At 36.3% G+C, this 118,657-nt stretch overlaps 5 protein-coding genes and 1 pseudogene across 18 annotated transcripts; 3 read left to right on the top strand and 3 right to left on the bottom strand.

Annotated features, from left to right (window-relative positions):
• Positions 1 to 11,083: 11,083 nt before the first annotated feature.
• Positions 11,084 to 17,913, top strand: LOC149069151 (uncharacterized). Its single transcript, XM_089251142.1, has 4 exons — positions 11,084 to 11,149; positions 12,719 to 12,858; positions 14,835 to 14,953; positions 17,706 to 17,913. The coding sequence occupies exons 2-4, from the start codon at positions 12,720 to 12,722 to the stop codon at positions 17,838 to 17,840; spliced, it is 393 nt and encodes a 130-aa protein (XP_089107268.1). The 5' UTR covers positions 11,084 to 11,149; position 12,719; the 3' UTR covers positions 17,841 to 17,913.
• A 3,499-nt stretch (positions 17,914 to 21,412) lies between these two features.
• On the bottom strand, positions 21,413 to 43,247 carry LOC149069150 (chitin deacetylase 7-like). Of its 2 annotated transcripts, XM_089250796.1 has the most exons (4): positions 42,971 to 43,245; positions 34,442 to 34,675; positions 28,746 to 29,079; positions 21,413 to 23,878 (listed from the first exon to the last, which is right to left on the bottom strand). In XM_089250796.1, exons 1-4 carry the CDS (start codon positions 43,038 to 43,040, stop codon positions 22,966 to 22,968), a joined length of 1,551 nt encoding a protein of 516 aa, XP_089106922.1. In that variant the 5' UTR covers positions 43,041 to 43,245; the 3' UTR covers positions 21,413 to 22,965. The 2 variants fall into 2 exon arrangements, with proteins under 2 accessions (XP_089106922.1, XP_089106923.1); XM_089250797.1 differs by lacking the exon at positions 34,442 to 34,675 and having other exon boundaries at positions 42,971 to 43,247.
• Positions 43,248 to 50,831: 7,584 nt separating this feature from the next.
• On the bottom strand, positions 50,832 to 64,025 carry Rpt1 (26S proteasome regulatory subunit Rpt1). Its single transcript, XM_089250637.1, has 10 exons — positions 63,837 to 64,025; positions 62,968 to 63,005; positions 61,396 to 61,477; positions 60,270 to 60,501; positions 59,465 to 59,633; positions 58,041 to 58,205; positions 57,002 to 57,089; positions 56,422 to 56,624; positions 51,262 to 51,358; positions 50,832 to 51,095 (listed from the first exon to the last, which is right to left on the bottom strand). Exons 1-10 carry the CDS (start codon positions 63,910 to 63,912, stop codon positions 50,938 to 50,940), a joined length of 1,308 nt encoding a protein of 435 aa, XP_089106763.1. The 5' UTR covers positions 63,913 to 64,025; the 3' UTR covers positions 50,832 to 50,937.
• Positions 64,026 to 64,267: 242 nt separating this feature from the next.
• LOC149069148 (uncharacterized) lies at positions 64,268 to 94,143 on the top strand. Of its 12 annotated transcripts, none has more exons than XM_089250922.1 (15): positions 66,673 to 66,780; positions 68,278 to 68,392; positions 69,431 to 69,447; positions 71,045 to 71,227; positions 75,907 to 75,981; positions 76,354 to 76,403; positions 77,905 to 78,055; positions 78,209 to 78,291; positions 79,347 to 79,490; positions 81,236 to 81,589; positions 84,290 to 84,578; positions 85,027 to 85,124; positions 87,489 to 87,536; positions 87,641 to 87,655; positions 88,183 to 94,143. In XM_089250922.1, exons 4-15 carry the CDS (start codon positions 71,065 to 71,067, stop codon positions 88,234 to 88,236), a joined length of 1,524 nt encoding a protein of 507 aa, XP_089107048.1. In that variant the 5' UTR covers positions 66,673 to 66,780; positions 68,278 to 68,392; positions 69,431 to 69,447; positions 71,045 to 71,064; the 3' UTR covers positions 88,237 to 94,143. The 12 variants fall into 12 exon arrangements, with proteins under 12 accessions (XP_089107052.1, XP_089107044.1, XP_089107046.1 ...); XM_089250921.1 differs by having other exon boundaries at positions 68,225 to 68,392; XM_089250918.1 differs by lacking the exons at positions 68,278 to 68,392; positions 69,431 to 69,447 and adding an exon at positions 64,269 to 64,395.
• Positions 94,144 to 97,617: 3,474 nt separating this feature from the next.
• LOC149069147 (retinol dehydrogenase 14 pseudogene) lies at positions 97,618 to 98,967 on the bottom strand (annotated as a pseudogene). Its single transcript, XR_016195145.1, has one exon. The product of XR_016195145.1 is annotated as a retinol dehydrogenase 14 pseudogene (transcript).
• Positions 98,968 to 99,744: 777 nt separating this feature from the next.
• On the top strand, positions 99,745 to 116,601 carry LOC149069146 (transmembrane protein 164-like). Its single transcript, XM_089250462.1, has 6 exons — positions 99,745 to 99,827; positions 102,567 to 102,911; positions 107,168 to 107,287; positions 108,781 to 108,865; positions 110,531 to 110,631; positions 113,631 to 116,601. Exons 2-6 carry the CDS (start codon positions 102,576 to 102,578, stop codon positions 113,919 to 113,921), a joined length of 933 nt encoding a protein of 310 aa, XP_089106588.1. The 5' UTR covers positions 99,745 to 99,827; positions 102,567 to 102,575; the 3' UTR covers positions 113,922 to 116,601.
• Positions 116,602 to 118,657: the final 2,056 nt, after the last annotated feature.

The raw sequence follows: 118,657 nt of genomic DNA, 5'->3' as shown, positions 1-118,657 counted from the left end.
AGCGTTGAAGGTGGAGGCTTGCATGCAGTTAGAAATTCGGGGTAAGTGAGCTTACTCCTGAAAATGCAAAGAAAGCTTGCTCACACTGAAGTAGAAGGAGGCTTGCGTACCGTTAAAAAAATGCGTTGTAGGTTTGCTACTTACTTTCGATGCCACTTAGAGAATCAGAGAGATGCTAGCGAACATAGGCAGAGATGTACTTCAAAGGTTGTGGGGCGGGGCAGTTTCCGTGGGTACCTACAGCACCTTCCGGCTACGACGTCACTCGATAAAACATGGGCTCGGCAAGGATATAACGGGGGAAAAAACTTTCTGAGGGCGGATTGGATATGGGAGAGATAAGTTTGGATGACCTGAAGATATGGACCGTTATTATATTGACTCGATCCCGGTTCCTCAAGTTTTCGGTCTGTGGTTGCGAACACACGCCATTCACCTTCTCTTCCTTTTTCTTTAGAAAATAAGAGAAAAAAAATGTATGAAAACGAAAGCAGGTTGCGGCAAAGGATCACAAGAACCCAAAACGTCTCTTTCTTCTTCTTTTTTGGAGAGTTCATCTTGAAGGGGGCCCCCCAACGACCCCTCATAACTAACTCCTCCCGCCCAATGGCGAATTCCCCCTCAATTTTCCAACATGTGCTTCTGCATTAACCCCTGCCATTATTTCTGTATTTGGTATTGAGGAGGGGACAGACTTTTTTCTGTGTTAACGACGGGAGGTGCAAAAAAAAATGCACACGTACATATATGGGAGGGAATGTGATTGGGGGAGAAAATGCATCCCCCCCCCCGAACCAATTTTGTTAGACCACGGATTGGCAACTTAGCGCTGTCAGTCCAGCCCGATTCCGATGTCCACCTCGGAATCGGGTACTTCCACTTCTGTTTCTGAGAGTTTTCGAATTATTTCATGTAAAATGGAGCTAATAGAAAGAAAAGTAAAAAAAAAAACAGCTCTTGTTTCTCCAGAGCAAGACTCAGCATCCAACTGAACAACAGTCTGGGCATTTTTGGAGCTTATCTTTTCCATCTCCACGTATCTGACACAGAGATGAGCTGAACAAATCAGCAAATGTATGGTAATCACATATGAACTCCACTGGTTTGTGTCAACACCAGCTTCAGGTTTATATATGACTGCCAAACACCGAATCGCGGCCACTTTGCGAATTGGCCGAGAGTTTTGGGTGAACTCAGCTTTGCAGAAATGATTTGTGATTTGTCCGGCCAATTCGCGAAGTGGCTGGAGATCCCTGGCGAATATCCGAAGTGCTGATATAAGATGGTCCGGTAGGTCCAAAATCCATTTTTGTTTTTCATTACTAAAGTGTGATACATGGCTATATACAGTAGCTGTATTGGATTAGATTGGTATTCCACTTGACGAAAGGGGAAAAAAAGAGAAATGCGAGAGAGAAAACAAACTGTTTATTATTTATATTATAATTAGAGCCCGAAAGTTCAGGCAAAATGCCCTTAATGCTTTTTTTTTTTTGCCTATTTTCCAACTTTTTCGTTAAAAATGTCTTTTTTGAACTTTTCCTGACATAATGCTTTTTTGACATAAATGCTTATTTTAACATACTTTTAAGTTTAATAGTGAATTTCAGAGGCCACATACTCTGTAAAGCTTGGATATTGTGAGCATTAAGAATGAAAGAATACACCTTTAAAATTTTCCAACTCTCAGTATGATTTATCATCAGAAAGCCCCCACCTTCCAGCCCCATTTGAACACAAATAAGCGATCTGAGAGATACAGAACCTGGTGTTGCTGTGCATTAACTTTGCTTTGACTGGATGGTGTTAGATGTGAATGATTGTGTTTCACATGAACGCAGCCCATGTTAGAAAAACAGAGGGAAACATTAGAAATTTGTTTCTCCACTTCATATTATATGTCTCGTTCAGGCATTGGACTGCATTGTATATGTCTGACTGACCAATGGCTGTTCCTATAATAACCACTTTAAATAGCTTAATCGAAGCTCCTTACCAAGGCGCTTTAGCTGCCCCTAGAGGTCATCATTTGACGTCATGGCTCACATAAGGCGCGATAGGAGCAGACAGGGCTCTGGGATCCCATTTTCATTTTTGCATCATAAATGCACTGAAAACAACCATGGCTCTATTTATTTCACATACATGTTTAGTATCCGATTAAATTGGCCAGAGTCGCTCCCAGGGGCCTGCCCCCAGATGCGGCCACACAGGACCCCACGCTTGAAGTGGTTCCGCATGTATGGCAATATTAAAAAAGTTACATTTTTTTTACAAAATTAGAACGAGGTAGCTGTTTTGGTCATAGAAATAATGACGATTATTCCAAATGATACGACAAATAAATAAGAATTATTCGCAACTCGAAGAAGCCCCACAGATAATTTTATCTACGGGCTCCGCGTCTAATAATAGTCGTCCTGGAATTGACTTAATTCTGAGGGTCTACTAGCATTTTCTTTTGGGCTTGAAATCAATTTACTTGGATAATAATGTAGTTATTGTAAACTTTAATTGATAATAGTGGACGGATTAGGGGCAACAATTTTTTCAGCTAGTTTTGAACTCTTACCTCAGTTTTTAGTTATTTTTTTCTTCCTTCAATAAATTATAAATGCCTTTTTTTAGCGCCTATTTTAGGCATTTTTAGTGCCTGAACTTCCGGGCTCTAATTAATAGTATAGAAAAGTGGGTCTTAACCTTTATTCCTTCCCGAACCACCAGTGCAATGCAACCTTGGATGCAACCCCTTGGATAATTTTTTTTTTATCTGTTAGAAAATTCGTTTTTTTTCTCTCTGTAATTAATTACATTAATTATAATTAATTATAATGGATAATTATCCATTAATTAATTTCTACGAATTCTTTTACTTATTATTTAATGCTCTTTTCAGCTATGGTTAATATTTAGTTTTGGTTTTCTTCTTTTAAAAACAAATTAATTCAAAAACGAAACTTAAAAAAATAAAATTAAATTTTTTTATATTTCGGAAAAAAAACATTCATTGAAACTCTTCACTTATCGATTCCAGCCGCAACAACTATAATGTTTCTTTGACTTGACTAAAGTCAAGACGTTTTTCACTAAGTCATGTTCACGACTGTATCAAATCTGAGTATCACATGCCAGGGCCGTTTTGAGAGAACCATGGACCCTCGAGCCAAATAATTTTATGAGGCCCTTCCAGGCAAATTTACATGCGTACGAACTCTTCGAAAATTTCACCTATGATTCATTTTTGTGAGGCCCTAGGGCCCATGCGTTAAGACTGCACTGCCGCATGTTTATAACCCGAGGTACCAATGTAACAAACCCCGAAATAGCTTAGGTAAATAATGGTTATTTTTTTTCTTAACGTACTATCGCTAATAGAAAAATAAAACTTTTACAAGACAAATTTCGCATGACATATATCTGAAAGCTTATCTTAGCTAAGACATTAAATGTCGAGATATTGGTAGAATTCATTTTTTGTTTTTTAAGAATTGAAAAATTGAATTTTTATCATCACTTCAATTTTCTTGAATAATCAGTCAATATTTTGTAATTTTTTTTTCCACCTCGCATCCCTCAAAACTGCTTTCCCGCATCCCCCAGTTAAGAACCACTGGCATAGACATATAGTTTTTTTCTGTCAAATTTTGAAGAAAAATTATTACCGCATCGTGACTGCGATATGATGGGTCACCATATCTAACGTGGTCGGTGCGAGAACGTCTGGCTCTCGGAAAGGCTGTGATGTTGAGGCTCATTTTTCCGCTATAGCTCACCCAATTGGGTAAAGGGCAGAAAATCACTTCATTGTGGTAGGCCTGAGCTATAGTCGGTTTCAGATAAAGATAGATAGATAGATATCTAACGTGGGCATAATTACAATGACAAATACGCCCAAATGGCGAAGAGCTCGAATAATGCCTTTTCTTTTCGAAATTTGGCCAGGAATCTCCAGCCGATTCGCGAACTAGCCGATATCGGGCTTTGTCGGTAACATATACTGTATATAGTTTGAAATGCAGGAAAAAGATCTTCACACCACAGACCTCATCGTCCCTGTAAACTCTCATTTATTCAATTTTGAAGCTGTCCGTTTTAGCCTTCGGTCAGCAGGGACTGACCTGGGGAAGGGGGGGGGGAGCAGGTAGGTCTGTTGCCCCGAGCACCGCACCAGCACCAGAGAAGGCGAAAATTTCACCCTTCAACCTTTCTGTTTAGCATTACGGGGGGGGGGGGAGCACCAAAATGCTTGCTTGCTTCTGCTGACCAAGCACCTAGCTGCGGCCCTGTCGGCCAGTATTTTTCCTTGCGCTCCTTGGTGATAAAAAAAAAAATAGCTTATCTTTAAATTTTGGGTAATAACCTGGAAAACGAATTAAGTGCTTCTACATGGAAACCTATGAGAAATCACGTTTCGGCCTTCGAAGATATCGGTTAACGAACGTGATTCTGGAGCGAACTATCTGCGTTGGCTGAGATATATCACTGTATTTCTTTTACCTTTGTTTTAACCGACGGTAATGAAGGATGTGGCCGAAATAATTCGTTATCTTTGATTTTGAAAGTGCGGGGGGGGGGGGTGAAAAAGCAGGCATTGGGCCCCTTCCTCAGGGATTTTCAATTTTGTAGACCGGGTGTCCTGTAAATCGTAATGTGGCCTTTATCTCATCAACCTTTCGTCGTAGAGGTATTCAATTTAAAACATGGCCAAAATGTGTTCAGAAATCACTCTGTACCAGTTCCGAGAGTAATAAAAACACAAAACTTTTATATGGTGTCCCCCGCCCTAACTTCTAATTAGAAAGTTGTTGCTCTGGCTCTCCTGAGACTAACAAAGAATCCCACGTTTCTAAGTGCAATGTTGTCTGCGATATTTGAATTCAATATCGAAAAAAAGTTACAGCATAAACTAATGGACAACGCCCCTTTCATCTTATTTATGCTGTTCTTCCCAATTTCCTCGATTTTTGAATTCAAATATCTCAGTGAATATTGCAGTTAAAAATATGTTGTTCTTTTTTGGGAGCAGAAGAAACTGGGTAAAAACTTTTTTAATGGAAGTTAGAGGACAGAGGGATCGTATAAAAATTTATGTTTTTTTTATTTCCTGACACACTGTATTTTCACTCTCAAAACTGGTACAGAGTGATTTCTGAACACATTTTGAGCATTTTTCAAATTGAAACCATACCTTTACGCCAAACGGTTCATGATATAAAGGTCGCATAACGACTTACAGGACACCCTGTGTATATGTTTTTAAATTTTAATTTCGGTCTCTCGAAAAAAAAAATTATGCGTAAATTCTCCACTAACTTCGGCCATATAACTATATTGCAATTTATTGCCATAAATGAGATTGGTTAGAAATGAATGTCTATCGGTGGTCACTTCAAGCTTGCCAGGGAAAATATCTGATCTATTTCCTTCCCTTCAACCTGGGACCTAGTCAGCAACCGTCATAGGTGGTAGACGAGCATCTAACCACCACGCCATTCGAGCGGTGCAGGCTCCCCACTGGTGCAGAAGCGAAAATCAAACGCTCATCTCCCTCTCGCGCATCGGTTTGTCACAGTTTCGGTATCGTTTCCTTGACGCCCAGAAGGGCCTATATATCTTTAACTTTGCTATCAAGCTCTGCAAAACAAGGTAGTCTTCTTGGAATTGAATCATTCAAATATTACTTCTCCATTTACCAGACATTTTTTCAGCGTCGGGTTTTGACATGATAGGGGAAGCCTTGAGCGAAGCAGAAATTTGGGAATCCCCTGGGACCGGGATCAAAGATATTTTTCAACAGGTGGATACACAGGGTGTATAGGTAATGGGGCCTAAAGTATTTTACTGGAGAATATATAACGTATAGTAGTTTACGTTACAAGAGGCATTCATCCAAGAGGCATTCTTCCAAATAGAAGAGTATCCAAATAACGTGCGCAGTACTCAGCTATTTCATTCATATTGCAAGGGATATAAACCGAAGTCTGGTCTATATATATATATTTTTTCTCTCTCTGTTTCATCTCTAAAGCATTTTACTAATGTTAGTGTACCGCACACACAGAACAACAACTGCTAAAATTTTGAAGCCAACCTGATGATTCAACTAATATTATTGCTCAAAAATATTTATCAATATCACACTATATCAAATTTTTGTATGTGGTGCATTAATCAAAAGCCCGTCATCAATTTCAATCAGAGAATCACTATAGTTTGCATTTTTTGTTTTATAGGTGACAGCAGAAGTTCCAGTTCAGTGATGCTTCTCACACGTCACAGCGTTAAAATACGGGTAAACCGTTTTACCTTCATTTAAGGCTGTTTTTCCCTAGTTTCCTCCGTTTTTCGAATTCGAATAACTCAGTCACTATTGCGCTTGAAAACGTGAATTTTTTTTTTTTGGTAGCATCAGAAGAGACAAGGCAACAGCTTTGTAATTAGGTTCTTGAGCACAGGGCATGTATAAAAAGTTAACATTTTTAATTTAATAACTATAGAGAGGGATAGAGAGAAAGATCCTTGCAACACGAATGACATATCTGAGTACTACGCTATGTATTTGGATACTTTTCCTAATTGGAAGTATCTCGGATCATCGCGGTTCTCCAGTAAAATGTCGTACGCCCTGTTATCTATGCAGAGTGGCGTATTTACGGGGGGGGGGGAGGCGGAGGCTAGCGAACTATATCCCAGGGCGGAAAGTGCGGAGGGACGGCAAATTTAAGGAATGAGTGGCTAATAAAATTAATATATATATATAATGGTTGTAAGTATGTGAATAACCGAAAGAGTGGCATAGAGCCAGAGCCGTCTTAAGAGCATCATGGGCCCCCGTGCCAAGTGATTTTTCCGAGGCCCTACTGATAAATTTTCGAAAATTTCAACCGGTTCTAATTTCTGTGAGGCCCCCTCTTCCCTTGAGGGCCGTGCCCGGGTGGGTCCATGCGTTAAGACGGCAATGCATAGAGCGTGTTCAAGCATCTGAATGACCAAAATTGTGCGCAAGCATGTCACTAGAATGAGAGAAGGGCGGCAAAAATTCTTGTAGCCCACAGGCGTCAAAACCATAAATACGCCTCTGCCTATGCACCCTGTGTATATATATCTGTATATTGTTCAAATTTTTGGGTCCCTGGGAAAATTCCCCCACTTGCCCATGCGGAAATCGGGCCCTGCATTGCAGCTATCCCACGCGCAACTGGCGAGACTCTTGGCGATTGAAATTCCATTTGAGCTGTGGGAAGTCATTATCCATTGCTGCAAACCTGTTAGCTTTTTCGGAACTGTTTGTTGTTTAGCATTGTCTGCGTACATGAAGCCGAGGGCGCGGAAAAATGTAAAAAAGGAATGCTGCGGGAACCCCGCGGGGAGCAAGAGTACCGGCCGCCTCGAATTTTTCTACCTCTCGATCCGGGGCCACTTCGTAAATAAATTTACTCTCTGTCTATATTGTTGCCACTCCCACATAAACTGCAACAGGTAAAAGCAAAAAAAAAAAAAAAAAAAAGGTAGCTGAACAACAACAAAAAATATATTACATTGAAGCCCCGAATGCAGCAGAGCTTTCAAAATGTCAGCCCAATGCAAACTTTATAGAGTCCCTTTCAATCTTTTTTTCTACCTTGAAGAGCTTTTCTTTGGTGCTCGCGGGTGGCTTGATTCATTTCTTTTTTCTGTTGAGAGTCGCCCCCCCCCCCCATCTTTTATTATTCTGGAAGGACAAGAGCCTTTGAGAGAGAGAGAGAGAGAGAGAGAAGCAGCCTCATTTCTTTTTGTCCGTTGAATAATATATCGAGATCTCTTTTGTGAATCAGTCCATGGATACCCTTTCTTCGATGTCACTTGATGAAACAGTGACGCCCCCCACCACGGGCACTTCATCCATTTCGACACTAGAACTGTTGGTTCAAGTCTATTATTAATGTATAGGGCATGCGTGGACCCAGGACGATGTGACGGGGGAGGAGGGAATTGTGTAAGTTCGTATGATCGTCCCGCAAAATACGGGACAAATCCTTCCCATTTTATTTGGCTGTTGGTAACAGCGGTCGATCCCATCATCGACCCCCCCCCCCTTCCCCGTCCCGGATCAACACCTGAACGAAGGCGGAAATCTTCAGCTACGAATGGAGCGGAGGCAGGCATCTTCGGGTGTGAGTAAGCCAAGGCAGATATCATCATCTGCGAACGGAGCGGAGGCAGATATATTCAGTGGTGAAGGAGCCGAGGCAGATATCTTCAGCTGCGGTTGAAGCCGAGGCAGATATCTGCAGCAGCAAATGGAACGGAGGCAGGCATCTTCAGCTGCGGTTGAAGCAGAGGCAGATATCTGCAGCAGCAAATGGAACGGAGGCAGGCATCTTCTGCCACAAATGAAGCTGAGGCAGATGTCTTCAGCCGCGAATGAAGCTGAGGCAGATGTCTTCAGCCGCGAATGAAGCTGAGGCAGATGTCTTCAGCCGCGAATGAAGCTGAGGCAGATGTCTTCAGCCGCGAATGAAGCTGAGGCAGATGTCTTCAGCCGCGAATGAAGCTGAGGCAGATGTCTTCAGCTGCGAATGAAGTGGAGGCAGACATCCTCAGCGGAGACATTTCATGATTTTCATTTTCTGAATTTTCATGATTCATTTCTAAATTTTCATGATTCATTTCTAAATTTTCATGATTCATTTCTAAATTTTCATGATTCATTTCTAAATTTTCATGATTCATTTCTAAATTTTCATGATTGAATTTTCTAAATTTTATGATTGAATTTTGTAAATTTTCATGATTGAATTTCATGATTTCATGATTTCATGATTGAATTTCATGATTTCATGATTTCATGATTGAATTTCATGATTCATTTCTAAATTTTCATGATTGAATTTTGTAAATTTTCATGATTGAATTTTGTAAATTTTCATGATTGAATTTTGTAAATTTTCATGATTGAATTTTGTAAATTTTCATGATTGAATTTCATGATTCATTTCTAAATTTTCATGATTGAATTTTCATGGTTTTCATTTCCTGAATTTTCATGATTGAATTTTCATGGTTTTCATTTCCTGAATTTTCATGGTTTTCATTTTCTGAATTTTCATGGTTTTCATTTCCTGAATTTTCATGGTTTTCATTTCCTGAATTTTCATGGTTTTCATTTTCTGAATTTTTCGTGGTTTTCATTTTCTGAATTTTTCGTGGTTTTCATTTTCTGAATTTTTCGTGGTTTTCATTTTCTAAATTCTCATGATTTCCATTTCCTGAATTTTCGGTTCTCCTCTCCCACAGAATATATAAAATCGGCGTTAAGGGTCACCGTAATTATTAATACGCCTCCGGACCTGCCATTTTTTTTTTTGTTCTCACCGAGTCCCGCGTCAGGTAAGGGTGGCCCTGGTTACAACCGAGGGTGGCGTTTTCAAGACTTTTTGAAGCATAAATACAAGAAGATGCAATAATAATATCATGGCCCCCCACAAGGGTGGGGCTGGTGGGGCCCAGGACAATTATCATTTTTTTGTTTCTTTTTCCATACAATAAATTCATTATAGAAGGGCCCGCGAAAAGTCTGGCTTGCGGGCCCGCCAAAGATCCCAGCCAAGGGGCCTTTCTCCAGGATGTGGGGGACCATGAATAATATGCTATGAATGATGCATTCATACTATGTAATATGATAGGCATTATTGATTATAATAAACAAAAAAACGAATGAAGCTTTGCTTTGATAAAATGAAGACATACCTATGTAATTTACGACAGAGAATATTAGATTTTATGTAAGCCTTAGTAACAAAAAACTTCAAACACTCTCCCAATTGATGAAATTCACTGATTAATTATATTTATTGATTATATTAAATTTATCTTCCAAAGAATCTTCCTCTTCCTTTTCCCCCATCCATTTGAACTGCACGTGCACAGACAACACCCCCTAAAGAAGAGGTTGTTCTGCTTTGGGGGGGGGGGGTGTTGGCACTTGACAAAATTAGTGAATGGTTAAAATCAGGGGGTTCTCAAACTTTTTTTTCATCCGCGGCGCCCCTTTCTTCAATCAACGCTTGTTCGCGGCTCCCCAAATCATTTTAACAAAGGATCGCTTCACCCTTTGTCAGGGCTGCCGTTCCGTGGTGGCCCTGACAAAGGTCGGTGTTGCATCAGGGCGCCGCGGTGCACAGTTTGAGAACCCCTGGTTAAAGTTATTTGCTGAGTTTATGATTGTCAAAAAGGAAAACAAGAAGAAAAAGAACAAGCGTATAAAAAAAAAACATCAATACCATTCCCCTGTTTGGATTGAATGTTTGTATACTTTGCAATGAAGTGGCATTCTCATAAAGGTTGAACACCCTTGGAGGCATTTGAAAATCTTTCTCAAAGAAAGCATATGAGACCACCCTTGCCCACTATTCAAGGGTTCAAGATGTTCGGTTAGACACCTTTGAATAAACACTGTTCATATTTGAGAACACTAAATTGTGGGGGTCCTTCATTTTATTTCGATCAGTTCTTGAATATTAATTTAATGACAAAATGTTTTTTGAGCAATTGAATTTTCAGGATGTTATGCCGAAACTAATATTTGGAAAGAAAAGTTATTTTTTTCTCCATCGGGAATCGAACCCGGATCCCCTTGCACACCGGGCAAGTGCCAAAGGTAAAAAAAAAATCCTACATAAGGAATTTGCTGTCATCTATAATTTAGAAATAGTACTAGTTGAACTTTTTCGTTTGCGTTTTAAATAACAGATAGCAGCACTAGTCCTATCTTTGAGCAATTAATGAAGTTTCCAAATTTCTCTGGGTAGATGGCAGCAAGACTAGCATTATTTCAACATGAACTTCAAATTTTACGCTGACCATATTTTTACGTAAACACGGGCACCACTAACCGTTACTAAAAATGGTGAGAAAAAACTCTAAATATGGCGAAAATCACTGAAAAATTGCCAAATGAGTTGAGAAATCAGGCATTGTTTCGTTTTTATGTGGGAATAACGTTTGCGAATCAACCTATCCTCCTTAAGAGTAGTATTCAGAGTTTTGTAGAGATGGCGCTCGTCAATTTTTAATATTAGTGGTACAAGGTGTATTCGGGTTAATGAATCCTCATGCGAAATTTTTAGCGGTGTTTGTTTACAAATTTGGGACAGACATTTCTTTTAAGGTGACGTTGATTTTTAGATATTTAAGTATTTTTGATATAAAAACAATATTAAATGTAGTTAATATTTAATACTTGTAAATTAAAAGTATTTTACTTTATAATTACCTGTATCCCCGCCCTTGTAATTACTCCTGTGTCTCTTAAGTCATTTTTTTAGTGACTCTCGTCTTTGCACACTTTCTTGTTCACTCTTTTAGTCGCTCACTGGCCTGATCCCTCGCTCTGTAAATCACTCCCATTCTTACACTCACTCTAGATCATGCTCATGCAAACACACTCTCTCCATCACCCTTTCGTTCAGTCCCATGCAAATCACACTATAAGTTACTTTTTTTTTGTCACTCCTATGCTCACACACTCTCTAGGTGACTCTTATTCTCCCACGTGCTCTAGATCACTCACGTGCTCTTTAAGTCATTCTCATGTTTACGCTCTCTCTCTCTCTCTCTCTCTAAGAGCTCCCTTGCTGTTTAGGTAGTCTTTTGTCACATGCTCGCAGACCCTCTGGTAGCTCACTGAGCTAGTCCATTGCACTCTAGGCAGAGGCAGATTTATGGTTTACCATTTGTGTGTTATAAGAGTTTTGCTGCGTCTCTTCCATACAAGTCTAATTTTCTTGACCACTTATACCTCAAATTTCAAATTTGCTGCACTCGTTCATAGCCTGCTAAACCCCCCCCCCCCCACCCACTGTAAATATGTTCCTGATCATATATTCGCATTGATGTTATGCATATACTATTATCAAAAAGTCCTGAGACTTATTTCATTATGGAAGAATGACCTCAGATAGAACTTGTTTATTTGCTGTTTCCTTCAAAGTAACTACGCTGTTATACTTGCACTGCAATTATGCGTTTTTGCCAATGTTCATACAAAGATGTAAATGTGGATTGCAAGCCTCCTTTTGTGACACCCTCCAGTGTCTTCGTTGCTGCTCACTCCACTTCTTAGGAACCTGAGAACTGTTGCCCCTCAAGCAAATTGTTTATCTGAGAAAAAAGGAGAAAGGCACATGGGGGCAAGATCAAGGAAGAATAAGCTGGTTGTTAAAGTATCTGAATATGTGATGTATTGACAGGTAATCATACACCTGGATGGACCTGTGAGTCCTTAAAGGTTTGCATGATTCAGAGAGACGCAAGCGACCAGATCTTTGAAAGGACAAGTCGTGGGAGCTCCATCACAATAATGTGCTGGCTCACAGGTCTGAGTAAGGAATACTTTAAAATACCTGAATATCAAATTTTATTCACATTTGTTGATTTTTGTAGCTGCGAAGGGCTTGTATGTCGGCAAACTACCCGTACCTTTACAGAGCCTTCACCAGTTTTGGTAGGTACACGTATAAATATGATCATACCCTACTACCAAGGACGAAACTAGTGAGGCTGAGCCTCACTAGCAAAGGTATTGCCCCATTTTTTGAAATCAATAAAATAATTTGTTTCAATCCAAAAATTTAAATATTAAGTGACAGAGTCGATTAGTTCACGTGTGAATATAGATTCCGTAATTTTACCTTTGTGGACATCAGCCTTGGCACTAACTGTCGATCCTTTATTTCAGAATGCCTCCACCGATTATAGATATTCATAGAAATCCCAAGTGTGGAAGGAGACCGCAGAGTGAAATCAGAGTTCCCTTCAAAGAAGCTTGGCCCCTTGTTTTGAAAAATAAAGTCTCTCAGAGAGGAATGGTACAAGTTGGTAAGTTTTAATGTAGGTATGATGAGAGATAATGATATGTATGTATATAAATGCGAGTAATGATATACCCTTATAATAATTTTTCTCCCTGGTTTTGATCCATAGCATTGATACATTCCATCTATAATGGTATATCCTGTTTAACGATACTTTTCTTCAGCCCATTTGAACACATGTAGAGACAAATTTATGGCTTTACCACCTGTGAGCCTCACAAATTTTGCCATCCTTCTCTGATTCTCGTCCAATTTTGTTTACCTTATTCCACAAATTTGCCGTCCTGTTCTACAGCCTGCTAACCCCCACCCCCCCACAGTAAACATGCCTATATTATTTGTCTTTACGTCTATCTACTCTTTTGGTCACTCAAATGATTGAACCCTTTTTTGGTAATTCTTTCAGCTGCTCACTGACCCAGTCCTTCACTCTCTAGGTTTTTCTTCAGTCAGTCCCATGCTCACACACTCTCTAGATTACTCTTTTTGGTCATTCAGTGCTTGCACAAGCTCTAGGTCACTCGTTTAGTTGCTCCGTGACCTAGTCACTCACTCCCTAGATCACACTTTTGGTTATTCACATTATTGCCCATTTTTTTGATCACACTCATGCTTGCACACTCTCTTAATCACTCTTTTGGTCAGTCACATTCTTGCACCCTCTGTAAGCCACTCTTTGTCATTCAAATGCTTGAACACTTTGTCATTCTTTGCCACTCACTTACCCAGTCTTTTGCTCTGTAGGTCACTCTTTTCATCAGCCCCATGCTTACACGCTCTCTAGGTCATCCCTCTGCTCACCCACTCTCCAGGTGGCTCTTGATCTTTCCCTGCTTGCACAGTGTTTTAATCACTTACATGCTTTCACACGCTATATAGAACTCTTTTGGTTGCTCTCTTGATCATTCTTTTGGTTATTCACATGATTGCTCACTGTTTTGGTCATTCACACGCTTGCACACTTTCTTGGTCACTCCCCGTGCTTACACACGCTGTAGGCCACTGTTTTGGTCATTTAGATGCTTGCACACTGTTTTTGTTATTCACATGCTTGCACACCACTTCATTCACATGCTTGCCAAATATCTAGATCACTGCTTCGGTTGCTTATTGACCTGGTCCCTAGGCTAGAGAGTATTTCTCTTCCTTCCCTCTGTTAAGGGTGGATCCAGAGGAGGGCGATCACCCCTCCCAAGAAATTTGTCTGTCCCGTAAAATAAAGGATCCAATGCGCCTACACAAAATCAATTTTCTTACACAGCACTGGATCTGCCTGCCTCTGCTCTTTTCACAGCTGAAAAGATGTCTGTTTCCGTTCTATTTGAATATGAAGATGCCTGCTTCTGCTCTATTTGCAGCTGAAGATATCTGCCTTCACTCAGGTGCAGTTGGGGGGGGGGGGGCTGCGATATGAACAATCATCCTTCTCAAAAGCCAAATAATAAAGAAAAATTTGTCTGTCTCGCGAAATACGGAATGATCCAAGAAAATCAACCAATTCACCCCTCCCGACACATCGTCCTGGCTCTGTGCCTGTCCCCCGTTTATTGTTCTTAAGGTTAGGAAGAAAGCACTATCACCTGCGCAAAATCGGAATTACTGTATTTTAACATGCATAGGGAACTTTTGTGTACGAGGAACCCCATGATTTTTCAAGCTAAAGATCTGAGGAAAAAGTTGAAACGATATATCTGTAATACTATCCACAACAAGAAACCCCCCTCCTATTTTTAGAACCCAATTTTTGACAAAAAGCATTTCTTTATACACATTAAAATACAGTAAGTCTTATTCATGAAAAAAGATGTGACATTTTACTGAGGGTTTGGTTATTTCCACTTGTGCCAGTTATAACACAATCCATGAAATTTATAGCCGTGCAGAAAGTATTGAAATAGTTCATTTGCACACTAAATATACACCTTTGCTAAACTCAGAGATGTCTGAGACAGTAAAGTTCCGCTTTTATTTCGATTACAGAGAAAGCATGCCTGAAAGAAACATTGAGTTTCCTGACTTGTTTGAAGGAGCATAACAACTCACACGCATCATGTGCCAAAGAAGGAGAAGCTGTTTTCAGTTGCTATGAAGTCTATATGGTAAGACTTGTATATTCTAATTAACTTTTTGTGTATTATAGTGATTATTCTGTTTCAGTTGATGAATTTTTATCAAGTTAGACCCACTTAACAGTAGAAGGACCAAGTCGGTCATTTTGACTGTTGATCTTCTCGCTACATTTTTACAATGAGCCAGATTGTTTAGAGCGCTTAAATTGCACGACTTACCCTAAAAATATTGAAGCATTATGTTGTCCAACTGTCATCAATTAAAAATAAATAAATGAAATTGGCTGTTCCTACTCAGTTTTGTTCATCGGATTCATTCATTCATTGCTGAAGTGGCAGATTGAGCAGGCCGCGTAAAGCGATCAGGAATAAGATATTCATATGCCTTTTAAATGGTGGGATTTTGTTGTAGGACAGTGTTTGTCCTCATTTTGCTCAAGGCGCAAATGCGAGCCGATCTCCCCATTAAAAAGTCTCGCCACAGAGAGCAACAGTCCTACAAACAGTACAAATATTCAGTCACTACACATCACTCACTTCACTTCTGAGATATAGATGGCAGCACTGAAAAATCATACACAACACTAGATACGCACTCAGACTGTTAGGTACATGCACTTACACTTCCGGCACAACTCACTAGGTAGTAAATTGCTTATGGCAATAGGCCTGAGTTGTGCTCGGTTTGAAAAAAAACAAACCATAATGGTTCTGTGGTTCCCAACTTCAAGGTGCAAATGCGAGCCGATCTCCCCGTTAAAAAAGTCTCACCACAGAGAGCAACAGTCCTACAAACAGCACAAATATTCAGTCATTACACTTCACTTCTGAGATATAGATGGCAGCACGAAAAAATCCTACACAACCCTAGATTCACTCAGACTGTTAGGTACACATACTTAGACTTCCAGCACAACTCACTAGGTAGTAAATTGCCCATGTCGATAGACCTGAGTTGTGCTGTGCTTCAAAAAAAAACATAATGGTGGATATTGTAGCATGGAAAAGCATTTATTTGCACCATTCATTCCATAACACTGATTTCAATGCCATGTAAATTTTGCTTATTCTCCAAACTTTAAAAAAAAAAAAAAATCAGGGATTCTTAACCACGGATATTTACAAAATCCCCTTGTGATCCTTGAGCATTCATTCAGAAAGAAAAATTCATCATTCCAGAAAGCCCCCACACAGTAAGTTTGGATGATAAAACATTTATCTTATTGTTTGTACATTATTATATGCCAAGTATTATTCTGTGAAGGGGGGTCTGTGGTCTTCATTTTAATGGAATAAATTGGTCCATGACCTTCATCTCATTAGCACAAGACATGTCTCTCATGCCTCATTAGCACATCCTATTACCTTCCATGGGCTGTAGTATAGTGAATTTATAATGTGAAAAAATGAAAAACAATAAGAATAGACCCAGGCTACTACTACTACTTAGCCGTACATGAGCCTCGCACACATTCCTCTACGAAATTTCGAACGAATCCGTACATGAAGGAAAGTGTGGTCTAAGATTTGTGTAGCCCTAATGTATATATGTTGTAGAGTTGCGGGTTTTTTCATGCTGGTGCTGCCACCTGTCTTCCATTTTCCGAAGTAAAGGTGGAAATGCTTGAATTTTCATCTTATGCCATTATAGTGTTGTAGGTCTGCCTGCTCTCTGTGGAGAGATTTTTTTCTATTGATAGACCGGCTCGCATTTGCATCTTGAAGCTGGAAAACCGCAGAAAACCATATTCATCAATAGCCCCAGGCTGGAGTTCTATCAGTCCCACCTTTATGGAGAGGGGCCATGGCATGAGGGGGGTCTGGAGAACACAAGGGGTTAAGAACCCCTGCTCAAGAGCGGGTGTTTCAACCATTGGCACAAGCCGCTATGCGGTCGTGTAGCCATAGGGTCATGAGTTATGAGCCATTTCTGTGAGGTCGATGTGGTCTAGGGGCCTCTGAACTCCAAAGTCTCAGGAACAGACTCGCATAGTGAGGACCCAGGTTCGACTCCACCAGGGAAACAGTTGGTGGTCAGTTTAAGTTGGTTTTCTGTAGTTTCGAACTTTAAGTTGCAAATGCCAGTCTATCTCACTGTTAAAAAATCTTGCCACAGAGAACAACAGGCGGTCAATGGTACAACTATTTTAATCATTACACTTCACTCATAGTTTGAAAAATAGATAGCATTGAAATTCACGCACAACAATGCACACCTACTAAGACTGTTACATACACTAGCACACTTCTGGCACAACTCATTCAGTATTAAATTGCTTATAGCGATACACTGGAGTTGTGCTCAGTTTAAAAAAAAAAAAAACAATTGGCACAGCCTGAGGCACATTTGACATTTATTACACATTGAGTCCCGTGGGCCACTAAGCTATACTACACATGTTACCAAAGAGCTCAGTGAGTCTCGATTTATGGGAAGAATTAAGGAATCCTTAAAAAAGTCATATGACATGAACGACACAACTACGCCACAGGACTTATCCTGTTGCTGAGATGAGATATCTTCCAGGCGGGGTTTGTGGCCCCTGGAACAATTTTAGAAGTTCCAATAAAAATTTGACTGCCCATTTCAAAGTATGGTTCATCAATCCCTCACAACATTCATCAACCTAATCAGGAAAAGAATTTTGATATTTTAAAATTGTGGGAAATTCTTATGATATTTTCAATGGCAACATTTTTAGCCTTCCATGTGCCATTGTTGTTATGAAGAATTTTTTCGTATTGCCAACTTACCGTGTTTAAAAATATATTATTTTTGCAGAAACAACAAGATGAACAGAGAATGAATAAAGCCACGGCGTCTATAGTTGGCAAAAGGCCTAAAGAAATGACTCAAAGGGAATTGAACAGTTTTCTTGGCCGTTTTCCCCATAAGTTGAAACATCTTTTCAAGTGAAAGCTGCTCGTTTTGATTAATTTGTTTGTAGAAGTACATCCTAATAAACACGTGTTATAATTCTGTTGATATATTTGTAGACTTTTTACTTTCTGTGAATGTAGAACTACCCTTAAGGGTGTGTGACAGGTACTGTCCCACCGGGCTCCACATTCATTGTAATTAAAAGTGAAAAAATATATACCATTCAAAAATCACCAAATTAACTCTATTTTTCCATCCAAAACTACAAATTGATCAAAAAATAGATGCCCCCGAATTATTGAAGGCTTCCACCAATTCTGGAATTATTTCTTTCAGTAATTGTGAATTTCATCATTTTTGAAATTTCTTTAATTATGAATTTTCATCAATTGTGGAATTATTTCTCTCATTAATTATGAATTTTAATCAGCTGTGAATTTTCATTAATTATAAATTTCCATTAATACTGGAACTATTTCCTTCATTAATTATGGATTTCATCAAGTCTGAAATTATTTCTTCCATTAAGGGGGCCTTTCAAGTATTATGTAAGCAAATTTTTAGCCATTTTTGACCCCCCCCCCCCCTTGTCAGCAAAATTTCATCAGGTCTGCCCCTCTGAATCCAACTCATATTTTCATAAAGAGTGGTTGATGACGTAAGCATTATCCAAACCCCCCCTCCCCCCTTGTCATCAAAAGTCAGCAAATCGGAAACCCCCTCCCCCCCATCGATGATGACGTAATACTTGAACGGCCCCTAATTATAAATTTTCATTAATTCTGAAATTTTGTTGGTGATTGTTAGTTCCAAAACTTAGAAATGAAGACACGTGCGCATACTTTCGGCAACGTCCTCACTTACATATTTTCACAACAGATGGCTTTTCTATACCAACATTGTTTCCCAACCAAAACAGAGACGCATACTATATGTAAGCCAAGAGTTTCTTAACCTTTCTTTAGCTGCTACCCAAAATCAACAAGATAACTTCACGACCCATAGGACAATCCTTGTTTTCCGAAATTACTGATACCAGTTATGTAATAAGTGCATTTATAACATGACTGATATAAAATAATTTTTACGACTCATCTAGGAAGCCCCTGTGAATCAAGTTTGGGTCGTGACTCATAACGGCACCCCTGGCTAAAATTGAATTTGTAAGACCTGTATATCTCGGAAGCCCCCCGGCTGAAAATGGGATTGTATGCATGGAAAAAAGTGTTTCAAATAGCAATTTCTTGTGGCAGGAAATTCCGGAATTCTAAAAATTAGCAAAAGATTCTGAAACCAAAAACTTCTCAGGAAACTCAAAAATAAGCGTCTGGTAACCATTATATGTAGTCCAGGAATTCTTGACCTATAGGTCGCTACCCAAACTTGGGTCACTGGGACTCCTGAGATGGACTCCATGAATCCACTTATAATCCGACTATTAATTCATTTGTTGCACCACTGGTTTCAGGGGTGTCTTCATGATTTTAGCAGCCTGGGCTGTAGACTGGCTATCCCAGACAATTTTCGCGACCCTTTTTCAGCCATGATTCTATATACAGTGAAACCTCGCTACAAAGATACTCGATGCAACGATAAATCCCATACCAAATATTAAGTAAGAATTTTCAAATTAAAAATTGACCGACGGTTCACAAAGTTGATCGCATTGTTGATTTGATGAAGTGAGTGGGTGAGTGCGATCAAGTGACTGTATAGGCTGAAACACGCTACGCTGACGTGACGTGGTACCACACGTTAAAGCGTGTGATATAAAATTCCACCAATGAGTATTCTGTAGGTACGTTCACACTGTGCTGACGTGACGTGGGAATGTGTTGGATTATGAAATCTGACGTAACACGCCTTATTAAGTGTCACAAAAAATCAAACCGTTCAGATTTTCGCCAGTCGTGTGATGACATGAGACGTCATATTTGGTTTTCTCATTCTTTTTGCTTCGTGCGTGTTTTGATCAATTTTGTTTGTTTTGATTCATTTGGGGTTTTCATTTATCGTATTTTGTTTTTGTTCGCGTTTCGACGATAAAGGAGGAACTAATTGAACACGTTCGGCCAAATTCTCTGCTGTATGACCCTACCGTCACCGCCTGTAGCAGAAAGCCTCCGTGGGAAGCGCGTGACATCACTAAAGTCGCCCATTTCACCTACAGTCATTGGATACACTGCAGAAAAAAGGTAAAGATTTCGCATTTGTCAGACTGCTTTATTCAATGGCTACGGATAAAATGGGCGACTTCAGTGACGTGACGTCGCCGAATTCGTCACGTCAAAATGCTGCGCAGTGTGGCATTTTGTTTCTGAAAATAGAAATAATCCATGTGTACATGCCGTGATTCTGAACTAAATCTCTGGATCCTATTTTGAAGTAGATTAGAGTGACCTTTTCGGGGATTCACAAAATACCTTCCTTAAATGAAGATACGCAATCAGTCACAATACCTATAAACATTTCACCTTCTATAATTGATGCCGCCTAGCTTAAGAAAAAGAAAAAAAAAATGAGGCCTTTCTCTCTCTCTCTCCAACCGAATCTACTGCTCCAACTGGTTTTCTTTTCCCATCGTGACATCGGCATTTGTGTGTTGACCCAATTCGACTTCTTGTAATAAATACACAACAGAAAATGCTAAGCTGTGGAGAAAATGAAAGAAAAAGTCATTAAGGCATGGTTTTTTTTCTTCTTTTTCATGTTTCCGAAGAAAAGATGAGAAAACCGCGAAGTAGGTAAAGGAAAAGCCGTTTTTTTTTTGTTTTTCTAAATTGGTGGCAATAGAAAATTGTCTTTGTTACAATTTGGGTGCGTTTACATTGTGAAGTAGGTGTGTTCACTTTTTAACGTGATTCAAAAAAGTTAAAGGAATTCTAAATTATTCCTTTTTACTGTATGATGGCGTGAAATGAAGCCATTAACATAATTTTGTCTGTGGTAGGCAAAAATTCATACTCGAGAATTAATAATTCGGTGATCATATATCCCATATTTTCCACATTTTTTTAGTTGTCCAGTTGTCTTTTACCGGCCGAATTAAGATTAATAAATAACCTTGTTACCTTCGCCCACGAAACTGACAAATTTATCACTTGATTTGGAAAGTGTTAGGCACAAATGAGACTATTTGGAAGATTGTTTAATCAAAGTCAACACCTTTTTGGTAGAATGTGGTAATTTTCTCACCTTCACTGTCAAATCAAAGTGTTCTTTCTTTCTTGAAGAGTGTAAGAAAAAAAGAAAAAAAAAATTTTTTTTGCACACAAATCTTTAGCTGTCTTGATTTTTCTGCGGGTTAATAGAAAGCTCATCCTGGACTGGAGTACGCCGTACGGTTGTGGAGACCATACCTACAGATGGACGTAGACTTGGTTAAAGGGGTGCAGAAAAGAGACTATGCGTGCTCTTGTTGGCACACAAGGTTTAAGCTATGAAGAGACACTTATTTCTCGCACATGTTTACATTGGAAGAATGCAAGTGTTTCAACTTCGATCTCTACTTACTACTTACTCCATCTATAGCTTGAAAACTAGAGCAAACGCAATTGTGGGAGATTTTCAACGTCTATTTAACATTCAATTATAACTCGATTTCAAAATGAGGGAAAGAATATATTTATTGGACTTATCATACAGGCTGAAGGCATGAACGCACATGCATGGCATGGATTATACTGGAAACTATGCTGTACGGACCACTCTACAAGAGTTTCTGGTTACAAGGTTATGAATGTCCATCCATTTTTTTTCCACACCTGTGGCACGTTTTTGCATTCGTGTGCTGTACACAGACTGGTTTGCACTCGTTGCAATTGCTTGAATGAGTTCTAGATGGACGTGAATGGAAATTCAAACAGTTTCTGTGGATTCCGGTCCATAGTGTTTATAGTACCAGGGTTCTTCAGCCACCGGTCTGTGGAAAATTTCGACCGATTCATAGAGCCTCTCTACATAATTTTAGAGTTATTAAATACAGCATAACCTCTCATTTGCGGACACTGTTGGGACAGAAAAATTCATCCGTAAAAGAGGGGTGACCGTTAAATCAGGGGTTTGAAAACTATAACTTTATTATATACGGGGAAATTATTATTTATCCGTATGAAGAATGGTGACCGTATCTCAAGGGTGTCCGTTAAGGTGGGTTTTTTCTGTGTTATACCGTCTTCGTATCGGTTTTTATTTCTGTCTTAGCCGTCAGCAGGTTTGCGATTTATTTCTTAAATTTATTTATTGTCGGTCCGCAAATCCCATTTATTTATTTATTGTCGGTCCGCAAATCCCATTTATTTATTTTTTGCCGGTATGCAAATTATTTCTCTCATTTATTTTTTGATGGTTCGCAAATTATTTCTGCTGTAAACACCGGCATAGTAAAAAGTTATTTATTATTTGTCGGTGCCCAAATTATTTTTAACATTTATTTTTTGCCAATCCGCAAATTATTTTTCCCATCTATTTATTTTTTATCCGTCGTCAAATTATTTTTCGCATTCATTTTCTGCCAGTCCGCAAATTATTTCTCTTATCTATTTATCTTTTCGTCAGTGCCCAAATTATTTTTTACATTTATTTATTTTTTGCCAGTACGCAAATTATTTCTCTCGCCTATTTTTTACCAATCTGCAAATTTTATTTCTCCTATATATATATTTTTTTTTGCCAGTACGCAAATTATTTCTCCTATCCATTTATTAAGTCCTAAGTAATTTTGCCTGTCCGCAAATTATTTTTCACATTTATTTATTTTTTGCCAGTCCGTAAATGATTTCTCTCGCCTATTTTTTACCAATCTGCAAATTTTATTTCTCCTATATATATATTTTTTTTTGCCAGTCCGCAAATTATTTCTTCTATCAATTATTTTTTTTTTATCGGTCCTCAAATTATTTTTCACATTTATTTTTTGCTGGTCGGCAAATGTTTTTTTCCCCAATTTTCGCCAGTCCGCCTAATTTTTCAAATACTTTCACCGGTTCGCAGCTGTAAAAAAGGTTGAAGAACACTGGTTTATACGGTTTTCAATCCACTTTACAGGACCCCGGATCCTTTGGTTGACTGTTCTTGTAAGGCTCTTTGAACCCTAGATACTGCTATACTTTCCTGTTTGCAGGTGTAGCAGTTGAATGAAGGCTGTGCTTCTTTCTATGCGTTATCGTCTCCTACTCTGCTGCTCAGAATCATCACCGTTCTGCTGTTCAGAATCATCGCCATTCTGCTGTTCAGCATCATCGCCACTCGTCAATTCAGTTATCCTATGTCCTTCTTTGGATCCTTCGAAATTGCCGACCCACGGATATTTGACGGGACATTTCTGGCAGGTCTGCATGTACCTTATCTCCTGGAAACCGTCTTCCATCATCAGCGGCACGGGGCAGTTGTTGGGCAGGTTGCAGGCAGGCTCCCTCTTCTCGCATCCCCAGGCGTTGAAGTTGGTCAGTCCGGAGGCCGGCGTCGGGTTGCGCATCCAAGTGATCAGTTCCTGCATGGTCACGAACCAGACGTCCTTGTTCTTGGCGAGCAGGTTGTCGATGAAGTCGTGCAGCACCTTCGTCTTGTTCCTGTCGTTGAACCAATTGACCTTGAAGGACAGTAAGAGCGGTGCCCTGTTCGTCCTGTAATGCCTGTCGAAGTTGTCCTTGAGGAACTGCTCCACCGACTCGTCGTCGCCGTCTTGGAAGACGCACTGGTCCGCCAGAGTGCACATGCCGCCAGTGCCGTCCTCGCTGTACAGCGTGTTCAGCGGGATCTCCCACATCCCCGGGAACGGGTGGGTTGGGCAGGTGCCTTGCATGCACCTGTGTGGGATCTTGTAGTCCAGGGTGTACGGCCAGACTGGAACGCTGCCCATCGGGATGGCTATCGAAGAGTCATAGACGAAGTCGTAGTCGTAGGCCATCGTCATCATGGGATTGCCCCCGGGATGGATGAAAGGCGTTCTCAGTCCTAGGAGGGAGTCCCTCGATATGTTCGAGAAGAGGTGTAGTATTTCTCTTTGGCCCACCATCTCCTCCACATACTCTTCGTACGAAGCCGTGGCCCACCATTCTTCTGGGTAGCGGTTGCTGAAAAACGGAAAATGACATTCTTTAGTATAATACGTACTTTGATCCTGCAACAACGGAATATAATAATTGAATATCATATACAGTCGAATCCCGTTATAACGAACTCCAAGAGACCGGGGAAATCACTTCGTTAAATCGAAATTTTCGCTATAACGGTATTCATTAAAAACGGGATTCGATGGTATAAATAACATATATGCTCAATCCGTGACCCAAATGTGACTCTCGACTCATCTGTTGTGTCTCGCGAACTCAAAACATAATTTTATAAAAGTGAACCATACGGCATATTCACAGATCACTTGGCCACCCATTTGGTCATTTTGACGCTCACTCGGTCACTCATTTGGGCACTTGGATGCTCACTTGGCCACTCATTTGCTCACGTCGTCGCTGCTTCGGTCAACCGCTCACTCACTAGTGACGAATCCATCGGTGAATTTTCCGTAAATTGTTTCAGTGTAAAAACTGATGTCAGTGCAAGTACAGTACTTGAATGCTTGTACCGTGTGGAGGCAAAAGTGAAGTTGTGCATGCTTGCGCAAAAAGATTCAACATGCATGCTTGTCAAGTTTGCAGTTTACGTGTGAAGGCATCTCTAATTATCGGTGCTCGATCGAGATTGCCATAAAAATGGAAGGACTTAAATTATCGTGTTCCCGCTGACAGGTCGATTACCGTGTCTGATTTTCATCATTGTAGGTCAGCGGTTTCCAACCTTTTATGACTCGCGGAGCCCTTTTTGGCATGTAATTTCTACAGCGGAGCCCCGTAGACCTATTTTTGACTTATGCAGCAAACTTACTGATTTATTTTTATTATTTAAAAACGTAATTATAATTATATTTTTTTCAAATTAACTGATTTTCTTTTACCTTCTCCCCAGCGGCCGCGGAGCCCCTGGGGAGTGCACAAGGAGCCCGGGTTGAGAACCGCTGTTGTAGGTGATGAAGGGGGGGGATTCCGAAACTTCTCAAACGTTATTTAAGTGATCATATGTAAAAATATTATGTGCAATTAGGTTAAGAAATATGGAAGAGTGATCAATGCGTTGATGCGTGTATCAGAGAAGAAATGTTTTTAGTTGTCCGTTAGTTTAGTTTAGTTTTAAATGTTTTAGCGTCCTCTGTTGTTGACTTAAAAACTAATTTCTGAATATTTATGCATATTATAGGAATATTTCTCTTTTTTTCTTGGAAAAAATTGTGGTGTAAGTTATCATATTGATAAAATTTATTATAGAAAAGCTCAATTATAATGAAATTTGATGCAGTCAAATATCTTTTATCTTATTTTGTTGTGGTGGGCAAATATTACTGCCTTTGGACACAGTTTAAGTTTCGATTTTGTGCGTATCAAAATAAATAGTTTTGTTTTTTAGCGCCATCTATCTTTGACTTTATATATTATTTTTTAATTTCACACGTGTAAATTTTGGTCAAATTGTTTTCACTTTCGAATGTTTCTTTCATACGAAAAATCATTTCTTAACAATTTACAAAATAATTGATTATTTTGGTAAGTTGTGCCGGCCTATTTTAGGCATTTTTAGCATCTTTTTTCCGTCCCATTTTGACCACACATAAAGATGGTCTTTTTTTCCTTTTCCCAATTGCTGACGGAGAAAAAGCTATAGCTTAAAAATTTTTCAGTATTATCCTTGGAATATAATCGGATACAGTGAAATATCGGTTAATACGATGTTTCTTCTGCCTTTATGTGCCAGAACAATTAAATAGCGTGCTATTATTGAAACAGTAGATTCAGTGAGGGCGGTCAAAAGCCAGTTTTCGGACCTCTAATACCGTTTTAATATCGTAGATTTCAGTAACTTTCCGCTTTTTTATTATTATTTACAAATGCCTATTTTAGGCATTTTTAGTGTCTTTTTGCCGGCTCTCATTTTTTTTTTTCCAATTTCTGTCACGGAAAGCCATAGCTTAAAAATTTTTTCAGTGTTATCCAGGGCAACTAGAAACCAAAATACACTCTGTCACCCGGAGTACAGTCGGCCCTCGGTATTCGCGGATTTCATATTCGTAGTTTTCGGTACGGTGAGATTTACATTCATCGTGAAAATCTAATGTCTCGTTGGATGACAAGCTATCTCCAAGTGGCTTTTTGGTTCATAATGTGACCTCTCTCTCTCTCACAGGCGAACGAAACAACGTGTGAGATGGCTTAAACACAACACAATATTTCACATAACAGGCACTACTACAGTCGAATCCCGTTATAACGAACTCCAAGAGACCGGAGAAATCACTTCGTTATAACGAAATTTCGTTAAAAAGGAATTCCAGGTTTTTGCATTGTTCCTATGTAAACTTACCCGAAGTATTAGAAAGGTGTTCGTTAAAACGAGATTTTCGCTATAACGGTATTCGTTAAAACGGGATTCGACTGTATATGTAATTTACAGGGTGCGTAGGTAACAAGACGTATGATATTTTACTGACAAACCGCGTTCACCCTACACAGGAATACTTTCAATTAGAAAAATTATCGGAATAACGTGTAGTACTCAGATATGCCATTCATGTTGCAAGGAGTTGTATAGTTAATAAAATAAAAATTTTAACTTTTTATACGTACACCGTGTGCTCAAAAACCTAATCATAAAGTTGTTGTCCTGTCTCTTCTGATGCCAACAAAACCGTTTTATCCGCATTTAACGTTGTTTTTTGGTTCGTTGGCTTCAAATAAATGTTACTGTCAATAAAGTGACACTGTATATATATAAATACATTCATCTCGAAACCTTATAATTATTAATAACTCAAGCTTATGACAAGGGCTCTGATTTTTATGACCTAAAGAAGGAACGTAGTAGCTAATAACTTGTCAGCAACGACGTTTCATCTTTAGGTCATAAACATCAGAGCCCTACTTAAGAGACATTGTTATTACTACTTCAAGTGCTAAATTTTACCTTTCAACTACTCAGATCCTTATGCTCTACATTGAAATATCCTGCCAACCAATCAAAAATTAATCAAATCTTTATGATAATGTCCTTAAATAGGGGGAAAAAATTGCGAAAAAAAAATATTCTATGCATTTGAAATTAAATGTTTTTGGACACTCTTTTAATAAATTTCTTCATGACCCCCCTTATCAGCCATGGCTCCCCTTTTGCGATATTTTCCTCCATAGCCCCCCGGAATATCCTGGGGGGGGGGGGGTCCCCCCCTTGAAGCCATATGCCCGGTTGAGGAACACTGCTATCAGGGCCGTCTTAAGAGCACCATGGGCCCCGGGCCAAGTTGTTTTTCTGAGGCCCTACCAGGTAAATTATAGAAAATTTCAACCAAATCTCACTTTTGAGAGCTCCTCTCACTGTGAGGCCCCCTTTTCTCTTGAGGACCCCGGGCCGTGCCCCCCGGAAGAAACGACTAACAGACATTGTGTTCTTCTTTCCTGAAAGCACTGCCTTAAATCACTTCTTCCATACAAAGCAAATACTGTAAAAATGAGATACCGAAAGAACAAAATTTTAGGGTTCTAGTTTTTCGCAGATTTTCCGTATTCACGGCTACCCCTGGAACGTAACCCCCGCGAATAACGGAGGGGCAACTGTATATATTTTGGCAACCCAATCCCCGCATACGCCGTAATTTTAAACAAAGGGTAAACTCGGTAACCTTTCTGGTTCAGCGCACGGGACACCAAACCTCCATGCACGTTACGATAGTTTTCGACCCGGATTTCATAGCTAAAAACGGCACACGATCTCTATGGAAAATCACCTTAAAAAGAAAAAAAACATGATTCTCTCATATAAGTCTGCACTGACTGTCCACGGCCGATGAGTCACCAAAGAATTGGGGAGGATTAAGGATATGAGGTCACTAGTCATGAGCCTTCAAACTCGGAGAGCACCCCATAACACTAAAAACCAGCCTTAATGCGTACTTATTACGAGGTGAAAGCGATTACCTGTGTCACGGTCAGTTAGCGTGCTTCGAGGGGTCACGGACAGAGTCGGTTTTATGGTTTTGCCGCCTGCGGGCTACACTAATTTTGCCGCACTTTACCCATTCTTGTCTAATTTTATTGACCCCTCTCCATTCCACCAAATTAGCCACTCTGAGCCCACTCTCAAACACTCCCTCCGTAAATATTCCTCTATCTCTAAGTCGCTCTTTTAATCGCTCACATGTTTTTACAGCTTCTAGGCCACTCTCTGAGTCCTTCGTTCACTGACTCACTCTTTTTGTCACTTCCGTGCTTAGACACTCTCTATGTCACTCTTCTTGTCACTCATATGCTTGAACAATGTTTTTGTCACTCATATGCTTGAACAATGTTTTTTGTCACTCACATGCTCTCGTACTCTCTAGGTTACTCTTTTGGTCATTCACATGCTTGCACACTGTTTTTGTCTCTTACGTGCTTGCATATTGTTTTCGTCATTCACATGCTTGCACATTCTTTAGAGAACTCTTTTGGTTACTCACATGCTTGCACATTCTGTAGATAACTCTTTTGGTCACTCACATGCTTGCACATTCTGTAGATAACTCTTTTGGTCACTCACATGCTTGCACATTCTGTAGGTAACTCTTTTGGTTATTCACTGACCTGTCCCTCACTCTTTAGGCAGAAGCGAATCGATGGTTTTGATACCCTTCTCCCATTCTACTCACTTTTTTTGATCACTCATTTCTTTAATTCAATACCCTGGGCGTCCAACTAGCTCCCCCCCCCTTCACCCGAATAAATACATCTCTGGCAAAGGATGTGCGCAGTTTAGAAAGACCTTGGCTTTTGACAGAGAAAAATATGAGCGCGAAATTCCCGTGAGAATTGCAAAAATCGCGCAAAAAAAATAAGCACAAATTTCATTCGAAATCTTTTTTACCTTATCGAATGAACGGCAATTTCGTGTCCTTCCGAGTAAAGCTTCTGGACGAGGAAATGACTGGTATACTCGTGACTCACGAAGAAGGTGCCCTTGATCGGGCACCCGTTGGGATTCGTCCGTGACTTGTTCAGCAGTTTCCTGTAGTGTTCGACGTTCAACGCGTTGATTCCACCGTCGAAGGTCAACAGGATCATCTGCGGCGTCTGGTCCGGGTCCAGTCCACCCGGAATTTGGGTGCCGTCCGAACTGCAGAAGCATTCTGGAAGTACGCATGCTGAAGGATCGCATTCCCGTGAAGCTGATGGGTCTGGGGTCGGTGGCTCAGTGGCCGCTGTTGAAAAAAAGAGAAAGATAATGACAATAAACATTCATCACGTGAGTCAAATCTTCAAGTGTGGATGGAGAGCAGTGTAAGACTGACCTGGGTGACCAGTATTTCCCGGGACATTCTCTTACGTCCCTATTCACGCAATTTCGGCCTTTCCGACTTTTTTCTTGTAAAAATTTACCGTTTCTTCACGTATTTTCAACGGAGTCAATTTGAATTTTTGTTCTGTATTGAAATCCAGAATAAAAACTATCTTTCCAACTCATAAATTGTATTATGATAATTACGGTGATGAATAAAAATAATCATCTCATATATTTATCATGTTAAACGCGTTTGACATGTAGTTTTAATCCATTGAAAAATTTGCAATCACTTCATTTCCCACAATTGGAAATTTCCCAGTGCTTTAGCAACTTTGCTTACTTTTGGCATTATTTTTGGTGATAATTGGCGACATCCTAGATTTATATTTCAAATAGTCCTTATTTCTCTAGGAGAAATATGGTCAGCCGAAGTTGGTGTAACAGCCAGACGCTGTTAGCAATATCAGCTCATTGTTCTCGCGAGACTGGGCACCTCTGTAGGCTTACCATGTTTTACCGAGAAAAATACTACTAAACCACACATACACTTCGTCCACATTCCTCTGCGGAACTTCAAACGAACTGGTGCATGCTGGAATGTGTGTGTACGTGTTGTGGACGTAGCGTGAAGTTCGCTTCTGTGTAATGCTTGTTATGTGTAGTGCTGCCATCTGCCATCAGTCTTTTCTAACTATGACTGAAGTGTGATTATTGAATAATTGTATCGTTGTAGGCCAGTTGCTCTCTGTGGCAAGACATTTTAACGGGAAGGTTGACCAACATTTGTTGTGCCTTGAAGTTGGGAACCACAAAAAACCAACTTCAGCCGACCACCTCTGTGGTGACGGTGGGGGTTCGAAACCGGGTCCTCGATGAGAGTCTGCCACTATGACGACCACTTAACAACCACAGCAGCCCGAGAAAATACTGGAAATCGCCAGCTGTCGTTAAAAAAAATGCCAAAGTAAAGCGAAATTGCTGATTATTGCTGAATTCACCGAAAAATCGCTAATGGCAGGAAATGAAGCTCTACTGCAAATCACAATAGATAAAAAAGAAGAAAAAGAGTTTTTTTACATGTGAGATGAATATTCGTATTTATAGTTATAATTATAATAATACAGGGTTGGGCGCCGTTTGCCATGGCGAGAAAAAATTGGTATTGACACCTAAAATTTTCTTTGTATAGTTACTAAATATTGCAGGCTAAGAACAGCACAAAATGTTTGGAATTTACAGCAACAAATCTGCCAACATGAAAGATGGTCACTTATGCCCTGCAAAAGTCAGAAGAAATTGTTATTTTGGACCTTTTTCTTCGGGTAGAAATTTTTTTGGTGCCTGAAATTTTTTTTCTTGCTCCAAGAGGAAATGTATGGGACCCCCTGCTGCCACCTATATCATATGAAACCCAAACTATTGGTTATTAACTCTTCAACTAGAATTTATTGTTGGATTGGTGTAATTGTTGGATTGAAGGAGACTCGAGAAAAGGAAAAAAAAATACAAAACGATATACAGTAGAACCTCTCAATAATGAACACCCATGAAATAAAAGCAAATTTCCGCTAATGGGAAATGCCCGCTAATGGGGAAGTACGATATACAGTGCAACCTCGTTTATAAGACTTTCACATTTGTACAGTGTTTGGCAATTCCTAAGTGTTCCTAAAATGCGTATGTTACTTTAAAAGTGATACACCGGTGGTTATGATACCAATCATCTCGATAAAGAAAGTTTGATCATCTTTTGTCCCACTACGGTCATTTTCTGCACACGAGGACTAATGAGACAGGGACCTACAATTTATTGCTGATTCCGAATGGCAGGCTTGTTTTTATACTCATCGAGAGGTTGGTGCGCTAACCCCTCGATGGGAAGCCCCTGTGGTAGCAATTTTTTCTGCGGTCAGGTCGCCGTTTCTGTTGTACCCCTGTGGCAGGAAAGTTTTCTGACAAGGACGAACCGGGTATCGAACTCGCGTCACCTCTAAAGATCCGTTGATACTTTAGGCGAGTATCTTATCGACCTGGGCTACCGCTCCCAAAGAAAGTTTGATTAAATTTCTCTACATTTACCGCTTTTATCGGTGATTATGTATAGTTCGCAATGGAATAAGCGGATAACCATAAGGCATGGACAGAGATACGTGGTGGGTGACATTGCCCCCCCCCCCCATCGTCATTGGCGGAGCCGACTGATATAATGTATATCCATATATTTGAATTAGCATCATCATCATTGGTCCCCAGCTTTTATCGTTATCCCCCGCCCCCCAGCCTTCTATTTCCTCCTATGCCATAAGGAATAAGACAACCATAAGTATTCCTTATGGGCATTGTATAATATTTTATCATGTACATATAACTGTTTCTAGTTTTTGTAATTGCCTTTTTAATTGGGTTGCTACAATTTTGAAATATATGACAACCATATTTGTTATGGGCAACTTTTTGTCTGCCACCTCGTTGGGCCTGTTGTGGCCTTGTATTTGTATAATTCCAAAATGAAGTCTAATAAATATAGAAAAATTTGTAATCTTTCTTCTCTTCATTAAAGCAATCAACTATTTTCACCCGCACATGACGCAAGCACTACGCATATTTTGTGATAAAAATTAAATTAAATTAAAATAAGTATGAAGGAGATAAAAACACTCGCAACAACATTGTCAGTCTTGTAATGTTGGCTTTGTTCACAAAACCCCATTACCATCTGAATTCCCCCATCCTGAACCATAGTTAATAAATAAATTAATTGTGTCGGTTTATCATATTTACCAACACGAGCTTGGGATCAATCATAATATTTGATTATCACGATCAGAACAGCGTCCGTTAACGGGAGGTGTCCTTTAACGGGGAGTGTCCATTAGGGAAGGATCCACCGTATTCTTAATCAGATCATATACTGATAATAAATGATTTTCAGTATATGATAATTATATAATGAATAAAAATCTTTTTTCTATTATTTATACTGACAATAAATAATTATTAGTATACGATATTTATATAATGAATCATAGGCGTACGCAGAATTTTCTCGGGGTGGGGGGGGGGGGTTTAAATTTTTTTTCTTCTCAGGGGGGAGGGTTTACTTTTCTCCTCCAAAATAACACTATAATCTCGGCTTGGGGGGGGGGGGTTAGGATCCCAACCCTCTCCCCCCCCCTTACGTACGCCAATGTAATAAATACAAAATCTTTTTGTATTATTTATACTTACAATAAATTATTATCAGTATAAATAATACAAAAAAATATATATTTCTTTTCCTAGAAAGCTACACAAGTCAGGACAAGAGCTTTTGTTTCATAGTGAGAGAAATAAAACAATGGTGGGGGAGTCGATTTTCTTGGTGGGAGAGGGGGGAAAAAAAGCAGTGTTATCAGCTCACAATCGGGAAAAAAAAATCTTCTTGAAAATAGATGGCAATTCGTGAAGGCTTCGCAATTTCAAATGTGGCTGTTACAATGTAAATCAGGAAAACTTAAAAAACTGCTTGAAGGGTTAAGATAAGCGAAACCGGGTATTGTTACTAAAATCGCCAATGGCAGGAGATGAAGCCCTACTGCAGAATCACAGTGAGTGAAAATGATTTTCTACGATTTAAAAAAAAAATTTAAGCATGACAACATGTGAGATTAATATTCATATAATTAGACTGACCATATCTCTTCGAGAAGAATACGGGAATTGGGTTCCCATACACACGGGAAATCACTAAAACCGATGACAAAGGTGAGTGAATTTCCCAGTTGTAGCTAAAATCGCCAATGGCGGGAAATATAATTTTACTTCAAACTGAGGTAGAAATGGATTGAATATTATTCATTTAAAAAAAAAGAGGTTGAACAAAGACTAACAGGTGAGATGAATATTTATACTTTTAGTCATAATTATCATTATATAATATGTGAAAATGGGAGAAAATAATTTTTATCCTGGATTTAAGAAAAGAATAAAAATGTAATTTATTTTTGTGGAAAAAAAATCGATATGGTGAAGAAAGGGGGTCATATGGTCAACATAGTCGCAATTGTCATATTATAATTAATAAATTATGAAAATAACCCCCATCCTTGATTTCAGAAAAGAATAAAGGTGGTCTTTGTGGAAAATACGAGACATACTACCACTACTAGTACTAAACCTCTGTCAACGCACATTCATCTGTGGGATTTCTAACGAATCGGTACAAACCGGAGTGTGTGTTGAACGCGTATGTGTGGTACCTAAGGCCGTGCACATAGTGCGGCGACCAAGAGGGAGTGCATAATAGGGACTAGCGACGAAAACAATTGTATTGCTTTGTTCTACACCTCACTTACTAGAGGAGCGAGACAAGAGGGAGAAAGAGGCCACTGAACGAGGTGCGTGATTCAATGTAAGCAAACCTGTTTGTTTACACCTCGGTCTCCTGATTGGTCCGTTTTTAAATTTTTTTCCCTTCCCTCTTTTGCGGAGGGATCATCATCATCATCATCATCATAATCACACCCTTACATTTCAGAACACCTGTGGAAATTTTCTCTCGCATTCACTATTTGCGGACATCTCTTCTTCCATGTCTATGCATTTTTTTCCTGCCTCTTCGCTCCACTAATAGCGCAGCCTGGCATAACGGTTGAGCAAACAGAAACTACCAAGTTTGTAATAGTCGCGCACCTCGTTGAGAAGGCTCTTTCTCTCCTCCGCCTCTCTTCTCGAGACTATGTGCGGTGTAGAACAAAACAATACAATTTTTTTCATCGCTAGTCTCTATTATACGCTTCCCGTAACTCTTAGTCGCCGCGCTATGTGCATGGCCTATTACATTCATGATGTCAGAGTTGTGATTGTTTCGCGCTCTTGCTGGTACTGCCACCTGCCGTCCATATTTTGAAGTGAAGATGTTAAATGCTTGAATTTTCATGTTATCTAAGTATAATGTTGAAGGCCTACCTGCTCTGTACGGAAAGACTTTTCAAATGGAAGTCCTGCACGCATTCGCTCCTCGAAGTTAGAAAACCGCAGAAAATCAACTTCAGCGGACCACCGCTGTGCTGCCAACGAGGTTCGAACCTGGATCTTCACTATGAGGGTCTAGAACGATGCCTACACTACAGCACAGCGGTAATACGATAAGTAACGGGACGTTTTTCGCATTAAGAAAAAAAGTCGACACGTCCAAAATTACGGAAAAATACGGTGGGATGTCCAGTGAAAACGCGGGTCATATGGTCACTCTAGTTATTACTTTGATAACAGAAAGTAAATTGCACTAAATTGGTTACTTGTTTCAACGGGTCCACAGGCTAGAGTTTTGGACTTCCTGGTGCAGAACTTCTTGATGTCGTCGAAATACAGGGAAGACGGGCAGTTCTGGGAGAACGGGTAATAATCCGAACAAATGTAAAACTTGCGGCACGTTTCCGGATCGGCATAAAGGCCTTCCACTCGAGGACATTTGAATTCCGTTTCTTGTCGTTTCGGTCTCCTTTTCGTCGATTCTGAGTTGGCCTCCGATTCTGAAGTCAACAAAAAAAGAATTAATAATTAATAAGTAGCAGTAGATTATTACGTTGAATTTAACTAACTGTACGTTAATTTAAGAAGAATAAGAGATTTAGCGGACAACATTCATGGTTATCGTTATGGTGACTAGACGACCTGCTGGAGTTTTTCTCTTCTGTCCCTGATTCGACCGCAATTTGCCCTTGTTTTTTAAAAATAATTCTCGGTGAAGAAATGAACGAGAATGGAGGTGGAATCCAAGAGAAGTACAGTCACAGGCGCATTTATGGTTTTTGTCGCCTGTGGGCTACACGGATTTTGTCGCCCTTCTCCCATTCAAGTCTAATTTTCTTGACCACTTTTTCCTCGAATTCGCCACCTTGTGCTATAAACCACTCGGCCTCCTGCAAGTAAACAAGTGTCTTTAATGACTAAAGTCACTCTTTTAGTCATTCACATGTTTGCACACTGTTTTGGTCACTCACTTGCTTGTACAATGTTTTAGTCACTGACTTGCTTGTACACCGTTTTGGTCACTCACTTGCTTGTACAATGTTTTAGTCACTGACTTGCTTGTACACCGTTTTGGTCAATCGCATGCTTGCACATTCTTTTGGTCACTCACTGACATGGGTCCTCACTTTATAGGTCACTCTTTTGATCATTTACACGTTTACACATGCTCTAATTCATATTCTTTTGGTCATTCGCATGCTTGCTCACGCTCTAAGTCTTTCTTTTGTTCACTCACGTGATTGCAAACTCTCTAGGTCACTGACTTAGCTCTTTAGGTAGAGGCGAAAATGGTTATACCTCCCTTCTCACATTATGTAGCAATTCGCTTAGTCATCACCCATTCCTACGTTTTTCCGCCCTCTGAACTTGCTGCCCTAGGCTATAGCCCGCAACCCCCCCCCCCTGTAAATACGACACTGAGTACAGTGATACCTCGGCTACTGAACGCATTGGCTTACGAATTTTTCCCAACAAAGATTTTTTTTCTCGTGATTTCTTCTGACTCTCGGGTAACAGCTGCAGTGGTGATCGAGTGGTCATAGTGACGGACTCGCATCGCGAGGGTCCCGGGTTCGAATCCCACCGACGCCCTAGTGGTTGATCGGCAGAAGTTGGTTTTCTGTGGTTCTCCCAACTTGGAGGCACAGATGCGGGCTTCTCTTCCCGTTAAAAGGTCTCGCCGCAGCGAGTAATAGGCCTACAACAAAATTAAAAAACACGACACTAGATACGCGCTCAAACTTTTAGGTACCTATACATGCTTCCGGAGCAACTCAGTCGGTAGTAAATTATCCATGGCGATAGACTGGAGTTATGCTCGGTTTGAATGAATGCCTCGGCTAACGGCTATTTTTGTGATATGGATGCACGTGCGAACATAAAACAACCGTGTCGTGAGCTGCATTTTTGCTCCAGTCTCTTCATCATCAGCATTACTGTCAATCGAGTCCGATTTTCTCATGTTCACCTCGGAATATTTTGAAGCTGTGCCTCCACTTGTCTTCTGAAAGTTTTTGAACCATTTCGTGTAAAATGAAAGATTCAGCTAATGGAAAAATGCATTGAAAAAACAAGGATGGTATGTTTTCTTTCAGTGCAAGCTCGTAGCATCAAACTCAATGGTCTTTCTTTCGTACCAAGCACAACTGAACAGCTTGGACATTTTGGGAGCTTATCTTTTCCATCTGCACGTATCAGACGCAAAAAAATGAGCTGACTGAATCACAAATGGATGGGAGATACCTACGAATACGACTGGGTTGTGTCAACACCAGCTTTAGTACTACTACTAAACCACACATACACCTTGTCCATATTCCTCTGACGAATTGGTACATGTTGGAAAATTGCGTGTACGAATCGTGATCCTAACGGGAACTTTGTTTCTGTGTAATGTTTGTTATGTGTAGTGCTTAGTAGACTAAAGCTGGTGTTGGTTGTACATAGTGTAAAATAAAAAGATCTCATAGATACTTATGGGAAATCGTGTTTCGACTAAGAAAGAGCGATTCTGGAACGAATTATCTTCATTAACCGAGTTATAACTGTATTCGGTTTCCGATGGATAATTTTGCGGGCTCGGTCGGTTGCCCTCAAAATGGAAGGGTTTGAATTTTCAACGTGATCCCGCAGCAGGTCGATTGGCCTCAGTAATTTCCGTCATCGTAGGTGATAGAGGGGGATAGATACGGGACGGATAGATAGTAGGTGATAGATACGGGACGTATTGTAAGGTGACCATACGTCCCGTATTTGACGGGACAGTCGCAGTTTTTTCGTTTTTTCTGGCTGTGTCCCGGTTTTCACGCATTTTCAACGAAGCCAAGTTCACTTTTATTCTTCAAATCAAAGATTAAAATTATCTTCCCAACTCAGAAATTACATTACGATAATTACGACTACAAATAAAAATATTTATTTCATATATTTGTCATACGTTTTTTTAACTCACTGCAATTTGAAGTGGCGCTTCATTTCAATCGATTAACGGTTTTTCTGTGATTTTTAGCATGATTTGGCAACTTTGCTTGTTTTTAGCATAATTTTTAACGATATTGGCAATGTCTCGTATTTTCCCGTATTTCAAAAGCCAGTTTCCCGTATTTTTCTCAAGCAAATATGGTCAGCCTTGGGACGGGGGATTTTAAAATTTCTCAGACATGTTATTTGTAATCAGTAACCATCTCTAAAAATTATACGCAATTCGATTAAGAATAAAAAAAATCTTATCATATGTGTATGAATGGGTATTAATAAGATGCGAATAACAAAAAAAAAGTATTGTTTTTATTAGCGTCCTCTACTGGTGGTTTAAAACAGTAATTTCTGAATTAATGCATATTTTGGTATAATTTTTTTCCTTTCAAATAAACTCTCCTATTAAAATAATGTTATTCGCTACCAATTAATTTCAATTTTAACATTGGTAGAGTGAGAATAGTTTATGTAAATACAGTCATTCGTGAAATTAATTATTAATTGAAAGGTATATGATATGAACGCTTTGATTATATAACCATTTGTTATGTGACCTAATCAGCACATAGATTTTTTAATCTAATATAATTGTCAGATGTTCAAAAGTTACAACATATGATTCTGATGGAACTATGAGGAGTGTATTAATGTTATGTAAATTCTAATGACCATTTGTATATAACCTTCCACTCTATTTTTCTATTATTATTTAGTTTTTAAATATGTTTGTCAAATGTTTAGAAATCACATTGAATAGTTTTGGTGACTGTTGGAGTTTTCATCTATATACACATATCATTTTTTGTCTAAATGGAAATATATTGCAAAATATGCTGTTATCTAACTTATGTTGTAAAACATTGGTAATTTTTGCATTTTGTGGCAAAGTGGGTCACTTTGTGAAACTGATTTGTTTAATATTGTAGATATTGGGAATATTTGCAATCTATGAGAGTAGTGTAATATGATGGGGTAGAAGATGTTTTAACCCCTGAAAACTGTTAACAATGTAAATCAGTATATTGATATGGTTTTGTATTAGTGAGAATATTTTATATATAAGGGTTATATATAATTTAAAAAAAATTACCGATGGTTGTTTTTAAGCAACCATTTTACCATTGACCGATCAATATCTCTACCTAAGCAGAGAAACAAAGACGAGAGCTCAGTGCTCGGTATAATGATAATTAAATATTAATTTTGTTTGAGTTAAATGAAAAGACCGGAGGTATACCGGGATTGTGAAAATGTACATATAAGCAGCTATATTTATATTGTGTAAATAATTAGATCAACTACAAAATATCAAATTATTGTACATAATATGTATTTAATCAAATAATCATAATTAGCCACAATTTATAACACATAATCGCATTTATTAATATGATATACAGTTGACGCTAGATTTAAAAATGAGGGTGGGTAATATATGCAATATGATAAATAATTAATGTTAAAAAAAACATTAATTATAACTTAATGACGCCCTAACAGGCTGATGAAGTCACATTCTGTCACTGCCCTGTTATAAGTACCTTTTTATTTTTATTTCCCCTCCTGCCTGCTTAAGCTTTCTTTCCCCCCCCCCTAGATTAATAACCCAATATCGGTAATATTAACCTCTAAGTAGTTTCAACAAAATAATAGTAAAATATACAACCATGGCGAAAATCGCACTAACTAGTCCAGGATGGCTAAGAAATGACTCAGGGGTATGCACTGTTTGCCAATTTCAGTTGGAACCCACGGGCCACTATGTCATATTTAGGAAGACAGATGTCTTAGTAATCTGGTCAAAGAACATGACAGTCACCCATGTAAATTGAATTCAATGGATTTTTGAATCACGATCCGCACTCAGTCGGATCTTTTAATTATCCACATAAATCAATTTTAAATATGTAGGCTACCCCAAAAATCAACATTTTAACTGCTTTGATCACGATGTCGTCGCGGACCATGGGAACTGGAGATGCAGCGATCTTGTCAAACTCTCCGTATCAAGGCCGGACTGTACAGCGGACATAATCGCAGCCTTCAGAGAAAAAACTCTTGGAATAGATTAAACCAAACTTTTTGAGATATTCAACAATATAAAGACTTCAGTTGACCAAGGCTCCAGGTCTTGCCGATGTGGCATCGTGTTGCAACACGCACTCGACAATGCCCAAAAAACACCGATTCTCGGAGATGAAACATTTTACAACATGCATGCTTTAAATGAACATGCGTGATGCGATAACATTCCCCAAGAAGTGCAAATTCGCATGTAGATAGGTTTCGATTTCATTAGAGCAACTATATTATAGATAATACTTTCTAATTTTATTTTGTGTACACAAACGATATTTTCTCTTTCTTATTTTCTTCTGAAAAAGCAATTTATTTTTTAAATATGTACCGTTTCTTGCCATTTCAATAATATTTAAGAAAGCTGAACCCACTTACAACAAAATCAGATACACTAAAATATCGGTTAACACGGTTTTCCCTTCGGGCCGGATGGAACCTCTTGGCAGAGCCGTCTTAAGAGAGTCATGGGCCCCCGGGCCAAGTGATTTCACTGAGGCCCCACCTGTTAAATTATAGAAAAGTTCAACTACTTCTAATTTTTCTGAAGCCCCTCCTCTCTTGAGGGCCCCGGGCCGTGCCCGGGTGGCCCCATGCGTTAAGACAGCACTGCCTCTTGGCGGGTCGTATTTGGCTCTTGGACCGGAAATTGTGCACCCCTGCCTTAAGTAGTAGTAGTAGTAGTCATCGTCGTCAAGAAAATGGTAATGAAACCATAAACAAACAAACAAATGGCTGGATCTTTCCCAAAGATCAGCAGTTGATGTCTTTTCCCCCATTGTCTTATGGAATCGGAGAAAGCCTATGCCCCCTGAAGCTATTACGCGCATATACAGCTCTTTTTCTCTCCTATTTCGCATCGTTGTATCTGGGCTAATAAGAATCAGAATCAAACTCGGAAAAAGAAAACGGTTGTGTTGAATCAATACGCAGTGCTTTACGAGGGTATTAAACTTTCAAGCATGTCTGGTCGTCTGCCTACTTCACGCAAGGGAGAGTAGTTCTCAAGTATAATCTCGGGCAGCTTTGTGTGTGTTATTATCATTACGTATATCATTATCATAATTTTTATTTATTTAAGGTTTCTCTTTCTTTTCACGATACGTAATGGGGGGGGGCAGGAGAGTGAATTTGGGGGAAATCCTAAAACTAAAATAAAATGTTATCCTCAAACCAATGAACGACAACTAAGACGTGAGCAAGTATTTATTCTTTGTTGACTTATGATAATAGTTTGTGATTGGCCTTGCTGTCTGGCGTAATGGTAACGGTAACGATGCGTGGCCCATGGGCCACATTTGGCTCTCGGAGTTTTTTTTGTCGTGGCAATCTCAGAAAATGGTTAAAAAACATTGAAAAATGAAAAATTCTAGAATTTATGAAAGAAATAATTTCGGAATTGATGAAAGAAATAATTTCGGAATTGATGAAAGAAATAATTCTAGAATAAATGAAAGAAATAATTCTAGAATAAATGAAAGAAATAATTCTAGAATAAATGAAAGAAATAATTCTAGAATAAATGAAAGAAATAATTCTAGAATAAATGAAAGAAATAATTCTAGAATAAATGAAAGAGATAATTCCAGAATTGATGAAAATTCAGAATTGCTGAGAGAAATAATTTTAGAATTTTTGGAACAAATAGTTCCAGAATTAGTGAGAAAAATAACACACAAAACAATGAGAAAAATAACACGAAACAATGAGAAAAATAATTTCGTAATTCCTGATAGAAATTATTTCATAATCAATAAAAGAATTCTTGATCCAATCTGCGTTTTCGAGATGGAAACTTCATTTACCATCAAGATGTCAATTGCTGTATCATTGATACAGCTTCTTGGACATGGTCAAAATCTTGACGGCAAATGAAATTTCCATCTCCATACAAGTCTTCAACTTCTGGAATCCGAAAGTAGAGGAGCCTAACTCACTTCTTGCATTCGGAGAAGTCCTCTGATTCATTGGTCTCTAGTTTTTTGGTTCTAGCAGCCGAAGACTTTGTTTCAACATGGAAAACGTAGATTGGATCATGAATTCTGTCATGATCATCAAACTTCCCCCATGCTTTGGAGGGTTTCGTGATATCTGCGATGATTGTATCTCATACTGATACCATCAGGAGATTGCAGTGTTGTGCTAAAAACAGGAACTGACTAATTGCAAACCAGCTGCTATCGGCTCTAATATAGTGTCGATTTCATGGTTGAGGTCCAATCCAGATCTGTGCACGGAAACTTATCTATTCAATGTCTTGATGCATAAAATTCATGGTCGAGGAAAAAGATGCGCACCAAAGTACAATGCATTCGTACGGTATCAATACGTGTTTTCTCATGCTGTCCAAGCAAAATGCATATGTAATTTGGCGTTTGCAGAAATGTTCCTTTTTTCTACCCCTAATGCGAGGATTGAACTTTTATGCGTTTATATATCGTCCCCCCACTCATGCTAGAAGCAAGAATGTGCAATGTCCTTCGGAAAAAAGAAACGAATGTGCGAAATGACGTTTGAATGTTTACTCTACCCATGTTACTCTATGGAAGTTATTTTCTTAAAATGTTTTGTAACATTTGTAGCATTTTTATTTTATTGAGCCTGTTTATTGTGTATTAGTTGAGTACTATTGTGCCCTTTCATGGTTGCTAAGAAAATTGTCCTATTAGAGTACTGTTTATGAGTACTGCTTAGTACTGTTTATGACCCATGGAAAGATAATATACCTTTTGTTCAAATAGTGTTGGTTTTGCAGTTTTTCTTTTTGACTTGTATGTTTTTGTGATGTCTCGTCTAATAACTGTCGCGGCGGGGGGAGTCCTACCGTTGCCACACTGATAGTCGGCTGAAGTTCGTTTTCTTCTGTAGTTCCCAACTTCGAGGCGAGAATGCCAGCCATTCTCTACGTTGAAAAGTCTCGCCACACAGAGCACAACAGGCCTACAACAATTATTCAATCATTACACTTCACTCATGGTTAGAAAAATTGACGGCAGTACTACACATAACAAGCATTACACAGAAACATACTTCACGTTAGATTTACAACACACAAATGCACGCACAGCTTCCAGCATGGCCCAGGTCTTCTCCGACCTGGATAAAATCTGATGAAATCTTTCATTGAGGAAGAGCGGCGGGTCATGATCTGGTTAGAAGGAGGAGGTACTGTCGTGGGTATGACAGTACAATGCTTCTTTTGATTTACCACACTGTAATCGAGATGTCGTAAAATAAACATGTGTTTCGAATAGGGATACGCTTTCGCATTTCAGGCAAAACGTAGATAGCAAAATAAGGTATCCAACCAGCTGATAAATAAAAATTAAAACTTGCACATTCGGTGCTTCTACCTTCCACCATGGAGGGACGCATTTTCCTGGTAGTATATAACCAGAAAAAATATGCAACACTTATTCGATCAAGCTGATGTAAATATACATGAAAATATTCATGTAATAATCCGTTTAAAGTCAGATGTTCGAATTTTTTGAAACGAAGAAGAAAAAGCAATTTGGAATCTTAAGACGCATTCAATCGTCTTTATGAAAAAAAATTTCGCCACCGATATACTCAAAAAGAACCTCTTAGAAGACAGAAATGCAAATTATACAACCATTCCGTAAATTTGTGGTTTTTTTTAGTTTGAGCATTTCGTAAATTTTAGTGACTACTAAATTTCCGGGCTCTAATAACAATTAACGTTTACAAAAAAAAAAGAAACATGGCAAATAACATACCGCCGAAACTGCAAATCAGAACCCATAAGAAAAACACTGCAGAAGCAACTTCGACAGTCGTCCTTGTCATCCTGGTTCAGAGGAAGAAGCGCAAACTGATGTTTATGAGCGGCAGCGAATTCCCACTCGGTCACTATACTACTAGCACAATTTCACACAACGTATATTCCTTGAGGTGAAATCCGACTTACACCAACATCATTATAACCTCGACTGATTCTATCTCGACTGTTGCAGAGAAATGAGCGCACACTGGCGAGAGTGATTTGTGTCTGATAGAGCAACTTCTCCTTTTTCCACTTTTTTTACTGGCGTGGCATTTATGCGAGTAAAAAAACCTGATTTTCTTCTACGATTGACTTATTATATGTGTGTGTTGTGTGTATCTTATGGCCCTAGGACGTATTCTTATACCAGTTTTTGAATTCCTCTCATTTCTTTTCTTTTTTATTCTTAAAATATGGAAATGAGTGTTTTCTAGGATGAACGCGAGCCTTTCATAGCACCCAAATACCATCCCTTTTTATTGCAAATTTCTTTTTTCTTTGACGGGCGGCCTTCATTTACAGCGATACCTTGGCAAACGAAGCGGTGATTCGTTACGGAATCATGTCCGTTAGCCGAAACGTGATTTCTCATACGTTTCCATGGACAATCGTTTGGTTCGTTCCAGGTACTGCCCAAAATTTAAATATAAGTTTTTTAAAGCACTCAAAAAGCACTATAAAAAGAAAGACAGAAACTGATCGAAGGTTAAAATAAGCAGCTTCGGAAATTGGATAAATGAGAATTTACAGGAATATCACAATCACAATATCCTGACTAATTCAACATGCTCTCACATAAGCACAAGTAAAAGAAGACTGCCAGATGTGCATTTGTGGAGGATTTGATGGTCCAACAAAATGTCTCATACTACAAGGTTCTTCATTTTCTGTAAGAATTACATATTCTTCATTCTTTTTCTATATTCTTCATTTTCTGAATTACCGTCGAACCACTTAGAAGCAGATCCAAGGATGTTTTCTCGTATATTTCACACCGTGAGAATTTAATCTGCTCACGTTATTCTGCCCTCAGTGCTGATACAGATGGCAATTTATTTCTGGCAACAACAACTGGCTAGTATTGGTTGTCAAGGTCTATGGTTCGATGGTGCTCATAAAAAATAAACATATTCTACGATGTCATTTGGCTGCTCAATTTCTTGGCGAAAACATTCGTAGTGTTTTGCCAGCATTGTGAGTGGTTGCGATACAACTAGTAGGTTAGGCAGTAAAAAACGGTGTTTAAAAGCTGTATCGTTGGATTTTGTACATGTGATGAACAATTAAAAGTGTTGGAAACAGTTTGCACATATATTTTTTTCAAAAAAAAAATTAACTGCTGGTAAATTCCGGTATAAATTGATTTCACAAAATATAGGCTTCGGCTTTAATTTAATGAAAGTAATATCCACATCTACATTGTTTAGGGCAGGGGGTTCTTAACCTATGGGTCGCGACCCAAAGTTGGGTCACCGGGGATTCTCAGAAAAAACTTCCAATTTTTTTTTGTTCACGTTTAGCGTTTTTTGTGTAACATGCGACAAAACACGGAAATGTGAACACATTGAAGGGTATGAATGTAGGTAGAGAAATTTTTGAAATGAAAAAAGGCACATCTGTCAATCCTTTCCCTGTCAAGTCGTCCCGCCTCTTCTTCTCTTCGTGGAGACAATATGGGCAACACAAACACCATCTATAGCAGAAAGCCTCCACGCGAAGCTCGTGACTTCACTGAAGAAGGTGATCTCACCCATAGTCATTGGATATACGACAAAAAAAAGGTGAAGGTGACGCATGCTTCGGCCTGGGATATCCAATGGCTATAGGTGAGACATCTTTTTCAGTGTCGTCACGAGCTTCGCGTGGAAGCCTTCTGCTATAGATGGTGTTGTCACTCCCTCATTGATAAGATTATATTATCTAGAGTCTGGGTCTCGAACAAAAGACTGGAGAATATCTGGGAATGACGTCGTTGTTAATTCCAGTCATTATGGTTGCTGGACTTTTTGTGAAAAAAAATTCGATTGCTTCTTTTCTTTGTGCTTGTCTGCTGTGCTGCAGAGTACTTGTTATTCCTCCTGCTTGTGCTTTTGGTATGTGTGGACTTGTCTTTTGTGATAAATTTTATAATTTGTTTAAACTTTTTTTTTTGCAATAAATGATGTGTTTCGCATAAGTCCCCAAATATGGCCAAACTTCAATATAAAGATGATTTACTAGACTTTGGACTCACATCCACACGTGATCAAGGGACAGTGATGGTAACTCGTGGGAAATTATTGCTTTTGGGCAAAATTCACCCAAGTGGGAAATTTCTTAGCATTTGTGGGAGATTTTGAGAATTCATCAAACAAAAGAATTTTTGCGAAAAATAAAAAAATTAATGCAGTGCAATCAGAGATGAGGCAGTTCAGAGTGAGCGACAAAAAGAGTAACCTAAAGTGTGCAAGCATGTGACTGACCTAGAGTAAGACCATAAGATTAATTGCTTATATTATATCTATGAGTAAGACGCCTTGATATACAGTATATAGAGGGGCTCTAACCTAGAGCGGTGTTTCTCAACCGCCCGGCCGCGAGTGATTGGTCGTTTCCTATTCCCCATTCATGTTCCGTTTGTTGTGTGTTTGACCAGAGCCGCTCTCAACATACGCGGGGCCCACTGTAAAAATAATAGAAAAGCCAGAGGCATCTTATAATTTCAAAAACCCCTTAGGCCCCCCCCCCCATTTTGCCTATTCGATGGGAGAGGGGAATCGGCATCCAAAAATTCATGCATTATTACAAAATATACGGAATACTGAAAAACACCCACACAAAAAAAAATCCCGTATGTACAGACACAATTAAGTGTGAATTGAAAAGTGAACACGTTCGAAATTAACGAAAGAAATAATTTCAATTCAAATTAGAACCTGATGAAAGAAATTATCTGTGAATTAGTGAAAATTCAGACTCCATGAATTGAAAATAAGAAAAATACAGTAATTGACAAAGATGATTCCAGCACACCCATGAAAATTCAGAATAAAAGGAAGGAATAGTTCCAGAATTGATAAAAATCCAGAATATATAGAAGGAATAATTCCAAAATTGGTGAAAATCCAGAATAAATGGAAGGAATAGTACCAGAATTGATGAAAATCCAGAATAAATGGAAGGAATAGAACCAGAATTGATGAAAATCCAGAATAAATGGAAGGAATAGTACCAGAATTGATGAAAATCCAGAATAAATGGAAGGAATAGTACCAGAATTGATGAAAATCCAGAATAAATGGAAGGAATAGTACCAGAATTGATGAAAATCCAGAATAAATGGAAAGAATAGTACCAGAATTGATGAAAATCCAGAATAAATGGAAGGAATAGTACCAGAATTGATGAAAATCCAGAATAAATGGAAGGAATAGAACCAGAATTGATGAAAATCCAGAATAAATGGAAGGAATAGTACCAGAATTGATGAAAATCCAGAATAAATGGAAGGAATAGTACCAGAATTGATGAAAATCCAGAATAAATGGAAGGAATAGAACCAGAATTGATGAAAATCCAGAATAAATGGAAGGAATAGTACCAGAACTGATGAAAATTCATCACATTTCAGAATTCCAGAATAGATAAATATTCTATTTATGAAAAAAATAATTTCATAACTAATGGAAATGTTAAATTTAAGAATTGATGAAAATCCAGAATTTATTAAAGAAACAATCCTACAATTGATGAAGATTCAGAATTTATGGAGAAAAAATAATTCAAGAATTATTTCTTTCCAGATGAAAAAATAGATTTCCAGAATTGATGAAATTTTTTTTCATGATTTATGAAAGAAATAATTCACAAGAATTGACGTAATTTAAGAATTTTCTGAAATTATTATTACCGTGTTACTTACATTCCTAAGGGTGGCTGTGTTTGACCGGGCCTTTTCACTTCCAAAAATAGATGAAACCGAGCTGCGAGAGCACTAATCTAGACGGTGCAAACATGTGTGACCCAGAATTACAATCATTATTCAGGAGCCAAATATCCACCCGTGCAGGACCTGTTTTTGGCCCTAATTTATCCCAATTCCTGTTTCCCCCTGAATTTCACTCCTCCTATAGTGGGAAAAAGTAATTTTTTCTGGTGAAGTAAAAAAAAAACATTTTCATCTTTCAGATTTGGCGCCCCTCCAGAACAGCGTCCCGTGTCGCTGCACGGCCCAAGAGCTACCCCCCCCCGGCCATATATTATTATGAGCGATATATTACAGGTTCTGTTTGTGCCGCTGTGGTGGTCGAATGGTCATATTGACGGACTCGCATCGCGGGGACCCAGGTTCGAGCCCCACCGTCGCCACAGTGGTGATCGGCTGAAGTTGGTTTCTGTGGTTCCCAACTTCGAGGCGCAAATGCGAGCCGATCTCCCCGTTAAAAAGTCTCGCCACAGAGAGCAACAGTCCTACAAACAGTACAAATATTCAGTCACTACACATCACTCACTTCACTCCTGAGATATAGATGGCAGCACTGAAAAATCATACACAACACTAGATACGCACTCAGACTGTTAGGTACACACACTTACACTTCCGGCACAACTCATTAGGTAGTAAATTGCCTATGGCGATAGACCTGAGTTGTGCTCGGTTTGAAAAAAAAAAAAAAAAAGGTTCTGTTTGTGTATATGCCGCTGATCCAATACATGATCGTAATCATGAGCAATGAGCCATTTTCCGATCTGTGAACAGTACGAGCGTGAAACAATATGATCTGAAGACCGAATGAGATTAATGAATACAGAAATCCTTCGAAAACTCATGGGACCGTATAAAACTTCCTGGTTCACAGACGTGCCAACTTTTGAAATCCAGAAATCCGGAGATTCTCCCGAGGGGGCAAACCCCCCCCCCCCCCATAGACTCGATCAAAAAAAAAGTTCATAAAAATTTTCGAAAAAAAATATTTTTTTTAAAATAAATTAAGAAAAAGTTACATTTCCCCCCCCCCCAAGGCAGGTTCTGCATTGCCCCTGAGAAGAATATAATTCCATGCCAGTCTTTCCAATGCAGAGTAGAGAAATCACATCTGCATACTGTTCATAAAGTATGTGTTTCCTTTTGTGGATGCTATCAGTGATTGATAATCTTGGGTATATGAATTCTTAAAAGCTTTATATTTAGCTGTATATAGCTTAAAGTTTCATATTTGCTTTCTGAAGATGTTTAATCGGAAGAAACGATTTAAAAAAAATTCAAATTACAAAGCTGCGGACGAAAAAACGTGTTTACCGCGCGGCTGTTAATGGAATACAATAACGATTATACAGGAATTTTGGCAACCAAGGTCATGCCCCTGATTAATGATTGCCGATAAATGCTACGAAAACAAAGTCGCGTCTTTGCCAGTTGCTTAAATGCGGTCACAGAGACTTTTTTACGGCTGCTCGCGATGGAAATGACTACGACTGTCCTCTATGGGTGTTTTCCCTAACGACAACGTGAAAGCTCGCGTAAAATCTAATTTTCTGCCAAAATCCGGAGAAATTTTAAAATTTCTTTTAATTTTGTTCATTTATAGTGTATCATTGAAGGGTACAAACATGGTGCATCAGATTTTCCGATCCCGACCGTCGGAATCGGCCAATTTGCCAGTACCCTTCAACGGAGATAGGCCTATAGGGGAATCCGCCGTAAAGGGATAACGAGCCTAGCACTCTACCTCATAGGTGGTTTGGAAAGGGGTGCAAATAAATAAGTTATGAGTTTAACCCACTCGACAACTTCGATTTTTTGAAAGAAAAAAAACTGAGTGGGAACCACTCCCACCATTTAATGTGAAAGAAAAAAAAAATTTCGAATGGCAAATTTTCTTACCAACGGGCGTTAATGGGTTAATATAGGATCCTATGGGTTAGCTCAAGTATATATAGGGAGAGAGGAGTTGCGATAAGAGGGAAAAAAATCTAAAGCAGGGAGTCAGGGAAACTTAAGACAGAACGATTGTCGTCGCACAGGGGTTTTTTTTTTTACTTCCAAGTGGAGTGAATATGATCAGCTCTCTTTAAATGCTGAAATTAATGGTGTTATACAGCACTAATTTCATGTTACAATTGAAGCTTCAAATAAGAGTTCATAAATAAAGAAGGATAGAGGAAGACACTTTCTTCGTGGCAGAGTCTGGAACAAAGTGTGTGTACCTGACAATCTGAGTGTGTGTATAGTGTTGTGTGACTGATTTTTCAGTGCTGCCATCTATATTTCAAATTGTGAGTGAAGTGTAATAATTTCATATTTGCACCATTGTAGGCTTGTTGCTCTCTGTGGCAAAACTTAAAACAAGGAGATCAGCTTGCATTCTGTCTCGAAGTTGGGAAATTGAAACAAACTTGAGACACATAATTTCAATTATCTTTTGAACTTTCCGATAACATAGCTGCCAACTTTTGAAAATTAAAATTAGGGAGATTTTGGCGCAGACCCATATTTTATATTAAAACCACTCCTAATAAATACAAAGAGATTTTTCCAAATAAAATAAGGATTTCCCACAAATAAAAGTTAAAGAATAGGGAATAAAATCCCTACTAAAAAACTGAAGTCAAATAAAATAGAAATTTCACACACATGGTAGTTAAAACCCCCCTTTTTGGGAATATCCTATGGGAAATCCTTACACAATAAACAAGTGAAATTGGAGGCCAAAACTTCAACGGTGATCTAAAAAAAAATATTGTGTTCCATCAAATCATGTGAACAAACATTCTGTGCGAATGATACTAAAATCATCTGAAGATGAGGGAAAAGAAAATGTTAATTTTTGAAGAACACAAACTTTTTGTGACACTTGCTTGATGTTTTTTTTCATTTCACATGGAGTGATGATGTCAGTCTTTCCACCGTGACCGATGTTTATGTCCATAACATAACTTGTACGAAAAGGAAAAGTCTGCCCTTTTTTGGAACGTTTGATGAAAGGAAATTCATAGTTGAATAAGTATCATTAAAATTGATTAAATATGTTTTTGCTCATCATTATTCATGCTTTGTTATTCCATGTACTTAACTTCAACAAAAGAGGGAGTTTTGACCATGCGCATCACTATAATTTTCAATTATTATCCAGGACAATTGGCTGCTAAGCTATTTCCTGCACGATAAGGCAAACGACTTTTCTTGTTACCATCAGAGGGTTTGTAAAACTTACTTAAAGAAGGAATTTCCCACTATTCCCCCATTTATGACGTGTGACGTCATTTCGAAAGGGGGGAAAACAGAGGCAAAAGACTTTGCCCCCATAACCCCACAAGAAATTCCTTAGGGATTGTTTTCCAAAGAGAGGATTTTTTTTAATGAAGCAGGGAAATTTTAGGAATAATTAGGGTTTTTTTGTGATTTTTGTAAATATTCTAGAGATTTACAAACTTTTCGGAAGGTTGAGAGATGAAGTTAAAATTCTGGAGACTTGGCAGCTATACAATAACTGGTACTTGAATTTTTGGTTCAATTTTGAAAGGGTGCATGTGACTTAGAAATTTTGACTTTATTATTACAAGTAACGCGTGGATATAAGGGGGCAGGGAATGCCTACCCACCAAGAACTGGAAAGGCAATGCAAAGTAACTGTTATATAGCATGAAATAAGGGACATTAATTCATTGAATTTCATCTATCAATTCATTTGATCGATCAATGAATTTAAAATATTATTGGTAAATAGACACACAATTGATGCATAAAAATGTTGCAAGAGAAAAAGCTTCAGAATTCCTCGTATAATTTCAAGAAATAAAAAAAAAAACTGCGATAAGCAATGACCTTACTGAAGTCTTATGAAACTGTGATACACTTTAATGCACAAAAGCAAAATGATTTTACACGCTGTGTTAGAAAGGGGTAAGAAACCTTCAAATAATCCTTCATGGATGTCTGAATTAATTGTAAGTCATATAACGAGGTGTAGCACTAAATTTGGCATAGGACTTGATGACTTTATTGATAGCATCCAGAAAGTCTTTCTCCGTTGCTACTTTTCGCCGAGCCCTGATAGCGAACATACCAGCTTCTGTGCATACACTTCTAATTTCAGCACCTACAAAGACAAATTGAATTCTTACAGGAAAACGGTTTCATAATAAATTACAATGCATGGTAAAAACTACTTTTTCAAGCGTATAAAACAACAAAATGCATTTCTCTTGAATTCGTTCAAAATTTTCTATGAAAAAAAATATAGAACAATAAGCAGAATTACTCACCAGTGCTGTTAGGACATAATCTAGCAAGCAATTCGAACCGAATATCTCTTTCAACACTCATTGACCTAGCATGGATCTTGAAGATATGTGTTCTTCCCTAAAAACCATTATAATAACTATTTAAAAAAAAAACTTATTCTCATGAAAATTTTATAAGACACTTGTTAAATGTTTCCTAAATGTACAGAGTGTCCGAATCGAAGGTCCCTATTTCCAATCAGTTTTTAAATTTTACATGAAGTTGGAAATGAGAATATATAAATCAAAAGCAACAGTTAGAAAATTCTGAATGAAAATTGGTGCACCTTTATATGAGCTCTTTTTGTTGCAAGGGGAAAAATGGCACAATTACTATATTACGTGGAAAACACACACTATACATTTATTTATTTTGAGATTGTTTCTTCGCAATTCCGAAATTGCATGGGAATTTTCTGAGCCCAGAATTTGACACATAATTGTGCTTATTAACCCTGTTGAATACATGGAATATTGCCTCATCTGGAAAAAAAATAACCCTGGAGTGGAAATCAGGTTCACAGTCGATGAGAGCTAACATTTCCACTTTTTTTAAATAGTGACACCATTTCCCTTTGTTCGTTCGTATCAATGGCAGCACGCATAATGACACTTTCAGAAAATTTGCCCTCAAATTTACAGAACTAGGCAGCCAAATTTTTCTAATATTGTCACCCTACGTGACATCACTGATTTTCAATCATTGTTCGGAATCATTGATCCAGACATCCTGTATTATCAGCTTACATGAACCTATTTAAAAAAAATCTCTTCCAGCTTTGTGGAATATCAAATAAAATGAATCCAGCTTAATAATCATAGTCTAAACCAGTGATTCCCAACATGGGCGTTAACGGCCCCTGCGGGGGCGATGGAATGTTCCGGGGGGGGGGGGGAGCGGCGGTAGAAGCTACCGGTGTAACTCAGGATCCTATGTGTTAGATTATGTAGGGGAGAAAAAAACTTCTGAAGAAGGGGGGGGGGGGCGGTGGGGCAAAAAAGGTTGGGAAACTATGGTCCAAACCATTGATGGGCAAACTTTTTTAGGAATGGGATAAAAAAAAAATGTTGCGGGCCGGACTATGACAGTGATTCATAATTTCATTCAGAATTTTCATGCTTACACGTTAAGTGACAAGATATAATGTATTCTTTAAACACTGCCACGGTTTCATTGCAAATAAGTCACAATGAGATATATCCTTAACAACTATGAAAAATAAATAAGTACATTTTAATAACTTCATGCATGTTTAGCAAAATATTTCTATTCTTAACATACGCAAAAATTTTTATAAATCAATTTATATTTGAATTTTCACAGCTATACTCTTTTGCAAAAAAAAAAAAACCAAGCACCCCCCTAAAAAACTGATCATTTCGAAATTTCGCACGCAAATTCCTTTATGCCAAGTATACAAATGATTAAATTTTCAAGGCCAATGAATGTTAACCTCGGTCATGGCGAGCGTTTCTACTGCACAACTAGCATTCCATAAAACTAGTAACAATCACAGACGGTTTATCTTTTTTTGTTGTTGCATTACAGTTCTGTGCAAAGGTGCTAGCAGTAATGAAAAGAACTCAACGGAATGAAGGCTCTGGAAGACTAAGGTGCACGAATGCGAGGCAAGACCGGATGATTGTGCAAGAGGCCCGAACTGCCCTCCAACGGCATCACTGTCTGCTATCTAACATGCTACAGACTCTGCCATACCACCCATGGTACCTTCCACCATCTCACGGTGCATGGTTGAGGCGGGGTTACGCTCACAGCAGCTTTTAACCACACAACATCAGCAGAGTCCTCTAGAGTGGTGTTGCAACCAATCATCATGGCTGCCAGCAGACTGGTATCACATAGTGTTCAGCTATAAATCCTGCTTCAGTCTTGGAGCAGATGTCCATTGGACCCGTATGTGGAGGGGCCAGGGCCAGCAGTCCCAATCAAATTTTGCTTTAGAGAGGCATACAGCCATTACCCCTGGTGTGATGGTGTGGGGTGCTATCTCTTATAACAGCAGGTCACCTCTAGTCGTCCTGCGCACAAATTTAACAGCTCAATGATATATTAATGACATCCTGCAGCCAGTTGCATTACGCTTCATGGCACGTCATCTTGGGGCCATTTTCCAACAAGATAATGCCAGGCCCCATACAGCTTGCATATCTCTGGACTGCCTCCGTGTTATTGATACTCTTCCTTGGCCATCAAGGTCACCGGCCCTTTCACCAATTGAACATGTATGGGACATGGTAGGCCACCCCAAAATATCACAGATTTGGAGCAACAATTAATGAATGCCTGGCAGAACGTATCGCAAGATGAGATTAGGAATCTTTATCACTCCTTACATTGACGTATACAAACATGCATCGCCGCCAGGGGGGATTTCACCAATTACTGATTTGAACATTCAATGTGCAATTGTTAGCCATTGATGGGTCCTACGGCTTTGAATTTTTAATCATTTCATTATCTGTGTATGAGCTTTACACATGTTTAATGTCAATAAAAACAGTCAATTTCTCCATGGTGTTTTTTTTTTTTTTTTGCAAAAGAGTACATTTTGCAAATGCACAAAATGGAAGACCCTCTCAAATGATTTTTTTAAAAACACTGGAATAGAAAATTTCTATATTATTTTAAAATGTGCGGCAGGCTGGATAGAAACTCTAAGGGGGCTGTAGTTTGCCTGTCACTAATCTAAACAATAAAATATGGAGGAGTTATAATCCTATACTTGAGATACCCTCACAGGAAGAACTAATGAAAAAAGCAAATAAAAAGGAAAAACCATGAATTTCTAACAAGTTTTGACACACTATGGGTACTGTCTTCAGAGGATAAATATAATCATTATCCCACTGACCAGGGATCCCAGTTGAGTTTGTTACTAAATCTAAACCCTTTGCTGTCTAGAGGTTTTTTTGACAGTTCATTGGTACTTTATAGACTCCTGCAATCACAATTACATGAAGACCACTGGATGCTAGATATTATGTTTTTTGAATGGCAAGAATTTTGCTGAGAAGCTGAATTTATGGGAAGGGGGAATCTTACTGTAAAAACGTTAGGGGCCATAATAATAATGAAACATCATTTTTTTCCTGATGTCAATTCCATCTCGACAAAGGACTGCAAAGGGTTAAGTCTCAGTTGCTTGGTGGGAAAAATATGTCCTTTCAAGACAGTCATTTTAGTCAGAATGAAGTTTAGTGTCTGCAGATAAGTTTAAAGTGACATTACGATTGGTTGCTTGCAAAATGGATTCAAAGATAGATAAATTATAAATAACCCCATGCTCCCAATTGCAGTGATATTGCTTAGGTTCATTACAAATGCGAATTTCAAGGAAATCTGAATAGACCAACAGTTCAGTTTCTCAAGCACCAATCAGAACCTTATTTAAGACTTGCATGTCTTTTGCATTTAATCAGCTCCATTTTGACCACATATGATTTGAACATACTTTTTCTCATTGAGCAACTAGGAGTTTTAACTAGTTTTTTTTTTAACTAATCCAACTGGGACACCAGATCAGCATTAGTGTTTATACTTATCCTCTGAAGATGACACTCATAGTGTGTCAAAACATATTAGGAATTCATTATTTTTATTTGATTTTTCGTTGGTTCTTTCTGTAATCATAAAACATACAATGAAAAGTCCTGTTAGCAAATATATTTCAAATCCCTTGCAATAGTGCCTGCAATGCATTTTACGAAATGTTAGATAGACACTCCCCATCAGCGGACCAAACTTTCCATGGGTGTCAGTTAAAGAGGTTTCTACTGTAAATACAGTATATTAAGGGTTCTCATACTTTTTAACATGGTGAAAAACTATGCTCTAATGGATAATGGAAATATCATTAAAAATACTATTTAACCATTGATTTATTCCAAATTTTTTACACATGTTCTTGATTGTATGTGCTATCCTATGCTGGTATAAAGTTTTACATAGGCTGACCATATTTCATCGAGAGAAATATGGGAAATTGGGATTCTAAATACAGGACATCGCCAATTATCGCCAAACAAAGTTGCCAAATATTGTTGAAATTACGGAAAAATCACAATCACAGCAAATGAACCATTACTGCAAATTGAGGTGGATTAAAATAAATTCCATAAAAAAACCGTTCATCAAGACAAATGTGGAAGATTAATATTCTCATTTATAGTTGTAATTATCAAAAAATAATTTATGAGTTGAAAAATAATGGCAATCTTTTGACGTGAATAAAGAATAAAATATGGGAAAAACCAGGACACTTTTGCCAAAAAGTTGGAATGACAAAAAAAACAAAATACAGGGACTGTCCCGGGAAACACAGGACGTATGGTCACCCTAGTTTTATCATATAGTCATATCTTAGATACTTAAGTTTTCGTAAATGTTAAAAAAAAACATCAAAAACCGCTTGCGGGCATGATAAAATACCATGACATCAATGTAATTGAATAAAAATTGATTAAAAATAAAGGAAACTGTTCAATTCATGAAATGAAGCAAAAGGTTGAGATTTCATTATTTCAATCGTATTTTAAATAAAATTAAAAAAAATTTTGGAATTTAAATTTTAAAATATGTTATATATTACTGTGCTCTAACTTCCGATTAGAACGTTGTTGCGCTGTCTCTCCTGATGCCAACAAAAAATTCAATGTTTCTAAGTATTAAATATTCACATAGATATTTAAATTCAAAAAACGCAAGAAATTTTGGAAAGAACAGCATTACATGCAGGATAAACCATTTTGCCTGCATTTAACACTGTTTTCCCCCTCAAATTTTCATCATTTTCGAATTTGAATATTTCTGTGAATATTGCACTTAGAAATTTATTTAAAAGTTAGTATGAATTTTTTTTTCTTTTTTGGCATCAGGAGAGACAGGGCAACAACTTTCTAGTTGGAAGTTAGTGGACAAGAGAACTCAATATAAATTTAGGTTTTTTTTTTTATTTTGTTACACACTGTATTTTGTACTCTCTAAACTGGTACAGGGTAATTTTTGAACGTCTGTTAAGTATTTTTTAAATTGGCATCATACCTCTACGATGGACGGTTGATGAGATAAAGGTCATTTTTGCACTTACAGGACACCCCGTATGAAACCTCTATCATATTTACCTCAAGGTCAGGTAGTCCAAATTCAATTTTCCTGTCAAGACGACCAGGTCGCATAAGAGCTGGATCCAAGATATCTGGCCTGTTTGTGGCCATCAGAACCTTGATGTTTCCACGCGGATCAAAACCATCCAACTGATTAATCAGTTCTAACATGGTACGCTGAACTTCATTATCTCCTCCAGCTCCATCATCAAATCTTGCACCTACAGGGGCGAAATAAAAAACGAAGATGAATCAGTTTTAATGTAATTTACATATTGTAATAATGCTAACTCTATGTATATAACCCAGGGTTTAAGGTAGATAAAAAATTCCTTTCCAAAAAAGCGAAAATGGGGAGAAAAGCTTTAGCAAAATGCTACAATGCTAATGTAATGATTGATGGTTGGATGTCTACTCGTTCCGTACCTCATGTACGCATTTTTGCAAAAGTAGCTACCACTTCTTTTGCATTCTAAGATTTTCTTTCACATTTTGCAAAAAATGTGACCGCAGCGTAAACCCTGATATAACCTAACAAATGACTTTGAAAGGTATCTAAAAGAATTGATGAAGGCGTTTTAAGTAATAGTAATTTTACCTCCTATAGCATCAATTTCATCAAAGAATATTAAGCATGCCTTTTTGGTCCGAGCCATTTCGAAGAGTTCACGAACCATCCTTGCACCCTGAATTAAAAAAAAAAGAAAAAAAAGGACAACATCATGTTTTTTATACAAGTTACGGTGCATGAAATAAGAATGGTTGCAACATGTATTTGATCGAATGCAACGCTTCTTAACTTAGGGTCCAAAACGATGGTACAGGTGGACCGCAGGTAGGCATGATCATTTTAATTTTGACCAAATGGAAAATTACTCAATTGCTGTAATAATATCACAGTGTGATTGATATCAGTATCTCTAATTGTAGCCAAAAAAAATTTAACTTACAACAAATTCGCTAATTGATGCTCATTTTGTTAAAGAGTGGAGATAGAAAAGACTGCAGCAAATCACAGGAATGACAAATGTTTAATGGGAAAAAATTTCTTTCTTCATGGTAAAATAAATATTTATTATGTATTATTCAACATGTTTCAATTGGTATTTTTTTATTGTAAGCATACAGTCATGTCTCAGGTAAAAATATTTGGATTGTGGATAGTGGAGCCCGTGCTTATGTGACTAATAGTATTAATTTATTTGATGAATTTATTGAGCATAATGATATTATACATCAAGCTAGTAAATAATCTGTTCTTTAAATCTGTATTTCCTCCTAAAAACTTATTTTTAATAGTTGTTTCATTGAGATCAAAATACACATTCAGTTTCTTCATAATGTCATCATATAGTGCTGAGAAAACTTTCAAGTACCAGGGGTTAATTAATTTGTTGTGTACTAAATAATTTTCTGAAAAAAAACTTTTTTGTTCGTTTCTACAATTTAATTAAAATTAAAATGACCCACAAAAAATTTTACATGATAATTATTTCATTTCTTCATAATGGTGGCGAGAAGAGTTAATTCAATCATTAGTTAATTAATATAATTCACAATTTTTAAATGGTAGGTAAGAACATATAGTATATATAGTATAGGAAAAAGTCTGAAACATCATAAAAACAGATATGTACCTCCCCTACATATTTCTGGACAAGTTCTGAACCTATAACTCTGATGAAACAAGCATCAGTTCTATTAGCAACTGCTCTTGCACACAAGGTTTTACCGGTACCAGGAGGTCCAAACAACAGAACACCTTTTGGAGGCTCGATTCCTAGCTTTACAAATTTTTCTGGCTGAAATTAAAAAAAAATTACATCTAATTGACTGTTTATCATGCATTACAAAAATTAGGAATTTATATGAATGCAGTTCTTACAAGCAGGTGAACTATCAACCAATAAGCAGCTATGCTAGGCAATCCCTCACCATGGAAAAGAAAAAGAATCAGAAGGGAACCATCTCGATGAATAATATCTAGATGGTTCCTTTGGGTAGTTATTCCGGTCAACAGGGCTACAGAGTTTGAGAATGGGCAAAGCAAATTCATTTCTTTTTAATCAGATTCAAACAATATTCCCTTGGAGTATATATATATTTTTCTTTCATCTGCATGGATTTGATGTTAGTGTACGCTGTGTATACAGGGTGCATAGCTACCAGTGAAACCTTGATACAATATTCTGTGGAACAAGAAAAAATATTGTTGTAGAGAGGGTTACCATAATATAGAGAGGTAACATACATATCATCAGGCACCACCAAATTTTTACTGTTGTTGGCATCTCTTTCTGAATTGGCATTGTTAATACCATGCATTTCTGAGTATGTATCCACAACAAAAAAATCTAATTGAACAATTGACAAATTAAATTTCAGTTAGGTGTTTCAACCTGTATAGCAACACTTTTGTGTATTAAATAGAAAGTGGCTTCCTGGCAACTTCATTAACACTTTTGGACATAGGCGGAGATAGCAGATAGACTTGGAAGTCTGGGGCTGGGGGGGGGGGGCACGGTCATTATTGCTGAGGATTAATGATCACGATGTCAATTCATATATACATTAAATCAGTCAACTCCACCTTTGACGCTGGGGACCCCCCCCCCCCGTATCTCTGCCCATGCTTTTGGAGGGAAGACAGTGCGATGTATATACTAATGTCATTAAACACCTCGAAAGAACAAAAACTGGTGAAGAATTTAAAGATATGTTGATGTGATTTTAGGCAAAATATAAAAAATATAGTCATAGAGGGACTTATCGCAGTAACAGATATTCTTATATCGAGAAGAGTTTAACATTATACTATAGGCAATTCCAAACATGTTTTTCTAATGGAACAGTAAAGATTCAGCCGGCAAGCAGCATTCTTCGTATTTTTTTATGGAAACTTCAGTAGCAAGAGAACTGATATAACATTAATTTCATGCTACATTTATTATCATCACTCAACAAATTTATCATTGTCAACAATAATAATAATAAACATGTGACAAACAAATTTAGTAACCAAGAAAATAAAAACAAGCAAAGTAAGTTATTTTCCGCTTACATGCAAAAGAGGGGTCTCTACAACTTCTCTAAGTTTTTCTATCTGCTCCTTACAACCACCGACGTCACTGTAAGTAACATCAGGTTTGTCTTCGACTTGCATCATAGTCACGGTTGGATCGATTTTCGGTGGCAAAGGAATATGGATCTGATACTTGTTACGATCGACGCTGCAAGATTGAATTGATGTGGTTAAGGTATATATTCAATATTTATCCAATGAATTTAAGTAAGAAATTAATTACCGTAAAATTCCTTTTAACAGACATCTCGGATGTGGTCAGTTCTCTTTTACAACCATTAATAATATCCCAGCATAAAATAAAACTATACCTTTTAAACCCCCGATTAACAGGCACCTCCTTTTTTCACCAGGAATTTTTTTTTGTCTCACCAGTGTCTTCAAAAGAGAGGTTTACTGTAATACTTTATGAACAATACATCCTCTATATTCAGGTTTTAAAATTAAAATAAACCAGAATAGTATTTACGAATCAATAATAATGTTAGATGACCTATGAAAAACATACATAAATGAAAATAAATAGAATAAAAAAACAGATTAATTAGACGATTTCATACAAATATAAACAAACACAAAGGCCAAAACAGGCCAATAGCTCAACGAGGTGTCTAAAAAATGATTTGCCCATAAAAAATATTGATGCCAAATGCAACCAAAATACAGTGGTATATAAATATGTGTATCAATTTTTTTTTTTAATTCTGGACCATCTAAAGCGCATAAAAGCAGATGATTTGAATATGGAAATTCACCATTTATGAAACATAACTATAAAACTCACCCAACTCTCATGCCTTCCTCGATATCAGTGGGGGCGACAGAATCCGCAAGATCCACTACGAATTTAGCAAACTGTTTCACATTTATGATGTACTTCGGTTCTTCTGACTCTGCGCTAATGATCTTGGTGCACCGAGCAACTTGCAGAGGTTGTTCGTTTTGCAAAGTCTGTTTATCTGCAGCAAGATCCCACAGTGCAGGAGGAGCCAAGCCAGTGTCAGATTCTTTGATGCCTGAAATAGTTTCACACAAATGTAGTTATTACACCATGACAGAATTCGTTCATTTCAGATTACTTGTAGCAACTGGGTAGGCATAAAATAACATGAAGCATTTAGAGCTCTCTAGTAACACATTGGACTGAATAAAATTTCAATGAATATACAACAGTGGAATGCAAGCTTTCAATTTCCAAAAAGAAAAAATATAGAAGTTCACAACAGGGAAACATGTGTTACGTGTTTGAGAAGCTCTGCCATCTGTCTTTCAAATCTTGAAGCAAAAATTTGGCAAATTATCTGAGTATATGAATGAATTTTAAATTTCATTAGCTTCATATTTTTTTATTGTCCGTTCTTTGTGGAGATATTTGCTGAAAATATTTTTGGACCATTCTTTGTGGAGATATTTGCTGAAAATATTATTGACAGTTCTTCGTGGAGATATCTGCTAAAAACATTATTGGATGCAAATATTTAAATCAGTATATTGTACTCAATAGAAAGTTCAAAAATTTAATCTATTGGAAACTTTCGGCTCTAACTTTTGTCCTTTAGAAATTCAAAACCATGAGGATGTGAATACCCACCAAATTTTGTTACATTTAATATAATACACTATTCACTAGAGAACTTGGAATAACTTATTTGATGCACCCCACCAGTGTATACAAAATGATAATACAGTCTATGATCATTATAGCGACCATTCCATTACCATGAATTTTTCACAGATCATAGACTATCATATATGAACTACTCTCAATATAGCAATCCTTCCAATATAACATCTGTTATTAATGAGACAAAGGGGGGTCATTATATCGAGTGTTCACTGTATATGCACACATTAGCTAGTTATTCACAAATAATTGTCGTTGATGATATTTTCAAAAGTTGTATACACACCTGTCAGTTCATTGACCTTCTTGAGGATCTTCTGTATATCTTCTTCGGCATGTTTTATGGACTTGCTGTACTGCCCCACACCCTATAACAACAAATTGTAAGGATAAAATTAAAAAATTGTAGGAAAAGAAATCAATAGCATAGAAATGGGGATTATTAAGCCTGATTAACAAGTTTTTTAATAAACAAGAGAAAACAACTGGGCCACAAGAACAATAAGATGTAACCAGAATTCGGGGTCATTTTTGTTGAGAGAAGCAAGTGCACCCTCTGCTGTCTAAGTAAATTTTACAATGGTGCTTTTTGTTCGCCCCCCCCCCCCAATTTGCTGCTCCCTGCAATTGCCACCTTCCTTTCATTTCATTTTAATTGACAATTTGATCTTTGGGATATGCAATGTCAAAGTCTCGTTGACTGTCTTCTATGACTACAGTGACATGGCTCATCATGAGTATGCACGAATATTTATTTTCACGATTAATGCAGTAGTGTTGCTCAATTTTTTCTGACATTTTTGTCAAAAACCAAAATTTTGATGCTGCTCACTTACATTTCTTCATTCATTGACTGGGAGCTTTAGCAGGCAGGAAAACAATTTAAGCATGCACACTGGGATTGCAGACATACATGCACCAAACCACGCCTCCCTAACTTCATTGGTTTAAACACGAAAAATAATATTGGATACTTTTTAAACAAACCTTGTACAATTTTATCTTCAAGTGCTCAAAAGAAGACTTTTGCCATTGAGGTGAGTCAATTTCTTATGCAGAATCATTTACGAAGGTTTTAACAACTGGCTGTTGCGAAGATATATTTTGGAAAGAGAAAATTCAGTGGCCCCTGCGGGGAATCGAACCCATGTCCTTTCACTTTCTGGGTGAACGCCCTAGACCACTAGACTACAGAGGCACGGAATCTCTCAATCTTTCCTTGGAGCTCGTGTACACTGAAAGGGACCGTACATGGACGGCCGGACCAGACTCAGGCCAAGCTCACAACTGCTGATGCTGCCACCAGATGGCGACTTATACAAGGATGACATCACTCCCTCAAGGAAAGATTGAGAGATTCCGTGCCTCTGTAGTCTAGTGGTCTAGGGCGTTCACCCGGAAAGTGAAAGGATGTGGGTTCAATTCCCCACAGGGGCCGCTGAATTTTCTCTCTTTCCAAAATATATCTTCGCAACAGCCAGTTGTTAAAACCTTCATATGGTAGCGGAGAGTGACGTCATCTTTGTACAGAATCATTTACATTGATATATAATAATGTGAAAATTTTCAGAGCAATTAAAATTACTACGAGTTGATTAATAATCACATCTTAAAATTCCCTGTTATAAAAAAATTACAATATATAGTCAGAGGCGGATTTAACAGCGGGCGCACCCCCAGGGCTTTGACTTCTAAAGGGCTCTGAAAACTTCAGTTTTTTCTAATTTAAGGGGCCCAATATTTTTTTTTTGTGCCCGGGGCCTCGACCAACTTTAATCCACCACTGTATGTAGTTTATTATCAAATGCAAACCTATCAAAAAACAGTATAAAATAATGTGGAGGGGAAAACCACTTACATAAGTTTTCAACAAAGCAATGTCACCTTCGTCCAGAGCTAAAAATTAAAAATCAAACTGCAGTTAGTACACAAATTTCATAAAAACTCCTATCAATTACGAATTATTCCTAAACTGAATTAGTTTTACATCCAAAAATACAATAATGGGGGAAAAACATTTATTAGCAATGTTTAAATATAAATTGTTTGTTGCTTTTTTCATACTGTGTTTTTCCCTTTTTTGGATTATGGCTGATGATGTTTAATTAAATGTTTCCACACCATCTACAATTCGAAGGGACGAGGAGTGTTATAGACTTCTGTGCGAAGATGGACCTTATTTCTGTGTGGTTTTTAAGAGCTCAAGCACTAACCCTAGTGGGTTTAGCCATAAAAACAGTTGCAAAACCATGGTATACCATGCATTGGGAATTAACCAAATCCACTTACAGTCTTGTTATAAACGCACTTGCGGCATTGGTTTAACAAATTTCGAAGAACAGTCAAAACCGTCGCAAAGCTTATGTTGTTGACTTTAGGTCACAGCAGAAAAAGGTTAAGAACCCCTGTGATCGATATATAGGCTCATATACCGGCAAAGATAGCAATATCATCACCATGTATTTCAAATTATACTACAAACTTTTGTTTTATATCAGGGGTTCTTGACCTTTTCTGGCAATGAATCATGGGGCTATTTAAATTCAAAAATGCCTACAAACAAGTTTAGGAATGAGTGGAAACAAGATTGCAAATGGGCTCATACGACTCATCTCGGAAACCCGAACTGCGACCCATAGGTTAAGAACCCCTTTTTTAGATGTTAGTAAGAGGTATTACAATGAGGTTCGTTTCGTGATGAAATTCACAGTCTGTCCAAATGTTTACCTTTGACATCTTCTTCTTTTTCCTCTTTGTCGTCTGCCTTTGTTTTGCGCATATCATCTCCCAAATAGTCCGGCATGATCGGAGATTAAATAAATTACAATTAAATTAAATCTTATTAAACTCAAAAGATATGTATTTTGACAACAAAACCTTCCCTACACTCGTAACGTTGCCAAAAGCCGATTCGCAATTTAATTTTTTTTATAATGCTGTATCACGGTCCGGTTACAGTTTGTTAATTGAGATTGGAATTTTCTAAACTTTCTTCAGAAATAGTCATTTCTAAAAATTGAAAACATTTATTGAAAAAAATAGTAATATAAATGATAAATTTGATTCGTTAGTAGTTTTCCTGAGATAAATTCGAAACTTTTTAAACCTCAATGATTTTTTTTTTTATATTCTTTAAGAATTGCGTGTTTTTGCTCCTCGCTGTAATCAATTGAAAGCTAGAACTGAGCTTAATTTTTTGATGTTTTTTAGGCTGGCCTGTGTCAACAATATTGCTATAAAGAGTAGACGTGTCCCTTTCAAGATGAATTTGTCTAAGAAAGTTCCGGTAAGATGCTTTAATTTTCACTCTCCGTGTTAAAAACCACGTGTTGTTTCTCAAATGTTGGTAATTTAATTTGTTGATCAAGTCATCCCTAACTTTTATCGAAACCTCTTATCGCGGGTTTGATTCGAAATAAAGTCTTGAGTAACCATTTGTATTTACTTCTTATTTTGTTTCCGGTCATTGCGGACACGAATTGTAAGTTTTGTTCTTAAATCTAGATAAATGCGTGTCATTTAACTACTTAACACTTGCTCACATATACTCCAGCAATGTATTAAACTTTCATTTCTAAGGTCTCTAAAATCCTGGTGGTGATAGTAATTCCTATTTCGCTCCGAGGAGTTTTTCTTTAATGAAACTTATCATTTGCATTGAAGCTTTTATTCATATAATCACATATTTTCTGTATGAGTGACTGTCATGTTCTTGTAAGGATTGAATCTTGAGAGATTTTTTTGAAGGATAAAGCATATTTAACTTTTTAATGGACACTCAGGGAATAGTAATGCCACTCACATTAATAGACACTCACTAGCAGCTGTGATTTGGCTATGCAAGTAGATGCCGCTCATTAGAATCACGAATAATGTTATCATTTGGGTATTGTTATCACTTTTTGCCAGGTACGAAGCAGACTGATATCAATGGGGGGAGGGGAACATAACATGGGTTGGAACAGCTATAGCATGATCTCTTTTGATGATATTGGTGGCAGTTTTTTTCTTTGATGTGAAAACGTCTGAAATAACGATGAGAAGGTTGTCAAGTGTGAAACAGTAATGCTTTCAGACTTTTCTTACCAAAGGAAAAATCCCCAGAAAGGGACAATACTATGGCGATTGAAAAACAAAAATGCTGATCGAAAACAAACTACAAAAACAATTAACAAACAAAACTACATTCTTAGACTAAAAATATAACATCCTAAACCAGATACAGGATCGAAAATGAAGCAACATTAATTAGATAAATTTACTAGATAACGTATATTTTCTTTTATGTGGTTTACAATTTCCAGTCATTGTGGACACGAATGGTAAATTTTATTGTAGAATTAGATAAATATGTGTTGTTTAATCGACACTAAAACGACTTGAATTTTGAAATACCTAGAATGATGGAAGTGGACAGGAATTGAAAAAAACTCGACATAAATTATTATTCTTCACAAATTTTTTTCATTCCAACTGTATATATCGAATTATATTTTTGTGATAAACACCAATGTGTTATATTTTGATATCTTAATATGGATTTTTACAGTAATTCTTTCAGCTCTTGTTCTTTGCTTAATTTTCACTGATAATATTTGAAGTATAGTACCATCGAGAAATGTGCTGAAAGATTGATGGGAGGGGAATGAAAAATTGTGAATAGCAGCAGAATACTGAGCAATGTAAAGTACACATATACGAGACAGCCTTTCGATGTCGATCGCTTTGGGCAATGAATGAATTTATTCAAAAGCACTCATTAGTAGAATAGTTGTTCTAATGTTAATTATATAACACTCGCTCACATATGTGCACAAGTAATGCATTAAACTTTTATTTCTAAGATCTGTAAAATCCTGGTCATGATAGAAATGCCTATTTGCCTTCAGGGATCTTTTTAGTGCATTTATTTATGCATCATTTGCATTGAAGTTTCTATTCATATAACCACATTTTTTTCTATATGAGTGACCATCATGTTCTTGTTAAGATTAGATCATGAGAGATTTGTTTGAAGGATAAAGCATATTGAAGTTATTAATGGACACTCATAGAATATAGCAGTTACACTAACTGATGCTCATTAACATCTGTGATTTTTGGCTATTCATATATACATTGTGATCACATCACAAAACAGGGTTTCCGATTACAATAACCGATTCTATTGATAACTATAACCAAAAAATCCTGGTTGCAAGTACAATGACCATACATGTTATTTGTCGAGTGGGACAATTGTTTTGTTTTTTTACTCAGCACAATGGGTTTCAAAATGTTAAATCATGTATTTTTCTCTATCAATTGTTCTAAAACGGAATTGGTTTTCCCCTTTAAGCTGAAATCTTTTTTATGTAAAGGTTGGGAGGAGTGGAAATGTAAAATTTCAGTGTCTGAATGTGTATTGTGATTTACAATAATTTCTTTTAATCTATGGTAGGGTACTCCACAGGTTCCTAGAGAAAGTCTTCTGGCTGATGTCAATGAGAGTATTGTATTATTATATGTATAAAAAAATTAATGCATGTTTGCTCATATAATTGTATTTTCCACCTCCTTACAGGTGTATAGCGTGACTCGCTTGTAGCGATTGGATCTTATTTGCTTGTTCGTAGCTTTTTTTCTGGGAGAGGGGGATCTATGGGAGAACAAATTCATTCATTAACATCAGGTAAAAAACTTATTAAGCTTTTTCATTTTTAAATTCAAAATCCTTGCAGATCTCTGTATTGAAATTACTTTTATGATTACTTTTTTTTTTTTGAAACCGAGCACAACTCAGGTCTATCGCCATGGGCAATTTACTACCTAGTGAGTTGTGCCGGAAGTGTAAGTGTGTGTACCTAACAGTCTGAGTGCGTATCTAGTGTTGTGTATGATTTTTCATTGCTGCCATCTATATCTCAGGAGTGAAGTGAGTGATGTGTAGTGACTGAATATTTGTACTGTTTGTAGGACTGTTGCTCTCTGAGGCGAGACTTTTTAACGGGGAGATCGGCTCGCATTTGCGCCTCGAAGTTGGGAACCACAGAAAACCAACTTCAGCCAACCACCACTGTGGCTTACGATTACTTGTAAGTTATGACTGTTTTAAGTTATTTAACAGATAGAAGAAAAATTATATTTGAGCTCCATGATGAGAAAAAAACTATTTACCTGGCTCGTTTTTTTTAAAGAAAATATTGCTGTAAAGTACTGTACTAATGTTTTTTCCAACTAGATCTTTTTTTTTTTTTTGAGCAAGAAAACAGTTTCATATAAATCACAATTTTCTGAAAATCTCTTCTTATAACTGGTGATCTCACTACGCTCATTATAATGATCATATGTTATAGCAAGGGACTTCAATGCATGGCCTGCAAGCCACATTTGGCCCTTGGAGCTTTCTGTTGTGTCCCACCGATCATTTTCAGAAAATGGTTGAAAACATTTAACAATTAATTCTAAAATTAATGAAAGAAATAATTTAGGAATCAATTTAAGAAGTAATTTTGGAATCGATGAAAGAAATAATTTCAACAACATCAAAAACTTGGGAGACACTGCACTATATGAAGTCCGTTTTTGACAGAACAAAGGTATTTGTTATGATGAATATTGATTGTATCAACACTACCATATTTTCACATGTAATGATTACTTTACATGTTTTTTTTCGGTATAGCGGTAGACCCTATATTACTGTCTGTCCCCAAAGCAGAATGTTTAGCACTGTTCTGCGACTAGCCCTTGGCTGACTGGAAATGTTCTGCGGTAAAAATCCCCATATATGTAATGGTGGTGTTTGCACTTTTTCTTAAAATTCTTCCAAATTGTTCTGCGACGTACGTCACAGATTTTGGCACATTCTGCTTTGGGGCTGTCTGTTTTTGACAGAATGAAGAAATTTATAATGAATGTGTTGATTGTATTAACACCCATACTAAATAAAATCTTTTTTTTTTTCTCAAAGTTATGTTTGAGTTCATCTGTGAGAAATAAAGTTGAGTTTACAAAAAAAAGTTAGCAACTATTTCTTGCAATCAAGAAATGTGAACTTCTATCTTTGAACTAACCTGGAACATTTGAATGGTCATTTATTTTTCTCAATGCTATGTTTTTTTTTGTTCATTTAGAAGAAGATATGTAAGTATGTGTGTGTCTCTCTTCTTTCTTTATTTCCAACCAGTAATGATGGAGTGAGAAACAAGAATTTACCAGGCTGTTTGTGGCTGTGGTCTTCTCAGTTACTTTCTAGTGCTGCTGGTGAAATCTTGGGAAGTAGATCACAGCAAAACAGCGGGGTAAGTTCTTGTCTCTCATGGCCATGGTACTGGTCATAAAAGCCTATGCATAAAAATGTGAAATACAGTAAAACCACCCATAATGGTCACTTCCGAACAACAGTAGCCTCTGAACAACAGCCATATTTTCTTGGAACAGATCACATCCCATTGGATTAACATTAAGGTTAACCTCCAAACAGTGATTTCTGAAACGCTGCCAATTTTCAGAAAGAAAAATTGTCACATGAGAAAAATAACCCTATAGATTTGCTGTGAAGGAGTTTTTCCTTCCTTGAGTCCTTCGAACATGAAAATAACTACAGGTACTTTCAAGCATCTATGGTTACAAAAATGTGATCCTCTGACCCCAGAAATTTTTTAAGTAGATGTTAATGAGTGTACTGTACCTACTTCAGAAATAACAAAGCAAAATTTAGGATTAGAATTTGGCAAGTGGCCTTTGGCATAGACCAAAGAGTCTTTGTTTTCCATGCTGTTCTACAGCTTAATACTGCTCTACAGATAAACAAAAAATAGCTGATTGCATCAGGATGAATCTAATCTGAAGAACATGTCCCATGATACACGGATTATGATGCAGTTGTGCATATTTTTCTTCATGAAATTTTTGAATGATATTAACAATAGCACATCACAAATAAAGTTCTTCATAAAAAAAATTCACACTGCTTCAATGCAAAATAAATCATGTTACAAAAACAGCTTCTAATTCATTATAGCATGGGTTATTATAATTCTACGAGCAATCCAAAAATTTGATATACGTTTCAGAAATACTGAACCTCTTAACTGCTGTAACCTCCAATAGGCCATGTTTGCTCGGTCCCATCAGTGGCCGTTGATGAGAGGTTTCACTAGAGGTAACTTCTCGTGGTCAGCTCAGTTGCCAGCACTCACAATTTACTATTTTTATAATGTACCATGAAGGAATTCATCAATTATTAGATGCCAATATTGTCAAGACCTTAAATACTAATTATTTTAGTTATTTATTTAATGTTAAGTTTTGTAGCACTGATCTTTTCATTTTATTAGGTTCCTTCGAAGAAAATGTAAGTTATATTCATTGTTATGGTCGAATTGTATGTGTCTTGGACATCTGTGTGTTTTTCTTTGTGATTAATCTCATATATTAATTGCAATCAATTCTGTTTGTTGAAAAAGTAGTTATTGGTTTTATTCTCAGTAAAAGTAGCTATATGTATGTTCATACAGTGACCCCCCTCGATATAACAGACTTATAGGGTGGGGGGGAGGGGGATTTCAAAAGCTGTTCGTTGAATAGAAAGTCTCTCAAATCACAATATTTTTCTTTTGAAAAAATAAAAACATCAGAGGCATTACATTCTATAAATCTATCAACATTATTTTATTTAACAAAACTATGAAAATCTTCATAATGAGCTAGTAGTTTCCAGATCAGAAGAGGCCTGTAAACTGAAGACAATTTTTGTGAAGATTACAATTCAATAACATCACAGAACCACGTAGGGGGTGTGCTACAGGTACAGCCTCACAGATTCCTGCACTCGAAAAATAGAAGTTAAAAAATGAGTAATATTGGTGTCTCAGAGTTTTTCCCTGATAGGGTTGTTAATAAATGGAATAGCTTACCTCTGGATGCTGTGAATTCTAACACAATTGATACAATAAACATAGCGGGATAACCGAGCAGCTATCCATACTTAGGTAAGACAAACATAATCTTTTTCATGGGCAGTGTATTATATGGTATTAATTATCAGTTTTTCTTTCGTGATATAAGCTTTTATATTGGGTTGCTGTATTTTAGTCATATTTGACATCCATATTTTTATGGGCTTTTTTTCAGCCACCTCGTTGAGCATTTGCCTGTTGTGGCCTTTGTGTTAGTATTTGTATTATTTTTTCGGAAAATATAAAACAAGGTAGCTGGTTTTTTTTTTTCAATTATTACAAAAATCAGTAGAGGCTTACATAACACAGTGAGATGTAGACTGCCCATATTTAATCAGTAAAACAAGGACATAACTTGTTACCAAAAAAAGTTACAGATTTACTGTTGAAATTGCTAAAAAATTTCTGAACTTGCCGCCTGGCAGTCAAGTGGTTAGGGACTGACTTCTCACTGTGCAGGTCTGGGTTCGAATCCCGGTTCGGGCATGGATGTTTACTAACACTAACAAATTCCCTGGACGGATCAAACTGATCCCTTGGGAATACGTGTGGATCACATTATTAAAAAAAAAAAAATTCAACAGGTGGGGATAGAAGATTATTACAAGTTGCAATAAATGTATTGCATTGGAAAAAAATGGGACACTTTTAAAAAAGTCGGACAACAAAAATAAGGGGAATACAGGAATGTTACATAAAACAAGACTGAGATATAGTGACCTGAGACTAAAAATTCTATCTATAAAAAAAGAGTGTGGTAACTTCATATGAGAGTGCATAGATTTTTTTTGTTGGGGAAATCAATAAAAAAGTTAAATAAAAATGATGCACATATAAGAGTCCCAGAAGGTAAAAATTTTCTTTCAAAACTGTAGAAGTTGCTTCTTAACTTCAAGAAATTACAATAATTTTTCAAAGTATATCCTTTTTTATCCTTCATTAATTGAATCATTAAAGGTTTTGAAAATTTTCTTTAATTTTTTCCATTTTCAGCACATACCTGGTTGCCAATCATGAGGAGTTCTAGGGGAAAACTTTTCATGTACATTATAGTTCTTGGTGGCATGGGGTTTGTGATATTCCTGCTCAGTAGTGTTCACTCAAATTTGAAACAAATGGAGAACTCCAATGAGAAATGCCAGCAGCAAAGAGATTCTTTGTCAGCACAGTTACAAGGTAAATATTATAAAGTGCATTGAGCTGTGCCCGTTAAATAACACTAAACAAAAAATTTTGATAAAGTTTGTGCATCAAATTTTGAATGCAAATTTGATCATAAGAAAGCTCGATTGGCTATCAGTGCAAATTTTCAAAAATTGCACATTAAATACACATTTAAAACTCAACATAAGTATACTGAAAACAAAATACATGTACAGAAAAAAAAACACAAATACATGGAAACCTTGTCAATCGAAGCACAACATTAATATTCTTAAAAAACACAAAGACATAGAAACACTCAAATGTATTACATATTACAGCACAATAGTAAATTTATCAGCGTGTGTGATTTATTTCATTTTGCATTATGCTTGTACTAGACATAAGAAGCATATATCTTAAAATTGTCCAACAGTAGTCATCCAGCATTGAGGTTGACCATTTTCCCTTGTAACGTTGTTGTACGTTGTCTTTATCACTTTTCATCATACAATAATGCTCATAAAGTACTTTTAAACTGTTAACGGGGTGGTATCTAAAAAAACAAGTGCCAATAAAACTTTTTCATGGTGATATTCATGTTCAGCAGCTAATAACCATTTAGAATTGTATATTTTCATGTCAGACACAATTTCATTGCTGTCCAGTGTAATTTGAGCAGCAGCTGTTGTCTTCCATGAAGTTATGAATTTTATCTATTTTTCCTAATTATCACTATTTTTTTTTAATTATTATTTTGGTGAATCCAGAGCAGCAGAAATATTCAAAATTCAATTTCTTCCTTTGGTGTTCATTTATTGAAACATTCTTTCCAAAATAACAAAAATATTAATTGACTTGTCAGTCCGTTCAAAATTATTATTCTTAATTGTTCAAAACTTTGAGATACAGTGATGATGTTCGGTTATGGCTACAACATTCATTCCTGGATGTGTAACTCATGTCATAAAAATCTCTTAACCTGAATGAAATTTATCTGTGTAAAATATGGGATATCTCATTAATTTTTTAGCATTACCTGTCAAAATATTTTTAAAAAATCAATCACACGCTGCAGCACAATGCATTATACTGGATGTCAGGATCAAATGTCCCTTTTTTTTTATCAGTTCCTGCACTGAAAGAAGTTGAAAAGGATGAGAAAAATATGTAAATTGAAAGCACAACACTCAATTTGTTTTTAAAAGAATCAGTGCACTTCCACGTGTGCTCCTTCTGTTGTCCAGATGAAAAAATGGCACAATGACTATATCACATAGCGCACACCACACATTGATTTTTACATTTTCAAAATTGAAGTTATTTTCTGAGGTCCAATTTCAGCAATTGTGCTTATTAACCCTGTTGGACAATGTTGCCTCATCCAAAAAATGATCCTAAAATGGAAATCAGGTTCTTTGTCGCTGAGAGCTGACATATTCACAGAACAATTTGCACCTTCTCCTATGGTGGCACCATTTTTCTCATTGTTTACCCCTAACAATGGCAGCATACGTAATGACGCTTTTAGAAAATTTGTCAAGCTTGCAGAACTGGGCAACTGATTTTTGAATATCTGTCACCCAATGTGGCATTACTGATTTTTGAATATCTGTCACCCAATGTGACATTACTGATTTTTGAATATCTGTCACCCAATGTGACATTACTGATTTTTGAATATCTGTCACCCAATGTGACATTACTGATTTTTAATCTGTGTTTAAAATTGGGGACATTTGATCCAGACACCTGTATGTACTTGGGTCTTACAGAACTGATTGACTCAAGCCTTCTCACGTCATTAACAAACTCAACATAACCGTGAAACACCAAAAAAAAAAAAAGTAGGCATCAGGGGTCATATGCTATGCAGAATGCACAGATGGTGCTATCAGCTAGTGAGTAATTAAGGAGAGTGGTTATTCTTCCCATGGCAGTCATTGCAGGTATAGACAGCAAAGATGGAATGTGATTATCATGGCTAGTAATAGACTGTATGGTTTTGTGGAAAAGGGGGGGGGGTGGTTCAGGAGGTGTTATTCATCATGTCTGTTTTTGAAGACAGCGTTGTCAAGGCAAACTGTCCCACTGGTTGGCCAATAGTGGACAGGGAAGTGCAACCAAAGATTTCAGCACAAGACGACCTTCAGCATCGCAGTATAGCAGCAAATGTGGACGGCATGTCGAGTTTGATTATGATGAACAGACACATAACATTTGATGAGCTGCAAAATGAAACAAGGCTTGCTGAAGGAACATTGCAGTCAATTGTTGACAGCAGTTTGAAGTTTGAGAAAATGTGCGTGCAGTGGATGTTACATGCATTGACATCTCAGCAGAAACTTGTTACTGAAACTTTATATGCACTGATGAAGACTTGGATGACTTCTTCATGTGACTGGTTACGAGTGAGATTAATGTGGTTCTCACATGAAACACCCAACAATAAAACACCAATCCATGATGCAATTGAAACGTCGATCAAGCCAGCATCCCAAGAAGCCTATTTCTACTAGGGAAATTTCAGGCTATTGTCCATAGATGGTGTACCAACATACCTATGGAATTGTTTGCGACAGTTATTGGGGAAACTCCCAGCCAAATGGCAGAAGTACATAGACTTGATTGGGAAGTGTATCTAATTAATGTAATAATTAGTTTTTGCAATGTCGTAAATAAAATATTTTCCACCCTGTGACTGCATTTGTGTCAGTCATTTCTGTATGACATATATAAAATGAAGTTGCTTGCAACATAAATACTGTACATTATAACAGCTCTTATCAGCTCCAACATGCTCAGTCCAAGCTTTTTCTTGTCTGTTTCATGCTCTTTAGCAGGGCTCCCACTCATCCTATTTTTTCCTACTTTTTGGTAAAATGTCCTACTTTCTAGTTTTTGTCTTATTCTTTTCCTATTTTTTTTTACCAAAACCTATCAACAAAATTCTTACAATTGATTTTAATTGAGGAGAGAATCATCAATATATTCCAAATAACACAATGTAGTAGATTGCAATTAATGATCCTGCCAAAGCAGAAATTGTATCGTTTTCAAGTTATTTGCAGTAGGGGATGTATGTGGTTTATTCTTCATTTGCTTAGTTTGAGGGCTCAACAAGTAAAGTAATGATTAAAACTTCTGCCTGGTTGAAAAAAAATAATTTTTTATTCACTACTCCATGGTCTTGGACAGTAACTAATATTCATCAAGATTTACAGAAGACTGGATGTTGTGAAGATGAGTTTTTTCCTTCCTTAAAAAATGAACATCTCAAATAACAAATATCTTCACAACATCCAGTCTTCTGTAAATCTTGTATTAACAAGTGGAGAGCGACATTCATGTCATAATATTCATCATTCAAAATTATGGTGCACATTTTGTGTATAGGTGAAACAACAGTTTACATAAAAAAAACAGATGAATACGTAGGCCTATTCTAGGTTTTGTGACTGGTGATACCCAATAGCATTCAGTTGCCTTCTGTATTTTTAGGGCATGCAGAGGCATAAACAATATTTACAGTACTCAGCAATGAGCTAGAAATGAAAGTGCTTCATTTGTCAAAAACGATTACACTGGCATTGAACACTAAAATTTAAACAAATTCTTTTAGAAAAAAAGGGATGGACAATGCACTCAGTAAAACCATCTGGTCCACCTTGACTTATTTATATCAGACCTTGTCATTTACACATTTTGCACTTTGCTATTGGAAGTGATCTCGAAAGAGCTTCATTCTTAAAAAACTTGCATATCTTCATAATTAGCTGTGTGCATTGTCAAAGAGAGTTGACAGACTTGACTGTGAAAGACTCTAAAAAAAGAAAGTAATATACTCATAGGCAGAGATAGGCTTGGAAGCCTGTGGGGGGGGGGCACGGTCATTATTGCTGGGGGACACAATGATGTCAATTCATATATGCATTTATACATTAGATCAGTCGACTCCACCTTTGACGCTGGAGGATGGGGGGCAATGCCCCCTGTATCTCCGCCATGAATATACTGTATATTGTGAGGAGAGACAGAAAAGAATTATGTGTGGTTGCTAATACCCTATTTTGGGTCAAAAATTGCTTTTGCTACCAAGTCATTTCTGTCATTTTGATTTGGCTCGAGTCAATCATACAAGATACTGAAATAGTGGTGTGAAAAAAAAATTTTAGGGATTTTTTTTATTATGCTATGATCATGTTGTCTAATGGGGGGGGGGGGGAGAGGCTACCCTTCCTCATCCCACTTTTCTAATTTTTTGAGTAGGAGCCCTGTCTTTAGTCATACTTGCATACAAATGATTGATAGGTTATGTGAATAGTGTGATTTGCCTATTTATGTGGTACAAACACACAGTGCATTCTTATTCCATAAAAAAAATGCCTGTACCAGCCATGAAAATGTTATTACAGTAACTCTAATGATTTCAACACTCAAATTAAATGTTGGTAACTTACTATATATTGTGAGAAAAAAAAAAGCACTGGGCATCAGCATTTCATTTTCAAAACTTGTGTTTATATAATCACCATATTTTATTTTTTGAGATTTTTTTTTCATTGATAAGTGATGTGACAAAACCTTGGAGCAAAGGTTTCTTAAGTGATATTTTTTAATTTATTTACTTTTTTCCCTTTTCAAAATTAATTGAACTGAATAGTGGTAATGGCAGTAACTGATAATAATTTTTTTTTTCTTTTCCCCCAAAGTCGTATATGAACACAAAAACAGGCTGGAGAAATCATTGCAACAAGAAAAGTCCGATCACAGGCACACTAAAGAGGGTCAGTGAATCTTGATACAAGTTTCTTAATTCAAATTTTATTGCTTTGAACTCAAAAACAAATTCATCTATACTGTCAAATAATTTACATTACAATATATTCTTTAGGCTTATCTTAAGGCATAAAAATTGTAAAAATATTGTGGAGGGAGTGCCTATTGTAAATCTTACCCAATATTTCACTAGGTATTATGTATATATAAAGATTGGGGGAGAGGTGATGGATCCGATATAAGTTCCTGCCTATATTTTAGGTGGCCCACATATTGAGAGCCAAAAAATAAAATTGTATTTCATTTTTTCTATAATGTGATTGATTAGTTCTTTTTTTTTAACTATGCAATTATATTATTTTATTCTCATCTTTTCTTAGAACATGAAAAGCAGGCACAAGATGTGGATGTTAAGCTCCAACAAGAAAAAGTAATTTTTTTTTCTTTAAAATAATTTCACATTATACTTAAATTATAATTCATAACTTGTCAAATTTTTTTTAGGACAGTGAAACCTTGATATAACGATACACTGCAGACCAATAAAATATATTGTTGTATCGAAAGGTAACATTATCATCACATGCCACCAAATATATGCCATTATTGACATTCATTTTCTGAATAGGCCTTCTTAGTACTATGGTAAAATATGCTTTCGAGTATTTATTTGCCAAAAAAAATAGTAATTGATTAGTTGGTTAATGAAATTCAGTTGGATGTATTGCTTCTGTAAAGGAATTTACATCACCGTACTTTTGGGGAATACACTGGTAACTTTATTAACAGTTTCTGTGATCACGTGATCACGCAAAATATAGATTTTATTAGACACTGCCCCCCCCCCCCTTCCCGGAAGAAGTAAAATAAGTGAAAAGTTTGAAATTACATTGAAGTAATTTTAAGCAAGATGTAAATAAATATCTTTGTATTGTTTCCCAAATTTCTTTGAAAAATATTGTTATAAAGAGATTTATCGTAGTGAAAAATATAGTTGTAATGAGTAGAGTATAACTTAGACTATAAAAGACAATTCCAAACGAGATTTGAAAGAAAAATCTTTATAGAGGGATTTATCTTATATCAAGTATTATTGTAGCAAGGTTTCACTGTAAATTTTAATGTTGATATGTATAGTTCTTATAAAACTATCAGAAAATTTACATTTAATATTAGTTTTTCTCCCCACCCCTTTCAGATTCTGCATGCACAAATGTGTGGGATGGTTTTGCTCATCACTGATTTTTTTTTTTTACCTCGGGGAGTTGAGCTCTGGCTTAAAAGATTGTGTAAGTTTTGAGTTAGAAGTATAGTGAATATGAATTTCGGGGGCTTTCATCAGAGGGCAGCATCAGAGTTTAACTTTCAGGAAGTTTCTAAGATGTTTTTGGGAAAAGTATGATTTATTACATAGAATTTAAAAAAATTTAAAATTCTATAAAAAATTGTGTGTGAAGATGAATATACCCTGCATCATCTTGGCAGAAAAAATTTGAATGAAGTAAATTATTTCTTCACAAAAAAAATTAGAAATAAAGATTTGATGAGACATTTGTGTTTTTAATGCAAAACATCATCAAAAAATTCCAAAAAATAAATGCTTAGTCTGAAAAATTTATGGACAGATATGAATGCATGTGTTGAACGCTATTAATACAGGAAAAATCTGAGTAGCTGGTTACAAAATGTATTGAAGTATAAACATGGCACGAAACAAGATTAAATCTTATTCTGTAATCACATTCACTTAGGCAGACAAGTTCATGTTGTGCTCTTGGATTGGCATACACCAAGATTATAGTGTTATTTTGCAGGAAAAAACCTTAAACCCCCCCCCCCCGAGAAAATTCTGCATACGCATGTTCTCTTATATAATTGTGTACTTGTTATTTTGTTGTCAATTTATTCAAGCACTTCATATATTCTCACAGGACAAAAGACGGGTAGTGGAGACCCAATTAACACAATTGAAAACTAGCTATGCGGAACTTGAAGTGGACAAGAAGCATGCTGAAAGCCTTATAAAAGACCAACTACAGACTATGCAGCTGCAAAAAGAGCAAGAAATAAAGAAACTGCAAGGTATCTACCAATGTATGATGAATCAAAGATATATAAATTTTTTATTTTAAGTAAAAGCAACAGGTATTTAATTTCTGCTTATTTTGAATCCATGCATCCTAGGAAATGTTTGCTCCCTTTCTGAAACTTAATTTTTTCCCCCTTTCTAATCAGTTCACATATCTAAGCTTCTGGAAGAAAAGGATAAGTTAGAGCAATCAAGCGCCACTTTGATATGGAAAGTTGAGCAAAGTGCTGTATGTATATATACTTTTATTAAATATAAAATATATGACTGTGCTGTTTCCAGAATAATATTTTGACCTCCTCAATCAAAAATTTTTGGAAGTTAGACCCAGACATGAACCCACCCCCATCTACCTTCAAAACATTGTCTTTTCTCCAACTGTTCTTTGCAAAAGTTTTATGATCGTAAAAAGACTTTCGAAACATTGTATAATTTTGCATCATGTCTAAACGTAATATTAAAGAAAAAAATTCTCAACAAAAATTGGTCTCATGGAAGAAAGACTGAATTTTTTTCTTTTCTTTTTTTACTTTGAGATTCATTCTGTTGCACTATTTAGAGCTTGAAAGCACACGGAAATTGCAGCCTGATGCAACTGCACCCTTTCATACCTGCCCAAGTTAACTCTGTTTATTATTTTAAATGAGACTCCTCCCCCCCTCCCCTTGTTTACGGAATATTATCTCAGTTAATCCAGACAGGTGATTCATCTGGCCTGTCTTTCAATCTTGCTTATTAAAAAGGGTTAACTGCACCATGGTTATTCACATTGATTACTGCTCCATTAGCCCCATCCTTCTGAACCAGTTTCTAGGGAAATGAAGTTGTATTTGTTTTTTTTAACATTTTACTCTGTATTCATGTAAAAACATTTCAGCAAAATATATCTAAAGCATGTTTACGCACTTTTTAAATGATATTTCTAGTATGGTAAAACTCTGTTGACTGTATATTCTAGTTTCTGGTTGTCACGTTAACAATAACAATGAAATTTTGAAGGGTGGAAGGGGGGCGTTGGTTGCACATTTGAAAAATGGGGGGGGGGGAGATTCTCAATTTTGCATCTATACTTTATCTCCATCTATAGAAAATTATTTTATTCCAACCTATCAGAAAAAAGCTGCATATAATATGCAGTAATCTGTAATCCACATCAAGAAATTCTGATATTTTTTAAGCTTATGATCCATGGATTATATGTGCATGAAATTACTGTTATTTCGCAAAATAGCTGTGCTTCTTATTCCTTGCATTCATGTTGACTGTGTAACAAAAATATTTTAGAATGAAGCAAGTATGTGTCGACAGCAACAAGATCTCTTGCAGCAAGAGCTGAACAAATGCAAGGAAGATATTCAAAAGGCTCGTTTAGAGGTGGTGAATGTTGACCATACCTTGAACAAGCAAGATGAAGTAAACGTACCGAAGGTTTGTGAAAATTGTCGGATAATTTGTATGACTGTATTGCGAAGTATACATGCTGGTGCAAAAAAAAAGAAGCAGCAAACAATACTTTTAAATACGGCATAGATTTGGTATCATGATTCAGTATTGATTAAGTTTAGAAAAACTGATGGCAGATAGTGGTACTACACATAACACATGTTACACAGAAACAGACTTCACCTCAGGTTCACTACACATCCATTCTAACATATACTAATTTGTTAGAAATCCCACAGGGAAATGTGGATGAGGTGCATGTGTGGTTTAGTAGTACAGTCGAATCTCGTTTTAACGAATACCGTTATAGCGAAAATTCCGATGTAACGAACACTTTTCTAAACCCCCTGATAAGATTGCATAGGAACAATGGAATTCTTTTATAGCGAAATTTCATTATAACAAAGCGATTTCTCCGGTCTCTTGGTGTTCGTTATAATGGGATTCGACTGTATTAATTAAGTTGATGGCCTATCATTTAGAAATTCCTCGGAATATTGACTGGGTTGCTGTTCAGTTTGTTTTTTATCATTCGTGAAATAACTTTTTCTTCCCAGAAAGTATGAGATTCCGAATTTAATTTAGAATAAAAAAATTATGTTCATTTCAGCATTTATTTCATTGATTTAATTTTTTTCAAATCCATTTTCAGGGAAGAATAAAATGTGGGTTTTTTTTTTAATTTTATTTCTTGGTTGATATTCTTAAACTGAAAATTGAGAAAAAGAAATAAAAGGAAAAATAATGGAAATCAATTCCAATCTGAATTTGACCTGCAAGAAGTTAATAGATACGAATAAATGAAACTGAGGCTGTAATTGTTTGTTAAAAACTGTCTTGGGAGATTATGCTGAAAATGAAATGTCATCACATCTTTTTTTTTTTTTATCAGTTAACCCTTTCAGACTTAGTGAGAATAAATAGGGGAGGGTTGTTTTTTTTTCACCCTGATTTCAACAGTAAAACAATCGTTAAAATCAGAACTCAACTCCCTGAAGTTAACAAAAGAATATCTTGAGCGAGTTTGTGCATACAGGGTCTAAACGTTAATGTATAAAGAAAACTTTGCAATAGAATATTCTAAAATGAGCTTAAATAGTTTCTATACAAAGGTTTTAATGGCTAGCTGATGCGAAGATATATATGTGTATATTGAATTTTATGGGAGTAAAATAGAACCTATGCAGTGGGTCGTCATCAGGGGGAACCCCTTGTGTAGTTCAAAAAGTGTAGGCGTTTCTGAAGGGTGGCTATGACTAATTGCATTAAAAATGCCAACCCTTTTTCCCCGACGCCTGTCTTCTCAAAAGCATGTTGGATGAAAAAAAGACAATGAAAAATGTTAAAAACACAATATTTGAAAAATATACACAGAGCTTCAGGATTATAAGCTCAAAGAAGAAAAAAGCTCATGAGAAAGGAGCTCCAAGGAAAGATTGAGATATTCGTTGCCTCTGTAGTCTAGTGCGTTGACCCGGAAAGTGAAAGGACAGGGGTTGGATTCCCTGCAGGGGCAGTTGAATTTTCTCTCTTTCCAATATATATATATATATATATATATCTTCTCATCAGCCAGCTGTTAAAACCTTTAGATGGATAGTGGAGAGTGAAATCATCCCCGGACAAACAGTTTCTACCTCTTTTTTGTTATCTCATGTAGAAACATATTTCTACATATGTTTATATTATAAATTTAGGAAGTGTTTTTCTCTTCTTAACTTATGCACCAGGTTGCTGATGGAAATCATTCTACTGCCACCAAGCTATCAACTACATCGACACCTGGATCAAAGCCAAATGTTCTTCCAAGACCGAATGTCATTCCATCAGCAGATGAAAGGGCAGCAGAGGTTTTCGAGAAAACTCTCAACGTGAACAAAAATGAAACTAATGACATTAAAACAGCAGCACCTGATCCTCATGATGCAAAAGACATGAACCAAGGTTTTGATGTGAGAAGGAATGGACTATTGAGCAACAATAATGATATTCATGACATGAACAATGCTATCTATCAGTTCCAACCCCCTGACAGCCAGAACCAAGCTGCTGAAAGAGGAGAATATGCTAATGCCGTTCAACCTGTAAGTTTGTTATTTTATTGAAAAGTGTTATATTGTTTACATATTCTGAAAGATACATTTTTAGAAGTTACTTAATTTTACTTATTTTTAAAAGTTGACTTGAAACATCATATCAGAGCATATCTATCACATACCCAAAGGAAACTTTGGCTTTTTCTTTACTATTCCTTGATCTTTGCTTTTCCGACCAAATGAGATTTTTTGAACTCCTTTGTTATTGCGGTGATAACCAACTCAGTGCCCATTGTGCCCAGAAATTAAAAAAAAAGTCTATGTATCCATAGTAACATTGACTATGAACAGACTTAAAATTGAATTGAACTGACTATGAATTGACTTAACAGACTTGAAACATCATATCAGAGCATGTCTATCACATACCCAAAGGAAACTTTGGCTTTTTCTTTACTATTCCTTGATCTTTGCTTTTCCGACCAAATGAGATTTTTTGAACTCCTTTGTTATTGCGGTGATAACCAACTCAGTGCCCATTGTGCCCAGAAATTAAAAAAAAAGTCTATGTATCCATAGTAACACAACCAGTTATGTTACAGTTGATGAAGTAAGAGTATTCATCAATAAAGTTTGACATATTTGCAGCCACCATCCTCGCAAACAATTATGCATGCATTTCTAGGCACGCAAAGTTGTCTATATATCCAATGACTATAGGGTGCGGTAGCTCAGGTCTATAAGATACTTGCCTAAAGTACCAATGGATGTGTCGTGAGTTCGACACCTGGTTCGTCCTTGTCAGAAAACACTCCTGGCGCAGGGGTACAACAGAAACGGCAACATGAACGCAGAAAAAATTGCTACTGCAGGGAGTCCTCTGTTGAAGGGTTAGTGCACCAACCTCTCAATGAATATAAAAAAACAAAGCCTGCAGTTCGGAACCGGCAATAAATTGTAGGTCCCAGTCTAATTAGCCCTCGTGTGCAGAAATGACTGTGGTGCAACAAAAATGATCAACAAAGTTGTCAAAAAAGATTTCGACAAAGGACGAGCTGATTTTGAAACCATAAAATCCCTAAATGTTCTTTGGTATATTTGCGTTAGGTGCTCAAGAAGTGCTGCCATTTACATTGCAAATCAGAAGAAAAAAACTGATGGTAAATGAATATTTATTATTAATTTCCCCCCCCCCCCCCAAATTTTATGGGTGTTATTCCTGCAAGATTTTTGTTTGTTTTTTGAAGTTTGGCTACTCAGAAAGAAATGGTTAAATTGAAGAAAAGGTTGAAAAATACATCATGTTTGGTGATTTGGCTTTCATATATTTGGCTATATTTGCAATTCAATATTTTTTTTTGCGATGTTAGCAGTTTTAAACTTATTATTTTGTGACATCATTGCTGATTGAATACTCATTATTTGGCAGCATTGACAAATACACATTAAGAGGCACACATTCTCTCTCTGGCATATATCAATTCTTGCAACATTCAGCAGAGGAATGTGGCATGTGCGGTTAAGTAATAGTGAAAGTGAAGCTGTGGTCATTTGTTTTGTATTTATAGGCCAGAAATTATTATCTGTCCACAGCTTGTCAGAGGGGATAATTAGATTCAGACTGAGTAAATAATGACAGTTTTGTTATGTGCTTGTATTATTTTTGGTTTTAAATTTTCATAATTAGGTGTTTCAAGTGACAGATATACAGTAAACTCTTGATTATCCACCTCGCAACAAACCAGCCTAGTTAAAAAATAATTATAATTCTTCATAATGAAATGCTGGATAATTTACTTTTCCAAGGTAATGAAATAAGTTAAAATGATTTTTGTTAGAATTAAGCTTATGTTTTACATCAATATTTTGTTTATTTTAACCATCTCTTTGCCTCAGTAGAAATCACTAAACCCCTTGTAAAATGCCATGTCTTCTGATAAAGTAGGCTTTCTTCCAATTTTCAGCTGGTGTAAAGTAAAGGTTATAGGGCAAGGCTTGACTAATCTCATATGCCAGGTTGCCATGACACCTATAAAATCGGTATTTGAGCCTAAAATATTCTGTATGTGATTACTAAATTGAAACTTGAACAACTGTGTCCAGGGATGATATAAAATGTATTAAATTCATTACATAATTTCTTCTTGTGTTGGAAGACTTAATCGAGTCCCAGAAAAGTCAAAACCAATATTTATGACTTTTTATTTTTAGCAAAACCATGGTTCACTTATAAGTTTGGCTGATGCCTAAATATTTTTTTCAATTCATCAACCCCTGGCATAGAAAAAACCGGTCCAATGAGAAATCACCTATGCAAAATACCTGGGCTTGTCAATGCTAAAATGAGAGGCAAGATATCTCAACAATGCCACTAAGAGTGTTGAAAGAGTATGTATTCATACCGTGCGAAGAACATGATTTTACATTTCCTGCAATTAAGTTAAACATTACAAAGTTTATCTATAATAAATGTTTAAAACATACAGTACACTGCATAACAAACATTTATGAAATAGTGGCTTGTACTAAGAGGTCAGAGTATATGAGTGGGTTTTGCTATTAAAAGGGTAGTTTTCAAGGGTGGGCAGGAAGTGAGCACTTATGGAACTCCAGCTTATTCTGCTTTTTTGTTTTCTGGCCTGCCCTTCCGCCACATTAGGCCAGATATTCCAGAGTCTATTGTATACTTTTCGTTTATCTTCTCCCCCCATCTCTCTAATAAGTGAATCTTTCTATTTTGTTTTTGAGGTTCCTCAAGTGGAGAAACCAGCATTTCGGGATCCCAGCCTTGATGCACCCATGAACAATAATAAAAATAATATTCCAGTTCCACTTGACAACTCAGCTGCACAAGCAAGATTCATGCTGGAAAATTCACCTGATGACCAGAATCCTTTCAACAAGAAAGGCGGATCCAATAATTTTTTAGGCGGGGATTTGGGAGATGACCGGATAAACAAACTGAGGGCTAATCCGGACCTTCCAAAGCAGGAGCGTGAGTTGCCCGAAGTTGAAGACAAACATCAGTATGATGATGGTAAGTAGTATAAGCATTTTGTGTCATTGCGGCACTAAACTCTCACAAAAGAAGAAACAACCAACTTTGCGTGAAAAGTCATATATAAGTTACTTTTAAATTAAATATCACCACCTTATAATGGAAACCTCTTACATCAATTTTTTTTCAAAAATGACTTTTTGACAGTTTTATATTTACAACATCATGTCTCACCTGTTAAGTTTTGAAGAAAAAAAAATTGGCAATGATCTGCCAATTTTTGTATAGAAAAAAGTGAACCCCTTTTGTGTGTTATTCAATTGGACATCCCATCTTTTTTCTTTTTCTCTCTCTCTTCCTGTAAAGTTGGGAATTTTTTGTGTACAAGGTTTTCATTGTTATTTATTTATTAAGTGATAGATTTTTCTATTTGGTTTTAAGTGATTATTCTTTCTTGACATCTCTGTTCATCTTTCTGTTGATTAAGATGATGACGATCAAGATGGCGATAATGAAGATAATGTTGGTGCTGGTCAGGGACACCAGGATAGACAGCAGTTGAATGAGCCAGATTTTGATGATCAGGTGAATTTTTAATGACCTTGGTTAGTGGTTGTATTTGCTTTTCTTTTAGTTTTTATGTTTTTAATGCATGGAATTGTATATTTGCTGTTAATGACAGGTTCCATGTCAGGACATCTAATTTTAATTGTGAAATAGTAGTGGATACTCCACATACCATCTTTCCCTTTTTTCTCATTAATTTTCGTTCATTCTAAAGGTGGCCAAGTCTATATTTGTAGCAGTGTTAGCATGTACATTGTTCTTGCATGTTGAGTAGATTAATTATTTGGGTGTAGCGGCCCAGTTGATAAGATATTTGCCTATTATACCGAAGGATGTCTAGAGGTGTCACAAATTTCATACTTGATTTGTCTGTGTTAGAATTTTTCCTGACACTACCACTAAGGTATAGCAGAGTACATTGTGCTACTATGAGAAGTCTCCCATTGCGTAGGTTTGTGCAGGGGTTAGTTCTCAAACTGCGCATCGTGGCACTCTGGTGAACTTCTAACCTTTGTCGGGTGTCACGGAACATCGACCCAGACAAAGATTTTTTGAAGAGATTCTTTGTTTAACTGCTCTGGGAAGCCACAGATAAGAGTTGGGACACCACAGGTGAAAAGGTTTAAGAACCCCTGGGTTAGAGTATAAACCTCTCAGCGTGACATAGGTGGGAGGGGAGCCATTCGCTGCCTTTTGGAATTGACCATAAACTATAGGTGTCCACATCTAATAAGCCTTAATGTGCAGAAAATAAGTAAAATAATTAACTGTGTTTTTTGTTCTTGGGTAACCAGACTCATTTTCCAATGACTTACCACTGAGAGGAGCAGAAAATAGCAGATTTAGGTTTTAACTTTGCTTTTGAAATTGAGAGAGGGAATTTGTGAGTTGTAAAAAGAAGACATTACGCAACAAATAGCAGTTTTTTCATGTAGGGTCTCCAGTTATTGATCTTATAAATCATGAATACTATAGAGTAATTGTTTTTCCTTCAAACTAAAGAAGGAAATGCAGCCAATCGTTGCAATAAATCATCAAAAAAGAATAATTTCATTATTGCCAAAACCAAATTTAAGCCTAGCAAAAATAGCTTACTTTAGACCAAAAACTGGAGATATATCCAGCAGTATAATCACAGTCACTGTCTACCTTTATTCTGCATTGTGATGTTAAATTTAAAAAAAAACCTAATGTTTTGTTTATTTCACATGACTGATCTCCAAAAAGTATTAGTTATAAAAACCACTATATATATAAAATTTGGTCACATTAAATAGTTTGTGATAGTCCTAGATGGGAAATCAGCAGTATGAGAACATATGGTGTTCTCATACTGCTGATGTTTCATATGGTTTTTTTTTGTTTTTTTTTGCGATAATGATTATAAGAGAGCTTTTATCAGATTACAGTAAAGAATGTGGAATACAAAGAACTTCCCAAAAAAACTCAAAAGTGAAAAAGATTAGGATATCTTTGTTTGCATGCTTAATGTCTTCCTAGATAATTGCTGGACCAAAAACCATCATGAGCTTGTGGGTAAACAAAAATCTATACAAAAATGGAATAAATTTTATTCCATTTTTGTATAGATTTTTGTGCCAGATATTTTTAAAAAATATCTGGCACACCATATGCTCATCTCGACAAATTCAAAGAAAGTATGGATGCTTCCTGAAAAGAGAACTTTCACCAAGGAATTCTTGATTTGGAGCATCTTTTTAAGGAGGAAAAAATCAAAAATATCACGGTGATTACTTTTGGGGCTGAAAATGTGAAAATGAAGTGTATGCAAGAGTAAAGATGAGAAAGTCTGATTATTTTTAAAATTTAAAATTTCATTTTAATTCTAATTTAACTTTCTGTCAAACATTTAAATGTGAAACTTATATTCTGAATTTTTTTTTTGCAGTTTTTAAAATGATTATGAGTGTAAAAAGTTCGTTTTTGGCAATTTCAATATTTAAGTCGCTCACTAAGCCAATGGGAAATGATCAATGCACTAGTATCGATCCTCTTACCACAAAAGCAAAGTTTGAGGAGAATAATCATAATTTCATGATTATTCTGGCCAAGCACTGGCTTCTACCCAAGAACAAAGAAAACATTTTTTTTTTTTTTTGTGCTATAGATTCACAGTTTGTGTGAGCAATTCATGTGTTTTTGATTCATTGAAATCTTTTGAGAATGTTGCCAGGCAGTTTCATTCTATTGTACAGGGTTCCCAGCGACCTAGAAATTCAGGGAAATGAAAAATGGTCAGGTAAAATATAAAATATTTGGCAAAAGTCAAGGAAAAGTTCTGGGAAGGGGTAAAAAGTAAGTCAAAAACAAAAATTTGAAATTTTGAAAGTTACAATTTTGAATTATATTTCTTTCTTCTAGAGTTTTGGTCAGGGAAATGATCAAGCAGATTTTGCTGGGAACCCTGTTGTAAGACAATTGTTATTATTGTTTTAGATGTGATTATTTCACAATAAGTTTTATGTCAGTTATTATCATTAATGAGTCTAAATAACATTGGGTTTTTTTTTCAGCTTTTTAGGCCACCAGTAAGTATCATGGAACATTGTTAATTTGAATTTTTAAATGATTTACATTTTCACAAATTTCTCATTTAATTTTGTTTTCTATTGAATATTATTGATAATTTAGAATTTAGGGTGGGAAAAAATCACTAATACTGTATGAGCAAACATGAACAATTCAGAAAACGTGGGAGAGATGCTAGATTTCACTTCTAATAAGGCATCAAGATACAAGTCCTTAAAAACAAAGAAAATTAGAAATTCAGTTTAAAATTTGTTCAATTGTGAAATGAATTCTTACTCTTTCAGAGGATATGTGTTGTGTCAATTAGAGACAATGATTGATGTCACTTCTTCTTATCCATTCATCATAATTCATCTCCATGTCATAGTTCTTTCTATACTTTGTGTTTGACAATATCTGACATGAATAATGGTGAAACTGATCAGAATTGTAATAGCAATAAAAATTAATGTTTTCAATCATAATTGCTTGCACTATTGCAGATATTGTCATGAATGTAAAATTATTCTTGTATTTTCTTCACCAGGAATCAAAGGACATTCCAAAGCCTGAAGAAGGAGTGATGATATCACCAAAATAAAAGGATGCAATCTTCCTAAATCATGATCAGTGCAATTCCAGATGTAAATGAAGTATTATCATTGATGAAAGAAAAGAAAAATTAAGAAAGTTAAAAACTGTCGGTTAACATTTCTGTTTATCAACAAAAAGTGAAACAATTGGTTTAGGAAACTTTTTTTCTTCTCCCAGTCAATGTGTGTTGGGTCACAATTGAAACTAAAAACACGAGACATTAATTAGTGCCTAGGAATATCAAATCGTTGGCTGTTCGTATATGTGTGCGTGTTCAATGGAATCTCTCTGCACCAGTGATGGGGATGATTTTTTTCTTCCATGTGGGCCATATGACCTGGTGTGTGTGTGTGTCTTGCACTTTGTGAAGGAAAATTGTGCTAACTGTTGTTTCTGAAATTATAATTGTTGTTATGTATGTTAAACATATATGCAAAGTTTAACACATGTGGTGAGGGGAATTTATTTTTTTGTTTTGTTTATTTTCCTCTAATGTCTTAAAGCTATAATTTTCACATTAGCGAACATGCAATACATTCTTATGTCATGCCATAACTGATCGTGCATTAAGGCTCTCTATATATCTTCATATTCCGACACAATACATTAAGGCAACAGAAGTTGCAGCCATAAAAGTAGCTGTGATCACATTAAACAAAATTGCATTTATCAGTGTATGTATGATGTGTGCTGCTTTTTATGGAAACAAAAACCAGAATTACTAATAGATAAGCTCATCAAATATAACAGTGTTTCTCAACTTTTCAACCCAAGGACCTGTAAAATATCTGAAACACTTCGACAGACCACATGTCCTGTATTTTATTGGATATCCTTGTGTTTTCACATATTTTTGGCTGTTCCGACTTTCTTTAAACAATTGTCCAATTTTTTGGATGCAGTCTAATTTGAATTTATAATCATTAACAAAATTATTAATGGTAGTTTTAATAATTTATAAATTCTCATCTCGTGTACAGTAAAACCCCTCTTAATGGTCACCCCTCCCCCCTTTTTACGACCAAATAGTAATTTCCATTGTATAATAAAAGTGAGTATTTCAAATCCCTAATTAACAGTCACCTATCTACTGATAAATTATTTTGTCCCATTGGTGCTGGCAAAAGAGGGTGTTTTACTATGTTTGTCAATGTCAACTTCCTTTGCCACTAACTACATTTCAATTTACTGTGATTTCCAAAAGCCCTTCATTTCTTACTCATTTGTAGTTTTTCAGTAATTTTAGCTGCAGTTTATGATTTTGACGACTTATGGCAGTGTTTTTTTACACAATTGATGATGTCTCGTTGTTTTGCCTTTTAATATCCAAATTTCTCATATTTTTCTCAATGGAAAAATGCATGATGAATGAATTTTCGAGAAACAAATTTTTGTTTATTGGAATTTGTAGCTGAACTTCATTTCTCCCATGATTCAGCAATTTTAGCAAATTTACCCATTTGCTACTGCATTTTTCTACCACAATTAGCGATATCCCATATTTTCTCTTGATGAGATATAGTTACCGTTAGTATGGAGAGCTAATTTTTCATATCAACCCATAAGGATATTTCTTATATCAATCATAACAATTGTGTAACTTATAATTCAATTAGAATTAAATTATTGAGTCTGCCTATGGACCACCTGGGCTATCGTCATGGACTATAAGTTAAGAAACGTCAAAATATAACATTGAACAAAAATAAAGTCATGTAAAGATGTTGCCATGCAAACTATTTTCTCCTCTTCCTTTGTGTCAGGCAAATAATATTTTGCGATTCATGCCATTATTAAATGTGGATCAAATTTTTCGTATTCTGGAAATGTGAAAATAATCACAGGCTTTTGATTGGACTGAAGCAAAAAATATATTTACTCAACACTTAGAGTGTGTAACATTCCTTTTATTTTGTTTCTATTTATACAGACAGTTTATTGTGGTAGGTGATATAATGATTTTGTGAAATAAAGACCTTGTACATCAAAATAATGTATATATACCTAAGAGCTATTACATTGGTACTACCTATCTGATATGGTAGTCTTTCAGCGTGTAGCCTCTTTTGTTATTCAGGATTCGATGCACTGTGGCTACGCAAGTCTCTGGTGCACAATGAAGAGCAAACAGTTGCCACTCCCCTCTGGCATGAATGTGTCGTGAATGACCAACCACCTGACACTGGTTTGGGGTTTCTTCATCTGTATTTTTTGTTTCTCACAACAATGATACGATCCGGTGAACACAGCCCACCAGGCATTCTGTTTCTGAGATGTACATTTATGAAAGACACCAGACTTACTTACAATATATATACAGCTCTGTAAGCTACACTTATTCTGTCTCGTCGCTCTCATTGCTGTGTGCAGGGAGTGGTGCCATGTACGCCACTTAATGTGGTCACATTGGGATTCTGGGTCTCTGATAACAATAGCTGATTGATAACTTTGTCTGAAAGAAGTCCAAAAGCAAATTTGATTACCATATATCTCATTCGATCAAACAGGGTATATTACAATGAAAAACTTGGTTTTTCTTTTCCACATAACTGGTTGCAAAATGTTCAGTTGTGCCATTTTCTTTTTTTGCCCATTGTTCGGAAACAGGAATTTTGGCTTTAAGTTAAATATTATTTAATTTAATAATTATAATTATTCAATTTTTTTAGAATTATTCAACCATTAATGAAGAGTATGATACTTTTCGATGTGTTTTATGAATTACAATAATTTTTCATGTATACAGTACATTTCGTGTATTCCCTGAGAAAGTCTTTTGGCCGAGTAACTGTGAAACTGACTTTTTACATTACATTTGTCTCCACTATAGATAGGTTATTGCAAAAGTAGCTTTATTCATACAATGGATTATAGCGGCTACTATTGCCCTAATAGGGGTATTGTGTACAGAGTACGGAAATGTGTTCATAAACAAGGGCAGAGATGCACCTGACTTCCTACATAACCTTGCAGATTGACATTAACTTATGGGGAAAATACGGTTCTGGTTTAACCTTAGCTTCTATATGTATGTATGGGTGGGGGGGGGGGGGGAGAAAGGGAACATAAACTGAAGTCCCAATAACTAGAAGCAAATTTTTCCCGTGTTGTGATATTAGTCCCTTCCATACTTTGTGAAGTGGTAACAATACCCGAATGATAACATCATTCAGGATTTTAATGAGCATGTCTACTGTACTAATGGTTCTTAGGTGTGTATATGGTGATTCTGTGTGTGAAGGACCATTTTTTGTTACAAATACACAAAACTTTATTTTTTTAAATAATAACATGATCTTCACGTATTCCCAAGGGATCAGCATGATCCGTCCAGGGAATTTGTTAGTGTTACGTTAGTAGACATCCCTAACCAGGATTCGAACCCAGACCTGCACAGTGAGAAGTTAGTTCCCTAACCACTCAACTGCCAGGCGGCCTTGGAGAGAACAGTGGTGTGAAAAATTTTTAGACTTTGTGGGAATTACTATATACTGACAGGACATTCAAAATATGGACATCCGGTAATCCTTGCTAAATTTTCCAATTGAATTATTATTCTCCAAAAATGAGAAACAGCTATTTAAATTGGTACATTTTGTATCAACTATCATTGATACATATTAGATTTTATTTCTTCCTATTGGTTTTTCTCCTTACCATATTTAAATGGCAAGAAACAAAACTAAATGGGAGGGGGGGGGGAATCATGGCAAAGATAGTTGAAATATCTAATAGCCAATTTCATCAATGATTTGAATTTTATAAAAGTTGATGTCTGTGACAATAAATGTTTTTCAAACTGAGGTTGCACAACCTTTTCGGTTTGCAGGCCAGATATGCAAGTCTTGTGGGCCACATACTAGAGTACTTATTGTGTTGTGTGCATTAATACTTTTTTTAGGAACAAATTTTCATGAGCTGTGTGTGACCTGTTCAGCAGGCCGAAACCCAATGCAACCTAATTCTCAACAGCACACATTTTTTTTAACCTTAATGTTACCACAGATTCAATTTTTTTCATCAATATGAAAAAAAAAAATTTGAAAAGAAAATCTTTTTTTATTAGATTCGAGTAAATATAGCAAGTAATAGTTTCGAAATGAAATCATACTATTATGATCTGATCCTCTGTGAATTCATGCTCTAAGATTTTTTTTATTAATGCTGAACGTACATATTACAATATCCGATTGTGAGTATCTAGACACCCCATCTCAATTAGAATTACATTTGGCAAGTTTGCTAGCTATTCTCTGGCGAGTAAAGATTAGCTGGCGAACAAACCAATTTCAAAAAAGCCCAGTAAGTTTCAACTACACATGACTAATAAAATCTCTCATTGGATGAGCAAACATCTCCTTTTTTTCCCTTGAAAAAAAAGTACTCACACCCATATCAGGAGATAACAAAAATACCAGTGAGTAACAAGAAAAGTAGTTTACCCTCCAACTTCACTTGCTTTCGCAGAACAAGCAGCGAATTTACTAGGTAACATTATTACACAGAGCTACTCAAGTAGCAGCGAGTAGCTAAGTAAACTCACCCAATGGGGATAAGTCTTATGTTTCAAGTTATCTCCCCATACAACAGGAATTAATCATGGATAGGTTTATTTTTTTTATCAAGATCACAGTTCACTCTCTCTGGAAAGTTATCTACCATTTTTTTTTAATGTTTGAATCATTATAGCATACCATTTTTGCAAGAGAGCCAATATGTTCTCTGGCTCAGAATCTGACTATTGTAGCCTGTCTTTTTTGTCTGTAAAATTCAAAATTTGGATGTATTGGATGGAACAATTTGCAAAGAAAACTAATTTTTTTTATATATACCCGGTATATACCATAGGCTGTCAACATGTATACTGTGGCTTCTAGGAGCATCACGAGGAGTCTGTGTATTAATGCATGTCCTTTCAGCGCTGTGAAGGGATTTTTTCCCTAGACCAGCGATTCTCAACTGGTTCTCCGAGGAACCCTTGGGGCTCCTTGTGCACTCTCCAGGGGCTCCACGGCTGCTTGAGGAAAATATAAAAAAAACAGTAAATTTAAAAAAAATGATTATAAATATTTTTAAATAGTAAAAATGAATCAGTAACTTTGATGTATAATTAAAAAAATTGGCCTATGTGGCTCCGCCATAGAATTTTTTTACTTAAAAGGGCTCCGCGAGTCAAAAAAGGTTGAGAACCGCTACCCTAGACTATTCTGGAAAACTAAATAAGCTGTAACAAAGCCAAGGGACCCATGGTTGAAAAAAAAAAATTCATAACCACACTGTGGTATTTAAATCAATGTTTTTACTGTTGCCACAGTGTGGGCAGAGAATATTTGTTAATGATGTCACACTATGTCTCTGTAGTCAAAATCCCATCCACAGGAACCAAAGAACAGAATTAGTATCGTAAGAAACAGCTGCATAGTAGCTGATCGGGGTGTAGGGGTGCTCATTATCAGATAGATGGATTTATGGCACAAATATATGCTATCTTTGCTGAGAGAAAAGCAACTTGAATTAACTTTTCTGTCTACAAATGATTACGAGCATACGAAAAGTGATGTAATTTTTTTTTTTTTTTTTTTTTTTTTTTGCTCTTGGGGCAGGTACTTTTTTGTTACTCATTCAAACTACCAGTATACTTTTGTTACAAAATGTTTTTGTGCGATATCTTGTTCAACACTGTGTCAACAAGTCGTCAGTGTGCATATTATCTTTTGATGTACTTCTGTCTTTTTTCCCCCACAGACCCTAATTAATTCCCAGACAATTAATATAGAGTAAGTATTTTTCCTTCTGACTCTGTGCCCATGATGAAACTTATTTTGCATGATGTATTTCGTGTCTCGATGGAGGCGAGTCAAGCTTGTTGTAATTATTTTTTATTTCGTGGAATAAAGAATTTCCAGGTTTGTGAGACGTGTTATGATGTCAATTGGTTGAAAGGGTGGATACAATCCCATTACAATATTGATTTGTTTTTGATCCCAATGAAGTTTAGCAATGCCTGAACTTACAAGATTTGTTCAAAAAGTATCTGTCCAGGGTTTTTAACAACAAGTTTTGATAAGCGTAAAAAAAAACTGGTTTAAACCGTCGAAAACCTAAATGAATGTTTTTTGATAATGTTTTGAACACAATAAGTATATAACATAATAAAAAACTCTTTTTTGCTTATTACAATGTTTTATTTTTAAACAATTTATTATAATAAACCAAAATATTAACTATAATTTGTAATTTTGAATTTTTCAACATAAGAGTCTAGAACACATAAACTATAATTTTATGGTTTATTTATCTAAGCTACTCATTACTTGTGTTGAATTTGCTTGAGCTGCTCATTCAAAGTATGTATGATAGGGCATCAGGGTTAGGTTTTTTATTTCAGAAACTAAATCAGTATTAAAACAGTCAAAAACTTATTGTCGATATTGTCAAGTAGTTTTTTGAACCTGATGTTAAATAACAAAACACTTACTTTTATGTAGATTAAAGGGCTTTATATGTGCAGAGAATTATAATTACTGAGAAAAAATCTCTGATTTAAATCAGTTTATTTCAGATATGAAAAAAATGTTTTAATCAAATAAAATTATTTATGCAGCTTTAAAAAGTGATTTAATTTTAAAATAATATTTATAGTATTGAAATATATATTAAATATCAGAGGTGTGACAGTCGTACCGATTTAGCTGACAAATGGTTGCTCAAGATTTACAATGAATTTATGGGATGTAAAGCTGACGTAGAAAATCAGAGTTTGTATGGCAATCGATGGATGTATGAATATCCATAATGAACCAATTGCGTGTGTGTATTATCAAACAGTGTAGTAAAATCATCCATGTTGATACTATTAACACATCTGGCTTATCGCATACTGGAAATTATTTAGCAAATTTGGTTTTTAGTTCGGTGAAATCAACAGAAGAAAACTGCAAATGTAAAATATCAAGTTTTGTTACAGACAATAACTGCAAATATGGTTTCTTCCAGAAAGACTGGATGAAGAGCTTGGCTTTTGGGACTTACATATGGGTGCACTGCCCACATTTTAAACCTGCTAGCCAAAGATTTGGTTGAAACTGATGTAACAAAGCATGTTATACAAGTACAGTATATTTAAATAATTTCACAATCATTGTATCATGCAGAAGGTGGAAGTGCATTGATACTTCCCGTATAGGTACGATGGAATACTTATTGTCATTCTCTTGAAGTTTGTGAAGACCACAGATCTCAAATAGATAGTGACATCTCCAGTAAAATCATAAATATTGGTTTAAGAAGAAATGTCAAGGTCATGATTGTGATTCTGGAATCGATAGCCAAAACTATTGATTTTGTACAAAGGAACTGTTCTCTAGCTGAATGGGTATTCCTAACTAGCATGGAAAAAGCTGCAATTGAGGAAGCATCAAACAATAAAAAAATCTTGTCTTCAGCATATAAAACAACCATATTAATAGATGCATACTTTGCTGCATTTATTCTAAGCTCATCAGTGTTAATTTCTAATATGAGAATTAATGTCATAAAAGGAGAGAGAAATAAGGGTCTTGAATTTATGAAACAAAACTGTGACTCTAGGTTCACTGCAATTAAATTAAAATTTTTGGGGAAGTTGGAATCATTTCATGCCGAAAATGTTTTTTCCCCCTAAGGTTGTTGATACAATGTCTGATTTTGAGTGGCCGAATAGTTTTTATAATGTTTTTGGTAAAGATGTAATTACAAAGAGTGATATGCGATTTTTGACTGATGATTTGGACTTCAGAAGAATCTTGGCTAAGTTCATGCTAAAGCTGCTGATGATCAAACAGAAGCAACTCTGTTTGAGGATCGTTTAAATATGCACAGCACAGCACAGCCATCACCAAGGAGTACTAACAAGATGTTCTGCATCGCAATTAGCAGTTCCATCATGATTAATTGCAGTAGCGTTCAAGTTTTTCCACCATTTTGTGTGTCCAAAACAAAAAAAATGAGACTGCATTTACTTACACTTCCTCACTTATCTGCAGTCTGCCAGTGACTGACAGCTTTTGCAGGCAAGAAAAAAAAATTCAAGCATGCACACTAGGATCCCCCTTCTGTTCGCAAGTATGAAGCCCTTACAAAATCAAGGACATACAGCTCCTCAAAAAGCCACAGAGGTCGTTTACTAAAAGAATACCTGGCATGAGCGGTCTATCTTATTGCCAGAGACTTCAATTTCTGGGTTTACACTCACTGGAATGGCATAGAATCACTGAAGATGTGCTACAAAATTGCGTCCACCAAATTGTTTATCTACCATCGAGAGAGCCTTTCTTTGAGATCATAGACAGGCGAGTTAACCTACGTAGGCATCGCTTCCAAATAAGAATACCAACGGCTAGAAGGGATTGCTTTTTCCATGGATATAGATGCCGTGTGGCAAGAATATGGAACAGTCTTCCATCAGAACTTGTATGTGCCTCCTATTATCCTACGCATATATCCTACGCAAGATTTATATTCCGCTACTAGGGATTTCGACCTGACTCCGTATGCGAAGTGCTTCCCGTTCTGACTGATTTTTTTTCTTTTTCTTCCAGTATAAGTGCATTTCATGCCTTCTGGGGTTATTGTAAATAAATTATATATATGTGCACAAAACCATGCCTCTCAAGCTTCATTGGTTCAAGCACGGAAAAATTATGGTTGGATACTTTTTTTCTGAACAAACCTTGTATGCTCATGAATGTTATTTTGCATTGTAAAAAAAACTTATTTCAAAAGCTTAATTTTTGCATGAGATAATGGGGAGGTCCCATTAATTTGTTCGTTGTTGAAAATAGTTGCACAGTATAGGGAAAAAGTGGTGATGCTTATGAGACTATTCAGAGTGAACAAATTAGTTGGATGAAAAAAAAGAATGGTTTTGCACAGTTATGCAACCAGACCTAAGAGTGCACATAATTATAAGATAGTGAAACATACAAAATTTACCTTCTTTCACAAATGTTTGATATGGCTGCCGTTTGTTACTGGAAATGTTCCATCAATAAATCAGTTCTTGCCACCTTATGGTTTTCATTTGTCTTTTAGAAAGATTTCCAGAAGCACTAGAAAAGCTGGGAGAACTATTTTTAACATGTGCACTTTTCATATTTTGTTCAGATACCAGAAAAAACTATTTTTCCAATACAGAAACTAAATACTGATCTCCCCTCCCCAAATATATTGGTGATAAAATATCCATTGAAGTATGCAAGATTAGCCAGCATGAGGATATATGAACCTATATTTTTCCCAGATCCCTCAAAAAATTTCAGAACTACATTACTTTTTAATTACACCACGGTTTGCTGTTTTCCTCTTTTTCACTGCAATGTCATTCAATATGGTATGTAATAAATTGGGGGCAAACTAATATAAAAAATGTTTATTATTATCTGTACAAAAAAATTGATCCATACAAGATTTACATGAATCAAATGAATACCTAAGTATTTGTGATAGCATTTACACAATACAAATGAAGTGCAATTAAATTTCTTCTGTGTTCAAATCTACATCACACACATACTCTCTATTCTTATTATACAAAAAAATTTCATCTACTTCATACATCTAAGTTCAAGATGAGAACTTTAAAATCCCATAAATAAAATCTTCTCAGTCGTGTTTTGAAGTTTATTTCAAAGCCACCCAGAGATTATCTTTTCAGAGTACTTCCAGAGCTCGACAGCAACTTTATCATCTTTGGCAATGCCTTTGAACTCCGACCTATGACAGTTTCGATAATACAACCCGCTCTCTTCTTCGACATCTTCCGAGACGGCGCAGTGGATAATAGTCTGGCAGCCCTGTTTGGGAAGCCTCACAAGAAATAGAGCGAATGGGGCAAGCAATATCATCTTCAACCAACCCGCTTTGATGTGCCTTCCCAAGTTGGTCCAGACCATTCCCGGGCTAACTGCATACACTCGTACCATGGTGGTCTCTAATTTCTTCGACAATTCTCTCGTGAACAATATATTAGCCAGTTTGCTGTCTCCGTAAGCTTTGCTTTTATTGTAGTGTTGCTCAGAGTTTATAACGTCCAAGTCCAACGCTTTCTTACTGTACAGCGCTGATGTAACATTTACTACCCTACTTGGCGCCGATTTCTTCAGTTTATCAAGAAGAAGATTGGTCAATAGGAAATGGCCTAGGTAATTAACCCCGAACTGCATCTCGTGGCCATCTTCAGTGAGCATGAAGGGGCACTGGAATATACCAGCGTTGTTGATGAGCACGTCGATCCTTTTTTCGTTCTGTAGCATTTGGTTGGCGAATCTCTTGATGGAAGTGAAAGAAGCCAAGTCCAGTTGGGCGACCTGTAATGTCCCGTCAGGGGTTCTCTCCCTGATCTCTCTCATGGCTTTTTCGGCTTTCTCGAGGTCTCTACAAGCCATTATGACCTTGGCACCACGCTTCGCCAATTCTTCGGTGGTGGCTTTTCCGAGTCCGCAATTCGCCCCGGTTATTATCACGGTTTTACCTCGCATTGATCTTTGGCTCCTACATTTTCCCCACTTGCTTTCTTGGTACTTGCGTACAAGTGCCATGCTAATAATTACAACCAACGTCGCTGTGAGCACTCCAAGAGCCATGATTAGGTAAAATAAATAAATTTTACACCGAAGTTTTTCACGTCAAGTCACCGTTTCGGATTTGTTTACATTTTCAGAGATGAAGGAAGATCGAGCACATTCATTCCCAGGGTCTTTCCGTCTATTTCTCTTTTTTGAGTGGAGTTCACAATTACTGGCGGACTTTTGATGCCATCTATTGACGGACTGGAAAACACACTGAGCTACAAGTAAAGTTTATTTACAGCTAGCGTGACCATTCGTCCCGTATTTTCCGGGATAGTCCAATACCTTCTAAAGCTTCTTGCTCTAGAAGGTGTTGGATAGTCCCTGTATTTTCTGTTTTTTTGGCAAAAGTGTCCCAGTTTTTCCACGAACCCAACTTGAATTTTTATTCTTTATTGAAGTCAAAAATTAAAATTTTTTCTACTCATAAATTATATTATGATAATTACAACTATAAATGAGAATTTTAATCTCCCACATTTGCCTTGGTGACCTTTTTTTTTTTTTTTTCGTGGAATTCATTTTAATCCACTGCAATTTGCAGTAATGCTTCATTTCCCGCTATTGTAATTTTTCCGTAAATTAAGCAATATTTGGTAACTTTGTTCTGTTTTGGCGTCATTTTTGGCAATAATTGGCAAGTTTCCGTATTTGGAATCTCATTTTCCCGTATTTCTCTGGAGCTGAGCTATAGGTAAACTTATAGCTTTACTTATAGCTCAGTGATTGAGCTATAAGTGGGAGGAAATGAAACTGATAGAACAACTGCTGCCATCTAATGTTTGTAAAAAACTTAGTACTTTCGCACCAGTAGATGGGAGCATATTAGTTTCAAATGGGAAAAATTTCACTTTTTTTTTTTTTGAATCTCATCTCAGGGAATAGCCTTTGCAGCACTAAAACCAGAATAATCTGACCAGGAAGATCGGCAACTAAACACCCAGCAGAAATAAGATCTTTATTTTCCTTGTGGGGAAATCCGTAATAAACGGTTCGTATTTTAGATCGAAATTTCAATTAAACATTACTTTGTACAATTGCAAGAATCGTGGGAGAAGGGGTGGGGGAAATATGACGTAATTTGTGTTATTGCTTTCGTATTTTACCTGTGACAGCGCATTGCAATTTGTTTGTTTACGAATCGTTTCGTAATGAACGGGAATGAACTTGTTGCCAAGATCGAAATTTTCTATATTTATTCTAACTTCGCATGTATACAACATGAATATATGTGTATATATATTCAGGGCTGCAACTTGGCGGGGGGGGAAAGCACGCGGGTCTCGTGCCCCGGGCGCTAGACCCGAGTGGGGGGGGTGCAAATTTCATTCTGAAACACCACCTTCAACATTACAAGGGGGGCGTCAGAATGCGCGCTCGCCCCTGAGTGACAAAGCATCTAGTTACATTCCTGTATATAATTTTAGCATGATTTGCATGAAACTTTCCCTTTTCGTTTTATTCAGTGATCTCACAAACGTATTTTTTAAAAATGTTGAAATAAATGCATTATCACGTGTACCACCTAATCGACGTAGTAAAGATGAAATAGCCAATAAAGGATAGATTAATTGTATTGCGTTTTAATGAATGAGTATATGTGTTGCTTTAATTAGAGTATTTCCAAGGAAAATGTGTGGTCAATTGATATGTTTCCATGTGTTTTTAATCCTTAACTGGCGTTGTGAAAATTGTGTGTGACTGGTGTCGTGCATGCAACTATTGTTAGTTCACTAAGTTTAGTGAATTGAAGTTCACTTGGTTCATTAACAACACTATCCTCATGATTACCTGGGATATCCGATGTTTCACCATTAATTTGAAACCGTTATCGTGAAAATTGGCACTCTTTCGATCTGAATTCTCTGGCCGTCAGACAAAAAAATTACTTACCCCACGGAAACTTTGATCAATGATATAAAGGGAAGGGAAAAGTGGAAAGAACATCATAAATTTGTCAAACACATGTAAACATATCTAGCTTAAAAGGTACTGAAAATAAGATGGTACAAATACATTTTTTTCTCAAGGGATGGCAACATGGAAAATGCTGGGGTCAAAATGACCCTCCATGCCATTTAAGGGTTAAGAAATGGGGAAGGAAAAAACAATATGAAAAAAATCAATCAATTGGTCTGATGCATGATTTGTAATAAAGTGCTTGTTGTGATCGAATGTTTTTTTTTTTTAGGAATATAAAAACGCAGCTATAACAGCAATAGTATATGCCCTTTTTGGCAATGTGTTGACATTTTCTTTTTTTGACGAGAAGTGGCCAGAGAGGTGGTAAACGTAATTGTGCTTTCAGACATCTTTCTTGCCAAAGAAAAAAATCGGCAACACATTGTGAGAAAGTGTTAATACTATAGCTGTAAAATTTAGAAACATGACATTGAAAAACTAACTACACAAACAAAACATTCTTAGGATTCTTCATTAGATAATAGGTGTTAAAGCTCCTATTATCTTCCAGTGCTTTCTCTACAATATCGCAATTAAACTTCCTGACATCTGTAATCCATTTTCCTATTGTCTTACAAAGTTCTGCGTATTCAATTTTTGATTTAGGGTCATTCTTCGTAATCTGAAATTCTTTCGGGTCTTTCATTGATGAAAGAAAGAAGAAACAAAGAAACTGATTGTTATTTTCTTCACCGGTTTTATTTCTTTTTCTCCAGTGACTTCTTTTGCTGCTTCTTTTATTGTAGTGGTTAAAGTTCTGTTCATCTTGGTGACATCTTGTCCATCTTCAGTGGTTTTATACAGGAAATCAAATCGGTTCTTCAGTTGGAATTTATATTGATGTTCTTGAAACTTTGCCATATCGATGACAGTTTTTGTATTTTTGATAAGTTTCATTCTTCCCATTCTAGTGTTAAGCATTATTCTTCATCTCACTAGTTGAAGATCACTTCCTGTATTGAATTTGTTGAGAACACTGCAGTCTTGGATCATATGCTTCTTATTAGATAGGATGTAGTCGATCTCACTTGTTGTTCCATTTGGGCTTCTCCAGGTCCACTTTCTTTGGGGATTCTTCATAAAAAAACGAATTCATGATGCATAACTGTTCGCTCTCTGCAAATTCTACAAGTCAGTTCCCTCTGTCATTTTGTGCACGTAACCATGACTTCCAACTGAGCTTTCAACATTTCTTCTCTCTCCAATTCTAGCATTGAAGAGGTATATATGTATACACTATAGCTGTTCCCAAAAATTTTTTGAGAATAAAAATGATTCAAAATTTCATGCATAGATGGCACTGTAACATGCACGTCAAGAGCAATAGCAACAAAAATGTAACACAAGCCATCAAGTGCACTATTAGAGTTCAGAAGCTTTTCTGGATGATTCCCAACACAATGTATACCTTTTTGTCACCAAGTTTTTGATTACATCAAAACAGTGATGTGTTGCCGACATCATCCTCCCTGGAAAACCCACTCTTATATGTTTTGGACGTTCCTATCTTCCAACCAATAACCCTAGTAAATAGTGCTAAATTGGACCTGCGATAACAAACAGTTTTGAAACAGCAGTGTACCATATATTGAGAATTTACTGCTTTTCTTAGCGATTTTCATTACTTGTGTAGGTCTAGATTACTTGTGTGATGATGTCTTCATGTTAAGTTTTAACCAAATATGCAACAAGTATAGCATAATCGCTTTTAGCGAGGAAAATGCCAGAATACATATATATATTTAAAGTCAAAACTTGTTCATTTCAGGCGTTTGAAATGTCGAAACTAGGCGATGTTGCTGACTGGTCATTCCGTGGCGTCAATCACAGCATTAAGGGTAACGGAGGCCCAGCCTGTACAAATTTTCTGTCTTACGAGAGGCGAGTCACAGAGACCGTTGTGGCTTGCACCATCGCCTTGATGGCTGTAATTTGGGGACTGAAACGCCTGAACGTTCCACCAGTACCGAGAGTTGTTCGAGAAGACAGAGGCGGGAAGAGGCTCCTACTTGTGTTGATGTGCCTGGTTTTCGGCATAGAAATCGGTTTTAAGTTTTCATCAAGAACTGTGATATACATCCTCAATCCATGCCACATAATCACAGCCATTCAGGTAAGATTTGCATATGCTTTAAGCATATAATACATGCGTATTTCGAATTGATAATTAGATCACAGTCTGTCTCGGAATGATGAGCTCATCTATCTCTAAAAAATAAAATATCATTTGGGGAAAATGAATAAAATAAAATGGAACCTCATTAAGATTAACTTGCTTAGTATGAATTAAGTATTTTTCATATTAAAAATAATCAATTCACTGTTTTATCACTGTTATCTGTTAATACAAAATTTGGTTTGAAATATTTTTGCCATTTCTTCAACTTTGTTGTAACAAGGTTCATTTGTAGGTTCGATTCATGTGAGGTTCATTGTTACCGAATTAGTGCCCAATTGTGATATTATAATAATATTATAATATAGGGCCTGTATCTATCTGGCAATTTTATGCATGCTATTAGTTTTGTTCTTGACTATGGTTTCACCACTATATTATGTAAATTTATGTTGTTAGGAGAGTGTATAGCCGACACCCCAACTTATCTATCACCAAAATGATAGAAAATTGGAAACCAGTATATAAGACAATCCTAAAAAATCACACATTTTGGAGAAAAAAATGAATATTTCTCCATTTTATATATATATATAAAATGGAGAAATATTCATATATATATATATATATATATATATAAAATATATTATATTTTTAAGATATAAACGTTTTTTTTTAATGTACAATGAAAAAAATATATTGTTATAATATATTTTATAATATATATTGTTATAATATATTTTATATATATATATGAATATTTCTCCATTGATACAACAGAAAAACGTTTTAATGCTGTTTCGTGAAGTGGAGAAAGTCATGTGGGAGAAGGAAAAGTATATGGAAGATTTTGATAATTTTTCATTGTACATAAAAAAAAACGTTTATATCTTAAAAATATAATATATTTTATATATATATATATATATATATAATATATTATATTTTTAAGATATAAACGTTTTTTTTTATGTACAATGAAAAATTATCAAAATCTTCCATATACTGAAGTGGAGAAAGTCATGTGGGAGAAGGAAAAGTATATGGAAGATTTTGATAATTTTTCATTGTACATAAAAAAAAACGTTTATATCTTAAAAATATAATATATTTTATATATATATATATATATATATAATATATTATATTTTTAAGATATAAACGTTTTTTTTTATGTACAATGAAAAATTATCAAAATCTTCCATATACTTTTCCTTCTCCCACATGACTTTCTCCACTTCACGAAACAGCATTAAAACGTTTTTCTGTTGTATCAATGGCTACAAAAAAGCATGGTTATACAAAACGTTCAGTCTGCTGGATCCGGACATAAGAGATGGCTTCGAATCCATAGTTCGCAGGTCAAAAATTGTTGTAATTGAAGCAGTTATTTCAGAAACCCCATAAGTAACGAAAAATTTGATATTGAATTAATACTGATTTCTTGTTGATTGATAGACACTTCGTTTGGTGCAAAAACCCACTGAAAAAAAAAATTTATACCCTCTTCCCCCAGTTTGCTTCTCTGAAATATTTGTTTAGTGCAGAAACCCCATAAGGAACATCACTTATATGAGATTTCTGCGCTACAACTTGTAACAGTTAGTAGCACTTACGTCATTTTGCGGGTTTTATGAATAAAAGCAATTAAACAGTCCGTTTTGGATTATTCTGTGTTTTGAAAGTTTGTTTTGAGGTTTCTAGTGATTATTTTCTGTTCTATGTTTTCTAAGTTTGAAAAAAGTGTCTAGTGAATTGCAATCAGACGTGGAAACTCTGAAGAAAAGGTATTGTTAATCCAGGCACTTACAAACGTAATATAATATACAAATCACGAGTTTAGGGCAAAGAATGTGCCACTTACAAAGTGGTAAGACTCACTCGGAAAAACTCTTCCTGACAAAATCGATTGCAAATGTTTTGCTAAGTGTTTCAAACTTGGCACCGAATAAGTTCTGAGTACCATGGGCAAAGTGAAAGCTATGACGTTCATTAATGGCTTGACCGTATCATCATTTATTTGTAGAAAGACCCCACTTGACTTTTAGAACTGCTAATTACAAAAGCCTACCCGGCTGGAAAAATCCCAATCAACAAGAGAAAAAATTGATAATCTGCAAAAGCTTGCTGAGTATTCTTCACAGACTGCTGAATTCTACTTCCTGATTTTGAGTTGGCCGACATCTGAAGTTAAAATAAGAAAAAACTCTGACTATGCAGAATAGAGAATGATATTACATATAATTATTTTATTTCTACAAAAATCTAACTCACCAAAATAAAATTGAATGTTATTAAAAGGTCAGCTTCCTTGTTTTCACCCCTAACTGAACTCAATATCATAAAAATTGTAAAAAAAATTGATGCTAATTTATTTTAGTGCAAAAACCCCCATAACTGCAGAGGCTAGAATTCTTTTTTTTACCCCTTTCCGCTGAACTTGAATAAATATATCATGTTTCCATTTTATGTATAGAACCCATCCTTCACATTTTTTTCGTAAAAAAAAATACCTGCTTTTAGTTAAGTTGGAATGTTTTCCTTGAATATCTCGAAATGAGAAATTCTGCACTTATATGGGGTTTCTGAAATAAACGCTTCTATTAATGTGCTGTATGGATTAATATGTTTGTTTGGAAACCCCTTTGACGTAGGACTATCTTCAATCAAGCTCACCTGAGCACTGCCTTCGAGCCTCAGATAATCTTGCGTAACAAAATTACCATAAATTGTGTCCAATTTGTAGTGGTCACAGTGTATTGATAGGCCAGAGGCCCCTCCCCATTCTCCTGTGATTCTGAAACATGACTTTATTTTCATGGGTTGAGTTGAACCCACTTTGCTGGACAGAGTTAGTGTGCTTTGCCATGAAAGGGGGGGGGGGATTAATAAAACTTAGCTGAATTTTTTCCAATATATGGAAGACTTTCTGAACAAAAAAAAACTTGGTGTGTACACAAGTATATATGGTACTTATAGTCTGTAGTTTTACTGTATTTGGCTCTGCCCAAACAGTGATATTATGATACTTGCCATTTGAGATGCAATCAAGGCCATCTTAAGAGAATTATAGGCTTCTGGGCCAAGTGATTTTTTGAGGCCTTACCAGGAAAATTCTCGAAAAATTCAACAACTACTCATTTTTCTGAGGTCCCTCTTCTCTTGAGGAGCCCGGGTGGGCCCATACGTTGAGACAACACTGGATGCAATGTAACAGGTTTAATAAAATTTACAAGCGAGATTAATAACATCTACATGGTGAAATTATAATATCCTGTATTTCATTCACATTTTACGTGAAGAAAATTAAAGTAGACATTAACTGCTTATCAGGTGTAAGTTAATACAGTAAAACTTGGTTAATTCGAATTTTGGATAATTCTAACTTTTACGAACACTTCTTGAGTTTTCTATCTAATTTAATGTTAAAATTTCTTGTTTAATTCAAGTTTTTTGGGTAATTCGAGGTTGAAGGAAAAAAATCATGATGTTTGTATGACAAATTTAATTGGGAGAAATTTCTACAAATCAGAATTTGTAGAAAGAATAAAAAATATAAAATAATTAATAATAAAATAAGTTGTCAAACAAAACAAATAAATTGTCTCAATAAATTTGTCAAACAAATTTGAAAAAAAAAAGTTTGTAAATTCGTTTTTCTCTACGCTTTCTTTAATAATTTAATGCCCATTTTAACATTTTCCAGCTAGAGTGTATCAAGAAAATGTGTACCACTTAATACTGATTGTTTTTCAACCTATAGATTAAGGTGTACCATTCAAAGTCTGAGTCTTTTTGTCGTTGTTAACAGTGGAAAATAACGGAAAGTAAAAATTGTAAAGTGTTAATGAAAGTATATTTCCTTGATAGCATAAGAATGATTTGAGCAATGGTTTTGGGATTTTGAGATGGTAGATCACACACATGAACTGTTTCCGTAAATCAGGCTTTGAACATGGTCAAGAAATTGTGCAGTGATGCGGATTTCAGAACAGTGGAATCATGTAGCGACTAATAATATTATAAATTATTAAAATTCAGAAAAAAAGTTTCTTGACTGGTGATGAAATTTTAACAATTTATAATTATTATCCAGTGTTAATGTTGATGATTGAGTTGCAATTTGTAGTTATTTTACGTATCCAGGATAGATTAATTGGATAATTCAAACTTTTTTCCAGTGACTTTGGACTTCGAATTAACCGAGTTCGACTGTATAATGTTATTGACATCTTATGTTTGGCCTTTTGTAGATATTCCTTTTGGCTGCACCACCCACTTCTAAATGGGTCACCATACTTTTCAGGATACAAATGCACTGTCTGTATGGAGCTGTTCTAGCCATATTATTTCCGGTATTGAATACGAGAAAGGTATGTACCATATATATTGGTGTGTAGTGCGTCATAGTTTGTATAGATGGCGCACCCTTCTCACCCTTCTTCTTATGCGTATAGTTGTTTTTGTAGTGATTATTAATCCTTATAGATGGCGCACCCTCCTAAAACGTCTTCTTGTATGTACTTTGTTTATGAGTTGAGTTTTAACTTGCTCTCCGGAAATGTAAGCACTTCATTGTACTCCTAGCTAATTATACCATAATAAATTGCTATGTTTTTAATATTTTTTATATTCTTACTACAATCAGCGTCCGGATAAGTGGTGACCCAGACGTGATTGAAATAAAAAATCAGAGAAATCAGAAATTTGATTACAATCAGCATCGGGATGGGTGTATAGGAGGTAAACCCCTCCCTACCACTTCACTGAAATTCTGTATATAAGCTGAGTCCAAAACACAAATATAGGTAAAAATTTTCTAAGATATAAAAGTTACAATATATAGGTTATATATGAAAAACTAATCAAAACCTTGAAAATTGATGTAACCCTAGAACAGTACCTGAAAAAATCTATGCTTAATAATACCTATACCTCTCATAGACGTACACTGAAAAAAATGTTGCTCTATCCTCTATAAATAAAACAATGATTCCCCAAGAGGCTTCAGTTGGGCATACCTGGGAGGGATGGATAAGGTTCCGCCCTGTGAAACAAAATGGCCACTGTTTTTCCACTGAACTAGGTCTCTTAGACTCAAAGGTACCTTTCTAGGGTTAATTAATTGATTAATCTATGAATAGATTTGATCTTTTAACCGGAGAATGATATTCCAAAAACTGAGACCCACTGTCGAAGGCAGGTTTAAATCCAGGATGATGTGTCTGGAGGGACGAATTCTATAAGATCATTTTATCTATGGCATTCAATTCTTCAGAGAAGCGGTCATTCCTGTGAACCCCTCTGAATCTGCTCCTGAGCAAAGGCAAACATCTTCAGCTGTGAATGAAGTCAATGGAGACATCTTTAGCTACAAATGGAAGCAGCAACAGACATCTTCAGCTACGAATGAAGCCATTGAAGGCACCTTCAACTGCAAATGAAGCCATTAAAGGCATCTTCAGCTGCAAATGAAGCTGAGGCAGATCTCTTTGGCTGCAAATAAAACAGAGGCATATCTTCTGCTGTGAATAGAGCAGAGACAGATATCTTTAGCTTCGAAAGAAGTTGATTCAGACATCTTAAGCTGCGAATTAACTGGGGGCAGACATCTTCAGTTGCAAATGGAGCGGAGGCATACAGATCCAGGATGATGATCTAGACTCTAGATTCTAGAGTGATATGCCAGAGAAGCGACTTATTGTATAGATGCATCGGATCATCTCCTCTTCCTTTTAGTGTACCGTCACCCCTCTCATTTTGGCAGCAGAGTTCTAGGGCATGCTGTAGATGTTTTTGTACTAAATTTTGTGAACATACTTCCGTAATTATTCATGAAAACAATTTTCTCCCCTGTCTTCCGCAGAGACCATTGGAACTTGAAATGTACTGGCTGCAACATACTCTGATGCTGATCACTCCATTTTATTTGCTCAGAACTGGTGTTGGAGGTAAAGTGAAATATTATCTATATTATTATTTTGATGAAAGAACTGCCTGGAGTGATATTGTGTTGCTTGTTGTGATAAAATACATAAGTCTACATGTTCAGATTATTAATAAGCTTGATCAAAAATGAAATGGTTATGAGCTGCCAAAAAAAATATACAGTCAAACTTGGTTGTAATTGAAGATTCCAAGAAATTTTGTCGTTATAACCAAGATTGATGTTTTTAATATTGTTTAAATATGAAAAATGTAACCAAACACGTATATAAAGGTGTTATTTTATTATGATTAGGATGACCATATCTTAGCAAGATAAAATATGGGGAAATTAGTCTTAAATATAGGCCACAGCCAATTTTCACTAAAATGTTGTCGATTGTCTGCGAAATTTGCAATTATTGCTTTGCAAATAGCCCATGGTTGGAAATAAAGTGTTACAGCTAGTCTACTTTGAATTAAAAAGTATTTCATGGAAAGAAAAAGTTGATATATACATGAAATGAATATTTGTAGTTCTACTCAAAATATGCAAATCAAATCAATCCCTGATTTTGGTTAAGATTGTGAATTTAAGTAAGTTTTGTTGAAAAACAGGTTATTTTTATTTTTAAAAGAGTTGGTCAAAAATATTAGAAAATGTTATACTACCTTGTATATGATTACATGCCAATAAACAAGTTGGACGTCAAATAAGTTTATTGTTAGGTAACAATAGAGTAACAGATTAATATTTCATCAATGTAATGAGCTCTAGTTCCATGCATTTGGGGGGGGGGAAGCTCGTAAAAACTGAAGCAAAAGTATTAGAAAAGTTTCAGTATATCCAAGATTGTTGCATTTTATCAAAATTATGAGCAAGTTTCATTAACAGTATTATCTTGGACAGTCTGGAGCATCAATTTAGGATGTTATAGCCATTTGCGTACAAAAAGGGGGGGTTTTGAGGTTCTGCCTCCCCCCCCCCCCCCAAGCCAAGATTATTGTGTTATTTTGCAGGAAAAAAAAAGTAAACCCCCCCCTCAAAAAGAAAAAAATCTGAAACCCCCTTGAGAAAATTTTGCGTACGTGCATGGTTATAGCAGAAGTGTCATTTAACCGAGTTTGATGTTTTCACACAAGACATTTGATAAGAATCCATTGTCTATTTCGAATCGTGAATTAGAATCCACTATACATTGAAAATTTCAATGTAGCCCTCGGGCTACCAAGCTTACTAATCAGTTGTTATATAGATATAATTACAATTGAGTCATATCAATTAGTTTTAACTAAATAGATGGTGGGTCACAACAGACAGACTTTGTGGACCACTACTACCACTTTACTGTACATGCACCTTGTATACATTTCTCTGTGGAATTGCTAATGAATTGGTGCATGCTGGAGTTGCATGCCTAACATATTTGTGCTGCCGTAGTTGTATTTGTTTTGCATTATTGCTGGTGCTGCCACCTGTCTTCAATATTTTGAAGTAACTATGTGGATCATCTGGTGAAACACCCCCCCCCCCCTCGTTGTACAAAAAGTTTGACTTGAGCTTCACTCAAATTCATCTACCCATTTTTATGAGTGGTTAAAATTTCATTGAAAGTATCAAAAGTTACATTTTTGAGCTCTGAAAAATGTTTAATTTTTTCTATGATTTTAAATTATCAGTTTCTTTCCAGGCGTTTATACTGTGGAGCCATTCAACGATTTCAGCTGGGCTGTGCTGACTATGGGATTACTGTACCTGTATCATTTCCTGGTATTGCAGGCTCTTGGAATGGTAAATTTTACTATGTCACACTATTCAGTTTTCTATAATGCTCTAGGTTATAAAGGTAACACTTCTCTCTTTTGTAACACCCATTAAAGTCGACGTTCGTTTTTACAAACTCAAGCAAAAGTGAACGATTAGTTTGTAAAATTGCAAAAGTTTGCAATCTTCTGTTTCTTTTGTAAAAGTATTATTATGGTATTACCTACAATAGCTATGTTGGATGCAAAAATAATAGTTTACAGCAGGGTTGTTTGGTTTAAACCACGTTGGTTTAAACCTTGGTTTTAACCAAGTGGTTTTTTTAAAAAAACCAGTTTGGTTTTTTTCAAAAAATCAAATAAAAGTTGCCTAAATATAATTTTTTTCCTTGAAAAATATCATATTGGTTCATTATTAGCCAAAATGCTTCATTTTTACTACATTTTATATCCTTGGGGTACATTCTGATGGTATATCTTTAAATGACATAAGATTTTATAAGCGGTTTTTTTCAAAAAGTCTCATAAAAGTGGCCAGAATATATATATATTTTTCATATGAAGTATCTTAGTTATTTAAAGTTATATACAAAAGCCAAAATTTCTCATTCTTACAACATTTTCTACCCTTTGGCTACATTCTGATGCTCTATCTTTAGCAAATTCATGAATAAGGATTGCATCACACATCTAAATGCAGTGGTGTTTCTCACAGGGTTTCTTTTTCCCTTCACAAAGAAGCAGCAACAGTAGTGACACCATCATGCTAGGGGCAGGTGGTCCTATAATCCAATAAAGACACCAACTGTCCTTAAAGGACAAAGACCAGTGTACTAGTAGTTACATTACCTCACATACATTTTCATTTTCTTTCCCATAAGAAGTAGCAGGTCTCCTAGTATATCTCCCAGTCTTAATATTCAATAGTAGTTTTTTTTATACTTTCACACTGTTAAGCCCAGTTAATCAGGGTTCTACTGAATAATAATAACAGATTTATGAAAAATAATCAGCTATATACAGGGTGATTATAATTTGAAGTTTTGATTCCATAACTATTCAATAAGAACTACTGGTCAGAATGACTTGAAAATTTGCATGAATATTCCTGAAGCAATGGAAGTTTCTTTCGCAAAAGGAAAAATAAATGCAAGTAGTGCAAAATGTGCAGGTAGATGATGCTGTACTTGGCCAGCAGTATAATCTATTTTGTGCAACCACATCGTTTTGACACTTCCACAGCATCAGTGTGTGGATAGAACTTCTATCAAGATGCACATTGCAATACCAGCAAAGCAGCTGCTGAAAACCCATTTTGACAGGATGCACCTTAACCCTTTTAACTTCTGGCTGTGGGGGGGGTACCTCAAAATGTCATAAACAGTAGTCAGATTGCAAAATTTGGTGAATTGCAATCTCCAGCACATGCCCTATATGTTAGAAGTTCCTCAGGAATATTAACATGGGGGCGCGTTTGGTTTAATGAAGCTGAATTGCAAGCACATCCACATCATGACCATGGCATACTCCGATTCTGTTGTTGAACAACAATTTTTGTGCTTTCAACCTCAGGTTGGACAACATATTTAACATTTCTTAAGTAAGTTGTAGTTATTTGTTCAATTACTTCATTTTTTGTGATGTTTCCATGAATTATAAAATCGTGGAATGCTATAATTAAGGTATCATTTTGTCATAACTGGCTATCGTTTTCATTCTGCGAGCAAATTTCCCACATGTTGGATGATGTCATTAATTTTACATTTTTAAGTATTTTTTCCCCTTTACCAAATAAAATTGCATTTTTTCAGGAATATTCATGTCAATTTTCAAGTCATTTTGACAATCGTTCTTTTTTTACAGTGTTTTGAAATCAGAACCTTAGTTATAATCATCCTGTATATCGTAAATCATTGTTAATAATCTGCATTATTTATGCTTCATTAAATACATTATATTCACTTAATTTTTATTACTTTTTTCAAAATAGCTTCCTAATTAAGCATACTGAAAGTAACTGGAGAAAAACCTTTATATACTATATGATTAATAATAACATTGAAAGAATTTTCAAACACACAGTAATTCATTGAGTTGAGCAAAAAATAATTAAATTGCAAAAGTTGGTTTTTGTGAAAATGTAAGAAATATTTATTGATTAATTAGTATGGGAATAGTGTTAATTACATTAATAACCATTTCATTTTAGTTAATTATTAGAAGTTTGAATGATTTTTCAGAAATTTCATTGTTTTTAATGTTAATACTATTTAAAAGAAAAACCGGTTTAAACCAAAAAACCCGGTTTTTTGGTTTTTTTACCAACCCTGGTTTACAGGTTATACATGGGAAACTATGGTGTCTTGTTCAATATAATTTTTTTACCCAAAGAATTTGGAGCCCAGGGTGTGGTAGCACACTGTTAAAAATCGCTGACTTAGAGGGATTCAAAACTTGTATCCATCATCAGACCCAGTTGCGCCATAATTGTGGCTTTTTGTGAATAAATTTTCTGAGCTTTTCAACAATTTTGGGGATTGTGCTCATGGGAAAGACTCCCATAACATTTTTTTGTCTTTTGAGGTTCGTGGCTTTTTTGAACCAGCATGTCACTGCAAACACAGTGATTAGTGGCCAAAATGTAATGATTTTATGGATTTAATATCTAGATAAAATATTGTATCAAAAAATATGCAATTTTTTGCGAATTTCAAACGGGGTAATTACATTTCAGTAATTGGAAGTTTTAGCATGTAAGACTGTGTAAAAAGTTAATTTCTTCATTTTTTTTACCCCTTGATCAAATTTAGAGATTTTAAGTAACCGCACATCATTTGGAAACTTTTTGTAACTGAAAGTGTGTTTCTAAAGTCAACGGTAGCGGAGATATCTGCTATGCGAACAATTTGGGACAGCCTGTGTAGTAAAATCCTGATTAAACATCAAAGCTCACAATAGTGTAATGAATGTTTTTTTCCGTTGTAGAAGATTTTTTATTAATATCACCTTTTCCCCCCACTCTCTTAGGCCACAGAAGTGAACCTGAACAACATAATATGTCCTGCAGTGTCTGATCCATTTTATGGTCCGAATTATCGCATCTGGGCAATATTCCACCAAGCAGCACTGATCTTCATAATGGGAAAGCTTTACACCAAATTGAGTCTTTTGATACTTCAAGCTCTTGGTACGATAGTATGGACTGGCGAGAAATATGTTGCACTAGCTGCTTTGAGGGTTCAGCAGCTATGCAGTATGTGCCGTGCGCAAATGCTCAATATGCCTCTGACAAAAAATGAGGATATTCATCAGGATTAATAGCAAAACACACAAGTAGAAAAAAAAATTAATGAGGGCATTAATTAATTTTTTTTTAAAATTTATACCACCATACTGTTTAGTATTCTGTCCGTTATGGAACGCTGGTCAACCGGTGCACAATCTAGTTCAAAAGAATGTGAATGATTTTCCCGTTCTTTAAATTATCAAGAGTTATTTATATGATATACATTATTTTTCATATTAATTTTATTGTACATTTTTCAGTCACTTGAATTAGTTTTTGATTACATAATAAGATGTTAGATATTTTTTTTACTTCAAAAGACACAGGTTGGTCAAAAATTATACAGCCTGCTTATAAACCCAGATGAGGGCAAAATGGAAAATCGCTTCCTCAAACTTTCAATGTATATATGTATGTGTATGTTTATACTTAGTGTTAGTGGCAGTGAGAGTAAGGAAATGAAAATGTGCACGATCATCTTACAGAGCACAACTGTTTCTCAAACTTTTTCAGCCCATGGCCCCTAACCATAGGGGTTGACGAATCAAAAAAATATTTAGGTGCAAGCCTAATTTCTTAGGAGTCAACCATGGTATTTTGCTTAAGAAAAATGGCCCCCTAAACAATGTTTTCTTTTATTTTTCCCATGTTAAAAGAAGTAGCGTAATGAAATCAGAAAATTTTGGTCACTAATTCCTGTTTTCTAGTTGCCATGGTGACCTAGCACCTGGGATTTGTCCAGCCCTGCTGTATTACGTGGGAAAAATAGTCTGTGTGAAATACGGGATGACCCAAGGAAACAACGCAATAAATCGAACCTCCAGACACGTCACCCTAGTCTAGAGTTCAGTGAGCTTCTTTAATGTGGTGGTTTTATGTATGCTGATGCTATGTAGTCAGCAGGGCCATCTTAAAAGCATCATGAACCTCTGGGCCAAGTGATTTTTCTGAGATCTTACCCCTTACCTTGCAAATTCTCGAAAATTTCTACCAGATCTCATTTTTGTGAGGCCTGGAGCCGTGCCCAAGTGGGCCCATGCTTTAAGATAGCACTAGTTAGTAGTCAGAAGAGGAAGCATATTAAAAACTTTACAATTTATTAATGTATAATAAGTAAGGATTACAACAAGGAAAAAGAAGACATGCTTATGTATCAGCAGTACAAGGTAAAAACTAAATTTTGCTCAAGCAACCGTGCACAAGAAGAAGCATAATGAGGTGCTCCATCTATAGGTACTAGGGCGCACTGCATATTCATGACTGTCTCAACATCATGGGTCCTTGGGCAAACTGATGTTCTGAAGGCCTGTGCTTAACTGGAAGTGACAACCTACATATTTACATACATCTGAAAATCATAAAATACAAAGACTACAACATGCAAATTGACCAATGAGATGGTTGAAAAAAAAATGTTTATAAAATACAGTACCAGATCTCATCATGTAGGTCCCCTATGGATATGAGGCTCCAAGTCACGCCCACATGGGCCCAAGGGCTAAGATGTCCCTGGTTCTATGGACAGCTCTACTGGATTCTGAAAGTAGTTACATTTTTTTCCACCCACCCTATTTTACTTAGCTTTATTTCTTCACAGCTCTTTGTGGACGCCCCCTCACCACTTGTCGCTTCTCCCCTTTCATCTGATTTTCAACCGTGACCTCCTTAGAATATCCCAGGACTACAGGGAGGCATATGGCCTCAGTTTGAGAATCACTGCTATATATAGAAAAATGATGGGATTAACTGCTTGGGAAGTTTTGGAAAAGTTTGCAATGTCATCTCGTTCATGTTAGTTTAAAGTGATCACGATAATGTGGTGGAATGCTGCAATTTTTTTTAATATAAGAGCAGTATTATAAGTAATTTTTTCACTTGGTCTTGGCTTGTTTTGTCGTTTTCTTTTTAGTGAAGTGTATAAGTATTCTCTGCTCAGTCATCGTATAATATAATACAAGTTCAGTGAACATGATATACGTGGAATATGAGCTAAGTTGAAAAAGTAACAGGAAAAGATATACATACAGGTCGATTTGGGATAAGTCAAGTATATGTTTAAGTTAAAGTTTTCATGTGGTCTCAACACCTTCAATATCATAGGGTAGAAAACATCCTAGCAGCTGCAACATCCTAGAAAGGAAAACATATGGCTATCTAGCCAACCCACAGCTCATATGCTCTAACACTAAGTGTCAATCGGTCTTGATTGCAGCGGGGGAGAGACAGGCTTCACACCACCATAGTCGACATCTAGAGATGGTTTGCACTCTTTTTTCATGTAAATAGGCAACCTTTGGAGACACAATGTCAATGATGATCATTGTCTTTCTTTCTTTAACCGTTTTACATACAGCACAGGTGCCAATGCTTCCTATTTACCCGGAAGCCTTAGCCTGTATACCTTCGTGGTGGGTTAAGGGTGCATCTATAAGCATTGGCGTACGCAAAGGAGAGGGGGGTTTGGGGTTCAACCCCCAGTCAAGATTATAGTGTTATTTTGCAGAAAAAAAACTAATTTAAAAAAAAACCCAGAAAGAACAAAAATCTGGAAACCCCCCCCCCCCCCCTTGAGGAAATTCTACGTACACTTATGTCTATAAGATTGCCCTGTGGCCTTTTGATTTTGTAGCATTTTTTAAATCTTTTAATCAGAAACGAGATTCTTCCGATTTTTCGGATCTTTATAGAAAAATCCTCAATTTGTGTTTTGTGAAAATGAAAAATTCATAAAAAAAATCCCTATCCTTGAAATCCTAAGCTCACAATGATTTTCTTGAGAAGAATTTGGGAAAATCGGATTTTTCAAATACAGGAAATAGCAAATTGCCATCAAATATGAGGTTGAGAACCACTGCTATAGAAAAATGACAGGAGTAACTGCTTCAGAAAGTTTGCAATGTCATCTCGTTCATGTTAGCCATTTTGAATGCCAAAAGTGAGCAAAGTTGCAAATTATATTGCTAGTGCCCAAGTGGCACGGTGGTAAGATGCTCGTCTACCCCTGTGAAGATTGCTGTCACGGTCCCAGGTGCGAATCTGAGGGAGGATATAGATAAGATATTTTCCCTAACAAACTTGAGGCGACCACCGATAGACAACACCTTCATTTCCAACCCATCTCATTAATGGCAATAAATTGCAATATAGTGATATGGCCAGAGATGGTGTTTAGTGAAGTAGTTATATTGCTAAAGTTGTTGATAGTTGGGATTGAAGCTCTACTGCAAATCGGTAAACTGCAGATTTATAATGATAATTGTCATAACAAAAAAATAATAATTTATAAATATGACATGATGTTGCTCTCCACTTGTTAATGCAGGATATACAGAAAACTGGATGTTGTGAAGATTTTTTGAGATGTTGATTTTTTTCAGGTAGGGTGAAAAACTCATCCCTGCCTCTACCGGGGGTCAAACCCAGGTCCCTCATTTGCCAGACAAGTGCTCTCACCACTAAGATACAGAGAAGATAGAGATTTTCTTTCACTGGAGCATATATATGCCGAACGGGACCATGCAATGGACAGTCACACAATCAGCTAATAGCTCATAAACGACAAGACACTAGATGGCTATATATATTACATGACATGATGTCACTCTTCACTTGTTAATGTTATAATTTCTATGAGCTATTAGCTGATTGTGTGACTGCCCATTGCATGGTCCTGTTCAGCATATATACTCTCCAGTGAAGGGGAAAATCTCTATGTCCTCTGTAGCTTAGTGGTGAGAGCACTCGTCTGGCAAACGGGGGACCCGAGTTCGACTCCCAGTAGAGGCAAGGATGAGTTTTTTCCTTCCTTAAAAAATCACCATCTCAAAAAATAAATATCTTCACAACATCCAGTTTTCTGTGTATCTTGAATAATTTATAAGTCGGCAAAATAATTCTAATAATTGATTTAAGTGAAGAACAAAAATTGAAATAGGCTTCGTCGAAAAAAACTGGGATTTTCATTTTAAAAAATCATTCTGCAAAAATTACAGAAAACACAGTAATATCCTGAAAATGGGTCATATGGTCACCTATACAATTCCGTTTTTCTCTACTATGTATGAGTATAAAACGTATGACATGTTTTCTTCGGCAGCCAAATACTTCATCACGTGACAAACTGCAGATTTTTCAAGTCTGAGAATCGGCATTTATAGCGCAGGCTTTTGGCAACAAATTATTAATGCTGTATTTAAAGTATCGTTGATAAATCTAAAAAATTGGTTTCTCTGTGCAAGTTAAAGATAGAAGGGGGAAAAGAAATGAGTGCAGTAGATTCTCTTTTGTGATCAACCATATCCTTCACCCTCCCTATGTGTTCTCTCTCATATGTAACGATACATTATACATGGGTAAAAAAGTGCTTAAATGAACAGGGAAGGGGAAAAAACTACTGTTTATAGGGTAACAATGAAACTTCATGATAATTAAAAAAAAAACAGGGAAAGCTGGAATGTATTTCTTCTATTTACATTCTCATCCCTGATCGTTAAGGGCTTGAAAATTATATTTTCCTACATATAATCCATGAACTATACATTTAAAACACCTGAAGTTTTTTTGTTAGGATTGTTATGGCTACCAAAACATGTTTTTTTTTCAATACAGTGGAATAATAATAAATATTTTAAAAATCAATCAATATAAAAAATATTGAATATAATTTTTTAAACGATTTATATATATATATAGATGTGAGTAGAAAAATGAAACTTTATTCTACAAAAATGTTACAAACTATCCCTTTCTCATTCCTTAAGATTTCAAT

Source organism: Pholcus phalangioides, unplaced genomic scaffold, assembly GCF_987345545.1.
Source record: "Pholcus phalangioides strain wild (caught in Gottingen) unplaced genomic scaffold, Ppha-v1.0 ptg000024l_1, whole genome shotgun sequence".
Taxonomy (NCBI): domain Eukaryota; kingdom Metazoa; phylum Arthropoda; class Arachnida; order Araneae; family Pholcidae; genus Pholcus; species Pholcus phalangioides.
Note: the sequence above shows the minus strand (reverse complement) of the source record. Positions and strands in the feature narration are given on the sequence as shown.

Coding starts and splice junctions, on each gene's coding strand:
- LOC149069151 (XM_089251142.1), top strand. CDS start 12,720: ATGCCTCCACCGATTATAGATATTCATAGAAATCCCAAGTGTGGAAGG. Junction 12,859..14,834: donor GAGAGGAATGGTACAAGTTG/GTAAGTTTTAAT, acceptor TTTCGATTACAG/AGAAAGCATGCCTGAAAGAA. Junction 14,954..17,705: donor GTTGCTATGAAGTCTATATG/GTAAGACTTGTA, acceptor TTATTTTTGCAG/AAACAACAAGATGAACAGAG.
- LOC149069150 (XM_089250796.1), bottom strand. CDS start 43,040: ATGACAAGGACGACTGTCGAAGTTGCTTCTGCAGTGTTTTTCTTATGG. Junction 34,676..42,970: donor TCTGATTTGCAGTTTCGGCG/GTATGTTATTTG, acceptor TGTTGACTTCAG/AATCGGAGGCCAACTCAGAA. Junction 29,080..34,441: donor CTGTGGACCCGTTGAAACAA/GTAACCAATTTA, acceptor TTTTTTCAACAG/CGGCCACTGAGCCACCGACC.
- Rpt1 (XM_089250637.1), bottom strand. CDS start 63,912: ATGCCGGACTATTTGGGAGATGATATGCGCAAAACAAAGGCAGACGAC. Junction 61,478..62,967: donor TTGCTTTGTTGAAAACTTAT/GTAAGTGGTTTT, acceptor TTGTTGTTATAG/GGTGTGGGGCAGTACAGCAA. Junction 56,625..57,001: donor TGAAATTGATGCTATAGGAG/GTAAAATTACTA, acceptor TCGCCCCTGTAG/GTGCAAGATTTGATGATGGA.
- LOC149069148 (XM_089250918.1), top strand. CDS start 66,750: ATGGGAGAACAAATTCATTCATTAACATCAG. Junction 66,781..71,044: donor AATTCATTCATTAACATCAG/GTAAAAAACTTA, acceptor TTCCATTTTCAG/CACATACCTGGTTGCCAATC. Junction 79,491..81,235: donor ATGAAGTAAACGTACCGAAG/GTTTGTGAAAAT, acceptor CTTATGCACCAG/GTTGCTGATGGAAATCATTC.
- LOC149069146 (XM_089250462.1), top strand. CDS start 102,576: ATGTCGAAACTAGGCGATGTTGCTGACTGGTCATTCCGTGGCGTCAAT. Junction 107,288..108,780: donor CGGTATTGAATACGAGAAAG/GTATGTACCATA, acceptor TGTCTTCCGCAG/AGACCATTGGAACTTGAAAT. Junction 110,632..113,630: donor TATTGCAGGCTCTTGGAATG/GTAAATTTTACT, acceptor CCACTCTCTTAG/GCCACAGAAGTGAACCTGAA.